The 116,639-nt window shown below is 44.9% G+C and overlaps 2 protein-coding genes across 9 annotated transcripts; one reads left to right on the top strand and one right to left on the bottom strand.

Moving 5' to 3' along the window:
* Nucleotides 1–10,260: 10,260 nt before the first annotated feature.
* On the bottom strand, nt 10,261–48,650 carry LOC137384948 (ciliary microtubule associated protein 1A-like). The gene is made up of 7 exons (XM_068059659.1): nt 48,589–48,650; nt 43,499–43,630; nt 42,225–42,425; nt 16,939–17,040; nt 14,760–14,881; nt 13,555–13,695; nt 10,261–11,671 (listed from the first exon to the last, which is right to left on the bottom strand). Exons 2-7 carry the CDS (start codon nt 43,605–43,607, stop codon nt 11,582–11,584), a joined length of 765 nt encoding a protein of 254 aa, XP_067915760.1. The 5' UTR covers nt 43,608–43,630; nt 48,589–48,650; the 3' UTR covers nt 10,261–11,581.
* Nucleotides 34,292–101,551, top strand: tymp (thymidine phosphorylase). Of its 8 annotated transcripts, none has more exons than XM_068059340.1 (11): nt 48,848–48,956; nt 49,068–49,117; nt 55,692–55,842; nt 62,630–62,832; nt 71,972–72,070; nt 77,196–77,325; nt 78,488–78,606; nt 86,400–86,562; nt 91,000–91,215; nt 100,735–100,875; nt 101,303–101,551. In XM_068059340.1, exons 3-11 carry the CDS (start codon nt 55,707–55,709, stop codon nt 101,470–101,472), a joined length of 1,377 nt encoding a protein of 458 aa, XP_067915441.1. In that variant the 5' UTR covers nt 48,848–48,956; nt 49,068–49,117; nt 55,692–55,706; the 3' UTR covers nt 101,473–101,551. The 8 variants fall into 8 exon arrangements, with proteins under 8 accessions (XP_067915444.1, XP_067915441.1, XP_067915439.1 ...); XM_068059338.1 differs by having other exon boundaries at nt 49,068–49,147; XM_068059341.1 differs by having other exon boundaries at nt 48,850–48,956; nt 49,071–49,117.
* Nucleotides 101,552–116,639: the final 15,088 nt, after the last annotated feature.

Raw genomic sequence — 116,639 nt, 5'->3', positions numbered from 1 at the left:
GGAACTGCATTTTCAGAAGCCCAAAAGCCTGCTTGGTGGTGGTCCTAGTGAGCAGATGGCTTTGTTTGTAACGCCTCTGTGTCTTTGTGTCAGGGTCTCATAAAGGGGTGAGTAGCCATCTCTTCAAGGGATATTCCTTGTCCCCTAGAATCCAAGCATGTAGTTTGGGTGGGTGGGGTGGGGGGGGGTTGCGATGGTGGGTGGTGGTGAAATGAAGAGTTGTAGCAGCCTGGATTGCTGGGGGATACGAACATGTGAATTAGGAGCAGGAGTAGGCCACTTGGCCCCTCAAGCCTGCTCTGCCATTCAACAAGATCATGGCTGATCTGATTGTAACCTCAACTCCACATTCCCGCCTATCCCCAATACTTTCACCCCCTTGCTTATCAAGAATCTATCTACCTCTACCTTAAAAATATTTAAATACTCTGCTTTCACCGCCTTTTGAGGAACAGAGTTCCAAAGACTCACGACCCTCTGAGAGAAAAAATTTCTCCTCATCTCTGTCTGAAATGGGCGACCCCTTATTTTTAAACAGCGACACCTAGTTCTAGATTCTCCCACAAGAGGAAACATCCTTTCCACATTCACCCTATCAAGAGCCCTCAGGATCTTATATGTTTCAATCAAGTCACCTCTAACTGTCCAAAACTCCAGTGGAACAAGCCTAGCCTGTACAACCTTTCCTCATAAGACAACCCGCCCATTCCAGGTTTTCGTCCAGTAAACCTTCACTGAACTGCTTCCAATTCATTTACATCCTTCCTTAAATAAGGTGACCATTACTATACACAATACTCCAGATGTGGTCTCACATCCCTGTATAACTGAAGCATGACCTCCCTACTTTTGTATTCAAATCCCCTTGCATTAAATGATAACATTCTATTAGCTTTCCTGATTACTTACTGTACCTGCATACTAGCGTTTTGCAATTCATGCACTAGGACACCCAGATCCCTCTGCATCTCAGAGCTCTGCAATCTCTCACCATTTAGATAATATGCTTCTTTTTTATTCTCCCTGTCAAAATGGACAATTTCACATTTTCCCACATTATACTCCATTTTTCAGATCTTTGCCCATTCACTTAACCTATCTATATCCCTTTGTAGCCTCCTTATGTCCTCTTCACAACTTACTTTCCTATCTATCTTTATATCATTAGCAAATTTAGCAACCATACCTTCGGTCCCTTCATCCAGGTCATTTATATAAATTGTAAAAAGTTGAGGCCCCAGCACTGATCCCTGTGACACACCACTCATTACACCTTGTCAACCAGAAAATGACCCATTTATGCCTACTCTCTGTTTCCTGTTAGCTAGCCAATCTTCTATCCATGCCAATATGTTACTCTCTACACCATGAGTTTTTATTTTCTGCAATAACCTTTGATGTGGCAGCTTATCAAATGCCTTCTGGAAATCATTCTTGGCAGGTGGGGGTCTTCATGACACTGTCCAATCTTCTGACCTGCCATCCATCTTTGCACAATTATAGGCTTTTTCTTTAAGTTTGATACTATCTTTAACTTTTTTACTTAACCACGGATTATGGATTCTTCCCTTGAAAATTTTCTTTCTCATAGGAATGTATCTATTCTGTGTATTCTGAAATATCCCTTTAAATGTCTGCCACTGCATCTCTATTGACCTATCCCTTAATCTACTTTGCCAGTTCACTTTAGCTAGCTCTGCTATCGTGCCCTCATAACTGCCCTTATTAAAATTTAAAATACTATTCTTAGACCCACTCTTCTCTCCAGCCTAAGTCGGAGCTACCTGGACATGTCAGAGAACCAGTGCCGCAGGAGATTATGAACCTTCAGGTAGATGGTCACAGAGATATGTGCCTTTGTCGTGGAAGACCTCACACCTCACAGCACTGCTCACCATAAATTGCCAGTAGCCGTCGGAGTCACTGAGGCCTTGCACTTCTTTGCCTCTGGCTCCTTTCAAGGATCAGCTGCAGACTTGCTGCGATCTCACAAGCGGCTGCACACCCCTGCATCTCACAGCTTACTAATGCCCTATTTGCGATAGTTGAGCAGTACATTCAAGTCCAGACAGTTGGGGCCTCGCAGCCACAAGGGACAGTGAGTTTCACCTCATCGCTGGATTCCCCCAGGTACAGGGCAGCATCGATTGAACCCATGTGGCCATCAAGGATAGCAGACACGTGGGAACACCACCACCTGCAAGCTCCCCTCCAAGTCACCTACCACCATGACTTCGAAATATATCACCATTCCTTCACTGTCGCTGGGTCAAAATCCTGGAACTCCCTTCTTAACAGCAATGTTAGTGTACCTAAACCCCAAGGACGGCAGTGGTTCAAGAAGGCAGCTCACCACCACCTTCTCAAGAGCAATTAGGGATGGGCAACAAATGTTGGCCTTGCCAGCGATGCCCACATCCGATGAAAGAATAAAAAGATGTTGAGATTTTGGGCAGGGGGCACGGGTTGCATGCTGGGTTGGCTCAGGCCAGTGGCACAGAGGTGGCAACAAAGTCCCTAATTGCTCTTGAGAAAGTGGTGGTGAGCTGCCTTCTTGAACTGCTGCAGTCCATCTGGTGTGGGTACACCCACAGTACTATTAGGGAGGGAGTTCCAGGATTTTGAGGGTATGGCCTCCGTTGCCTTCCAGACCCTCTCCACTGCCCTCTTGATGCCATGGCTGAGCCCTTCCTGTGAAGAATTTTGCTCCTCATCACCATCAGACCCAAAATCTGAGTCGTGCTCCCATTGCTAGCTGCTGCCTTTCTTGCACTCAGGTGGCCTCCCAATTGTGTCTGGAAGCCTTGCCCCCTTCTTTTATGTCCCCGTGATGGCAGGAGAGTGACCACCCTGTACTGCCCAAGCCTGCAACCTGAGCAGACCTGATGGCACCAGTGTGTCAATGGTTGAGTGAGTGTCCCTCTTCTCTCCCTCAAACTGAATGTAAAATTCAATCATATTATGATTGCTGCTGCCTCGGGGCACCTTCACTATGAAGTCATTAATTAATTCCATCTTGGTACACAATACCAGGTCTAGTATAGCCTGCTGTCTGGTTGGCTCCAGAATGTGCTGTTCTGTGAAATTATCCTGAAAACATTCTATGAACTGCACATCTAGGCTCCCTTTGCATATCTGCTTTTTTCTGTCTATATGTCATGGCAGCTGCCAGGAAAGTGAATGCGCACATGCAGGAAACTCTTGTTGTGGTCGCAGACCTGCTGAACGTTGAGGGAATGGAACCCCTTCCTGTTGATGAATCTATCTCGCTGGTCAGTCAGTCCTTTGACAGCACCTACCAAAACCGTGATCTCTTCCACCTAGAAGAACAAGGGCAGCAGGCACGTGGGAACATCACCACCTGCAAGTTCCCCTCCAAGTCACCCACCATCCTGACTTGGAAATATATCAGCATTCCTTTACTGTCGCTGGATAAAAATCCTGGAACTCCCTCCCTAACAGTACTGTGGGTGTACTGCACCAGATGGACTGCAGAGGTTCAAGAAGGAAGCTCACCACCACCTTCTCAAGAGCAATAAGGGATAGTCAACAAATTCTGGCCTTGCCAGTGATGCCCACATCATATGAAAGAATAAAAAGAAAATATTGAGATTTTGGTGGAGCGGGCATGGGTTGCATGCTGGGTTGGGGCAGGCCTGTTGCATGGAGGCGGCAACAAAGAGGGGAGCCAGTCATGATCGTTCCCAAGAAATTAGGTGGGTGCATAAATGGGCTGATGATCAAGAGTAGACTGATGGGGCAGTAACTGGCTGGATTGGATTTGCCCTGCTTTTTATGGACAGGTCATACCCGGGCAATTTTCCACATTATCGGGTAGATTCCAGTGTTATAGCTGTACTTGAACAACTTATCTAGGGACGCGGCTATCTCTGCAGCACAAGTCTTCAGTACTACTGCCAGTATGTTGCCAGAATCCACAGCCTTTGCAGTATCTAGTATCTTCAGCCATTTCTTTATATCACGTGGAGTGAATTGGATTGGCTGAAGACTGGCATCTCCAATGCTGGGGACCTCAGGAGGAGATGGATCCTCCACCTGGAACTTCTGGCTGAAGATGGTGATAAATGTTTCAGCTTGACTTTTGCACTGATGTGCTGGGCTCCCCCATCATTGAGAATGGGGATATTTGTGGAACCTCCTCCTCATGTTAGTTGTTTAATTGTCCACCACTTTTCACGACTGGATGTGCCGGGACAGCAGAGCTTTGATTTGATCTGTTGGTTGTGGGATTGCTTAGCTGTCTATCGCACGCTGCTTCTGCTGTTCGGCAAGCAAGTAGTCCTGTGCTGTAGCTTCATCGGGTTGACACCTCATTTTTAGGTATACGTGGTGCTGCATGTTCTCCTGCACTCCTCAGATAAGCCAGGGTTGATCCCCTGGCTTGATGGTAATGGTAGAGTGAGGGATATGCTGGACCATGAGGTTACAGATTCTGTCTGAATACAATTCTGCTGCTGTTGATAGTCCGCAGCGCCTCATGGATGCCCAGTTTTGAGCTGACAGATCTGTTCTAAATCTATCCCATTGAACACGGTGGTAGTACGGCACAACAGGGGGCAACACAGTGGAGCAGTGATTAGCACCGCAGCCTCACAGCTCCAGGGACCTGGGTTCAATTCTGGGTACTGTCTGTGTGGAATTTGCAAGTTCTCCCTGTGTCTGCGTGAGTTTCCTCCGGGTGCTCCGGTTTCCTCCCACCGCCAAAAGACTTGCAGGTGATAGGTAAATTGTGTAGGTAGGTGGTAGGGCATATGGGATTACTGTAGGGTTAGTATAAATGGGTGGTTGTTGGTCGGCACAGACTCGGTGGGCCAAAGGGCCTGTTTCAGTGCTGTATCTCTAAATAAATAAAAAACATGATGGAGGTATTTTCAGTGTAAACATGGGTCTTTATATGTCTCTCTACGAGCTCTCAATGAGCTATCTTAATTGGACTCATTACTGGATCAAGCAGGTTCCCGGGGCTGACCCACCCCCACCATGATGAAACTCGCTGGCGGCGTAATTGGCACGGGAAAAAGGCATGCCGGCTGACGCTGCTATTTTCATCACCACTCTTCTGGGCTGTTGCTCATTCAGCACACTGCATTAGTGTTGAAATAGGGAGTGCCAACTATCAGAAGATCAAGAGAAGTTTCTCAGAAACCCAACCAAATACAATAAAGAAATGTTTTTCACACACAAAAACAAGAAATGCTGGAATCACTCAGCAGGTCTAGCAGCATCTGTGGAAAGAGAAGCAGAGTTAACGTTTCGGGTCAGCGTCCCTTCTTCGGAATGTTTTGATTGGCCCTGAGAAAATAAGTGAATTATTTTCCTTACCCACAACGCATAGATAAATAATGATGTAGATCAATCTCTGCCAGTGATATAAAGGAGCAGCTTTGCTGTCTGTCCAAGGTGTGGCTTTTTATAGTGAAGGTTAAGAAATATATCAAACTATAAATACATCTTTCCTTCTCCACCAAATATTTCTGTAATTGTTATGTCCCTGAGGGCTGACAGGAGTATATTGTGTGGAAGGTTACATAAACTTGGCATATATTCCCTTGATTTTTAGATGGTTGAGTCATGATCTAGAGAGTCATACAACACTGAAACAGGCCCTTCAGCCCACTGAGTCTGTGCTGACCATCAACTACCCACTTAAACTAATCCTACATAAACCCATATTCCCTCCCACATCCCCTCCTGCATTAATCCCATATTCCCTACTATTCTCCTACCTACACTAGGGGAAATTTACCTATCAACCTGCAAGTCTTTGGCTGTGGGAGAAAACCAGAGCACCTGGTAGAAACCCACACAGTCACAGGGAGAACTTACAAACGCCACACAGACAGTACCCAGAACTGAACCCGGGTTACTGGAGCAGCGAGGCTGCGGTGCTAACCACTGGGCCACCCTCTAATTGAGGTAATTAAAATGATAAAGGGATTCAATAGACAAGATACAGGGAGACCATTCTCTTCTGGGCAGGGGATTCCAGAACAAGGGAGCATAATCATAACATTAGAGCTAGGCTATTTCAGAGTGAAGTCTAGAAGAACTTTCTCCACACAAATGGTAGTGGAAATCTTGAACTCTCTCCCCAAAAGGCTGTGGATTGAAACATTCTAGACTGAGATAGATAGATTTTTGTTGGGTAAGGGTATCAAGTGATATAGAGGTAAGGAAGGTAAATAGAATTTGGGTATAGGTCAGCAATGATCTAATTGGATGGCGGGATAGGCTTGATGGGCTGTTCCTATCAGGGAATACATGGCATAAAGGGCAGAAAGCCCAGAGAATGCAGTCAAGTCGAGTTCAAAAGGCAAAGACAAACACCGATAACATAGGACTGGGATGTTACATGTCACTAAAGTATTCAGTGCTAGCCTTGACTCATAGTAGCACTCTCACCTGAGGCAGAGGGTTGTTAGTTCAAGCCCCACCTCAGGACTTGAGCACATAATTTTGGCTGACACTTCAGTGCACTATAGAGACCGTGTGAAGCAAAAACAGATAAACAGAGTTAAGATACAGATCAAACATGATCTAATAGAATGCAAGAAGGGACTTGAGGGGCTGAATAGCCTCCTCCTTTTCCTTAGCTTGGACTTGCACTGACTGATGTTGTACTGTGCTGACCCTGATTGATCTCACAAGTCAGCTCATGCAAGTCTCCATTAGGAGCAGCAATGTGCCGATTGTCTCCACTGTGCCTCTGAGGACTATTATTGGCTCCCCCATTATCCTCCTCTCCCTCTTGTGTTGTCCTCCACCCCACCCCCATCCACCTCCATACACCACCCCAGCCCCCACTTTCCCCCCGCCCGCCACAAAATAAGGCACTGTTGGTGAGTCAGGCTTGAAACTCATCCCTGGGAGAAGTGCAAGTGTCCTGCAGAGAAGTGACAGGCCCTGGCAGCTCGCCCAGATTATCTACATGAACATCAAAGCCCAAATTCTGGCCAGCTTCGGGCTTCCTGGTTTGGGTGCATTTTGGGGTCTAGTCACAGTCTTCGTGCCTGAAACTAGGGGCCAAAGAATTGACAGCCCTTTAGTTCATTTTTTATTCTTTCACAGGTTGTGGGTACTGCTGGCTCGGCCAGCATTCATCACCCATCCCTAATTGCCCTTGAGAAGGTGGTAGTGAGCTGCTTTCTGAAACCACTGCAGTCCCTGTAGTGTAGGTACACCCATGGCAATATAGTTCTGAGTCAGGATGGTGTGTGACTTGGAGGGGAACTTGCAGGTGGTGGTGTTCCCATGCATCTGCTGTCCTTGTCCTTCTAAGTGTTAGAGTTCGTGGTTTGGAAGGTGCTGTCGAAGGAGCCTTGTATCTAGTATATGGTATACACTGCTGTCACTGTGCGTCAGTGGTGGAGGAAGTGAATGTTTGTGAGTGGGGTGTCAATCAAGTGGGCTGCTTTGTCCTGGATGGTGTCAAGCTTCTTGTGTGTTGTTGGAGCTGCATTCATCCAGGCATGGGGAAAGTATTCCATCACACTCCTGACTTGTGCCTTGTAGATGGTGGACAGATACTTTGGGGAGTCAGGAGGTGAGTTACTCGCCACAGGATTTCCAGCTTCTCATCTGCTTTTGTACCCATAGTAATTACATGGTTGGTCCAGTTCATATCCTGAGCCATGCATTTATGCAGCCATCATTGGGGGCAGGTTGATGGGATTGAGAGTCAGAGAATCAGTGGTATATTGACTGAGTGGAAGGAATCCCAGCCTCCATTGATGAGTCTACCTCTCTTAATCCCACTATTGAGCCAGGCCAGCTGGACAATCATCAGATCACATGAGTATTGCAGACACACTTGGCTCACCAATCAATGAAAGATGAACTTGCATTTATATAGCGCCTTTCATGACCTCAATCAATGAAGTTGTTTTGAAACTTTAATCACGGATGTCGATTAGCAAGTCTGTCACGAAGGGCTGACTCAGTTCCAAACCTTTAGCACCAGTTGTATATCATTGTAATGCCAACTCAATTCCAGAGAGACCCCACTTTCCTCCCCCCTCAGCTCCTCATCGTTGAATAGAATTAAAATCGGGAGACACCTAAAACAGGTTACCAATTTTAGACTATTATACAAATTTTTAAAGTTTGTACAATTCACTGTTTAACGAGGAGTGGTGTGCCCATGAATTGTTCATTGTTTATTCAGGAGAGCAGGTGTCCACATAAAATTAAGTCTTAAATCAGGAGTCCTGGTGGATTGTATCCAAGCATTTTAAAAGAATCTAGGGAAGAGATAGCAGAGGCACTATTACACATATTTAATAGTTTGTTACAAAAAAGTGTAGGTCAAAGGCCTGGTGGATAGCTAATATTATACTTATATTTAAGAATGGAGATAAAACTTGCTCAGGGAATAATAAGTCCACCAATATCAGTTGTAGGAAAGATGAAGTAATCCCTATTGAGGGGGAAAATAGAAAACATCTAGAAACCAAAAAAAAGTAATGAATACTCAGCATGAGTTTCAAAAGGGAAAGTCTTGTTTGACTGACCTCATAGAATTCTTTGAAGAGGGAACAGAGTAGACAAGAGTAATATAATAAATGGAATATATCCTGATTTCTAAAAGGCCTTCGAAAAGGTACCACATAATAGACTAATGAATAAGGTCAAAGCATACAGAGTCAGGGATAAGTGGCAGAGGTGGGAAGTGGGGTTCCACAAGAATCAGTACTGGGACCACAGTTCACAATTTATATTAACGATTTAAACTTATGAATCAAGAACCCAATTTCTAAGTTGCAGATGACACCAATTTTTTTTTGGGGGGGTGGGGGTTAGAGAGGGGTTGGTCTATACAGAGCAGGACTGCAATAAATTAGAAGACATTAATAAAATTACATAATGGGCATATAATTGGCAAATGAATTTCAACATAGGTAAGTATGAAGCATTACAGTTTGTTAAGAAAAATATGGAGGTCAAATATTACTTGGAAAAGAAAAATCTAAATGGAGTGGTAGAGAAAAGGGTGTAGAAATACACAAATCACAAAAAGTAGTGACGCAGGTTAATAAGGCTTTGTAAAAGGAAAACCAACAACTGGGATTTATTTCTAAAGGGATAGAATTGAAAAGTAGTAAGGTTATGCAAAAGTTGTATTGAACATTGGTTAGACCAGACTTACAGTACTGTTTATAGTTCTGGTCACTATTATAAAAAGTATACAGAGGTACTGAAAATGGTGCAAAAAAAGATCTATGAGGATGATACCAGAACTACAAAGTTGTACCTAGCAGGGAAGAATGAAGGATAAAGAGGCCGGGTCTCTTTTTTTTCTTGAAAAAAGGGTGAGGGTGACATGACAGAGGTCTTTAAAATTATGTTGCCGATGATTCTGCTTTACCCATTTACACCCCATTTAGACCCATCTTTTGTTTCTTTACTTGTCCGATTACCATCTCTTAGAAGCCACCAATATAGGATAATTAAATAGGGAATTCAGAAGAGACTTTTACCCAGAGAGTGGTGAGAATGTGAACCTCGGTACCACAGGCAGTAGTTGAGGTGAATAATATAATGCATTTAAGCGGAAACTAGATATGTGAGGGAGAAGGGATTAGAGGGTTATATTGATAGAATTAGATAAGGAAATATGGGAGGAGGCTCAAGTGGAGCATAAATGCCGGCATGAACTTGTTGGGCTGAATGTCCTGTTTCCGTGCTGTCCATGTAATGAGTGAAGGTGTGTCCGTGCTGTACAGTTCAGTATTTAATCAAGAGTGGTGGGAGGGAGGACGCCAATGTATAGTTCAGTGCTTAATGTGGAGCAAGTTATCATTGAAGAACATTGAAGCATAAAGTGCAAGTGAGGTGACAGCGTATTAAATGTTTCTGGGTTTGAAGAAAAGGATCTGAAGGTGGATAGAAGAGATTGGGAGATGTGGTGCAAAGGTGGGTAGGATTGCGGGATAAGGTGACAAAGTGGATATGTGGGGATGGGGGATACAGTAAGACGGTAGATAGGATTGAGAAATATCAAAAAATTAGGAATTTCTTGGGAAAATTACCTTGTCTTGTTATGCCGTTTCAATTTTCAAAACATTTATATTTTCATTTTATAGAACATGCACAGACAGATTTTTTTTTTCATTTTATTAGTTTCTTATGCACAAGGGTAAAATCTAATTATGTTTCCCTTACTATAAATTTCTCCCACACTCTTTTAAAAAAATTGCAAACCCCACCCCCCCCCCCCCCATATTTATTTAGATCCCTGGATTATGAACCATTCCTTTTACCCATTCTGTATCTCAGGCCATAACACCCACAATGCACATCTCTATAGAGCAGCTTAGCTAGTCTACAATCGCTACATTCACAATGGTAAATATTGTAATGTACCATCTGTTTGAATGTTTTATTATCTCTCAATCCATGTAATCTAATCCCCAAACATGGAAGCAAAGTTGTCCTGGTTGTCCAAAGTTGTCTAACCTCTACTGCGGACACACCCCTCTAACCTTCAGTGAGGTCACCCCCTCTAACCTCCACTGAGAAGATTTTTTCTTTCTTGGTAGTTTGGCTTGGCTGATCTAACCCTAGATGCCGTGAATCTCTATCTCCTTTGGCAACAGGTGTGGGGAAGAAATAGAAGAAAACAGCACAAAAACCTGTCCCCCTCACCTTCCCTTCCCCATTACTGCCTCCTAAGATCATTTTCACTGTCAAGTCAATGAGCCCGAAGTGAATTTCATTTTGGCACCATGCCACCAGACTGCTGGACGAAAACCCTGCTTCCTCTGAGGGTAGGGTGACCTCATTACAGCCTCCAGGACAAGTCCCCAATGACCAATGCAAAATAACGAAGTGAGGCACATTTATTTATTTATTTAGAGATACAGCACTGAAACAGGCCCTTCGGCCCACCGAGTCTGTGCCGACCAACAACCACCCATTTATACTAACCCTACAGTAATCCCACATTCCCTACCACCTACCTACACTAGGAGCAATTTACAATGGCCAATTTGCCTATCACCTGCAAGTCTTTGGAGCACCTGGCGAAAACCCACATGGTCACAGGGAGAACTTGCAAACTCCACATAGGCAGTACCCAGAATTGAACCCGGGTCCCTGGAGCTGTGAGGCTGCGGTGCTAACCACTGCACCACTGTGCCACCCTTTATTGCAGAGAATTCACTTGGATGTTTCCTCTCCACAGTGAAAAGTCTGGTCATGCAGCCTGGGAAAGGTCATAGAATTCCTTGCCATTCTGATGGATGAGAAGTCGCAATAGATCGTGGATGTACCATCGTTTAGGTTGCTGTAAGACAAATAAGCCTAGAGTCTGCCTATAACCCAGTTCTGCAAATCTCACTGACGTTGTGCCTCACCACTACCATGAGTGTTTTTATTGGGTTAAATTTCAACACCAAGCTCCTAACATAGAAAGCTGGCAGGTTTTGCATCATACACACAAGATGAGAAAGAATCAAATGTTTAAATGAAAGATTTTTTTTAAAATTAAAATTGACATTTTTTGCAATTCAGGGCTGTAAAACTGTGCTGGGGGATTGGGGCTGGCTGGTGTTGTTGGCTCTTAGTCTGAGGGAGCCACAATAAGGGGTGCGAGGTAGTCAGAGTGGTGGATTCCAAAAGTGTACTTGGGGTAGCTTTTATGCAAGTTCACCTGGGAAAAAATCACAAAGGGTTAAACTTCTAAGTCTCTCCACATGTTAGTAATGCAACACAAATAATTCCATGCATTTCTTTTAAATTGAGACCGTACATAAAACACTCTCTTCCTAAATGGTGTGGAACTGAAAGCAGGGAGGCCTCATGTTCAATCTCAGTCTCAAGTGAGGAACAGCTGCTCAGCTCATTGTGCCTCAGGAGGACCCTGGGATAGGGAAAGGCCAAATCTGCCATGGTCCCTGCATTCCTGATGTGATCTGCTGGAACATACTACAAATGTAGCAAGTGTGAGCTGTGCCCAAGGACAGGAGGTGATGATGCCTCGTGTGATCATATAGCTTGCAGACATTTGGGGGTGGAAATTGGGATATGTTGCAATCATTTTTCAGATAACAGGCACAAAGGAGACCAATTTACCAGTGGGACAACCCACACCCTAGCTGTACAGGCCTTGGGCCAATTGCTAAAGTCATAGAGCCCATTACTTTTGGCACACCAGGTGGATGCCTAAAATGGTGACACGGGTCCTGCCAATCATTCCCCCACCCATTGCCCAGCTGCCAATGAATATACCAGTCAGTGGCCATAGGAACACGAGGATGTCATTCAGCCTGTCAGAGCTGTTTTGCCATTCATCAGATCATCGCTGATCTGTTCCTCAACATTTACCCACTTTGGTTCTGTATGCTTTAATACCCTTACCTGATACCAGTGCACTGGTTCCCACAGCCCAACAAACAAATTCACAAACCAAGCTCAAAGAGTGATAATTCTTGTGAGGGGGAATTGTCAACAGTGAGTGGTGAAGTGGAGGGCAGTAAATTTGTTCTCATCAGTAGCATACGATCAACGGAAGTGAATTCTTCTCTGATCCAGGTATACAGTTAATCAGTGAGTCCATATTCTGGTTCTGTTGGCCAGGCTGCCGCCTTTTCATTCGGAGTGTTTATGATCGGGAATCCATTGTAAGAAAGGTGAAGGCAACAAAGTACAATTTTCAATCCATCCCTCAACTCAACTCCTCGCCATACCCCTCATCCCTTCTCTACATAGGAACACATGTAATTATCTTCTGATTCCATTTACATCATCCATTTCAATGTCATTACTTGGTTACTTATTCCGCAACTCAATTACCCTTTGAGTGATAAAGATCCCCCCGCCTCCGACTTCCCTACTTATGCCCTACCTGCCATTTGAACCTTTCACCCCACCTTTAGAAAGTCCCTTCAGAATCCGAACACTTTGGTGAGGCCATCATTTACATATGAGCACACAAAGAAGGCCTAGGACTAGCTGGTCCTTCCAGGCTGCCCCTAACTAACACAGCACAGCTTCAGGTGGGAATCAGCGTTGGGGCCTCTGAATGAGGCCTGGGAGTTAGAATATCCTAGGACTCATGCTCTGGAGGGCTCAGATGGTTCTTCGACCACTTCAACCCTCTCCCCTCCCCCACACCCCCCACCCCTGACCACTCCTCCCTGATTCTCACCCCTAGTTAAAATTATTATGCTCGTGTCAGTCAGGAACCATTCTCTCATAATGGTGTGAAGTGCTGCAGAGTCTACACAATGTGATCCTCTCTTTGGCAGCAAATTAACATCCTGAGTTACTATTGCAGCCAGTTTGAGCTAATTTTAAAGATAACTGAATTTAACATTAGATAAATATTATAAAAGATCACAATACAATTCAGGCAATTCATGCAGAGATCAAAACATTACAAGAACAACCCAGGTTCAGATTCACATAACCCACAGGGCAAAAGTCCAGATTGGAGGCACATTTACCTACTGATACCTTGGGGAGAGTTCAGCCTAACACAATGGGGAGTGGATGAGATTAAGTGACAGATTCCTATTCAGAATCGCTACTTACATCTTCTGTTCTGTAACGATTAGGTCCTGGTTTCATTGTAGTGTCTCCTGGAATCTGATTACGTTCCACGATGGTGTATATAGGTGCTCTGGTTTTGAACACATCAGTTTCTACGTGTTTATATGCACATGGCCCTGGGGTCTGCAATTAAAGATTAGTAAGATCCAAGGCTGGTAGACAAAAAGTACTTTTGTAAAAAAAAAGTCAGTCTTGTTTTTACATTTTTTTATATTATTCATCTGAGGCTGTGGGCAAGGCCTGCATTATTGCCCTATCCCTAGTTACCCTGCAGAAAGTGATGATGAGCCTTTTTTTTTGAACTGCTGCAGTCCATGTGGTTAATATGCTCCCGCAGTGCTGGTCGGTAGGGAGTTCCAGGACTTTGGCCCAGCGACAATGAAGGAACGGTGACATATTTCTAAGTCAGGATGGTGTGTGATGTGGAGGGGAACTTGGATGTGATGGTGTTCCTAAGCACTTGCTTCCCTTGTCCTTCTAGGTGGTAGAGGTCATCAGTTTGGGACCTTATCACACCTCCTAAAAACATCTCAAAGTGCTCTACATGCAATTAATTACAAATGCAATGAATTTTGTGGACGAAAATGTGGGAGCTATTTTAGGCACAATGAAATCCCACAAACAGCAATGACCAGTTAATCTGTTTTTTGCTGATGTTGGTTGAGGGAGAAATGTTGACCAGGACACTGGGAGAACTACTTGCCGTGGGATTCTTAACGCTCGCCTGAACAGATGGGTCCTTAGCTTACCATCTCTTTGGGAGCACAGCACCTCCGACACACTCCCTTAGCCCCTGTCAGGCAATCAAGGCCAGGAGAGGGAAAGCCCTGGGTAACTGAGGTCCAAGTTGTCCTGGTGGGACACTCCTGCTCTTCCTGGCCCAAAAGGAAACTCACTTGACCTCTTCTGGCCCTGGCTCCTGTTCTCAACAGGTTTATCCAATGGGGAAGTCACCATGTCTTCCCATACTCAGGTCTGAGGTTACAATCACAGATTGGAGCCTGAACAGGCACATTTAACACTGAAACCAGACAGGTTTAGAGGTGGGGAAAGGAATGGGCAATTCCCCCACTCCATATTAACTATGTTTCCCAACCACCCTAGTTTCCATCAAGCAGGGAGAGTTAAAATCAAGGCCAGAAATGAAACAGACCTTGACCCCATGTCCCAGACTTGAATTCACTTACCTTCACAATCTTACTCAGCATGCTACCAAATGCAGTTTTCTGTGACATGGTGTAGGCAGGTGCTGCTTTCAGATGTGGAATTTTAGGCCCAGACACTGCCACTTCATTGTAACGTGCAGGCCCTAGTGCAAAAAGGAAACAGAGCTGAGATGAGCTATTCACATGGCCCACAGTGTCCATGCTATGCCAGGTCAGGCAGCCTGGATTTCAGGCAACAACCATCAGGATCTGAACTGATGCCGAGCTAGAGGGCCAAGCCTCAGAGTTCCTCTCAGAGATAGAATCTTACAGCACAGAAGGAGACCATTCACCCCATTGTGCCAGTGCTGGCTCTTTGAAAGAGCTATCCAATTTGTCCCACTGCCTCTGTTCTTTCCCCACAGCCCTCTAAATCTTCCTTTTCAAGTATTTATCTCTTTTGGAGGTTATTATTGAATCTGTTTCCAGCATCTTTTCCGTCAGTGCATTCCTGATCATAACAACTCGCTGTATAAAAAACATTTTCCACATCTTACCCAGTTCTTTTGTCAATTATTTTAAATCTGTGTCCTCTGGTTATGGACCCTTACGGTGCTGGAAACAAGTTCTCCTGACTTACTCTATCAGAAACCTTCATGATTTTGAACATTTCTAAAAAATCTACCCTTAATCGTCTCTACTCTAAGGTGAACAACTTCTCCAGTCTCTCCACCAAGGTTCACCCTGAGTTCACACCAGATTTTCAGCTGGGAGCCTCCTTAATACCAGGCCCCTTTAAAATATGACAGTGAGTAAAAATGGTTCCATCAGGGAAATCTCCCTTTAAAAGTGGTGCAGCACAGGGACACCTGTTTTAAAAGGAGTTTGCTCACATGGCGAGATTCCCTCTTTAAACTGTGTTGTAGTGCCAAAGGGAAGCTGGGCTCAGAGCACATATGCGTGCAAATGTTTAATCATCACATATACCAGTCAAAGGCAGAGCAGCTCAGGCAGTGGGGTACCAGGGAGTGGACTGGGACAGACAAGAGTGAGTGCCAAATACATCCGATCTGGGCAGAGTGAGGCCCAGTAGATTTTAAATCCAGGCAGCTGGTCAGCTGCCGCTCTCTGAAATGAATGGGAAGCAGCTGCTGGTCAGAGGGTGGAAGGCAAGGGCACATTGGCAAGAAGGCAAGTTGCAGGGTGGGAGAATGAGGAGGGGATAGGGGAGGCCTAAACTTTCCACGTGGGGTGTGGAGAACCTGCTCCTCAGTCAAAAAAACGTACCTGTTTGGGCCTCCTCCAGTCCTGGACTCTCCTCCTGCTTGAACCAAATTTCTCCTTTGGACTGGAGCTAAAATGACAGTTGGCTCAGTGGCAGGGACTGAGGGAGAGAGTGTGAGTGATGGACTGAGGGAGAGAGTGTGAGTGACAGGAACTGAGGGAGAGAGTGTGAGTGACAGGGACTGAGGGAGAGAGTGTGAAGGAGGGAACTGAGGGAGAGAGTCAGAGTGACAGGCACTTAGGGAGAGAGTCTGAGTGATGACTGAGGAAGAGAATATGAAGGATGGGGACTGAGGGAGACAGTCAGAGTGACGGGGACTGAAGGAGCAAGTGTGAGTGGCAGGGACTGAAGGAGGGAATGAAGGAGGGAATGTGAGTGACGGGAACAGAGGGAATGAGTCTGAGTGACAGGCACTGAGCGACTGAGTCTGAGTGACAGGTACTGAGGGAGAGAGTGCGAGTGACAGGGACTGAGGGAGAGTGTGAGTGGCAGGAACTGAGGGAAAAAGTGTGAATGATGAGTCTGAGGGAGCGAGTCTGAGTGACAGGTCTGAGGGAGTGAGTCTGAGTGACAGGGAGCCCTAGATCTATAACTAAGGACTCTCATTCCCATGAGTTTGAACAGGCAAGGATGAGGATGAATTACTCACAAAGTGTTGTTCACAGACACGTGCGAGGACTCGGCCAAACTTGTGGAAATATTTAAGACATTGTTCACATTTTAAATGTGATACTTTTTATCTTCATCAGGCTGGACTTTGAGGGGTTGTCAAAAACTATCTCTTTAGCATTGAATTCAACTTCAGGACCAATCAAATTGCAGAAAATGGGCTTCATTGTTGGTATCAGCCAATCGGAGAGCAGAAATATAACAGACGGATAATTTGTGTGGCATATTAAAGGTTCTGTTAAAAGCTCTGAGCACCAGTTACTGTACCTGGGCTATCATTCATTTTGAACCCGACCGTTCGCTGTGCAATGGAATAGGCCGGTACGGAGCGGTGAACTAATCTATCTGCTTCCTGTACTCTGTAATTTGCTGTTCCGCAAAACAGAAAATTGAAAGGTCAGTCAACAAAAATGCATCTTATTCACATAAAACTTAAACAACCAGTTGTATTTCTATAGCATCTTTAACATAGTAAAATGTCCCAAGCCACTTCACAGGAGCAATTTCAAACAAAATTTGACACCAAGAGAAATCTGAGGACAGATGACCAAAAACTTGGTCAAAGAGGTAAGTTTTAAGCCGTGTTTTAAAGGAGGAAAGAGAGGTAGAGAGGCAGAAAGGATTAGGGACAGAATTCCAGAGTTTGGGGCCTAGGCCCTAAAACTGAAAGCACAGCCATTAATTATGGGGTGATGAATTTCTGGGATGTGCAAGAGCCAATTTATTCATGTGTAACCTAAACAAGTAACACTGGTCGGAAACAAAGTGGAATCAGTGGGCAATGTTGCAATATTCAGACCGGAGGTCATCCTCCACCGCTGGGGAAAGGTACAAATCACAAACCTCTACCCGTCCATCCCTCTCAATTACCAAACAATATCACAACCACCGATTTCAGCAGGTCTCTGGTATTTTCAAATCTCTCATGGGGTAACAAGGAATTTTATGCTGTCCCTCGCGGCTGTTTTGGAGGCGGTGAGAGCATGTAAGCAGGTGGGATGTTTTTGGGGTGCGGACACTGCCACCTTCCCGCCTCCGCTGAAATTAAGTCCAGGGTGAGAAGGCCTGCGAACGGACTATCAACGCATGGGGAGCCCACAAGAAAAACCATGCAGGTTGCTTGCCGGCTCCAGATGAGGGTTGGGGGGTATGGAGGCTGTTCCCTTGATAAAAGGCACTTAGTGCCTGAACAAGGGACGGGCATTGGGAAGGGGGGTGCGCACTGGGAGCCAAACGCCTGCCCTTGCTGTCGACCCCCCTACACCCTCCGCCCCCACGATCCTCACCCTGCGAGACCCCTCCCGCCCTGACCCACCTCTGGCCTGGGTATAGCACTGCTCCTAGGCCTCGGGTAGGTGTTCCACTGGCAGCAGCCACCACCTCTGCAGTGGTGCTGCTCAGTTAAAGAGCAGCCGGCCTCTGATTGGCAGGCAGCTGTCGGAGAGCGGGACTTCTGTCACCGGGGTCCTTGATCCTGGGGAAGGCTCGCCGCTGTCCAGTTATGTGCCTAATTAGCACTTGATTTGGCTGGCCTCCCACAGAAGGGCGATGTAGAGTTCTTGCCAGCGCTTTGGCCGGAGGTTGAGACCCCCGTCACCTGGATAAAATCTCGGCCATGAAGTTGCTCAAGGGTAGTTTGGAGCACAGTTACCAAATTTAGCTACCAAAATGCAGCTGTGTGACCTGCCTGTCCTTTTAAAGTATATTCAGGGAAGGAAGTGATCTAATCGGGCAATTTCAGGCAATGTGGTGACTCTTTGTAAAGTCCCAAGGTCAATTAGAGGGAAAATTTAAAAGTTAATTCTCAGGGTGTGGGCATCTCTAGCAAGGCTAGTATTTATTGCTTATGCCCAACTGAGTGGCTTGCAGGGCCACTTCAGAGGGCAATTAAGAGTCAACCACATTGCTATGGGACTATAGTCACGTATAGACCAGACCAGGTAAGCACATCAGGTTTCCTTCCCTAAAGGACATGATTGAACCAGTTCTGTTTTTATGACAGTGTGACTGCTTCATGGCCACTTTTACTGATCCCAGCTTTTTAGTTACAGATTTTTCTAATTGAATCCAAATTCTCAAACTGTTGTGAGATCTGAGCATGTGTTATTTGGTTTATTAGTCCAGGCCTCTGTGTCCAGTAACACAACCAACACACACTACTGTAATCCTTCCTGTGTTGGAAAACCCAGCAAAAAGTCACTGTCTTCCCTTACCAATGTTTTCCATCTGCAAAGACTTTTTCCAGGTCCTGATCCGTCTCTGGGGCAAAGCAGTCTCAGGCTCTGAGTTTCATGGAAGGGGCCTCTTAATTGCCTGGAGGGCGGTTTGGAGGGCCAATTAGCAGCTGCAGAGGCAGGAATGAAGGCGGGACTAAAGAAGTGTGGGCCCGATTTAAACAGACCATGGCGTCCATTACTGTGGCGGCCGTTTCAGTGAATTGATTGCTGTATTACTCATGAAGCAGGAAAGGCAGAGGGCTGGAACCCAGGGCAGGGCTGCCCCTCACTTTGCTGATGCAGATCTGCAGGTCCTCCTGCAGACAGTGAGGGAGAAGAGGGAGGGAGGCCCTGTTTCCAGAGGGTGGCAGGAGAAGGCCACCCTCCCAAACCAAACTGGCCTGGATCAAGGTGGCAGAGACCGTGAGCAGACAGAGTGTGGTCAGAAGGAACTGGGTGCAGTGCAGGAAAAGGTTCAATGACTTTATTCGCTCTGGCAAGATGACTGAAACATCAGACCCTCAGGACAGATATTCAACATCCAGCAACCACTCCAGCTGAGGATCCTGAGGGCACTTGCTGCTCTTGAACATAGAGGAATGTGTGCCCAGGGTACTTACTGACCCCTCAGCAGGCTCAGAATCATGGTGCGGTTGAGGATCTGCCAGCACTGATACATGCAGCTTCCTATCTCAATGAGCCATTGACATCAGCCATAGAGGCCAACAGTGCCTTATCTCTCTGTCTTTTGTCCTTGCAAGAGAAATGGTCTCACATTGCCTGTGAAAGGGCCTGGACAGCAGGAGGAGTCCCCATCCTTCACATTGTCACCACCATGGAAGAGGAACCACTGGAGATCAGCAGGGTCACTGACCACGAGCAAGACGGGGAAGGCGAGATGGGCATCCCTTGTGGAGAGAGTGAACAGAAACTGGAATGCATAGATTAAGGGGATGCATTTCACTCCACACTGTCTGACAGCATACCAAAGATTTAGCTGCAATGGAAAGCTTCAGCACTGCAGGGGCTTCAGCTCTCCAAGGCTAATTCTCATGATCTCTTCAGGGAAAGTTACTGTATCTGCACCGCTGCCAGCGGAGATCTGAGAGGAAGCACCATCACACCTTACCAGCGCACCCTTCAGCAGCTCAGATACAGTCACATCGTGGGTCCTTGTGCGTGCTTAGATGGCATGGTGATGAACATGTCATGAGTGTCAGGAAGAGGTGACAGAGGCAGAGACAGCTGTGCACCGTCCCCCTTGGAGGATGGAGGACAGACACAGCCCTGCTCAGCTGGCACAGATGAAGGACCTTAGGAGTCACAAGAAAGGTGGCTCTACTTGGACCAGCAGCAGCAGATGTTTTCCCACATGCCAGAGTACCCTGAGGTAATGCAGTCATGGGCTGAGAATGGAGCAGTCTGGTCAACTCATGTGTGCCACCATGGCTAAGGGATTTGAATGCATGAGCTCCTCTATAGAGAGAGTGGTGTGATAGTGTCCTTGTGTGCAGACTACATTCTGTGCAGCTGATCTGTTTTTTCTGAGACAGTAAATGAAACTAAAAGCTTCAAAGTTCTGGAAGGTCAGAACTTGGTTAAACAAACAAACAGTTTTTTTATCAGGGAGATGTGATTGGAGCTTAGGTTTCAGTATTACAGGACGAGCTCTGCAGTGGAAGGAAAAAAACAGCCAATTTTGTTTAAAGAGACAAGCTAAGAGTTGCAGGTTTTTTGTCCTTCCAGAGGAGCTGCTTGGTATTGAAATAGACTACAAAGCAGCAGGCTAGAATGGTTTGACTGCAGGCAGAGGAGCCTGGACTGAGGATTGACCATTTGTGAATGACTTATGACAGTTGTTTTTGGTGCCTTAAAGAGTTACATAAGGTGAGACCAGTGAAGATATACCACAGGACTGTTGTGTGCAAAGCCATGGAAGTTCCGGAAGGGTGTGCAGTTTTGGTAGGGACAATATCAGTGGGGTTCGGAATGAAGAGAAACTGCCAACGAGTGGAAACTGGGGTTTTCATCTTAGGAGACATGATCTGAGATTTACTTGAAAAGTTCAAAGACCTGGAGGACTTTGTGACAGTTCAGTTTCATCCTGATGATAGGACTGCCAAAGGATTTTGAGATATATTCTTATTGTCTCTGATAGTTAATGTGTAACCTTTATGATATATATCAACTGTGATTTAACTGTTAGTTCATGTTTAATTTATGTTGGTTTGGTTTGAGTGTTAAAGTAACATTTATAAAAGAGAAATCTTGACCGTTTGTTTTTTGTTTCCTAAATTGGAGTCAGTTGGTGGATTCGATTCTTTTGGTTTGTTGGTGGTCTCCACAGGGATCATAACAGTAGTGAACCTCATGGAGAGCCATATATGGCAGCACTCTGGATACATGCAGGAACACTGCACTGACATTCACAGAATGTTTGCCACACTCTGTGGCCCTGACGGATCAGTGGCAGTTATGGTGCAGATATGTTTGGAGGGGATGCCAGTTGTGCCTAACTGGTGGCCCCCTCCAGGCATCAGAAGTGCCATCCAAGGGCTGAGGCAGTTACCAAGGAGGATGACGGTGCCACCCCTCACAAGGCTTCCTCGGCCCCTCTGACTGAGGGGCTATCTGTGCAGCAGGGCCCAGTGATGGAGGCTGTCCCTGCAATGACGCCAGCGCACTAGCCTATAGACGTGCCCCAAGGGCGACTGCTGTGTGCATCTCAGCCACAACCAAAGACAGATGAGCCGACTGCCTCCACCCCATCCAAGACCACAAGGGGAGCATCGCACAGAAATGGCCAAGAGTGGAGGCCACCGCATCGGGCAAAGCACTGAGTGGGTCACTGAGATTTCCTTCACCTGAAATTGTGCACTTTTTGAGCACAATGTAAATATGGACATATGTGAGCTTCCTTTTATGAATGACGGGACAAGAAAAGAAGGATGAAGTGATGAAGGGAGCAAGGGTCCTTGAATGGGGACAGTGAAATCCTCTGGACAGATGTGCAATCCTTCATTGGCGGTAAGAGTTGATCTATTCCAGGCTATGTCTTCAATGGATTTGCTCTCACAGGAATCTCAAAGTGAGTTCTAGACAATGACGTCCTCCTGGGTTAGAAGGGCTCAGCTGAAATGTGCCTGGATCCGATGATCCCTGACATTGAGGGCATCCTGACGAGACCCTCAAGCCCTGTGCCAGGCCAAGGCTTCTGCCGTGCAGGCGGGGCACCTCTGAGTTCTGCATCTTCCTCCTCTTCATTCTCCTGTTACTCCTCTTCCTCCAATGAGTTGTGTTGATCAAGCACATCATTGCCTTCAAGGACCACAGCTCTCTGTACTGCCATGTTATGGAGTGTGCAGCAGACCACCATAATGTGCAAGAATCTTGCAGGAGTGTACTGCAAGGCGCCACCTAACCAGTCCAGGAAACGGAACTGCATTTTCAGAAGCCCAAAAGCCTGCTTGGTGGTGGTCCTAGTGAGCAGATGGCTTTGTTTGTAACGCCTCTGTGTCTTTGTGTCAGGGTCTCATAAAGGGGTGAGTAGCCATCTCTTCAAGGGATATTCCTTGTCCCCTAGAATCCAAGCATGTAGTTTGGGTGGGTGGGGTGGGGGGGGGGGTTGCGATGGTGGGTGGTGGTGAAATGAAGAGTTGTAGCAGCCTGGATTGCTGGGGGATACGAACATGTGAATTAGGAGCAGGAGTAGGCCACTTGGCCCCTCAAGCCTGCTCTGCCATTCAACAAGATCATGGCTGATCTGATTGTAACCTCAACTCCACATTCCCGCCTATCCCCAATACTTTCACCCCCTTGCTTATCAAGAATCTATCTACCTCTACCTTAAAAATATTTAAATACTCTGCTTTCACCGCCTTTTGAGGAACAGAGTTCCAAAGACTCACGACCCTCTGAGAGAAAAAATTTCTCCTCATCTCTGTCTGAAATGGGCGACCCCTTATTTTTAAACAGCGACACCTAGTTCTAGATTCTCCCACAAGAGGAAACATCCTTTCCACATTCACCCTATCAAGAGCCCTCAGGATCTTATATGTTTCAATCAAGTCACCTCTAACTGTCCAAAACTCCAGTGGAACAAGCCTAGCCTGTACAACCTTTCCTCATAAGACAACCCGCCCATTCCAGGTTTTCGTCCAGTAAACCTTCACTGAACTGCTTCCAATTCATTTACATCCTTCCTTAAATAAGGTGACCATTACTATACACAATACTCCAGATGTGGTCTCACATCCCTGTATAACTGAAGCATGACCTCCCTACTTTTGTATTCAAATCCCCTTGCATTAAATGATAACATTCTATTAGCTTTCCTGATTACTTACTGTACCTGCATACTAGCGTTTTGCAATTCATGCACTAGGACACCCAGATCCCTCTGCATCTCAGAGCTCTGCAATCTCTCACCATTTAGATAATATGCTTCTTTTTTATTCTCCCTGTCAAAATGGACAATTTCACATTTTCCCACATTATACTCCATTTTTCAGATCTTTGCCCATTCACTTAACCTATCTATATCCCTTTGTAGCCTCCTTATGTCCTCTTCACAACTTACTTTCCTATCTATCTTTATATCATTAGCAAATTTAGCAACCATACCTTCGGTCCCTTCATCCAGGTCATTTATATAAATTGTAAAAAGTTGAGGCCCCAGCACTGATCCCTGTGACACACCACTCATTACACCTTGTCAACCAGAAAATGACCCATTTATGCCTACTCTCTGTTTCCTGTTAGCTAGCCAATCTTCTATCCATGCCAATATGTTACTCTCTACACCATGAGTTTTTATTTTCTGCAATAACCTTTGATGTGGCAGCTTATCAAATGCCTTCTGGAAATCATTCTTGGCAGGTGGGGGTCTTCATGACACTGTCCAATCTTCTGACCTGCCATCCATCTTTGCACAATTATAGGCTTTTTCTTTAAGTTTGATACTATCTTTAACTTTTTTACTTAACCACGGATTATGGATTCTTCCCTTGAAAATTTTCTTTCTCATAGGAATGTATCTATTCTGTGTATTCTGAAATATCCCTTTAAATGTCTGCCACTGCATCTCTATTGACCTATCCCTTAATCTACTTTGCCAGTTCACTTTAGCTAGCTCTGCTATCGTGCCCTCATAACTGCCCTTATTAAAATTTAAAATACTATTCTTAGACCCACTCTTCTCTCCAGCCTAAGTCGGAGCTACCTGGACATGTCAGAGAACCAGTGCCGCAGGAGATTATGAACCTTCAGGTAGATGGTCACAGAGATATGTGCCTTTGTCGTGGAAGACCTCACACCTCACAGCACTGCTCACCATAAATTGCCAGTAGCCGTCGGAGTCACTGAGGCCTTGCACTTCTTTGCCTCTGGCTCCTTTCAAGGATCAGCTGCAGACTTGCTGCGATCTCACAAGCGGCTGCACACCCCTGCATCTCACAGCTTACTAATGCCCTATTTGCGATAGTTGAGCAGTACATTCAAGTCCAGACAGTTGGGGCCTCGCAGCCACAAGGGACAGTGAGTTTCACCTCATCGCTGGATTCCCCCAGGTACAGGGCAGCATCGATTGAACCCATGTGGCCATCAAGGATAGCAGACACGTGGGAACACCACCACCTGCAAGCTCCCCTCCAAGTCACCTACCACCATGACTTCGAAATATATCACCATTCCTTCACTGTCGCTGGGTCAAAATCCTGGAACTCCCTTCTTAACAGCAATGTTAGTGTACCTAAACCCCAAGGACGGCAGTGGTTCAAGAAGGCAGCTCACCACCACCTTCTCAAGAGCAATTAGGGATGGGCAACAAATGTTGGCCTTGCCAGCGATGCCCACATCCGATGAAAGAATAAAAAGATGTTGAGATTTTGGGCAGGGGGCACGGGTTGCATGCTGGGTTGGCTCAGGCCAGTGGCACAGAGGTGGCAACAAAGTCCCTAATTGCTCTTGAGAAAGTGGTGGTGAGCTGCCTTCTTGAACTGCTGCAGTCCATCTGGTGTGGGTACACCCACAGTACTATTAGGGAGGGAGTTCCAGGATTTTGAGGGTATGGCCTCCGTTGCCTTCCAGACCCTCTCCACTGCCCTCTTGATGCCATGGCTGAGCCCTTCCTGTGAAGAATTTTGCTCCTCATCACCATCAGACCCAAAATCTGAGTCGTGCTCCCATTGCTAGCTGCTGCCTTTCTTGCACTCAGGTGGCCTCCCAATTGTGTCTGGAAGCCTTGCCCCCTTCTTTTATGTCCCCGTGATGGCAGGAGAGTGACCACCCTGTACTGCCCAAGCCTGCAACCTGAGCAGACCTGATGGCACCAGTGTGTCAATGGTTGAGTGAGTGTCCCTCTTCTCTCCCTCAAACTGAATGTAAAATTCAATCATATTATGATTGCTGCTGCCTCGGGGCACCTTCACTATGAAGTCATTAATTAATTCCATCTTGGTACACAATACCAGGTCTAGTATAGCCTGCTGTCTGGTTGGCTCCAGAATGTGCTGTTCTGTGAAATTATCCTGAAAACATTCTATGAACTGCACATCTAGGCTCCCTTTGCATATCTGCTTTTTTCTGTCTATATGTCATGGCAGCTGCCAGGAAAGTGAATGCGCACATGCAGGAAACTCTTGTTGTGGTCGCAGACCTGCTGAACGTTGAGGGAATGGAACCCCTTCCTGTTGATGAATCTATCTCGCTGGTCAGTCAGTCCTTTGACAGCACCTACCAAAACCGTGATCTCTTCCACCTAGAAGAACAAGGGCAGCAGGCACGTGGGAACATCACCACCTGCAAGTTCCCCTCCAAGTCACCCACCATCCTGACTTGGAAATATATCAGCATTCCTTTACTGTCGCTGGATAAAAATCCTGGAACTCCCTCCCTAACAGTACTGTGGGTGTACTGCACCAGATGGACTGCAGAGGTTCAAGAAGGAAGCTCACCACCACCTTCTCAAGAGCAATAAGGGATAGTCAACAAATTCTGGCCTTGCCAGTGATGCCCACATCATATGAAAGAATAAAAAGAAAATATTGAGATTTTGGTGGAGCGGGCATGGGTTGCATGCTGGGTTGGGGCAGGCCTGTTGCATGGAGGCGGCAACAAAGAGGGGAGCCAGTCATGATCGTTCCCAAGAAATTAGGTGGGTGCATAAATGGGCTGATGATCAAGAGTAGACTGATGGGGCAGTAACTGGCTGGATTGGATTTGCCCTGCTTTTTATGGACAGGTCATACCCGGGCAATTTTCCACATTATCGGGTAGATTCCAGTGTTATAGCTGTACTTGAACAACTTATCTAGGGACGCGGCTATCTCTGCAGCACAAGTCTTCAGTACTACTGCCAGTATGTTGCCAGAATCCACAGCCTTTGCAGTATCTAGTATCTTCAGCCATTTCTTTATATCACGTGGAGTGAATTGGATTGGCTGAAGACTGGCATCTCCAATGCTGGGGACCTCAGGAGGAGATGGATCCTCCACCTGGAACTTCTGGCTGAAGATGGTGATAAATGTTTCAGCTTGACTTTTGCACTGATGTGCTGGGCTCCCCCATCATTGAGAATGGGGATATTTGTGGAACCTCCTCCTCATGTTAGTTGTTTAATTGTCCACCACTTTTCACGACTGGATGTGCCGGGACAGCAGAGCTTTGATTTGATCTGTTGGTTGTGGGATTGCTTAGCTGTCTATCGCACGCTGCTTCTGCTGTTCGGCAAGCAAGTAGTCCTGTGCTGTAGCTTCATCGGGTTGACACCTCATTTTTAGGTATACGTGGTGCTGCATGTTCTCCTGCACTCCTCAGATAAGCCAGGGTTGATCCCCTGGCTTGATGGTAATGGTAGAGTGAGGGATATGCTGGACCATGAGGTTACAGATTCTGTCTGAATACAATTCTGCTGCTGTTGATAGTCCGCAGCGCCTCATGGATGCCCAGTTTTGAGCTGACAGATCTGTTCTAAATCTATCCCATTGAACACGGTGGTAGTACGGCACAACAGGGGGCAACACAGTGGAGCAGTGATTAGCACCGCAGCCTCACAGCTCCAGGGACCTGGGTTCAATTCTGGGTACTGTCTGTGTGGAATTTGCAAGTTCTCCCTGTGTCTGCGTGAGTTTCCTCCGGGTGCTCCGGTTTCCTCCCACCGCCAAAAGACTTGCAGGTGATAGGTAAATTGTGTAGGTAGGTGGTAGGGCATATGGGATTACTGTAGGGTTAGTATAAATGGGTGGTTGTTGGTCGGCACAGACTCGGTGGGCCAAAGGGCCTGTTTCAGTGCTGTATCTCTAAATAAATAAAAAACATGATGGAGGTATTTTCAGTGTAAACATGGGTCTTTATATGTCTCTCTACGAGCTCTCAATGAGCTATCTTAATTGGACTCATTACTGGATCAAGCAGGTTCCCGGGGCTGACCCACCCCCACCATGATGAAACTCGCTGGCGGCGTAATTGGCACGGGAAAAAGGCATGCCGGCTGACGCTGCTATTTTCATCACCACTCTTCTGGGCTGTTGCTCATTCAGCACACTGCATTAGTGTTGAAATAGGGAGTGCCAACTATCAGAAGATCAAGAGAAGTTTCTCAGAAACCCAACCAAATACAATAAAGAAATGTTTTTCACACACAAAAACAAGAAATGCTGGAATCACTCAGCAGGTCTAGCAGCATCTGTGGAAAGAGAAGCAGAGTTAACGTTTCGGGTCAGCGTCCCTTCTTCGGAATGTTTTGATTGGCCCTGAGAAAATAAGTGAATTATTTTCCTTACCCACAACGCATAGATAAATAATGATGTAGATCAATCTCTGCCAGTGATATAAAGGAGCAGCTTTGCTGTCTGTCCAAGGTGTGGCTTTTTATAGTGAAGGTTAAGAAATATATCAAACTATAAATACATCTTTCCTTCTCCACCAAATATTTCTGTAATTGTTATGTCCCTGAGGGCTGACAGGAGTATATTGTGTGGAAGGTTACATAAACTTGGCATATATTCCCTTGATTTTTAGATGGTTGAGTCATGATCTAGAGAGTCATACAACACTGAAACAGGCCCTTCGGCCCACTGAGTCTGTGCTGACCATCAACTACCCACTTAAACTAATCCTACATAAACCCATATTCCCTCCCACATCTCCTCCTGCATTAATCCCATATTCCCTACTATTCTCCTACCTACACTAGGGGAAATTTACCTATCAACCTGCAAGTCTTTGGCTGTGGGAGAAAACCAGAGCACCTGGTAGAAACCCACACAGTCACAGGGAGAACTTACAAACGCCACACAGACAGTACCCAGAACTGAACCCGGGTTACTGGAGCAGCGAGGCTGCGGTGCTAACCACTGGGCCACCCTCTAATTGAGGTAATTAAAATGATAAAGGGATTCAATAGACAAGATACAGGGAGACCATTCTCTTCTGGGCAGGGGATTCCAGAACAAGGGAGCATAATCATAACATTAGAGCTAGGCTATTTCAGAGTGAAGTCTAGAAGAACTTTCTCCACACAAATGGTAGTGGAAATCTTGAACTCTCTCCCCAAAAGGCTGTGGATTGAAACATTCTAGACTGAGATAGATAGATTTTTGTTGGGTAAGGGTATCAAGTGATATAGAGGTAAGGCAGGTAAATAGAATTTGGGTATAGGTCAGCAATGATCTAATTGGATGGCGGGATAGGCTTGATGGGCTGTTCCTATCAGGGAATAAATGGCATAAAGGGCAGAAAGCCCAGAGAATGCAGTCAAGTCGAGTTCAAAAGGCAAAGACAAACACCGATAACATAGGACTGGGATGTTACATGTCACTAAAGTATTCAGTGCTAGCCTTGACTCATAGTAGCACTCTCACCTGAGGCAGAGGGTTGTTAGTTCAAGCCCCACCTCAGGACTTGAGCACATAATTTTGGCTGACACTTCAGTGCACTATAGAGACCGTGTGAAGCAAAAACAGATAAACAGAGTTAAGATACAGATCAAACATGATCTAATAGAATGCAAGAAGGGACTTGAGGGGCTGAATAGCCTCCTCCTTTTCCTTAGCTTGGACTTGCACTGACTGATGTTGTACTGTGCTGACCCTGATTGATCTCACAAGTCAGCTCATGCAAGTCTCCATTAGGAGCAGCAATGTGCCGATTGTCTCCACTGTGCCTCTGAGGACTATTATTGGCTCCCCCATTATCCTCCTCTCCCTCTTGTGTTGTCCTCCACCCCACCCCCATCCACCTCCATACACCACCCCAGCCCCCACTTTCCCCCCGCCCGCCACAAAATAAGGCACTGTTGGTGAGTCAGGCTTGAAACTCATCCCTGGGAGAAGTGCAAGTGTCCTGCAGAGAAGTGACAGGCCCTGGCAGCTCGCCCAGATTATCTACATGAACATCAAAGCCCAAATTCTGGCCAGCTTCGGGCTTCCTGGTTTGGGTGCATTTTGGGGTCTAGTCACAGTCTTCGTGCCTGAAACTAGGGGCCAAAGAATTGACAGCCCTTTAGTTCATTTTTTATTCTTTCACAGGTTGTGGGTACTGCTGGCTCGGCCAGCATTCATCACCCATCCCTAATTGCCCTTGAGAAGGTGGTAGTGAGCTGCTTTCTGAAACCACTGCAGTCCCTGTAGTGTAGGTACACCCATGGCAATATAGTTCTGAGTCAGGATGGTGTGTGACTTGGAGGGGAACTTGCAGGTGGTGGTGTTCCCATGCATCTGCTGTCCTTGTCCTTCTAAGTGTTAGAGTTCGTGGTTTGGAAGGTGCTGTCGAAGGAGCCTTGTATCTAGTATATGGTATACACTGCTGTCACTGTGCGTCAGTGGTGGAGGAAGTGAATGTTTGTGAGTGGGGTGTCAATCAAGTGGGCTGCTTTGTCCTGGATGGTGTCAAGCTTCTTGTGTGTTGTTGGAGCTGCATTCATCCAGGCATGGGGAAAGTATTCCATCACACTCCTGACTTGTGCCTTGTAGATGGTGGACAGATACTTTGGGGAGTCAGGAGGTGAGTTACTCGCCACAGGATTTCCAGCTTCTCATCTGCTTTTGTACCCATAGTAATTACATGGTTGGTCCAGTTCAATTTCTGGTCAATGATAACCCCAGGATGTTGATAGTGGGGGATTCGGCAATGGTAATGCCATTGAATGTCAAGGGGAGATGGTTATTGTCTGGCACTTGTGTGGCGTGAATGTAACATTCCACTTATCAGCCCAAGTTCATGGAGTTGACGACCAGGTTGCTGTCGTGGTCGGCTCATGAGAGGTCTGAGAGCAGTACTGGGTATGGGAGAATCACCCAGGATAGGTCTGAAGGAAGTGAAAGCAGCATCAAAGAACAGTCCATTCCTTGGCCAGAGTGGAAATTGAAGCTGATAGCAGAGTGGGGAGAAGGTGCATTCTGGGGTGGGAGTGGGAGGGGGAAAGAGACTGTGACACTGATACCAGTGGGGAACCAGAGATGGGAGGCAACATGAATTGCAAAGCCAAGCATTTGTACTTGCCTTAAACAGGGGTAGGGATATACTGAACGAATCTTCTTTTTCTTTGGAATCCACCTCGTGCGGATACCGTCATGTTTCCATGTCAGGAAATTTAAAATGAGTTGGGAGGATTGCATCAGGGGGCATTAAGTGTGGATCCACTGATGGTGTCTCTCAACACTACTACTTTCTACCTGGCAAATATCAGCAGCTTATCTAACCCGCGCACAGAGCATGGTGTGTGGATTTGTTGGTTCAAGCCTGTTATGACCAGGTGACCAATGTCTAGGGGTCTTTTGCTATCTTTACCTGGTCTTATTGGAACAGGGTTGTATTTAAAACACACTGTGTTTTGAGCACTCCGTTTGTGAATCCTTGTTCACAACATTCCAATTATAAGGCAAATAAATGAGCACAAAGAGGATTTCTTTGGTTTAAAGCAGAAAGAGGAAATTTATTAAACCTTAAACTTAAACCCTAATATGGTTTACGGCTACGAATATATGACGCGCTCACACGAGCATGCACACGCAATATAAACATGCAAAATAGGGACATAAAAGAGCAGAAGAAATGATAAGTAGAACAGTTTGAGGCAATCTCTTGTTACTGTTTCTCGAGCTTGCTATAGTCCTTGATTGAAGTTATACTCTTGAGTTTGTTGGGGCCCAGTAATCTTCTTAAAACTTTGTTCATGTGGCAACCTTTTTTCTCTCTGAGTGTACGTGTCTTCAATGGTTTCAGTTCCCTGAGAGATGAGCAGGCAGACAGACATGCAGGCAGGAGATGTTCTTGCTTCAGTTCCAGGTGCACACGGCGCTCTGCCTTTGTTGTGAGTTTCAAATTCAAAAAGCACCCAGGGTGCTCAGCAGGTTAATCATGTGACTAGTTCCTTATATGGAACAGTCTCTTCACATCCTTGGTCGGAGGTTCAAATTTCTCTGTGACAATCAGTTAGCCATGTGACTAAAACAGGTCTGAACACTTCTGTGTATTGGAGAGACATGGACTGCTGGCTGGATCCCCATTGTTTCAACATTGTCAGTTACCATGGAAATGTCTTTCTGATCGGGGCTTGCAATTTTAAGTTTTAATGTTCATGTGACGAAATAGTGTGTGCCTCAGTCTTAGCAGGTGAGGTTTGCCTGACAAAGCCCTGTCCAGAGACTTACATCCATAATCCAGGCCGACACTTCAGTGCTAAATTGTCAGAGATGCTGTGTCGTCTTTCAGGTGAGATATTAAAACTGAGACCCTGTCTGCCCTCTCAATTGGATGTAAAAGATAACAGGCCCTTACATTTATCTGTCAGACAACACCACAACCAAATGGATATTCTTGAAGGATTTTGGATAGTTTAATATGGACTTTGAATGCTTATTTTTAAGAAGACAAATAGAATGGACTTGAAACCTTTTATCATTTGGTAAAAGAACATGGAACTTATAACTTCAAGGAATCAGAATGCTGGGAAATTAAGCCATTGACTTGCCCTGCAAAGGATCAGTGATTTCTTTACTACTTAATGATAGGATGTAATTTCGGTAAGATAGGGTGTGTCAGCATGACTGACCTTGATAAGCTACAAAGCCTGAGGAACTTTATGTGACAATGCGGACATTTGAAGTAATAGGAAACAATGCCTGTGGACCTGATTAGAAATTCATTGTGTTAGAATTGAAATCAATACAAATAAGAACATAAGAAATAAGAGCAGAAATAGTCCATCCAGCCCATCAAGCCTGCTCCACCATTAAATAAGCTCAAGGATGATCTTCGACACCATCTCCACTTTCTTGCCGCATCTTCATATTCCTTGATTCTCTTCGTACCAAAAAATCTATTGATCATATTCTTTCATATACTTAACAATTGAGCAGCCACAGCCCTTACAAATATGGTATTATGTTCAACAGCAGATTGGATGGAAAACATATAGAATGCTCATTCTGCAAGTGTCTTCAGGAGAAGCATATGTGACATCAGGATAGGACAGCTCAGTACGGAATCTTGTTATTCTTGATCAATCATTCGGTCTTGGGTTGTACCTGCTAGAAAGTGATTTTATGATGTTACAAATGTGTTTCCATTTTTCTTTTCTATTTTAGTTTTTTGAGGACTTGTGTTCAAACTGAAAAGGTTCCATGGATGTGTTTTTTTTTTACCATGCTCACTAAAGGAACACTTGAGATGTTGTTTGAAAACAACCTTTGCTGGAAATCATGTGCTTTATGCTCACTAAACAACAGAAATCTTGGTGAACTGGAGAAGATGTTTCCAGAGAAGTCACATGTCAAGGTTTATGGAGGTCAGGAGGTTGTCTTTCTGTTTGGGGAAGACATTGTTTTCAATTCAGTTGGGGTGTGAACTGTTTTGAAGACAGTTGGTGTTTTGCCTGTCAAGGAAAAAGAAACCACCCAGCTCACCTCCTTCTCTACTTCTTTTAAGAAACCCTGCAAAGATCCAGTGTGGGACAGCTAAAATCCCTGGTGCTGCATCTCTCCTGAGAAGGTGGAAAAACCTGCCAGATTCATTCGCAACACCATCTGAAAAGAACTGCTTTCGAAAAGATCCCAATGACCCGTCGTTATGCCCAGACGCCAGACCAAAAGGCACAACTGACTTCCTTCCATATCCTCTCTTTTTTCTTCAAGAATTAGCAAGTATTTCGCCAAAGTATTCGTTATTTTTGTCTTTTTTTGTTGTAACAGACCTCTGCAGAGAGAATTTCTGTATTTTTTTCAATGTGTATGTGAGTGTGTGCGTGGGGAATTTAAAAAGGGAACTTTCATATTTCAATGTGTGTGTTAATGCTTTGTTTCATTACTGGTTATGTCTTGTTTTATAATAAACTGATAATTTTGTTGCTTATTAAAAAAATCTGATTGTTATATTTTATTCTGGGATAAAGAGTAGAATATATGATTGACCAAATCGGTAACTGAGTAAACATTTTAAAATATGTTGTTAGCTGTGCAGAAGTGGGACTAGAAAAGACAGTGCACTCCTCCCACCTCGGTCATAAAAATGAGGAGCTACCGCTTGCTTTCAGTTAAAAAAAAGCTCCATCTGTATGTTAAACTAAACTCATTAAAGTTAGAAAATAATTGCAGTTCCTCGCTTGATCCATGACTCTCTCTAATCTGAACAAGAGAAGAAATTCTACTCATCTGATGAAAGGTCACTGACCTGAAACATTAACTCTGCTTCTCTCTTCACAAGTGCTGCCGGACCTGCTGAGTATTTTTAGCATTTCTTGTTTTTGTTTCAGATTTCCAGCATCTGCAGTATTTTGCTTTTATTTAAGAATTCCTACTGTCTGGTCATTCTTCTCCAGATTTTTTGTGTGTTTTTTATTTATTTTTTAAATTGAATGCAAATTCACAAACTACCCTGGTGGAATTTAAACTAATATTCTAGTAGATTATTAATCAAGTAACGTAATTACTACACTGTTGTACCCATATCTCCTGCCACCTTCAAAGATTAGTGTCTGCGAACCACCAGGTCTCTCTTTTCCTGCAAGCTCTTCCTTTCTTCTTTAAAGGAGAAATTTTTAGAACTTATTAAATAGTTGGGAAATTAAATATTTGACAATGCCTATCATTTCTGAATATGGTGAAAGCAAGGTATTGCAGGTTGTTGCACAACATGAGTAAGTCACATAATGACAGCTTTGGCTCAGTGCCATCAAAAGGTTGCAAGCACAAACAGCTTAATTTCCATGTTTTGTGCGCAAGATTAGCTAAAAAGAGACAAACCAGAGTTAATGTCTGTCCTTTGAGGGTTAACAAAAAATACCAAGACTGGTTTGAAATCGCTGGATGAAAATTAAAAAGTAAACTCAGGAAGGGCATGTGTGTTGAAGATTGAAACTGAAAGAAGAATCAGAATAAGATAGCTATAAAAGGACAGCTGTTCAGGGATTAAGTGCTATCTACTTGCTGTCACCAAGAGCTATCGGATCGAGAAGGAGAGATAGAAGAGCTCAGAGGAAACAAATTCACACAAACCATTGTCTGGTTAGTTTCAATATTCAACTGGGTTTAATGTTTGAACAAAGCTATATCAGCAAGCAATTACAAAAATGACAAGTTAATTTTTTAAAGAATAGAAAAAGGGAGGGGTACAAAGTTAAACAACAAAAAGATTTTACATTCAGCTGGTAGGAGTCTGCTTCCAGTAATGGCATGGTTTATGGAGAATGATAGCAACAAACGACAAAGGGGTGAGAGATGGATAGGAGTTGGTAACGCAGAGAAAATGTTTACTTAGAACATGTTAGAGGAAAGTAAATGAGCAATGATAAGAATTTTATGTGTAACTGATACATTTTTCATGGGCTTGTTCTGTAATAAATTATATTTTTACGCAGAATTTAGGGTTTTCATTCCCACCTGATGTGATATTTCTTTTTCCATGAAAATTAATAAATTTGTGTACAAGACAATCACATTAAAGAATTTGCTTGTGCAGAGTGTGACACAGGAAGTGTGTCATGACAGGCAGAAAATATATATATTAGATATGCATTAGATAACGTACAGTGGAGTTGCTCACAGTGCAGGTCTGCAGCGAGTTCGGGTGGAGAGTTTCAACATTGATGGGAAAATGAAAGCAAGAGCTGGAGATAAATGATCAGCAAATGGGGTGTGGAGCAGGGAACTTGGATTAGTTGAGTCAGGCTGCGTTATAGGGACCCTGGATTGTTGTAGGTTGTTGAGTGATTCAAGACGTACTGCTGTGTTGCTCGGATTAATATGCTATTTCAGCACTAGCTGCTGCTAAATTCCTCAGGTATTACAGGAGCTGTTGTAATTTAATAAATGCCAAGAGGAATGAACGGTTCCAGCTGAAGGTGGAAAGGGAATAGAGTAGTCACACAGCTGAGGGTATTCAATGGGGAAAGGAGTTGGAGGGGTCGCAAAGGCCCCATGGTAAGGGTGGGGAAGGAACAATGGTCTGTAGCATAGTCAGGTGTGGAAGGGGTCAGGGTAGAATGGGAAAGGCTTGGTGTTCAGTATGGCAAACAGCAGAAACTGTATTTCAGAACTGCAAAAGTTCAGAAAGTATTTGAGAAGCAGACCATCAAGGATTAGGCTCCTAGTCCTGGAAATAATGATTTCCCAGTAATTTAGTGTATAAGTAACAATTAAGAATGAATGATTTTTCACTTCCTTGTGCAAATTTTGTATTTCTGATGCCTTGATAATTTCTAATAATTAAGAACTTTGTATGAGTCAATCAGCTGAAAGAAATTTGCATGGAGAAATAAAGTTGCCCATAATTGTGGCGCAGTGGTTAGCACTGTCACCTCACAGCTCCAGCGACCCAGGTTCAGTTCTGGGTATTGCCTGTGCGGAGTTTGCAAGTTCTCCCTGTGACCGCGTGGGTTTCCGCCGGGTGCTCCAGTTTCCTCCCACAGCCAAAGACTTGCAGGTTGATAGGTAAATTGGCCATTGTAAATTGCCCCTTGTGTAGGTAGGTGGTAGGAGAATGGTGGGGATGTGGTAGGGAATATGGGGTTAATGTAGGATTAGTATAAATGGGTGGTTGTTGGTTGGCACCGACTCGGTGGGCTGAAGGGCCTGCTCTAAATAAAATAAGTATGACCAAGTAAAATGAAATAGGAAATGTAACAGCCAGGAATTGCATGTACATGTTCTGTATGAGTGAACTGAATTCATTGGATGCTGACATCTATGATGGTGGAGTAGGGCAGTGGTTCTCAAACTGGGGTCCATGGACCCTTGGGGGTACATAGAGACTTTGCAGGTGGTCCATGAAATAATATGAAAGTGCTTACTGAGCAGAGCCCACCTTGCAGTTGGGAGACTTGGGCAACCATTGGTGGGTTTGGTGCGAGATGGGATCGGAGTGTGGCCACCATATGTGCAGCACAGAGTGGGCTAGCTGTTTCGCCTAGGAGCAGACTGCATATGGAGGAGCGCGGAGAGCAGCACATTATATCATGAAGTAAATATCTGTAAGTAAACACCTATTTTCCTAGAAGTATTATTAAAACACTCTACATGTAGCACAGTCAGATTTTGAGTATTTGAATTTAGATTGGGGAGGAGAATCCATGATCGCCACTCCATTTGAAAAGGGTCCTTCAATCAAAAAGTATTGTCAAATACCTTGGCCTCGACTCTTGCACTTGTTACGAACAGGTGAGAAAGGGGTCTAGGGTTCCCTCTGAACCTTCATTTGGTCTTACCATAACAGGGTTTAATTTTAAACACAATGTTTTTTTTTAGCTCTCTCTCAGTGAATCCTTGTTCACTAACTTCTAATTATAAGGCAAAGAAACTAGCCAAACAGGTTGTCTTAGGTTTAAAGAAAAAAGGTTGAACTTTATTAAACTTAAACTCTAATTCAGTTAAAGCCTATGGATATGCGACGCGGCCACACTAGCATGCATAACACGATACACACATGCAGATAGAGACAGAAAAGAGCAGAAGAAATAAAGTGGAAAAGTTTGAGGCTATATCTGAAGATGGTTTTGGTTACTGTTCTTCGAGCTCACCGTAAAGTCCTTGATTGTAAGTAGGTCTTGCTTTTCATTGGGGCCCAGTATTCTTCTTAAACCTTGTTCGATATTGGAGACTTTTCTCTCTTGAAGTTCATGTGTCCTCAATGGGTCCAGAGGCTTGTGAGAAAGAGAAGGGAGCAGACAGGAGAGGTCTTCTCACTCCAGGACCAAACGGTCTTTCTTTTTTGAGTTCAAAAACTCTGTGGCTAGTTCAAAAAACCCTGAACCAGCCAGTTAGTCATGTGACCAGCTGGTTTAACCAGTCCTGGCTTTTGTGGATTGTATCACCTTAGCAGTCTCTGGAATGCTCTTCCTTACACCTTCAATGTCTAGCAATCAAAATACATTATGGGTTGAATGTGTCAGGCTCCTTTTGTCTTCACAAGCACTGTCTGTTACTATGCAGATGTTTTTCAGTTAGGTGTCTGGCAGCTCTTGTAACAGGCCTTGTCTTCTTCCCAGCAAGTTTGAAATAAATGTTCATATGCCAAAATTAATATGTCTCATTCTTGGCAGTTGCGGGCCTGCATGACACACTCTAGTGCTGGGATTCACCATGGCTGAGGATGGGGTTGTTCTTGGAGCCTCCCCCTCTCAGATATTGCCTGGTTGTCCATTGGATGTGGTTGGGTTACAGAGCTTTAATTCTGACACCACTTAGCTCTGTCTATAGCCAGCTGCTTTTGGTATTTAGCTTGCAGGTTTAGGAGTTTAACTACGTAAAAACTCCACTATCATTGTATCATGCAATTATCAGGATGGTGGAAGGTGAATTGGTTGGAACTTGTTTTTTTTTCCATCTAGCAATTCCTATGTTTTACAAGGTTTGCACCTCATTCTAAGCTCTGCCTGGTGCTGCCCAGGGATTCTTTCTACATTCATATTCTTAACTGATCATTCCTTCACTGAACTGGACCTTCTCTCATGACACATGTGATAATCTAATCTTTCATTCAGTTTTCTCACACTCCTTCTCAAACTCACTAATGGTTCTTACTGCCCTTCCTTGGCTACTCCCCTCACACAGGGCATTTTCCATGTATCCACATTGTCTTGCTCATTCTTATTTTTAATCACAGACACCCTGCTCTCCGGCCGCTCGCTCCCGCTTCCACCCTCTCCCCCCACTAGCTCTGGGCCGTGTCGCTTCCCTCCTCTCAGCCACTCGGTCCTATGTCACCTCGTCACCCCTTGCACCCTGCCTTGCTTCTTCGGGTGGTGCGTGGTGACTGTTGAAACGTGGGAGCGAGCGGCCGAGAGGGGGGAAGCGGCACGGCCTAGAACTAGCGAGGGGAGGGGGTGGAAGCAGGAGCGAGTGACCGGAGAGCGGGGAACAATCAGCCAGGGAAGTGGGGGTGGAGCAGTGAGGTCTGGAGCGAGGTGCTGAGGGGTGGGTGGGGGGGAAGTGGCCAGTGGGGAGGAGGGGGAGAAAGCGAGTTGCCGAAGGGGAATAGCAGCCAGTGTTGCGGGGGGGAGATAGCTAGTAGCTGCGTTTGGGTGAAATCAGTCCTACTCAGTCATATAAACGAATCACAATAATGAATTGGCAGCACTTTTTATACTCTGCCTGATTTTCCTTTCCATCAATCAGGTTGCCAATTCATCTTCCAATGGAAATTCTTTTTGTATTTAATAGGATTACTGGAATATTAAATGGATGAGGATTACAGTTAGTATTCTATAACTACATAGTAGCATATTACTGGGCTTCCATCCAACTTAAAGTGATTCCTGACAACGCAGCTCCCCACTGACATCATCAGGCTGCGCCGCGGTGTGCACATGCGCAGACGGTGTCCTGCTCTCTGCGCACGCGCTGCATTCCCGTTTGCCAGGACTGGTTAGCGCATGCGCTAATGACATCATCGCGTGACGTGTGCTTTTTCGGGCAACGCGCCAGGTTGGCCTCTGCGCATGCGCTTTTTGCAATACCAACGGGTATTCACGCATGCGTCAACCTTCTGATATTCACGCATGCGTCAAAGCTTCGGCATGAGTTTCTGAAAGTGGAAGGAGGAGGTTTCGCGGGCATTTTCTCGCAATTATTTAGTCGTTTTGGAGATTTCAGTCTGCTTCATTTTTATTAGAAAGAGGAGATTGCTCCAAGGTAAGTTGCTCTGAAAACATTTCCATTGTCTGGGGCACTGCATGTGCTCCAGTCCCTGTTGTAAATTGCTCTGAAAACATTTCCATTGTCTGGGGCACTGCATGTGCTCCAGTGCCTGTTGTAAGTTGCTCTGAAAACATTTCCATTGTCTGGGGCACTGCATGTGCTCCAGTCCCTGTTGTAAGCCGTTCTGAAAACATTTCCATTGTCTGGGGCACTGCATGTGCTCCAGTCCACTGCACTGCACTAAAATCCTTTCCATTGTCTGGGGCTCTGTGCAGGCAGTACATGTGCTCCAGTCCTTGTTGTAAGTTGCTCTGTTCCTGCACCAATTAGAGCCGTGCACATGGACACACAGCCACGTTTCCCCATCCGCCCTTGAAACAACCATGCAGAGCCTTGTGAAACTCCACAATTGCCAGCTGCTGCCTGTCAAGCAGAGAGGGCATCCAAAGCGGTCAAGCACTTGGGGAACATTCAGCAAGAAGAGACTGAGCACTGAAAGAAACAAGCATGCCGTGTCCAGTGGTAGCACAAATGTGAATGCTCTTGCTGAGTACACAACTGGTGAGGTGGGAGTGCAGCCACACCATTCTCCATCCTCAGTGTTGCTTGAAGGCAAAGGTAGATAAGAGTGAAAGAAATGGAAGGTGATGCTGATAGTGGTAGGCAGGATTAAATGGGAGCGGATGGGAAGGCGCATGAGTAGCATAACCACTAGCAGGGAACAGCTGGGCTAAATGGCCTGCTTTATGTTCATAGTCCAAAAGAAATGTGCTTCTTTTTCCAGCACCCTCACATCATTCATGTTTTCCCTGAGAGCAGCATTGAACCATCACGAGATAGGGGCAGTTACATCATCCTGACTCCTACAGCTGAGGTGGGTACTAAGTGATTCATTGGCAGTGTTATCAGTACATGCCTTTACTGCAGAACATAAAGTATGCTCAACAGTAATTTCATTGGAGGGGGAAGCTCTGACAATGATGTTCTTTCCTTATTTCTTTTCATGTAAAACATGCCCTTGAGAAAACAATCCTTGAGACTTAAGGTCAGCATTCAAGCAAAAAAGGCAACTGGATCATGCTGCGGAGCTTGTCACGATACGGAAAGGAACCTTGCATTTCTGGATGAAGTGGGAGTGCACATTGGGATGTGTTTGGGGAACATTCACCAAGAATAGACTGAGCTCAGACTCTTGTGACTTTGCCTTCTTCACATGGGCAATACACGAGTGGAATAGAGCGCCACGCGTTCATTCACCACAAGGCTCTCCAGGAACAATCTCTTTAGTTCTGCATAGCAGAGACTCGGCCTGTCTGTCTCACGGGAATGCTGGCAACACAACCCTCATGTATCCATGCACAGCAGTGCCTCGAATGTTTAATGCACAATAAAATTTCTCAATAATTAAACCTGGAATTGTTGAGGTTTTTGATGTTATTTTCCTGACTTTGCAACTGCACTTCAGATATTCAACTGCGGTGTGGTCCTTGGCTGGTGGGGGTTATGAGGGGGTGGGGGGGGGGGAGAGGGAAGAGGGAGGGGGTTGTGAAGGGGTTGGGGGCGGGAAGAGGGGGGGTTGTGAAGGGGTGGGGGGGGAGATGGGGGGGTTGTGAGGGGGAAGAGGAAGGGGGTTGTGATGGGGAAGAGGGAGGGGGTTGTGAAGGGGTGGGGGGGAGAGGGGGAGGTGGGGGAAGAGGGGGGAGGTAGAGAGGGGGTGTGGGGGGGGGGGGGGGGGGGGGGGCTAGTGGGAGGGAGTTAAATTCAGAAGCTCCTGAAGAGAGGGATGCAAAAGGCAGGGACCAGAGAGCTGCAATGCCTGAAGTACAGTTGAGAAGTAGGGGAAAAAGAGGCTGGATGGGGGATCTGCAGCTGGAGAGAATGGCTGGATGGAGAGGGCCGGAAGCGAGAGGCCGCAGAGAGCCGCGGGGAGCGAGTGGCCGAAGACCTTGGTGTCGCCGGGTACGGGTAAGTTTGGTAAGTCTTTTGCCGTTGCAAATTTATGGCGCATGCGTAGCAAAAAAGCACCCCCCCTCCCCCTCACGCTGCTGTCTCCGGCCGCTGCACTTCCCTCCGTCACTGGGCCGTTTGCTCGCCTACTCGCCGGCCGCTCTGCGCAGACCCGCTCCGCTCCCCTCCGTCATCGGGCCGTTCACTCGCCCACCGCTCCGCTCCTACCAGGCCCACTCCGCTCCCCCCCCCCCACCCCAGCCCGCTTCCCCCCCACTCTCCCCCTCCCTTCCTCTCTCCCCTCCCTTCCCCTCCCCCCCTTCCTCCCTTCCCTCCCCCCCTTCCTCCCTCCCTCCTTCCCCTCCCCGGCCCGCTCCCCGCCTCCTCCCTCGCTGGCCCCAGCCCCCCTCCCCGGCCCCGGCCAGCTCGTTTGCTCTCTCACTCCGCCATTGTGTGCTGACATGTGTTTGTTAGGTTGCCTCAGTGTGATTATTTGAGCAGCGCCATCTTTAGTCCTGGCAGCTGCCTAAAGTCGCAGTCTGTGACGTTTTAATGGCACATGCTGCATTTGCGCATGTGCCACAACAGTGCCCCCTAGCAGTAGCGTTGTCAGCAAATGCAGCCTTTTTAATTACCTTGTGAGCCTGCAGAAGGGGCCTTGAGTTCAATATTTTATTTGAAAGACAGTATGTTCAATAATGTAGCACTTCCTCATTACATTGAAGCATTAACATAGTTTAAGTGCTCATGTCCTCGAGTATGGCTTCAGTCCATAGCCTTCTCAGGGGAGATTGCTACAAACTGAATGAAGCTCATGCCAGTAAATTATCAGGCAACCCAAAGCAGATACCATCATGCAACATCAAAATCAGAAGCATCACACTACAGACTATAACAACTTGCATTTATCCAGCACCTTTAACATAATAGTAAATTGTCCCAAGCCGCTTCACAAGAGCAATTATCAAACAAACTTTGAAACCAAGACACATATTAAAACAGGACTGGTCGAAAAGATGGGTTTTCAGGAGCATTTTAAAGCAGGAGGGGGAGGTGGAGAGGTTTAGGGAAGGAATTCCAGTGCTCAGGGCCTAAGCAGCTGAAGGCTCAGCCAGCAATGGAGAGGCAAAAGAAATCAGGGATATGCGAGAGGCCAGAATTTGACTAGTAATACAGCAGTTGCTTTGCTAATTAACCCCTTTCTCCTTATTTGTCACTTTGTCCACTCCTTCTTCCTCAACAATGGCCATTCAGCACTGACCTGGTCCTGGAGTTTTACCGGTCTCAATGTCCCTGTGTCGATGGGCCATTGTCCACGCAGGGACACTTTCCTTCCCATGGTGAGTCATCTTTTCTGGCAGTGTTCTGGGTGCAGGTGTGCCACTATCTTTCATACCTGGATGGCGCTGTGCCATGGAATAAGCAGGGGCTCTGAATGTTGTTGTATCATGCTCCCAGTAACCTGGAAAAAGCAAAATCAGACAGGAAATGTTAGGAGCTGCTTTATATGATCTGAACACAACTTGAGTTTGATTGAGCATCAATAGACTGGTGTTTTTGCATCCCTCTAGAGGAAATGTAACTTATGAAAGCAGTGACCAAGTAGCATTCCAACTGTCATCAGACCTTGCAGGATTCTGTTTGAATTCTACTGAGTATTATGGGTGGCTGAGCACAACTAATTTCAATAGTGCAGCAACCGGTTCTAGTGGGATTGTCGCGCCCCATTACAGCGAGATACGCCAATTCTGTAAGTGGGATTCCGGTGGAAGATCCAGCTGCGCGGTTTATCAGGAGTTTACACCGAAGTTACGCCGCCCGATCGGCGAAGAGTCGAGGAAATTCCCGGCGCCGTCGTGAGGAAGTGCCCTGATGCCTCCAAGTCCACTTGAAAGTAATTTGGTGGCAGTAAGCTACTATATTGACTAAATGGAACAGCTTCCCCGTTCAACATTTCCCAGGGCCTAGGATTGAGGTGGTGCGATTGGCTAAACTTCAGGTCTAACTTGTGGTGCAAATCCTGCTCCAGTTCCAGTGTTACGATGTGAGTTTGCAAAGTGTCGCATCTTTGATTGACTAAGTTAAATATTCCGGGAGGTGTATTTCCATGTGGGCGGGGGCGATTGTTGGTGAAAATCTGAAAAAAAGCACAAATTGTTTAGGTTATTCTTTTCCCGGGCTTTCCATGGCTCTTTTGCTGATGAGCGGGAGAATCTGTGTGGGATATTCACCCGCAGTGTCTTTGACCAAGTGGAATCGGTGTACTGACTTGGTGCCACTGTTTGACGATTACCCTGATAGAGGGTTTCCTCTACTCTGTCACTATCCAAAGACTGGGAACATGACAAGGAATGTGCCAATATAACACCTGGTACAGTAACAAGAGTTTCTGTTCAGCCCCATGGCCATTATTAAGTGAGCAGATAGCATTCTGAGTTATAGGAAGTGAGCAGTTGCTCACGGTCTGGGCTTTTGTCCCAAGCATGAAAGGAAACTGGCGCCAAGAATAGTCACGTAACGGTGTGACATACAGACCTGTCTGTCCACGTAAGAGATATTTGGGACCTGGACTGTTGTACATAGCTGCAATCGCCATTCTCGGGCGGTGAGGTCTCCATGTTCCAACCCAAGGATCAGTAGGCATTGTAGGTGAACAGATTTATCTGGCTATATGAATGAGACATAATGATTAGAATTTAGTTCACGCCCTGAAATAATGATGAAACGTTTAGTGATGATTTATAATTACAGAACTGAAAATTATTGTTCTGAAAGCCTTGTGAATCCTGTCTCGAAGTGCTATAGTAATGGAGGAATTGGGATGCATGCTGTCATCAATTGGGAATGTTCAGAAAGAGATAGAAATGAAGCAGATGACTGAATTAGCCATTAATCTCGGTCAGAAATTAAGGAAACTACCATTTGACGAATCCTAACTAACCACAATCATTCATTGGAAGCTAAAACAAAACCTTATAGTAACTAGCGTAGTGAGACTACTGTGCGATGAGTTCATTTGAGCAGACTTGTTTTCACCGAGTTGGAGAGGCTTCAGTTCATTTTACGTCTGAGCCTAAATAATGGCCACTGACAGGATATTTGACTATGATGGGGGCATGACAGTCAACCCTGACACTGTCTTCATCCACCTCCATAGACAGGCACTTTACAGGAGGAGGCAGTGAGTAGGGGCCCGGGTCAATTTGCTTCTTTCTACAATTGGCATCAAGGAAGTTGTAGTGAGATCAACTAAGTCAACATAAATGAGTATAGATCCTGTAGCAGCTGAGCTTTACAGAATCCTCACAACCCAAGGTAAGGTTTACAGAAAAAATGCTAATTATTCAAAGACGTTTCACTGCTTGTCACTGCAATTTGAAGATACCAGCACGGAGGCAGCGGGTATTTAACAATGTTCCAGCACTTTTTAAACCCACATATTTCCATGCCAGATATTTAAAGTCCCACTCACTCTTATTGATCCAGGATTTGAACACGGAACAACTGCAGAGGTTGGCGAGAACACTGCAAAGAGTTGCAACGAGTGTTGAATGAGCGCGTCTCCTTTCTCAGACTCAGGCGCATCAATGATGCTCCCGCGTGAAGTCGCCATTGTCACTCCGGTTTCCCAGCAACAGCTACTGAAAGATTGATGACCAAATCTGATCAATTTCTTAGCTAACAATGCAATGCATGAAAAGCGATGGTACAGGGTGGGGTCCAAAGTGGGGTAATGGCGGCAAGGATTCCCAATTCTCTATATGTTCACTTACGCATCCTGAAATCTTGGGATCTGCCTGATCTGCTTTATTTCACATCAAGTCTGATAATCCCTTTCCAGTAATTCCTTTACTACTCCCTTCCAGCCACAGAGAAAGCCTGGAATGGTGCAAAGTAGACCAATTCGGCAGTCCATACTGAAGATCTGTGCTCCAGAACTTGCCGCGCCCCTAGCCAAGTTGTTCCAGTACAACGACAACACTGGCATCTACCCGGCAATGTGGAAAATTGCCCAGGTATGTCCTGTGCACAAAAAAGCAGGAAAGATCCAATCCGGCCAGTTACCGCCCCATCAGTCTACTCTCGATCATCAGTAAAGTGATGGAAGGTGTCATTGACAGTGCTATCAAGGGGCACTTGCTTAACAATAACCTGCTGAGTGACGCTCAGTTTAGGTTCCACCAGGGTCACTCAGCTCCTGTCCTCATTACAGCCTTGGTTCAAACATGGATAAAGGAGCTGAACTCAAGACGTGAGGTGAGACTGATTGCCCTTGACATCAAGGCAGCATTTGACCGAGTATGGCATCTAAGAGCCCTAGCAAAACTGAAGTCAATGGGAATCAGTGGAAAACTCTCCACTGGTTGGAATCGTACCTAGCACAAAGGAAGATGGTTGTGGTTGTTTGAGGTCAATCATCTGAGCTCCAGGACATCACTGCAGGAGTTCCTCAGCGTAGTGTCCTAGGCCCAACCATCTTCAGGTGCTTCATCAATGACTTTCCTTCAATCATGAGGTCAGAAGTGGTGATGTTTGCTGATGATTGCACAATGTTCAGCACTATTCGCAACTCCTCAGACACTGAAGCAGTCCGTGTAGAAATGCAGCAAGACTTGGACAATATCGCGGCTTGTGCTGATAAGTGGCAAGTAACATTCGCGTCACACAAGTACCAGGCAATGACCATCTCCAACAAAAGAGAATCTAACCATCTCTCCTTGACATTCAACGGCATTACCATCGCTGAATCCTCCACTATCAACATCCTAGGGGTTACCATTGACCAGAAACTGAACTGGAGTAGCCATATAAATACCGTGGCTACAAGAGGTAGAAATCCTGCGGCAAGTAACTCACCTCCTGACTCCCCAAAGCCCGTCCACCATCTACAAGGCATAAGTCATGAGTATGATGGAATACTCTCCACTTGCCTGGATGGGTGCAGCTCCAACAACACTCAAGAAGCTCGATACCATCCAGGACAAAGCAGCCCGCTTGACTGGCACCCTGTCAACAAACATTCACTCCCTCCACCATCGATGCACAGTGGCAGCAGTTTGTACCATCTACAAGATGCACTGCAGCAATGCACCAAGAGTACTCAGGCAGCACCTTCCAAACCCACGACCTCTACCACCTGGAAGGACAAAGGCAGCAGATGCGTGGGAACACCACCACCTGCAAGTTCCCCTCCAAGCTACACACCATCTTGACTCCGAACTCTTATCGCTGTTCCTTCAATGTCGCTGGGTCAAAATCTTGCAACTCCCTTCCTAACAGCACTGTGGGTGTACCTACCCCACATGGACTGCAGTGGTTCAAGAAGGCAGCTCACCACAACCTTCTCTAGGGCAATTAGGGATGGCAATAAATGCTGGCCTGGCCAGCGATGCGCACATCCCATGAAAATGAATAAATAAAAAATTCTGATGTCTTAGTGGTTAAGGCAGCAGTCAGAGCTTTCAGTCCTCTGTGGTCACTGAGTTCATCTGAGGTAGACCTGCAATATGGGAGCAACAATTGACCTCACTACCCTAGAGCAGGGTGGCTGGAAGGGATGTGAAGGATAGGTGATTTTGGGATTAGGGACTTTCTTCATTTGACTCAGTCACCCTCATGTTGCCTGCTGTTGCTATTCTGGGCTCCAGTTTGATGCCATTGGTCAGTTTGAACTCGGTGGGCCTGGGAGTTTGGAAAATTCCTCAGTTCCTCTTCCTCATCGGTGGGCAAGTATTCAAATGCACCATTGGGGAAGCAGTATTGAGAACAGGCCTTCCCAAACCATCAGGCCCAACAAATTCCAACAGGTGGCTCAAGCAGAATAGAATGTAAAGCCAGGAATGAAGCAGATTGGCCAGGACAAGAGAGACCAGATCAATGAGACTAGCAATGGAGATGTGATGGAGAAGGGTCGGCCAGATGGAGATGGGAATTAATTTAGGAGAGGAATCCCGGGAGGATTTATCTGAGATGCTTAAAATTATATGGTCAATACAGAGAAACTATTCCCTCTGGTGGGGGAATCCCAGAACAGTGGAAGCAGTGTGCAAATGCACTGCAACAACAAAGGCTATTCAGGCAGCACCTTCCAAACCCGCGACTCATCAGTGATGCCACACTTAACTATCTCTGTCTAGAATATAGCACCTGAATTCTCCCAACCTTCCATCACACTCAACTCTTTTGCACTACTGATCATAATTGTTGCCTCTTTCTGCACCTTCTCCAGTATTTGTATCAAAAGCACCAGAACTGAACCCCATTCTCCCAGTGAATTGTAAACACTCAGTATAACCTCTGTACACTTGCACTGTCTCTCTATCCCAGTCTACTAGCTATTTTTAATTAGTGTTCAATATGGTTCAGCCCTGGACTCCCAATCCCACAGGCCACACATGGCCCACAAGGACTCACTGAGATACCTTCGCATTGCCTGCCCTGTTGCTATTCCTGGCTCCAGTTTGATGTCATTGGTTGATTTGAATTTGATGGGTCTGGCAGTTTGAAAAATTCCTCAGTACTGATTTCTCATTGGTGGGCAAATTTTAAGTGCACCAATGGAGAAGCAGTACTGAGAACAGACCATCTCAAGCCTACCAAATTCCAACAGCTAACATGAGCGAAATAGGAAGTGCAAGCAAGAATGAAGCAATTGGCAAGGTCACAGACTCCAGGTCAATGAGCCTAGCATTTGAGATGTGATGGAGAAGGAGCAGCCAGGTCAGGATGAAAATCAATTCAGAAGAGGTATCCCAGGAAGATACTTAAAATGATAAAGGGATTTGGTAGGGTCAATACAGAGAAATTATTCCTCCTGGTGGGGGAATCCAGAACAAGGGGGCAAAACCTTAAAATTAGTGCTAGGTCATTTAGGAGTGAAATCAGGAGCACTTTTGCACACAAAGGTTGTGGATCTGGAACTCTGTTTTGCAAAAGCCTGTGGATGTTAGGGATAATTGAAATTTTCTAGATTGAGACCGATAGATTTGTTGGGTAAGGGTATCAAGTGATATGGAGCTAAAGTAGAGTTGAGGGATAGATCAACCATGATCTAATTGAATGGTGGGATAGACTTGATTGGTTGAATGATTTACTCCTGTTCCTATGAGGAAAGACATGGTGAAAAAGAAAGAAAACTCAGTTAAATCGAGTGAAGTTGCAATGGCAAAGACAAGCAACAATATAATACAACAGGAATGCCATGAGCAAGAACATAAAATTCTAGTTCTGCCACTTCTCACTGCAGTATTCTGCAAACTTCAATAGGTGTTTGCAGCAGAGCCAGAATTACAGATGTAAAAGGCTGGGAGGCAGAAGGCAGAGGTAATCTAAACTTGCCTGGATCTGGAGAAATGGCCTATTAGAAATATTGCTGCTGGATATTTTAAGAATAATAACACTCCAATTAGTAGGAGAATGCAATACAATCTTCTTGCTTTGGCATTGCAGGTGAGAATGCAGTTCTTTAAATTCCTGTCAGCTGTCCAAGTGCTCGTTCAGAACAGGAGTAAGCTATTCTGCCCTTTGACTCTTCCGCCAGGTTTCCTCCCTGGTGTCTTTCAGCAGCTAGGAGATCTCAACAGTGATCGAAACATCCTAGTAATTTTAAGCGATTAGTAACTTACTGAAACATGTATGGCCTGCACCCCCTCCATCTTCCTGTGGGGAGTGGTGGTGATGAGAGTAGATTATAGGCCTGTATTTCAGCTTTTTTGAAACTGTCAATGATTGTCTGTTTATGCTAAGTTTACAGGTTGATACATCTCAGTCTGCAGTTTATTGTCCTGTTAGCTCACCCACACCCCCAGGACCTATCAGCTGATTGGCAGCTGGGTCTGGCTGCAAGTCACCCTACATTCACCTTTGAGCCAGTGATTTCCTGATTGAAATTATATGTGTAAAGCCTCAGGGATGTCTGACTGTGTGTTTCCTCCGTCCTTTGGTGCTGCCCTGTATTAATGAAGAGGAACCCTGTGAACTCTGAATCGGGAAGGTATTTTTTACCGGCGCATTACTTGACCTTCACAGGAGCATCAGAACCAGATAAATACTTATCTAAATTTTCCTAACAATATGGAATTGGTTCTTCATTTTTTTATTCTAGCAGGACAATCAGTCTTGGATTCCACATCCAGTGAAACATGGAATATACAGGTCTGTCCCTGGAGAAAATAGCGTTCAGAGGTACAACGTTTCTTGCTGACTGTCTTTATCACTGAAAGGCCACTCAGTCTTTGATCAGTATTCAGAATGTAAGAAAAAAGTAAGAGTGTTCAGGGATAGGAAAAGGCCATTAGGCCAGCAAACACATCTCTGTCTGACAAATCTTAGCCCATCTACCTACTATCTCCACATATTCCTCAACCCCACCTACCCACCTTTTCATATCCTTCCCACCTTCTCTTCATATCCTTTAACCCCACCTACCCACCTTTCACCATATCCTTCATCCCCCACCTACCTACCTTCTCACCATATCCCCAACCCCACCTCACCATACGGCCCTTCCCTACTGATCCATCGTCTCACCATGTTCCTCAACTATTTCTTGCCCAGAGTTCTTGCCTCCAATCCCTTACCCGAACCCCATTCCAATTATCGATCAGTCTGTGTAAAGTAATCGTTTTCAATATCTGTTCTGAACTGTCCTTTTCCTGTTTGTACCCATGCCCTTTGTCCTAAAGCCTGGCTACCCGACCCGAACCCGACTAGACAAGTCAGTTGTACCTAACTTTGTTTGTACAAATGAGTGAAAAAAATGTACCCGCTCACAAGAAATCAGAAATTACAGACAGATGTGTGAGTCTCTGTCGCAAGGATATTCGACCTTTCCAAACTGTCTCTGGTGAAGGGTTTGTTGAGCTAGCACAAAATTATGAGGGCCATAGATAGGTAGATAGGATAAAATGTTTTCACTTAGCGGAGAGGTCAATAACCAGGGACCATAGATTTAAGGTAAGGGGCAGGAGGTTTAGAGGGGATTTGAGGAAAAAGATTTTCACCCAAAGGGTGGTTAAATCTGGAACACACTGCCTGAAGGGGTGATAGAGGCAGGAACCCTCACAATATTTAAGAAGTATTTAAGAAACGCCATAGCATGCAAGGCTACGGGCCAAGTGCTGGAAAATGGGGTTAGAATAGCTAGGTGCTTGATGGCCGGCACGGACACGTTGGGCTGAAGGGCCTGTTTCTGTGCTGTATAACTCTATGACTCTATGACAAGAGCTTATCAATGTGGGTGCTACATACGGTCGAGTATCAGCATCAAGTGTGTTACCAAATCCAAGAACAGTTTCAAGAAGGTGTCGTGATGTGGCCAAAGAAAAGAGAAAACAACTAATTTCTCAGATTACTGACATACTAAAGGATTTAAATGTGGGACTGACAACTGACATGTGGACGGCTGACTACCGTAAAATCCGTTATAGGTAAATAACTTGCCATTCCATCACAGTAGATTTTAAACTTCATGCCAAAGTTTTAACACCAGCAATGTTTCCACTAGAGGACGGCAAAACTGGCGAAAACATTAGGCGCGAGATTTTAAAGCAGCTAGTGAATACTTCTGGATTCGACCCAGCAAATATAAGTAAATTAGTCTAGATGACAGATCAAGGAGCTAACATAATGCTTGCTCTGAGACCATATCGATGTTTGGATTGTCAGGACCACGTATATAACACAGTCCTTCGACATTCACTTCATCCAAAGGAATTAGCTTCCGAAGCTCCGCATGTTGTAGAAACCATACATCATGCCAAAACCTTGGTGACATACGTTAAACAGTCTAGTCTTGCTGCACAGTTGTCTAAAACTTGAAATCCAACGAGAGAAATGAGGTACAGTATTGTGTATCTGACACTGAAGTCAATTCAGGATATTTATCATGAGCTGCACGAGAAACTGGAACAGCGTGGGGAAAACTACAGGCTGGAAAACATCGCCCGTGATGTCTTGCAGTTTTTGGTTGATTTCCTCCAAACATTTTATGAAGTTCAGAGGGAACTCGAGGGAGACCAGTATCCTACTTTGAACCTGGTAATTCTGTGGTTTGAGAAACTTAAACAACTCTGTATGCCACTTACTTCAGATACTCCAATGCATGCAGTTGTCAGGCAATGACACAGAGAGTGGCTTCTGAAGAAAGTTGAAGTAAATGATGTGCTCAAGATAGCAACATTTCTCTGGCCTAAATTTAATCAGCTGCAAATGTTGTCCAGCCATGATAGGGAAGAAGTTTGTTCTGAAGTATTTTGACTTATTAACAACTTTAAAACAGAAGACCCTGTGAAGGAAACAAAAGTGGTTTACAATGATCCTACAGCTGCCAAAAAAGCAGCGAGCGAATTTGCTGAATGGGAGAATGTTCATGAAGATGTGGACACAAATGATGATGTGCAGCAGTACACAGCACAGAGGCATGCTGTATTGGCGATGGCAAACGAGCGTGATCTGTTGGGCTGGTGGAAGGAACACCGTGTTGCATACCCTAAATTGACCAGACCGGCTAGAAGTACACTTTGCATTCCGGCGAGCAGTAGCAGCAGTGAGAGGAACTTCAGCATAGCTGGAAGGACAATCAACCAGCGGAGGACTACCCTTAAGCCTTCCACTGTTGACTCTAATTTTTTTTACATAACAATTTATAAAACCTTTTCTTTTTTTTACTAGGTATGTAACTGAGACTACATACTTGCTCTGCTTGTAACTGGGACTACTTACTTGCTATGTCTGTAACTGAAACTACAGACGACTTACTTGCTATGTTTGCAACTGAGACTACTAAATCAAATGTTCACCTAACTGCCTATTGGGTGCTTCATTAGAATAGGCTATTTGTTTTCTTTTTAATCTATGGTTTGACGCAATTTGTTTCTGTTTTATCTGATTATTATCACAGTGCTGTTTGTGGGAGCTTGCTGTGGGCAATGGCTGCTGCGTTTCCTACTTTACAACAGTGACTACAATTCACAAAGACCTTGATTGGGTGGAAAGTGGTTTGGGACGTCCTGCAGTTGTGAAAGGTGCTAGAGAAGTGCAAGTCTTTCTTTGTAGAGAGAAAATGGACAATCTCATGAGAAGCCTGCTTAAAAACCATGAGGGAGTCAAGACGTTGTTTGAAAGTCTCAGAAGAGACAGGCTGATATTCCTGTCAGAAAAGAGAAATACTTTGTGTGTATTTGAAAGTTATCTACAAAAACTTAGTTCGGCTCCTCGAGTTGGGATCTTTAATTTTATGTACTCAAGGAGTTGGAAGAAAGAGGTTCAAGAAATACATAACTGTATTTGATTGCTGTTAGATTATTTGTTTTGAATTTTAATACTTCAAATCAGGGTTTCTGGGATGCTTTATCTCTTCTAAGACTGAACTGTAATCTTACAGAGGAACAAGACAGTCCAGTGTGTAAAATCCATTAACAAGCAGCGCTTGCTGATTGTTTATCTGGCAGTGCTTCAAAAACTTACAAAGCTCTCAAAGGATAGATGGACACTCTGAAAGCTTTGGAGGGTTGAGATTCACCATGACGTCAAATAATCTAGGGTAAGAATATATTCTTTTTAAAATGTGATACGAACCTTTATGTAAAATTGTATTAAATTTCAATGCTAGAAATTTTCCTACGTACTCTGTCAACATTAACATATGTTTTTTTTTTGCTTTGCAGGCTATTTGAGTTGCTGGCCATTATGTGTATGCTGATCAACCAGAAGTCTTCAATCAAACAGTATTGCAGATCTGCAGTACCATAGACTAATAATCAGACAGCACTGGGAATCTACAGTACTGTACATTAACAATCAAACAGCACTAGGAAAGCCTGCTATCTGATCTGCCATTTTTCCAATCCAATCAATCTTTTCTTTCACTGCAATTTAGCTTCCAGTCCAATCTCTCTGTATTGAATTCACTGAGCTTAGAAATAGCAGTAAGAAAATGATAATTGGCCTGTGTGTTGCTCATGTTCAAATCTTCATGGCCTTGCACACCCACCCCACCACCCCCCCCCCACCACTGCAAATCTCTACAGCCCTACAATCCTCCGAAAACTGTGTCGACTAAAAAAGGGAGGGGGTAAGGAAATCAGTAGCTTTGTACCCCTGATCACTATCCAATTAACTCGGCCACAAAGTGCTCGTGTGTGAAAGTTGGGGGGTGGGGTGGGGGGGGTGGGCGTTGGTTCCTGGTGCCGGGATCAGGCTCAGATTCCCCACAACTCCATCTGCAGGAATAGCCTGCAGCTGGAACGTATGAACCGGATCATAACATTTGGACAAGGTGGAGCACAATAACCTGTTTGATATCATGAACTTTATTATGATAGTCAGGTCAGGTGGAGTGAGAAAAAAAATTAAATACTCGGGGCCCGGGTCGGGTTTCAATTTTGTACCCGAGCAGACCTTTACTTTGTCTTACGGTCATGGTTTAACTTGTAACAGTGCTCAGCATTGACTTTCTCTATTCCACCCAGTGCCGTATTAACCTCTGCAACTCCCTTCTCAGCGGCCTCTCAGTTCCCTCCTTTCAAGGCTCTAGAGCCTTCCCTCATAACTCAGACTCCGGATTAGCCTCCTGACCTTTTTCTGCACCATTCCCAGGACTTTGTACCTTCGTGACCAGAATTGAACTTATCACTGGCCAGAGTTTCACATGAGAACCTTTGATTTACATTTAGTCCAGCTCCACATTCTGTTCACTTTCTTGTTTGCTACACTGCAATGACTGGGCATGCTTTGTATTGCTCATTATCAGTCCTATATCTCTTTCAACTTTGCCCCTAACCAGTTTGACAGAATTCAGTCTACAAATATGCCCTTACACAATCTTGAAAGCTTCAATCAGGTTACTATGTTGCCTCCTCTATAAAGAAACTGGCCCAACTTTCCTGAAGCTACCCTGAGACCAAGGGTCACATTTGCTTCTCACCTTGAGGGGAACTACAGAAGCCCTAGATGCCCAATTGTTGTAAAGCCAGTGGCATAGCAAAGACAGTGATCACTTTGCACAAAGGTTTGTGTGTGGAGCAGGCAGTCAGGTATACAAAGGTAGAGCCATTATGGCACAGAAGGAGGCCATTTGGCCCTTGGAATCCATGTGAATCTCTGTAGATCAATCCAGTCAGTCCCATTCCCCCGCTGTGTCCCTGTAACCCTGCGTTTATTTCCCTCATACGATTTCCTTTTGAAATCATTGACCATCTCTGTTTCCACCACTCTCATAAGCAGTGAGTTCCTGGTCATGAAGAACCACTTCTGAGGGAATTCATCTGTTTTGGAATGAATGGGAGAGATTTTAACTCTTATCACCGGGCAAAGACTGATAGAAAGTTGGGCACCTGGTGGCAGAATCATTAAATTTAGCCCTTAGTGTATGAGGGTGATGTGAAGCTGTGAATGTAAAGTATGGTAGAGATTGTTGGTAAGTTAGTCACGGGAGTGTGGTGCATTCAGCAATGTGTGAGGTTTGTGGTTCAGTTGAAATATATGCATTTGAAGATGCATTCACTGACCTTGACCATGCGTGTGAGCTCATTGAGCTTCTTGGGCACTGCATCCAGGTTCTGGGGGCTACCTTGCTGGTATTGACTGTTGCAGCTATCTGGTCCCACAGCCTTTGCAGTGTCTTGTGGGCCTCCTGGTCACCCGTGGATAGATGACATCTCTCCTCCTTTCCACCTCATGCACCAAGGCCTTCAGTGCTACATTTGAGAACCTTGGAGTACACTCTTTCCCCTGTTGCGCCATAGTCACTCTTCTTGCAGTCAGACTCTTCCCCAGCCACTTCCACCACCTGCTCCAGTCAGACTGCACCTCTGCTTTAGGAGGTGCAGGCTGGCTTTAAGTCATGCAGCCTAACTTTAAGTGATACTAGCCTCGCATGAACTTGGGCCCCCTACTGAGTTGGGCAGTTACTCAATAATGCATTTAGTGTTGGCTGGATGATACAATCATTTAAATAAGCGGGCAGCACAAAGTTTGCATGCTGCCTGTATCGGAAGCAACAAACAGCGGTTAATCCTCCATTGCTTTCCCTGTGCCCGTTTTTGTGGGGATATCCAATTTTGTTCCATCAATGTCCCTGGGCCATGCATGGAAATAAAAAAATCAACCAGGGTACCTTCTGGTGACTTCTAACAAGGCCATGTTGGAAAGTGTGCTTCTGTGGATGTTATAAATTCTAGGATTTTATTCCAATAGTTGGCAAATTGTGATGATTATATCAAATTGAGAGGAGCAGTCAACTGCTAATGGGTATCTAGGACTAGATGGGCAAATAAGTGGTGGATGCAGACTAATAGAGAAGAATCATGAGGTGATAAATTTTGGGAACAGTAGTAAAGAATGGTGAATATACCTTAAATGGTATATGCACAGAAGAAGCAAAGGTATCAGTGAGCATATACAGAAATTGGTTAATGATGGTCAAATGGATAAAAATTGTTAAGGGATTATGGGGTTTATATCCAAGGGATTGACCACAAAAGCGGAGTCATGATGACTTGGTCTCGTTACTATAGAAGGCATAAATAGCTCTGGAGAAAGTGGTGAGAGGCCTGAGTGGAGGAGCAATTGGGCAGCTTTTACTCAAACTGAGAAGGTTGAGCAGGGGTTTAATGGACTTGATTGAAATCTTCTGTAGATGAAGCAACATTTGTACTCTACATTTGACGTCTATTCCTTTGGGCTCAGTCTTACATTTCCTCAATGGTTGACTTCTTTTCCTCTTCAGGCAAACACAAAGGAAATGTGCACCAGCCAACTGCGTGTTAGCGTCCCAGAAATGATTCGGAAGAAACGAGACAAACAGGCTTTAAACGCGGAAGAAATCCGTTATTTTGTGCAAGGTGTAACGAACCAAACCATCCAAGACAGCCAGATAGGTAACACTTACAGATGGTCTTTCTCTTTCTTTTTTAATTGTCTTAAATCTGTATGCATGGCATCTGCAAGTGTGACAAGTGTCTGCCTGATACCAGACCGCATTGGAATTCATTTGATGTCTTGTTTAAATATAGTGCCTAGCGTGGTACTGAGCCAAACAGAGCAGTTCAGTCCAGTCCAGTCCTGTCCCAGACATCTTCAATACACAATCTGTACTGGTTTCAACCAGAAAAATAGTGACAACTACGATTACGAACTGAATCTGTGGCTTGGGAGTGGGAAAATCAACCAGGGTCCCCACACTTAAATGGCATTCAGTGGCTCCAGTTAGAACATAGGAACAGGAAGCCATTCAACCTCTAGATCCTGTTACATAGGAACAGGAGGAGGCCATTCAGCCCCTCAAGCCATTCAATTAGACATTGGCTGATCTATCCCACTTTATCTCCATATCCCTTGATTGAAAACTCCAATTGACCCCCTGAATCCTCCGCCTTTTTGGTGAGAGAATTCCAGATTTCCACAACCCTTTGTGTGATTTTGCTCCTCAATGGCCTAGCTCTAATATTAAGATTATGCCCCCTTGTTCTGGATTCTCCCACCAGAGCGAAAGGTTTCTCTGTATGGAAGTAGCTCAGTTTATTTTTAATTTTAGAGATACAGCACTGAAACAGGCCCTTTGGCCCACCGAGTCTGTGCCAACCAACAACCACCCATTTATACTAACCCTACAGTAATCCCATATTCCCTACCACCTACCTACACTAGGGGCAATTTACAACAGCCAATTTACCTATCACCTGCAAGTCTTTGGCTGTGGGAGGAAACCGGAGCACACGGCGAAAACTCACGTGGTCACAGGGAGAACGTGCAAACTCCGCACAGGCAGTACCCAGAATCAAACCCGGGTCCCTGGAGCTGTGAGGCTGCGGTGATAACCACTGCGCCACTGTGTTGTGATACTTCCCCCATGGCTGACTAACCTGTGACACTCACCGCCCAGGCTCACATATGAAAAACACCCATTTGGATGAGCTACTGGGTGGTTACATTGAAGGCATCAAATCTTGGTTAACCACCTCAATTACTCAGAGTAGATAGCAAAAAACTGTTCCCATTGATGGAAAGATCGAGAACAAGAGGGCACAACATTAAGATAATTGGAAAAAGAAGCAATGGTGACATGAAGAAAAAAGTTTTCATGCAGTGAGTAGTTGGAATCTGGAACGCACTACCTGAGAGCGTGATGGAGGCAGGTTCATTCGAGGCATTCAAGAGGGAATTGGATTGTTATCTGAAAAGGAAGAATGTGCAGGGCTACGGGGAGAAGGCGGGGGAGTGGCACTAGGTAAATTGCTCTATCAGAGAGCCAGGGCAGACACGATTGCAAGAATGGCCTTGTTCTGTGCTGTACTGATTCTGTGATTCTGTAATTAATTACAAGACTACTGGTAAAACAGAAAGAAATCCGGATCAGATAGTGAAGGGGACTGTCAGAGAATACAGCAGAATATAGATAGACTGGAGAGTTGGGCAGAGAAATGGCAGGTGGAGTTCAATCAGGGCAAATGCGAGGTGATGCATTTTGGAAGATCCAATTCAAGAGTGAACTATACAGTAAATGGAAAAGTCCTGGGGAAAATTGATGTACAGAGAGATTTGGGTGTTCAGGTCCATTGTTCCCTGAAGGTGGCAACGCAGGTCAATAGAGTGGTCAAGAAGGCATACGGCATGCTTTCCTTCATCGGACGGGGTATTGAGTACAAGAGTTGGCAGGTCATGTTGCAGTTGTATAGGACTTTGGTTCGGCCACATTTGGAATACTGCGTGCAGTTCTGGTCGCCACATTACCAAAAGGATGTGGATGCTTTGGAGAGGGTGCAGAGGAGGTTCACCAGGATGTTGCCTGGTATGGAGGGCGCTAGCTATGAAGAGAGGTTGAGTAGATTAGGATTATTTTCATTAGAAAGACGGAGGTTGAGGGGGACCTGATTGAGGTGTACAAAATCATGAGAGGTATAGACAGGGTGGATAGCAAGAAGCTTTTTCTCAGAGTGGGGGATTCAATTACAAGGGGACACGAGTTCAAAGTGAAAGGGGAAAAGTTTAGGGGGGGTATGCGTGGAAAGTTCTTTACGCAGAGGGTGGTGGGTGCATGGAACGCATTGCCAGCGGAGGTGGTAGACGCGGGCACGATAGCGTCTTTTAAGATGTATCTAGACAGATACATGAATGGGCAGGAAGTAAAGAGATACAGACCCTTAGAAAATAGGCGACAGGTTTAGATAGAGGATTTGGATCGGCGTAGGCTTGGAGGGCCGAAGGGCCTGTTCCTGTGCTGTAATTTTCTTTGTTCTTTGTTCTTTATAAATGGGAGAGCTGTGTTTTCCTTGCCGATTGCCTTTAATATTGATGTATGGCACTGGAATAATTATCTGAAAAAGGAATATAATGCCCCAGAACTGAGTCTAAATATCTGCTTCTTTTAATCAGTGACACTGTAAATGTAAATCACCAGTGGATCACAGTAAGTCAGGTGTTCTTTATTAAAGATACAAGTGTTACACAACTGATTATGCAGAAGGATCTGTAAATTCATGTTTTTTTGCCAAATTAAAAGCCTGGGGCTTTTATAGGCATTATTTTCATCATTTGATAAAAATGAGATTAAATTCGGGGGAAAGAAGTGGAGCCAAACAAATCTGGGAAAAATCAGTAAAAATACCATAAAGTCACGAAAATAAGCAAAAAACTAAAAAAAGTCACAGTTAAACAAAATGACAAAACACAAGTATTTACACAGTTCATGGACACCAGTCTGCTGGGCCTTGCCATCAGGTTCTAACTTAATACCAGAGTGGTTTAAAAAAAATTGAAGAACCATTGTTTATTTCTGTGACTGCAGTCATTTATCTGCTTCTATGATGATGGGATTATAAAAATTGCTGGAGATTCTCAACAGGGAAATAGATGTGATCTTGTTTTTAGTAATCATTGCCCTGCTGTGTGACCCAAGTCTCTGCATGATGAACTCAATCATCAGTGGGCTGTCTGTGTTGACTATGCCAATGCTGCATTTCCTTGTTCTTTACTCAACTAGGAACAAGAGATGTATATTGGGTGTGAAGGAATCCAGCTATAATAAGGGGTTATAAGGTTAAAAAGTTATCTTCCTATGAATTAGGGATTAATAAATTAAAAGCAAGGTTCATCTTCCTAAAAGGTTAAAAAAAGTTCATAGGCATGCCTCAGATATATCCCTATGTTGAAGGGCTTGCCTCATCTTAGAGCATAGATGCAGCTTCTGGTAAGAGAGATTCACTTCTAAAAAGTCACAAACCTCATCATACACTAAAACATTGATAACAAAGTTTGCAACTGATCACGCAAGCTACCACAGTATAATAGTTGATAAGAAATCTGAATTAAACTTTAAAAAGAAAGCAGGAGACAAAGAACTTGCATTAACCTTTAAAAAGAATGCAGCTAAAATAGCCACCGCAATTTGCATAGAAACACCTCACATACCAAGGTATTGAGGTAGAGATGAATGTCTGGTTAATGTCCCACCTCAAAGGGCAAGCACTGAAACAATGGGACCCTGAAAGATTGAAATTTAGACAATATCTAATTAAATTGAAAAGAGAGAATCCACTGGACAATCTTGTGACAGTCTCTCTACTTGTGTGAAAACTTGCACCAGTTTTTGACCAGTAGAGGACCCAAGTTGGTGTCTGTCTGTCTGTCTTGCTCTCTCTCCAGGCAATCCTGTAAGTTCGAACCCTGCCTGCGGGCTGCAAAACATCCAAGTCTATCATTGCTGCAGATAGAAACCCGGAGAGAAAACCATTTATATCACTGTCTCCAAGAAAACCCTGAACCATGTGGCCACCTCTACCAGGCAGAAACTTCAGGACCATGAGCTCAGCAGGAAGACCACTGAATTACCAGACTCCACAGACTGTATATTCTTTTATTTGTTCTGGTCTAGGACCACGACCACGAGCTCAGCCAGAAGACCACTGAATTACCAGACTCCGCAGACTGTATATTCTTTTATTTGTTCTGGACTCCAATCCAATCAATCTTTTCTTCTTCACTCTGTAACCTATTTGTGTATGTGATTCTTGTTCAAACTCAAGAAAACCTGTCCGATTGGTTCTTTTACGATCATAGCACATAAAAAGGTTAAACACTCACTAAATTGGTAAGCATAAAAAATAAATAAAATTAAAATAAAATAAAATAAACCCTGTTGCGGTAAAACAAGGAGACAGACAAGAGGGAAGCCTTTCGACCCCTCCTCACCTGATCGTAACAATGGTCTTATGCTGACAGCCTCAAACCACAATCAACTGAAAGTTTGAGAAACCTAACCTAACCCAAGAAACTGAATTATAATCTTGAAGAACAGTTAGGTGATGAAGGAAATTGACCACCATGAGAGGCTCCCACTTTGCTGCTGGCCTAGTCTTTCTTCGAAATCAAAGAAGGTGGATCTTAACCAGAAATTAACAGTTATGCAGCCTTATTTGAGAAATAAAAGGGACAAACCTACTTGCAGGAGCCGTAACACCCCCATATGTAAAAAACAATTATGCAGCTTAAAAACAGTATAAATATTGGAACCACACAGTGGATCTTTAGATTTGTTGGATTCACTCCAGCAATTCTCGTGGTAAAGGTTCTGCTACTCTGGTGCAATTGACTTCCAATCACATGTGAATTGCATGTTCGGTTCTTCAATAAAATTTAATACAATTTAGAAAATATATTATTTCATATAGACTTCTGTATCACAAACTCACAAACCTGTCTCCGTATGCTGTTCAGTGGGGAGGTACATTATTGAGGAGAGATGCCCGGACCTTTATAATATCGTAATGACGTACTGTACTTGGATTTCCAGAAGACATTTGACAAGGTGCCACATAAAAAGTTATTTCACAAAGTAGGAGTTCATGGTGTAGTATGTAACATATTAGCATGGATAGAAGATTGGCTAGTTGGCAGAAAACAGAGAGTATATTTTTCTGAGTGGCAGGATATGATGGAGTCCTGCAGGGGTCTGTGCTGGGGCCTCAACTTTTTACAATTTATTTCAATAACTTAGATGAGGGGAGCGATGGCATGGTAGCTAAATTTGCAGATGACACAAAGATAGGTAGGAAAGTACGTTGTGAAGAGGACATAAGGAGGTTGCAGAACAATATAGAAAGGTTGAGTGAATGGGCAAAAATCTGGCAGATGGAGAGCAACTGTGAAGTTGTTCACTTTGTCAGGAATAATAAAAAAGCAGAGTATTACTTAAACAGCGAATGACTGCAAAATTCTGAGGTGCAGAGGGATCTAGGTGTTCTAGTGCATGAGTCACAAAAAAGTTAGCATTTAGGTACAGCAAGTAATAAAGAAGGCAAATGGAATGCTATCCTTTATTACGAGAGGAATTGAAAATAAAAGTAAGGATGTTATGCTTCAGTTATACAGGGCATAGGTGAGACCACATCTCGAATACTGTGTGCAGTTTTGGTCCCCTTATTTAAGGAATGATGTAAGTGCATTGGAGGCGGTTTAGAGGAGGTTTACTAGATTGATACCCGGAATGAGCGGGTTGTCTTATGAGGAAAGGTTGGGCATGTTTTCACAGGAGTTTAGAAGAGTGAGGGGAGACTTGATTGAAGTATATGAGATCCTGAACGGTCTTAACAAGGTGGATGTGGTGAGGATGTTTCCTCTTGTGGGTGAGTCCAGAACTAGGGGGCACTGTTTTAAAATTAGGGGTCGCCCCTTTAGGACAGAGATGAGGAGAAAAATTTTTCTCTCAGAGGGTTGTGCGACTTTGGAATTCTTTACCTTAAAAGGTGGTGGAGTTGGGGTCATTGAATATTTTTAAGGCGGGGGTAGATAGATTCTTGTTAGGCAAGGGAATCAAAGATTATCGGGGTAGATGGGAGCGTGGAATTCTTATTGAATGGCGGAGCAGGCTCGAGGGGCCGAATGGCCTACTTCTGCTCCTAATTCGTATGGTCATATCCGGGTTGCTATATTCTGGCTAAAACTTGTTAAAAAAGACTATCTTGAGGAGGGTGATATTCTCAGCTGGTTCCTTTTCTTTGGGAAGAGTTAGATCAGTTCTTCAGACCCATTCAAGTGTCTGTCAGATCTGCCTTTCACAATCTTAAGTGAAAGTGATTAGCTGGGGAGCCAGGCTTGTCCCAAAAAGGGGTTAGTCATAGAGTTATACAGCACAGAAACAGGCCCTTCGGCCCATCGTGTCTGTGTCAGCCATCAAGCACCTAACTATTCTAGTCCCATTTTCCAGCATTTATAGAGCTGGGATTATAATCCTCCAGGTTTCAATGTAAAGGATATTATCCTTCACTGTACACTGACTGACTCACTATGCACACTGACTCATTGTGCACATGGACTTACTGCACGCATGGGCTCACTGATCCACTGTACGCTGTCTCACTATACACGGTTTCAGCTTCCTCCAATACTCCTAGATTAACTCATGTTGGATGTCTTGAGTTCAGGCTGTTGTTGCTGATTTCATTGGCAGCTCACGAGTTTCACAGAAACCCTGCAGATTTACAGTGGGTAAACCCAAACCTACCCAGATGTGGGGCTGAGAGGTGCACATCTACAACCTGCATTAGTCCTACTTCTGTGATATTGAACATTGGCGGCATCACACAACCCCTTGAATAAGGGCTGGTTCACCGTGATTATAAGGATCTGGTTGCATTGCCCATGACAAGTCCCCATCAATCTCTTTTTCAGGTGCCATGCTAATGGCAATTCGTCTGCAGGGGATGACACAGGAGGAGACACTGAATCTGACTCATGAGATGAAAATCTCTGGTGCCGTTCTGCAATGGCCAAAGGAGTGGTCTGGGGTCATAGTTGACAAGCATTCAACAGGAGGAGTTGGGGACAAGGTCAGCCTCATTCTAGCACCAGCATTGGCTGCCTGTGGCTGCAAGGTAAGAAAAGCAGAGAGACAAAACATGTTGATTGAGTTAGGAAATGGGTAGCAGAGTTTTGGATGAATTGAAGGTTGGAGAGGATGGGAGATAGAAGGCTGAGCGGGAGATAGTTGAAGGCAATGGTAACAGTGGCATGGATGAGGGTTTTAGCGGCAGATGGACTGAGGCAGCAGTGAAGATGGATGATGTTATCGATTGACAGCATGTAGATGAGAAATAGAATGGAGCCCCTGATAGACGCCAGAGGTAACAGTACAGGAGCAGGAAGAGAAGCCATTGCAGGTGATTCTTTAACTATGCCTGGATAGATAGGAATGGGACCAGGTGAGAGCAGTCTCACACAGCTGGATGACAATGGAAAGGCATTGGAGGAGGATGGTGTGGGCAAGCAAACCAAAGGCTGCAGACAGGTTGAGAGGATGAAGAAGGATAGTTTAGCCCAGTCACAGTCACATGGGATGCCATTTGTAACTTTGATAAGAGGCATTTCCATACTGTGGCAGGAGCAGAAAGCTGATTGGAGTGATTCAAACATGGAGCTGCAGGAAAAATGGGCATGGATTTGGGAGGCAACAACACGTACAAGGACTTTGGAGAGGAAAGGGATGTTAGAGGTCACGTGGTAATTTGCAAGAACAGAGGGTTCAAGGATTGGTTTTTGGAGAGGGGTGTTGATGGCAGATTTGTAAAGGACGGGGACAGTACTTGAGGATAGGGAACCATTAACAATATCAGCCAACATGGGGGCCAGGAATGGAAGATAAGTGCTCAGCGATTCAATGAGAAGAGGATTAAGGGTGCAGCAGGTGGGTCTCAGTGACAAGATGAGCTCAGAGAAGGCATAAAGAGAAATAGAGAGTATAGCGAAAAACTAAATGGCGTGCAGATTGCAAGCAGAGTGTGGGGATATGAGTTGATGAGTGGGGATTTTAAGGGTCAATATCTTTCTAAAAATCTGGTTTGCAGTTAGCACTTAGCTGGGATTTACCCTCTAGATAAAGTAGGTTAAGAAAGTAGAGTAAGTTAAGAAAGTAAAGTAAGTTTCTTCCAGCCTTCGGCAGGGATGAAAAAGCTCTACTGCAGAGTAGCTGATTAGTTAAGTAGCAAACCAGTCCAATCTGGTTGCTGCAGTTTCAGCTTCAAAAAGTATAAATACACAGGTCTAGGTGCAGCTTGCAAGTGGCATGCAGATTGCAAGCAGAGCGTGGAAATGAGTTTGGTGCATGGGGAGTTAGGTGAAGTGGGGTGAGATGCTCCTTTTTTCTACTTTTTTTAACCCTACAGCATTTGGTTCTTACTTCGATGCAGTGGAAGAAGCTGGTTTCCAATTTTAGTGTAGTCAGTAAATAATTCGAGGCATGGCAGGGCTGCTCACACCTGTTGAATGTACATCCTGTGCCATGTGGGGACTCCAGGAGCCTAACCATGTCCTAGCCAACTACATGTGCAGAAAGTGCCACCAAATGAAGAAACCCAATACTGAATCTTGGAACTCGAGGAGCGGCTGGTGTCACTGAGTTGTATTCGTGAGGATGAGAGATATGTGGCTAGCACGTTTCAGGAGGTGGTCACCCTGCAGCTTCAGAGAGCTCAGGCAGAGATGGACTGGGTGGCAGAGAAGGACAAGGCAGGTAGTGCAGAAGTCCCCAGAGGGCATCCCACTTTCTAACTGATATTCAGTTCTGAGTACCGATATGACAGAGGGTTCCTCTGAAGAGTGCAGCGAGAGTCATGACCAGAGCATCATGGGTGGCTCAGCTGTGCAGGGACGGAGGAGAAAAGACAGGAGAGAAATAGTGGTAGGGGATTCTATAGTTCGGGGAACAGACAGGCGTTTCTGTGGTCGCAGACGTGATTCGAGGATGGTATGTTGCCTCCCTGGGGCAAGGATCATGAATATCACCGAGTGGCTAGAGAGGATTCTGGAGGGCGAGGGTGCACAGCCAGAGGTCATGGTCCACATTGGTACCAACGATTATAGGTAGAAAAAAAGATGAGGTCCTGCAGGCTGAGTTTAGGGAGTTAGGAAAGAGATTAGCAAGCAGGACCTCAAAGGTAGTAATCTCCACATTACTCCCAAGGCCACGTGCTAGTGAGTATAGAAATAGGAGAGTACACCAAATTAATGCGTGGCTGGAGAGTTGGTGCAGGAGGGAGGGCTTTAGATTTCTGGGGCATTGCGGAAGATGGGATCTGTACAAGCTGGATGGTCTACACCTGAACAGAACTGGGAGGAATATCCTTGCAGGAAGGTTTGCTAGTGCTGTTGGGGATGATTTAAACTAGATTGGCAGGGGGATGGGAATCTGAGGGCAGTTTCAGATAGAATCAAATTCAGAGCAAGGTACTGGAGGTAGAAAATTAGCAAGTGACTCTGAAAGACTGAAAAAGCAAAGGTTAAAAGGTGTACAGCAGAGGAATTTGGCTGTGTTAAAAGGTATTTATTTAAATGCAAGGAGTATAGCAAATAAAGCCGATGAGCTGAGGGCACAGATAGACACATGGCAGCATGATGTCATTGCTAAATGGAAACTTGGCTTGAAGAGGGGCAAAATGGAAGCTCAACATCCCTGGATATAGAGTTTTCAGGCACATTGACAGGGGGATACAAAAGGAAGAGGTGTAACATTATTGGTTAAAGAATCAATTACAGCTATGAGGAGGGATGATATGCTCAATGAATCATCAAATGATGTCATATGGGTTGAGCTCAGAAATAAAAAAGGGGCAGCCATACAACTAGCAGTGTACTATAGACCCCTAAATTGTGATAGGGAGATAGAAGAACAAATATATAGGCAAATGTCTGAGTGCAATAGGGCAATAATAGTTGGGGATTTCAACTACCCTAATATCAATGAGGATACAAAGAGTGTGAAGGGCACAGAGACACAAAATTCTTGAACTGCATTCAAGTGAATGTTTTTAGCCAGCACGTAACAAGCCCAATCAGAGGGGGCGAAATTGTAGATTTAGTCTTAGGAAATGAAGCTGGGCAAGTGGATGAAGTAGCAGTGAGTGACCATTTTGGAGATAGTGACAATAATACAGTTAGAATTAACATTATTATGGAAAAGGATAAAGATGGAACAGAAGGGCGGCGCAGTGGTTAGCACCGCAGCCTCACAGCTCCAGGGACCTGGGTTCGATTCTGGGTACTGCCTGTGTGGAGTTTGCAAGTTCTCCCTGTGACCACGTGGGTTTTCGCCGGGTGCTCTGGTTTCCTCCCACAGCCAAAGACTTGCAACTGATAGGGTAAATTGGCCATTGCAAATTGCCCCTAGTGTAGGTAGGTGGTAGGGAATATGGGATTACTGTAGGGTTAGTATAAATGGGTGGTTGTTGGTCGGCACAGACTCAGTGGGCCGAAAGGCCTGTTTCAGTGCTGTATCTCTAAATAAATAAAGTAAATGTTCTAAATTGGGGGAAGGCAGATTTTATGAAGCTGAGAGGTGATCAGGTGAAAGTGGACTGGATACAGCTACTTGAAGGAAAATCAGTGGTAAACCAGTGGGAGGCATTCAAAAGCGAGCTGCTACAGGCACAGTGTAGTAGAGGCCTGCTACCCGACCCGAACCCGACAGGAACCGACGACATGTGTCGGGTTCGGATTGGGTCGGGCCCATCTTCCGGGGCCGACGTTCGGGCTCGGGTCGGGTCGGGTCGGGTCGGGTCGGGCCGGACACACATGGTAAGTGCTTTGCCGGTAAGTATTGAAATTTAAAAAAATTTGACGTCATCGTGCATGCGCTGCAGCTCGGTGGATCTTCCCAGTGGGAAGGTAAGTAAAGTGATGGTCAGGTTGGGTTCGGGTCAGGCCGAGTAGTGGCGGGTTTGGGTCGGGTTGGGGCTGGGGCAAAATCGGAGGGATTAGGGCCAGGTGGGGCTCGGGTCTGCTGTGATTTGGTCGGGTTCGGGTTGGGTTCTTTTTCTCAACCTAAGGCAAGCCTCTACAGTGTAGACATGTGCCCACAAAGATAAAGGGTGGTACAGCCAAATCTAGAGCTCCCTGGTTATCTAGAAGCATACAGGATAAATTAAAGCAGAAAAAAGAAAGCTTCTGACATTCACAAAAAACTTAATACTTTGGAAAGCCTAGAGGAATATATAAAGTGCAGGGGTGAAGTAAGAAAGGAAATTAGAAAAACAAAGAGACAACATGAAAAAATATTGGCAGGTCAAATCAAGGAAAACCCAAAGATGTTTTATCAATACATTAAGAGCAAGAGGAGGAAAGGATAGGGCCTATCAGAGATGTACAAGGTTACTTATGCGTGGATGCAGAAGATGTGGGCAGGGTTCTTAAAGAGTACTTTGTCTCTGTCTTCACAAAGGAGAGGGATGATGCAGTCATTGTAGTTAAAGAGGAGGAGTGTGAAATATTAGATACGATAAACATAATGAGAGAGGAATTACTAGAGGTGCTGACATCCTTGAAAGTGGATAAATCACCAGGCTGGTAGGATTGCATCCCAAGCTATTAAAGGAAGCCAGGGAGGAAATAGCAGATGCTCTGAGGATCATTTTCAAATCCTCGCTAGAGACAGGCGAGGTACCAGAGGATTGGAAGTCTGCGAACATTGTACCATTGTTTAAAAAGGATGAGAGAGACAGGGCAGATAATTATAGACCAATCAGTCTGACTTTGGTGGTGGGTAAATTATTAGAATCAATTCTGAGAGATAGGATAAACTGTCACTTGGAAAGGCATGGATTAATCAGGGATAGTCAGCATGGATTTGTTAAGGAAAGGTCGTGTCGTACTAATTTAATTGAATTTGAGTATTGCTGAAAATAGAGACATGTTGTCGAAGCTTTTCATCTTGCACTCATTAGGACAATCACAAGAATAACTAATGTAAGGGAAAACAACAACTTATACTGCATGTGAAGAGAGTGCTGATTGGTTGGCAAGTGAACTCTGATTGGTAGAGGCGTTGCCATAGTGCATGCAACAGTTTACGGTGGCTAACAGTTAACTGTCAAGCTTTGTTTAAAATTTAAACCAGGCAGCTTGACTCTGATTGGTCAAGGCATTGCCCTGAGGAATGAACCAGCGAATGGCTATCAACTATTTTCTTCAGCTGAAACAGGCACAATGTTTGTACATTTTCTTTCTGTCAGCAAAGAACAGGGCCCTGTTGCGAATAGCAGAAGGGACATGTTTGATATGATCCGTCAGTCTTTGGGAGATACGGCCTATATACCTAGAATCACACTGGCATTGAAATTCATATATAGGCCGTACATTCCAAAAACTGGTGTATCGTATCAAATAACATGTCCCTTCTGCTGTTCACAATGGGCAAGGTAAGGGCTGTACCCAACCAGCTCGTGCTTGCAAAACTCAAAACACAGTGTTCAACATTAGGTGTGATACTGCGATTGGGCAACATTTGCTAAATAATCCACAGTGTGCTAAGAATTACGCTGACAACCAATTTAAGATTGTCAGTAGGGTTTGCAGTGTGGCGCAATTGCATGTACTGGAAACTACATATATTAATAAACAGGGCCCTGTTCTTTGCAGACAGAAAGAATATGTACAAACATTGCGCCTGTTTCAGCTAAACAAAATAAGTGATAGCCATTCACTGGTTCGTTCCTCAGGGCAATGCCTTGACTAATCAGAGTCAAGGTGCCTGGTTTAAATTTTAAGCAAAGCTTGGCAGTTAACTTTTAGTCACCGGTGCATTAGCCATGGCAATGCCTCTACCAATCAGTCACTTGCCAACCAATCAGCACTCTCTTCTCATGCAATATAAGTTGTTGTTTTCCCTTGCATTGGTTATTCTTGCAATTTTCCTGATGAGTGCTAGACGAAAAGCTTCAATAACATGTCTCCATTTTCAGCAATACTCAAGCTCTGTAATACTAAACGGCTATTAATTGAATCTTTTGAGGAAGTAACAGGGAGGGTTGATGAGGGTAGTGCAGTGAATGTTGTTTACATGGATTTTAGTAAGACATTTGAGAAGGTTCCATATGGCAGACTGGTCAGAAAAGTAATGCATTTGGGGAGGGCAAATAAAGTGAGGAAATACACAATAATCGGGAGGATATTGAGAGGGGTAGAGGAAGTGAGAGACCTTGGAGTGCATGTCCACAGGTCCCTGTAGGTGGAAGGACAGGTAGATAACGTGGTGAAGAAAACATATGGACTGCTTTCCTTTATTGGCCAAGGTATAGAATACAAAAGCAGGAATGTAATGCTGGAACTGTATAAAATGCTGGTTAAGCCACAGCTGGAATATTGCATACAGTTCTGGTCACCACATTACAGGAAGGACATAATTGCTCTGGAGAGAGTACAGAGGAGATTTAGAAGAATGTTGCCATGGCTAGAAAATTGCAGCTGTGAGGAAAGATTGGATAGGCTAGGGTTGTTTTCCTTAGAACAGAGGAGACTGAGGGGGGACTTAATTGAGTTGTATAAAATTATGAGAGGTCTAGATAGAGTAGACAGGAAGGACCTGTTTCCCCTAGCAGAGACGTCAATTACCAGGGGGCACAGATTTAAGGTGATCGGCAGAAGCATTAGAGGGGACATGAGGAAAAATATTTTCAGCCAGAGGATGGTGGGTATCTGGAATTCGCTGCCTGGATCGGTGGTGGAGGCAGAAACCCTCAACTCAATTAAAAGTTACCTGGACCTGCACCTGAAGTGCTGTAGCCTGCAAGGTTACGGACCAGGTGCTGGAAGGTGGAATTAGAATGGGCGGCTGTTTTTTTCAGCTGGCGCAGACACGGTGGGCTGAATGGCCTCTTTCAGTGCCGTAACTTTTCTATGGTTTCCATGGTTCTAAAGATTGGTGGGGGTTCAGGGTTAGGGTAGAGAATCAGAGGAATGTGGTTTGGTGGGAAATGGGAAGGGAAAAGCAGCAGAGACAGTACAAATAGTTTCTCTCTCGATGACAAAGAAATCCATGAGCTTATTGGCAAGGGAACATGGGCAAAGCATGAGACCAGGTTCCTATTTGCCCTCTTGCACAGAATTGTTTGACACAATGACAAACTTTCCAACCAGCAAGCATGGACTGGGACTTAGGAGGTTGAAGGTGAACAGTTCTAACTGAACTACTTGACCCATAGTGAGAAGTAGAGGAGAGACTCTGGCGAAACTGCGGGTAGTGCCAGCAACTTCATAAGAATGCTGGATAGATATTTGATAAAGAAAGTGGGTTCCAAGGGGTAGAATATTAAGTGTGGGATGGGTTGGAACCTTGGGGCCAGTGAGGCAGAGGGCTCTTCAAGTCCTTAACAGCCCTGCAACCTGGGGAAACCACAAGTCTTTGGTGTTTAGAAAAGGCTGATGTGTCAGTTGGTGTGAGGGGGAAGTATTGGGACATGATTCCGAGCAGAGTGAGGTCCTGATCTCAGCCACCTTGCCATGACAAGGCACAAGGCAGAGGCAAAATGTTTCCTCATCTGTGGAAAATGAATTTCAATGTAGGCAAATGTGAGGTCATCCACTTCGGACCTAAAAAGAATAGAACAGGGTACTTTCTAAATGGTGAAAACTATAATCAGTGGAGGTCCAAAGAGACTTCAAGGTCCAGATAAATGGATCATTAAACTGTCTTGAGCAGATACAGAAAATAATCAAAAAGGCTCGTGGAATGGTGGCTTTTAAATCTAGAGGACTAGAATATAAGGGGGTCGAAGTCATGCTTGAGCTATACAAAGCCCTGGAGTACTTTGAGCAGTTCTGGCATCACACCTTAGGAAGGATACACTGGCCTTGGAGGGAATGCAGCGTAGATTTACCAGAATGATTCCTGGATGCCAAGGGTTAAATTATGAGGAGAGCATGCACAAGATTGTATTCCCTGGAATTTAGGGGTTTAGGGGTGATTTGATCAATGTTTTCAAACTATTCAGGGAATAAATAGGGTAGATAGAGAGAAACTATTTCTGCTGCTTGGGGAGTCCAGGACGAGGGACACAAGACATAAAAATTAGAGCCAGTTCTTTTAGAAGTGAAATTAGGAAACACTTTTACACACGAAGGGTTGTAGACGTTTGGAACTCTCTTCCACAAATAGCAATTGTTGCTAGACCAGATGTTAATTTTAAACCTAAGATTGATAGATTTTTGTTAACCCAAGGTATTAAGGGGTTTAGGGCAAAGGCGGGTAGGTAGAGTTTGGTCACATGATCTTATTGAATGGCTGGACAGGCTCGAGGGGCTGAATGGCCTCTTCTTGTTCCTATGTTTTCAAAGAGGATGGGAGATTGGAGGCGAGATCACCTCTTGTGAAGCTCCAAGGATAGAGAGCAGGTTCATGACCGGCCTGAACTCAGGAATGGAATGAGAGGCTCCTGGAAGGTGAAGAGGGAAAAAAAAACAATTACAGGGAGTTGGGATGTGAGGAAAAGGAGAAAATGTAAACACGCCACAAAAATAATCTGCATTCTCTGAAAAAGACTTAAAAGGGTATTGGCAGTCAAACACTGACTCTCCTGGTACATGTGCCAGACATGCCTTATTAGTAGCACTCTCTGTTTGGGTCAGAGTGTTGTGGGTTCAAGTCCCCATCCAAAGACTTGAGCACAGGCTATCAGGCTGAAAGTCCACTGCATTACTGAAGGAGTGATCCACTATCGGAGATGCCATCTTTTAGATGAGATGTTAGAGAGCGAGGTCCTGTCTGCCCTCTCAGATGGATATAAAAGAAGTTGTTGAGTCAGAAACTTTAGGGACTTTCAAAAGGCTTTTGGATAGGTATATGGATAAAGGAGAATGATGGGGTATAGATTAAATTGTCCTTGACAGAGGACAAAGGATCGGCACAACATCGTGGGCCGAAGGGCCTGTTCTGTGCTGTATTTTTCTATGTTCTATGTTCTATGTTCTATCCCACGATATTATTCAAAGAAAAGCAGGGGAGTTATCCCTGGTGTCCCGGCGCATATTTATTGCTGAAGCAACACTTGATAAAAAATGATCCGGTCATTTATCAAATTGCTGTTTGAGAGCTTCCTATGTGTAAATTGGATGTCACCTTTCCTACTTTACAAAAACTACTCAATTGGCTGTGAAAGGATTGGGGACATCCTGAGGTTGTGGAAGGTGCTATCTAAATGCAAGTTCTTTATTTTTATCAATATCCAACTTGATGTTGTTGCTCTGCAGGTTCCAATGATCAGTGGCAGGGGGCTGGGACACACTGGGGGCACACTGGACAAGCTGGAATCTATCCCGGGATTCAACATTATGAAGAACCCGGAAGAGGTAAGCAATGTTTGGAAAGGTTAAAGTCGTTGCTGTGAGTTACCAAGGGCTGTGTAACCTCACAGTGGTGACGCTTTGTCGTCAGTCGAGGAAAGATGCTTGAGGGAATCATTAAGGTTGCAATACAATATCACTTAGACAGAAACCACATGAGGCCCAGTATGGCATCTGATAAAGAAGGTCCTGTGTTACCCATTTGACATGTTTTGCAGAAATCATCAGGATAGTTGATGTGAGAAACGCAGATATTGTCTACTTGAATTTTCAGAAAGCATTTTGATAAGAGACTTCTCTGCAGCATTGAATCTTCAAATCATGGCAATCAGCTGCATTGGATTGAGAACTGGCTGGAGGCCTATAGGCAGAAAATGGTTGGAGATGGATTTGATTCCTCTTGGGGACCAGTTCATGATGGTGTCTCACAGGGCTCATCAGTGTTAGGACTGTGGCTATTTTCAATTTCCATTAATTGTCGAGATGTAAGTGTTGGGGGATGATCTGCAAGTTTGAGACAATATGTGCAAAAGTCAGGATTATAGACAATGCTTTACTATGACAGGTGGATCTAGATGTGCTGAGGGATTGGACTCATGACTGACAAATGGTGCTTAACTTTAAAAAGCGTAGTTTTGTACATGTGGGCAGGGCGAATGCTAAACCTATAGGGAAAGAAAATGGGCATTCTAGTGTATAGAGCTTAAAAGGTTCCCAACTAGTGCCATGAATCTATTGAGTCAATAGGATGTTATGTTCTATTTACAGAACAATTCTCTGTAAAATAAAGCATACTATTTTGTCCTTGTACACGATCTTGTCAGGCCTCAGTTGGAATGCTGTGTCCAATTTTGGTCCCCTCATATGGTGGATGATATTGAGGCTTTGGAAAAGGTGCCAAGGAGGGCCACTAGACTAATTCCCAAATAAGCACTTTGAAATATAATTACTGTTGTAATGTAGGAAAAGCATCAGCCAATTAGTGTACAGCAAATTCCCACGAACAGCAATGTGATAATGACCAGATAATCAGTTTTTGTGATTTTGGTTAAGGTATAAAATATCAAAGTGATTCCTGACAACACAGCCAGCTGCTGATGTCATCAGGCTGTGCCAAGATTCGCACATGCACAGACGGGCTCCTGCTCTTTGTGCGTGCACGGCGTTCTGACTTGCCAGGACTGGTTAGCGCACGTGCCGACAACGTCATCACGTAACCTGTACATCTTTGTGCAACGTGCCTGGTCGGTTCGGCTCCCCTCCCTACCCTGCCACTCTCTCCGGCTGCTCCGCTCCGCTCCCTACCCTGCCACTCTCTCTGACTGCTCCACTCCCCTCCCTACCCTGCCACTCTCTCCAGCAGCTCCACTCCCCTCCCTACCCTGCCACTCTCTCCGGCTGCTCCGCTCCCCTCCCTACCCTGCCACTCTCTCCAGCTGCTCCGCTCCCCTCCCTACCCTGCCACTCTCTCCAGCTGCTCCGCTCCCCTCCCTACCCTGCCACTCTCTCCGGCTGCTCCGCTCCCCTCCCTACCCTGCCACTCTATGCCGGCTGCTCTGCTCCCCTCCCTACCCTGCTGCTCTCTCCGGCTGCTCCACTCCCCTCCCTACCCTGCCACTCTCTCCAGCTGCTCCGCTCCCCTGCCTACCCTGCCACTCTCTCCAGCTGCTCCACTCCCCTCCCTACCCTGCCACTCTCTCCAGCTGCTCCACACCCCACCCTACCCTGCCACTCTCTCCAGCTGCTCCGCTCCCCTCCCTACCCTGCCACTCTCTCCAGCTGCTCCGCTCCCCTCCCTACCCTGCCACTCTCTCCGACTGCTCCACTCCCCTCCCTACCCTGCCACTCTCTCCAGCTGCTCCACTCCCCACCCTACCCTGCCACTCTCTCCAGCTGCTCCGCTCCCCTCCCTACCCTGCCACTCTCTCCAGCTGCTCCGCTCCCCTCCCTACCCTGCCACTCTCTCCAGCTGCTCCGCTCCCCTGCCTACCCTGCCACTCTCCAGCTGCTTCGCTCCCCTCCCTACCCTGCCACTCTCTCCAGCTGCTCCGCTCTCCTCCCTACCCTGCCACTCTCTCCAGCTGCTCCACTCCCCACCCTTCCCTGCCACTCTCTCCAGCTGCTCCACTCCCCACCCTACCCTGCCACTCTCTCCAGCTGCTCCGCTCCCCTCCCTACCCTGCCACTCTCTCCGGCTGCTCCACTCCCCTCCCTACCCTGCCACTCTTTCAGGCTGCTCCGCTCCCCTCCCTACCCTGCCACTCTCTCCAGCTGCTCCGCTCCCCTCCCTACCCTGCCACTCTCTCCGGCTGCTCCGCTCCCTTCCCTAACCTGCCACTCTCTCCAGCAGCTGCGCTCCCCTCCCTACCCTGCCACTCTCCAGCTGCTCCACTCCCCTCCCTACCCTGCCACTCTCTCCAGCTGCTCCACTCCCCTCCCTACCCTGCCACTCTCTCCAGCTGCTCCACTCCCCTCCCTACCCTGCCACTCTCTCCAGCTGCTCCGCTCCCCTCCCTACCCTGCCACTCTCTCCGGCTCTCCGCTCCCCTCCCTACCCTGCCACTTTATGCCGGCTGCTCTGCTCCCCTCCCTACCCTGCTGCTCTCTCCGGCTGCTCCACTCCCCTCCCTACCCTGCCACTCTCTCCAGCTGCTCCGCTCCCCTGCCTACCCTGCCACTCTCTCCAGCTGCTCCACTCCCCTCCCTACCCTGCCACTCTCTCCAGCTGCTCCACACCCCACCCTACCCTGCCACTCTCTCCAGCTGCTCCGCTCCCCTCCCTACCCTGCCACTCTCTCCGGCTGCTCTGCTTCATCCCCTACCCCGCCGCTCTCTCCAGCTGCTCCGCTCCCCTCCCTACCCTGCCATTCTCTCCAGCTGCTCCACTCCATCCCCTATGTCGTCGCTCTCCCCCCACCACCCGCTCTCTCCCCCCACCACCCGCGCGCCCCCCCCACTCTCTCCCCCCGCCACCCGCTCTCTCTCCCCGCCACCCGCTCTTTCCCCTATCCCTCCAGATGCTAGCTTGAGGCTGCGCCCCTTCTCTCCTCTTTGCCACATGCTCCTACATCTTTGCTTCTTAGGGCGGTGCGGTGCGGTGCAGGAAGGAAGCAGGGGTCAGGGAGTGAGTGGCCAGAGCGGAATGGCACTGAAAACAATTTCGATTTCCATTGCGTGCTGCCGCAGGTTTACTTTGCCATTCTGTGATTATATGAGCAACGCCATCTTTAGTCCTGGCAGCTGCCTGAACATCGCAGACGTTTAAGTGGAACAGGTTGCATTTGCACATGTGCCAGTACAGTGCCACCTAGTGGTTGCATTGTCAGCAAATGCAGCCATACAATATTGGTCAGGACACCAATTACTTTTCTTACAGTAGTGAAAAGGCAGATGGGGCTTTGGATTAATGTCTCGGCCAGATGACAGAACCTCCAACTGTGCAGCACTTCCTCTGTAGTGGACTGGGAGTTATAGAGTCCTACAGCACAGAAACAAGCCCTTTGGCCCATTGTGTCTGTGCCAGCCATCAAGCAGTGTCAGACTAAATTATGTGCTCACATCCTGGAGTGGGGCTTCAACCTATGACCTTCTAATTTAGAATCATAGAATGATACAGCACAGAGGAGCCCATTCGACCCATCGTGTCTATGCTGGCTCCATGAAAAAGCTATCCAAATATTCCATTCTCCCACTTTTTCCCCATAGCCTTGAAAATTTTTTCATTTCAAGTATTTATCCCAATTCCCTTTTGAAAGTTATTATTGAATTTGCTTCCACTGCCCTTTCAGACAGTGCATTCCAGATCATAACAACTCACTGCTAAATAAAATTCTCTTCATGTCACCTCAGATTCTTTTGCCAAATACCTTAAATCTGTGTCCTCTGGTTACTGACCCACCTAACAGGGAAACAGTTTCTGCTTATTTACTCTAGGAAAAGCCTTCATAATTTTAAACACTAAGATTAAATCTCCCCTTAACCTTCTAAGAAGGTGGGAGTGGAACCATTGAGCCAACCTGTCCTATTTAAATCATGCTCAGATTCTGCTTCCACCTCCTGTAAATACAAGTGAAGTGAAAGTTTCGGGTAAAGCCCCAAAGCCTCATCTTGTTTATTTTCCTACATTACAACAATCACTACAGTTCAGAAGTACTTCATTGGCTGTAAAGTGCTTTGAGATGTTTGGTGGTTGTGAAAGGCAGTATATAAATGCTGGTCTTTTTTCCAGCATCTCGTTTTTATAATTGGGCTCTTCACAGGCAGTTGCACTCCTTCTAGGAGCCTGTAGATGGTGGTGTTGCACTATCACTGAGCACTATTCAAGAGGTGAAGACGCAATTAATCCACAGCCCTTTTACAACTCAGTGACTGTCTGGGGATTGCATAAGAGTATTAGGGTCAAGCATGGGTGGGAACCACATGTAGGCCAGACTGGGTATGGTGAGAGGACCCCTTCCCTGAAGGACAACAATGACACAGTTGGGTTTTAAAACCAACTGATCATTTTTCATGGTGATTTCCTGGATCCAGTCCATAAGTTACCGGATTTATTGAAAGTCAGAGTCCCTAGAAAAAAATTTAAATTAATGCCGATACCCAGAAATAAAGTGGGATACGTTGTTGGATATAATCTGTTGTCAGGGAAATGTACCATTACCCTACTGAATAAAGAGTGACTCTGTATAGTTACACAGCGAGCGACTCTCACCCTGAGTAAACAGGGATTGTGTACAGTTACAGTGAGTGATCCTCACCCTGAATAAACAGTGACTCTGAACAGTTACACAGTGAGTGACCCTCACCCTGAGTTAACAGTGACTGTACAGTTACACAGTGAGTGACCCTCACCCTGAATAAACAGTGACTCTGTACACTTACACAGTGAGTGACCCTCACCCTGAATAAACAGTGACTCTGTACAGTTACACAGTCAGTGACCCTCACCCTGAATAAACAGTGACTCTGTACAGTTACACAGTCAGTGACCCTTGCCCTGAATAAACTGTGACTCTGTATGGTTACACAGTGGGCAATTCTACCCCTCCTCACTTGGACCTCTGGACCAGTGGCTGTGCTCGAAGCAGAATGATGGAATCGTACTGATTTTTGGATTTCTTTCTTGTGTCTTTAGATGAAGGACATCTTGTCTAACGTTGGCTGTTGTATTGTCGGGCAGACAGCTGATCTGGTGCCAGCCGATAAGAAGCTGTATACAATCAGGGATGTGACATCAACTGTGGACAGTATGCCCCTGATAGCAGGTTAGTGACACAGTGAGAGTAAGTTAGTGGGATACTGACTTAGGTCAGTGGCATGGTGACAGCAGGTTAGTTGAACAGCTTGCCCTATAGGTGATGGAGAAAGGCACATCTTACGATAGCCGGGGCCCGTATCTCAGAAACCCACAGGCTACTTCCTCACTAATTCTCCTCTAACATCTGTTCTACTTCCTGTGCTATAATCATCCTCCACAGAATAGATCTTGGCGCACTTCATTACATGGAAGATGCTATATGAACAGAAGCTGTAACTTGCATTGCTCAGTCCTTGTCTTCCAATAGGAACAGAAGTTGGTTATTTGGCTCATTGAGCCTTCACAGCCACTTTGTTACCCATGGCAGCTCTAAGTCTCGACACATTATTCCCTGTACTCTGTCCAAACCTTTAATCCCTTTACTCCCTATTTAAATGCCCTTCTCCCTTTTAAAGAACTCAGTAGATTCTGTATCCCTGCTCTCCTGAGACAGTGGGTTCTACATTCTCACAGCCTCTGTGACAAAAGCTGTCCTGGGTTCAGCTTAGCTCCAATTCTAAGATTGTCTCTTGTTCTGGATTCACTACTAGAGGGGAGAGTTCCCTGACTCTCCTGCTGATCCCCTTCATAATTTGAAACAAACAGATCACCTCTTAACCTCTTCACTCCCAGCAAATATGACCCAAGGTTGACCCCGTCACTCATCATCAGTCATCTTCTCCACCCCCACCTTAATCCCAGGTACTACCCTGGTGAATCATTACTGAGCCCAGCATCTTCATCTTAAGGTGGGTCACCTAAAACTGAACATAGCACTGCAAATGTGGCCTGCCCAGTGCCCTGTATAACTGCAGTGTGAGTTCCTGCTTCTATAACTCTGACCCCCTTGTGTTGAAGCTCACTGACACATTACTCTTTCTCAGAACTTCTTTAATGGCATCAATCTCTACTGCCATTTTGTTTTAATTGACTAAAGTTTTCCAATCAGTTCAAGGAAAAGAAATGTCAATGTCAAATTTACTTAGGCAATTTGGAACAATGGGTTTGAGGGCTCTTGGACAATAAGCAGTTACTGCTGGAAGAGAGCTCACTGTTTCCTGGCCATTCTGTGATGATATCAAAGATAAAGGATTAGCTGTTTTCAGTAATGTGTGGTTTCTGATTTTCAGCTTCCATATTATCGAAGAAAGGAGCCGAGTCCCTAACTGCTCTGATTCTTGATGTAAAATGTGGAGAAGGAGCGTTGTTCAAGGAGCGCGACAGGGCCAAAGAGCTGGCACAGTATCTGGTCAGTAGTTGGGAAAAAGCCACATACCAGTCCAACAATTTTGGCACAAAGGGATTGGAGTTGGTGCAGTGTAGTGATCCAGTCCATGTTCTGTATGTGACATGTGATGCAGTGTAGCAATCCATGTTTTACGTTCGACACCAGTGTGGTGTGATCAAAGATTCCATCAATTGGTTGGACGCAGCAGCAAAGGAATAGGCAGAACTTAATGGGTGGTTCTGCTGTAAACTGGTGTGAGCTGGAACCTGGGTGTGTGAGGGAGGAGAATTGAGTTGGTTTTAGTGTGGTGCAGTGCATTGGATTGTTGGCATTGCCTGCAGTGGCAGTGGGTGCTCGGAGCTCCCCCCATCACCCACTCAAAACATTTCAATCACACGGAGTAAGGGGGAGACAGAGCAGAGAGGAGGATAGATCTGAGAGGTATCCCTTTACTCTTCACTCTCCAACACCTGTTGGTATTAGTGGAGTTCAATGAGTCTAGTCAGAGACTCTTTGGCCTGTAAATGGACTTTCCCACCCTTCTGGCGGGCGGGAAACTGGGGAGGAAAGGGATGGAATTGCTATCTCTACAGAAAGACTAGCATTCAAGGCCAGAATATGTTGGTTTTTGGAGATTGTGACAGAAAGCACACTTGCCAAATGGAAACATATTAATTTTGGCATATGGAATGCTATTTGAACTTGTACTGGACATTGAACATAATTTGTTTAAAAAGACCACAGAGCAGTGGCTGAAAACATGGCTGTGCATTTGCATTCTGAAAGACAGTTGCCTAGAGAGATAATGGGAGTGCTTCCTGATTCAATTAGCCAGATGGGTTTTGTCAATAGTGATGATCAAAAGACATTGAGCGTCGTTGTCTATTCAAGAGCCAGCACTCCACCCTGTGTCTCGTAAGCTTTGAAGAATCAACAACCGTCGCAGGCGATGCTGTGTCAAACAAAGAGCTGGTCACATGATTCACCTGCTGGCCAACCTGGGAATTGATGGAATTGTGCATCACAGTGAAGTTTTAGGCAGACTGCAATTTTGAAGACAAAAGAGAAGCAAGGTCTCTCTCTCTCTGTCTCCCTCTCATGCAAAGTTCCGGGAACCCATGGAAGCAACTTAAGCCTCAAGACAGAAGACCCCTGCAGCCTTCTGGTACCAGCAAAACAAGTTTGAAAGTGCGCACTGGGCCCCAACAAGAAGTGCAAGACTTAACTTCAATCAAGACTTCACAGCAAAACTAAAAAACTGTAACTGAATTCTATCTACTACTTCAAACCTTCCCCTTTTAATTCTTTCTCCTCCTCTGTATCTATTTGTGTGAGTGTTTATTGTGTATGCATGCGAGCGTGGTCGTGTTGCATATTTTTAGTAGTTTTAACTGAGTAGAGTGTTAAGGTTAATAAACGTACACGTTTCTTATTTAAATCTGAGAAAGCCTGTCTGATTGATTCCTTTACAATTGCAATTAGAGAGCAGTGAACAATGACTCACTGAGGTGAAGCTAAAAACACTGTGTTTTAAAAGTTAAACCCTGTTATGGCCAAACCAGGAAAGGGGCGAGATGGGAGCCTTAGACCCCTTCCTCACCTGTGCATAACATAAATTTGGGGACGAACGTCTGAGCCTGGACCATAGATACAGAAATTGGAAGTGGGAAGTCAAATTGATCCCAATCAACAAGAGAAAAGATTTCATACAGGTTTTCTTGTGGGTGTGTGTGCTTGAATGCTAACATGTCCGCGACCGAAGCCAGAACACTCCCAAGCCAGGGTGGAGTAACCTGGGATAAGTTAAAGGCACTGTCTATGGAGGAGTTGCAAAATATGGCTGAGGAAAGTGGGATCACTTTCCGTGCCAAGGCTAGGAAATTCGAACTCCTAAGACTAGTGGCCAACCACTTTTCCCTCAAATCTGAAGAATCAGAGACAGGATTAGAAATAGACCTCAACAGGGTATTGCTATCAAAGATACAACTGGAACAGAGGAAACTTGAATTAGAAGAGAGAAAGAGAGAGAGAGAAATTTCCAAAAGGAACGGGAGGAAAGAGAGCTGAGGCGGCTTGAGTTAACTAGGGGGCGATAGAGTAACCCCAGTGAAAGCATGGAAAGTACAAGCAGTGCGGGGCTGTGTACTGAATTTTAAAAATTTTCCCAACTGATTCCAAAATTCAATGAGGGAGATGTGGAAGCATTTTTTGTATCTTTTGAGAAAATTACAAGGCAGTTAAAATGGCCGGCTGAGAGTTGGACTCTTCTGCTGCAAAGCAAGCTAATGGGAAAAGCCCATGAGGTTTATTCCTTGTTGCCCGATGAGAGTTCATCAAATTATGAACTGGCAAAAAATGCTATCCTCTGGGCATATAAGTTAGTACCAGAAGCCTATCACCAAAAGTTCTGAATCCTCAGGAAAACAGACTGATCAAACTTACTTGGAGTTTGAGAGAAGTAAGCAGCTGGATTTTGACCAGTGGTTGAGGGCTCTTAAAGTTCTGCACAGCTATGAAAACCTCAGAGAGATAATTCTCCTTGAGGAATTTAAAAACTCTCTCCACTCTCCATAAAGACCCATGTGGAGGAACAAAAAGTACATAGGGTGAGACAAGCTGCAGTTCTGGCTGCTGAGTTTGCTCGAATATACAAGTTGGTTCCCCAGGGGAAAACTGTTCCTAATCACCCTCACAAATCTGAAAAGGACAAAGAGTGGGAAGGTGATAGTAGCCCAAGCTGTTCTGGGAGAGAAAGAAAAGTAGGACACATAGGGGGCCCTCCTCCAGCCAAAAAGGATAGTGCTGTAAGTAGGAGTGAGACCCAGAGTAAAGGCCTACTTGGGTTTAAATTAAAACCCAACCCGGGCCTGACCCGACCACAGCCAAACTGAACCCGACTGGAGCCCAAGTCCTTTAATTTTTTTCATGCCTGACCTGACCCAAATATCGCAATGAAATTAATAATATCAAACATGTTATTGAAACAGAAAAAAATCACATCAAAACATAGATTAAAAAGAAAACAAATAGCCTACTCTCAACAAAGCACCCAATGGGCAGTTAAATGAACATTTGATTTCATAGTCTCAGTTACAGACATAGCAAAAAAAAACACGCTAAAATGTAATAATACATTTATTTATAAAACATGGAACCAGTACAGTCCAGTCCGACCGGACCCGAGCCCAAATGCTGGACACAGAATACAGACCCGACCCCACCCGAACCCCACACATGTAGTTGGGTTTGGGTCAGGTAGCCAGGCTTTAACCCAGAGACCTGTGTGCTTCCATTGTGCTAAGACAGGTCATCAAAGAGCTAACTACAGGGAAGGCCTGTAGGGTTAATCAGGGCACATTCGCTCAGTGAAGGAGAAGGGACCCTGATGGACAAGCTGTGGCTTTAATTGCAGCAATAGTAAGACCCAGAAAATATACTGCTGCGGGTGTAGGAAAATTTAATAGGATTCCTTCAGGTTATCAGGGTTTGTGTCTGAAGGGAGAGTAACCCCATATCCCTTGAGTGGGACAAGCAAGCCCATAGTAATACTCAGGGACACAGGGGCTACGAGATCCCTTTTACTGGGAAAAGGCCTGACCATTCCCCCAGAGAGTGCAGTAAATACCACAATGATAGTAAATGGTATTGGAGGGCAGTGTACGCCCGTACCTATACACAGGGTGCACTTGGAGTGCGACCTAGTTTCGGGACCAGTGACTGTAGGGACTGTCTCTGGTTTGCCTGTGGATGGGGTTGACCTTCTCCTAGGTAATGATCTGATGGTGGTGAGGGTATTAGCTTCCCCAGTAGTGAAAGAGAGACCACAGGAGGTCAGAGAGACAGACAGTGGCAGGAGATGGTCCTCTACCGTTGCCCTGAATGTGTAGTTAATCCCCCAGAGGAGACTGCATTGGCACTGCAGGCAGATGACCATGAGGTCTGTCTGTCTGACTTTCTTTGGAAAGTTAGAGGATCTAGGAAATGGATTAAATGGATCTTCCCTAGTTCAGGCTCAGCAAGCAAACGTTGTGCTGAGAGAGTTAGCACAGGCTGCCCAGACTGAAACTGAAGCAGAGGGAGTCCCTGATTGCTATTATTTAAAGAATGAGGTACTGATGAGGAAATGGAGTTCTCCTCACAGACCTAAGGACAAAGAGTGAACCGTGGTTCACCAGTTAGTGGTGTCACAGAGGTACCGGAGAGAAATATTAAGAATGGCCCATGAGGTTACAGTGGCTGTACATGTTGTTATACGAGAAACCAAAGCCTGCATAAGACAGTAGTTTGACTGACCAAAACTCCACAAAGATGTGGTGGAGTACTGTAGGAGTTGCCACATCTGCCAGGTTGAGGGGAAAGCACAACCTACAGTAAAATCTGCACCCCTAAGCCCAGTACCAGCATTTGGAGGACCCTCCAGCAGAGGGCTGGTGAACTGTAAGGGACCCCTGCCGAGAACAAAAAGGACGGACAGGCACAGGGCTGGTAAAAGGTTAGAGAGGGAAAGGGAAAAAGGGCAAAGGGGACAGGTTAAAGGAGGTCTGGGAAAAACCCCTACTGTCTGGTCAGCCAACCCCAAAATGTTGGAAAAATTAGACCCACATCCTCCTATGTAAATGCAGATACCAGAAGCACCCCACCAGAGTTGCGAACAGCATTTACAGACACCTGCAGGGATAAAGAAAGTCCTCAAGAGAGCCGAGAAACCGTGAGGGTGATGCCTCACCTAGCCAAAGTGTTGCAAGGGAGTGCAGTAGAATCTGGACAAATACCTGCAAGCAAGAATGTCCCAGAGGACATAGGGAAGATTAGCAAAGAATCATCCCCCATAGTCAGGAGAAAAAGGAACCAACCATACCCTAAAGTGAAAACCACTTGAATGATTCCTCAGAGCACAGAAAGAGAGATCAGAGTGGGTCCGCCCCACTGCCGACTCCCATGATCAGAACTCCAAACCAGGACTAATTGAATCTAACCATCCCCCTGCAGACCTCAACAGGAGCAAAGGGTCCATAGACAATTTTGGAAATGTGCAAACTGCAAACTTTCCCAAAAATCACATGTTTATTGGGATGCCCATTCCCAAAGTATTGCAGGCTGCTAGTGAAGAAACTTTAAATCCTTTGGGCAACACATAACTATCTCAGATCCACCTCAAGGACAAAAAGGGCAGCCCAAAGCAGCACTGCTACAAAGCAAAGATAGACTGTAAGAATTTTAAGATTTCTGAATAAATGGAGAATGAATGAGAGAAATGCATGTGTGTTTTCCTGTACTTTCTCTTCCTTCTCATTTATAATGAAATGCTCCCCCTAATGTCACATTTCATTCGGCCAGAGTTGGAGGTGTGAGAGAAACCACATCTGCCAAATAGAAACTTATTAATTTCAGCATATGGAACACTATTTGAACTTGTACTGGACATTGAACATAACTTGTTTAAAAAGACCACAGAGCAGCGATTGAAAACATGGCTGCACATTTGCGTTCTGAGCGACAGTTGCCTAGCGAGATAATGGGAGTGCACCCTGATTCAATTAGCCAGATGGGTTTTGTCAATAGTGATGATCAAAAGACATTGAGAGTCGTTGTCTGTGTAACAGCCAGCACTCCACCTGCCCCCCCACCACTGAGTGTGTCCAGTGAGCTTTGAAGAATCAACAACCCTTGCAGGTGATGCTGTGTCAAACAAAGAGCAGGTCACATGACTAACCTGCTGGCCAACCTGGGAATTGATGGAATTGTGCATCACAGTGAAGTTTTAGGCAGACTGCAATTTTGAAGACAAAAGAGAAGCAAGGTCTCTCTCTCTCTGTCTCCCTCTCACACAAAGTTCCGGGAACCCACGGAAGCAACTTAAGCCTCAAGACCAAAGGCCCCTGCAGCCCTCTGGTACCAGCAAAACAATTTTGAAAGTGCGCACTGGGCCCCAACAAGAAGTGCAAGACTTAACTTCAATCAAGACTTCACAGCAAAACTAAAAAACTGTAACTGAATTCTATCCACTATGTCAAACCTTCCCCCTTTAATTCTTTCTCCTCCTCTGTATCTATTTGTGTGCGTGCTTATCGTGTATGCATTCTTGCGTGGTTGCGTTGCGTATTTTTAGTAGTTTTAACTGAGGTAGAGAGTTACGGTTAATAAACTTACACCTTTCTTGTTTAAACTTGAGAAAGCCCGTCTGATTGATTCCTTTACAACATAGCATACAAGGCTACGGGCCAAGTGCTGGAAAATGGGATTAGAATGATAGCCGGCATGGACATGACGGGCCGACGGCCCTGTTTCTGTGCTGTACAAAGAACAGTACAGCACAGGAACAGGCCATTCGGCCCTCCAAGCCTGCGCCGATCTTGATGCCTGCCTAAACTGAAACCTTCTGCACTTCCGGGGACCATATCCCTCTATTCCCATCCTATTCATGTATTTGTCAAGATGCCTCTTAAACGTCATTATCGTACCTGCTTCCACCACCTCCCACGACAGCAAGTTCCAGGCACTCACCACCCTTTGTGTAAAGAATTTGCCTGGCACATCCCCTCTAAACTTTGCACCTCTCACCTTAAACCTATGTCCGCTAGTAACTGACTCTTCCACCCTGGGAAAAAGCTTCTGACTATCCACTCTGTCCATGCCGCTCATAACTTTGTAAACCTCTATTATGTCACCCCTCCACCTCCGTCATTCCAGTGAAAACAATCCGAGTTTATCCAACCTCTCCTCATAGCTAATGCCCACCAGACCAGGCAACATCTTGGTAAACCTCTTCTGTACCCTCTCCAAAGCCTCCACGTCCTTCTGGTAGTGTGGCGACCAGAATTGCATGCAATATTCTAAGTGTGGCCTAACTAAAGTTCTGTACAGCTGCAGCATGACTTGCCAATTTTTATACTCTATGCCCCGACCGATGAAGGCAAGCATGCCGTATGCCTTCTTGACTACCTTATCCACCTGCGTTGCCACTTTCAGTGACCTGTGGACCTGTACGCCCAGATCTCTCTGCCTGTCACTACTCCCAAGAGTTCTGCCATTTACTGTATACTTCCCACCTGCATTAGATCTTCCAAAATGCATTACCTCACATTTGTCCGGATTAAACACCATCTGCCATTTCTCCGCCCAAGTCTCCAACCAATCTATATCCTGCTGTATCCTCTGGCAATCCTCATCACTATCCGCAACTCCACCAACCTTTGTGTCGTCCGCAAACTTACTAATAAGACCAGCTACATTTTCCTCCAAATCATTTATATATCCCTGCGGAACACCACTGGGACCTTTGCTCTTTGTAGTATATATAAATGATTTGGAGGAAAATGTAGGTGTTCTGATAACTCTATGACAATCACACAGCAGCGAGCAAGTACTCATTGAGGTGAAACTAAAAACACTCTGTGTTTTAAAAGTTAATCCCTGTCATGGCCAAACCAGGAAAAGGGCGAGGGGGAGCCTGAGACCCCTTCCTCCCCTGTGTGTAACAAGATAAAGAATTGTAGAAACTGTGCACCTCAAACTTTGAAGCTGAAAATTGCAAGGTTTAAAGCTTGCAGGTCCCTCCCTCAGATTAGATATATGATGTGTTTGTGATGGGGTGATTGCAGTTTTCCTCACTCACTGTTGAGATGAAATTACTCACCCAATGTAGAGTGGACCTCTAAAGCTTCCTGATCTTGGTTCGTGCCTAGCGCTTGGTGGCCTCCCATTGCCCAGCAAGCTTTATAACTACTGATCATTCCTTGATGCATTGAATGCATCATTTCTTCTGTTATGAGTTCCCCAGTGACTGATCAATATATTTTGTTTTAAATCTTTAGGTATATGTTGGAAATCACATGGGGATTCAAACAGCTGCCATCCTCTCCAAGATGAACAATCCCATCGGGAGATGTATTGGGAACTCTCTAGAAGTCATTGAATCCATTGAATGCCTGAAGGGCAAGGGGCACAAGGACTTGGAGGAACTGGTCACTTGCTTAGGTCAGTCAAGAACAGCATCCAGTGTGTAAGCGATGGACAGCATGGATAACTAAAGAACACAAGAAACCTTGTAATGACAATGCTCATTGGGCCATTAGTCTCACTCTTTCCACAGCCCATGCATGGCCACTTCAACTGGGAACTCTGTCTCCTCCAACCCAAGACCTCTGCACTCTTTCCAAGCTCCCAGGTTTATTAATATCTCATACCCTTAGTCCTCAGGTACAGGTCCAGTTTCTTTTCAAAGGCATCAGTTGAGTTGGATTAACCATTTTTTTGGTAATCTGTGCAATTTCTCTAATATCCTGTGAGAAAAAGTGTTCCAATCTCCAATCTTCTTTGAGGTTTATGAAAAAATTTCTCCTCATCTCCGACTTAAAAGGGATACCTCATTCTTAAACTGTGTCCCCTAGTTCTAGTTTCCGCTGCAAGAGGAAACATCCTCCCGATATACACTCTATCAAGTCCCCTCAGAATCTTTTATGTTTCAATAAGATCACCTCTCATTTTTTGTGAACTCCACTGGGTATAGGCCCAACCGCTTTAGCCTTTCTTCATAAGATAACTCTTTCATCCCCGGAATTAGTCGAGTGAACCTTCTCTGAACTGCTTCGAACGCAATTGTATCCTTTTTCAAATAAGGAGACCAAAACTGTACACAGCCCTCCAGATGTGGTCTCACCAAGGTCCTGTACAACTGCAGTAAACCTTACCTACTTTTATAATAAAAACAGGAAATGCTGGAGAGGCTCTGCGGGTCTGGCGGGATCTGTGGAGAGAGAGGCAGAGTTGGCGTTTCGGATCAGTGACCCTTCTTCAGAAGAAGGTCACTGACGGTTCTGAGGAGGGGCCACTGACCTAAGGCGTTGGCTCTCCTTCTCTCTCCACAGATGCTGCTAGACCTGCTGAGTGTTTCCAGAATTTCTTGTTTTTATTTCAGATTTCCAGCATCTGCAGTATTTTGCTTTTACTTCCCTACTTTTATACTTGATTCCCCTTGCAATAAATGCCAACATTCCATTTGCCTTCCTAATCAGTTGCTGTACCTGCATACTAACCTTTTGTGATCCATGTACCAAGATACCCAGATCCCTCTGTACCATAGAGTTCTGCAATCTACCTCTATTTAAATAATATACAGCTTTTCTATTCTTCCTGTCAAAGTGGACAAGTTCACATTTTCCCACATTATATTCCATCTGCCAAATTTTTGTCCACTCACTTAATCTATTTAAATCCCTTTGTAGACGCTTCACATCCTCTTGACAACTTACTTTCCTTCCTATGTTGGTGTCATCAGCAAATTTAGATACCATACATTCAGTCCCTTCATCCAAGTCATTAATATAGATTGTAAATAATTGAGGCCCCAGCACTGATCCCTGTGGCAGTCCACGAGTAATGGCTCGCCAACCCAAAAATGATCCATTTATCCCGATTATCTGTTTCCTGTTAGCTAACTAGTCATTTATCCATGCTAATGTGTTAACCCCTACACCGTGTGCTCTTATCTTGTGTAGTGTTACGACCAAGGTGGGAGGAGTGCACTTTTAATTCTTGTCCCACGTCTCCACAGGTCACAACATATATTTAAATTTTCCCACTTACCGATCCAGTCAACCATATACTCTATTTTTCCCAGAATAAAAGACACCAACCAGGTTTCTTTAAATAAACAACAAAATTATCAGTTTATTATTAAACACATCTTAACCAATAATGAAGTAAAACATATAGACACAAATTGAAATATTAAAGCCCCTTATTTATCTTAGCCCTTCACATACACACATGCAGACTCTGGTTAACCGGAAAAAATAAAAGGGATTTTTGTTTATAGCACTATTACGAAGAAAACAAAAAGAACCACTTAGGCGGCATACTTGTCTTTGGTTTTGGTTTGGAGTCCCAAATGCGTACAGACAGCTGTCACTAGGATCTTCCTAGAACTGTTCTTTCCAGACGATCTTGAAGATCAGTTTAGGTCGGCTTTCCAAGAAATGCAGCTGCAGAGGCTTCAGATAGGTCTTACAGCAGAAATGTGACAACAAGGTTTCAGTTCCCACACACTTGATATGCAGGGTTTTTCCAAATACAGTTGGAATTAGGAAACTGACACATTGGAAATGCAGGATTTCTTTTCAAGGGAGAAAGATGAGCTGGGTCTTCCTTGGCAGGCAAAAAACAACTGTTTGTCACAATTCAAAGTGAAACTAAAAACATTCCAGAGGTCAAGCCTCCTGAACTCTATAAATCTTGGTCTGTCACTTCTTTGTAAACATCTCCCCAAATCAAAAATAACCCCTGCTGGGTGATTATCCACTTCCAGTTAGACTTGTTTCCAAGCCAAGTCCAGGAACCTCCTGGTGACTTTAAAAAAAAACACAATGTTCAGCATCTCTTCAAGATTCCAGATGAATCAATGTCCATAATTCAACTATAAGTCCTTAAAACATATTGTACAGAAAAAAAGCATTCTTGTAACACCACTGCCCTTGGAGAAATGAGAAGCTATTTTTAAATGCGTTTCATTACCAAGTGTAAAAAACAGAAGATGAAAACATTTTAAAATACATTTTCACACTCATCCCCATTCACTCTTTACTTGTAGTTAATACAATTTTGCTTTGTACCATCTTTGCACTCATATTAACTCCATAAAAAGTTAGATTCACGATAAAGCATCTGCAATAACATTATTTTTGCCAGCAATATGGATAGTCTTTAAGTGATAGGGCTGTAATAGTAAACTCCATCGGAACAGCCTGGCATTCTGGTATTTAAATTTTTCCACAAAGTTTTATCACCAAATCAGTCGGCTGCAACCTTCCAGACAGAGCCCCGCAGTTGTTCCAAGTGGTCCTTCCAAGTGTCACTGTCGACAAGCACATCATCAAGGTAAACCACACAATTACGAATAAGGGCAAAATACTGCAGGTGCTGGAAATCTGAAATAAAAACATGAAAATCTGGAAATACTCAGCAGGTCTAGCAGCATCTTTGGAGAGTGAAGCAGAGTTAACGTTTCAGATCAGTGGCCCTTCATCAGTACTGACAAATGTCAGAAATGTAATAGGTTTTAAGCAAATAAAGTGGGGGTGGGCAAGAGATAACAAAGGGCAAGGTGTTGATAGGACAAAGAGTCACAGAGAATAACTGACCAGAAAGTCATGGAGTAAAGACAGACAGTATGTTAATGGTATGTTGAAAGAGAGGGTGAAGAGGAGATTCACCAGGATGTTGCCTGGGCTGGAGCATTTCAGCTATGAAGAGAGACTGAAAAGGCTGGGGTTGCTTTCCTTAGAGCAGAGAAGGCTGAGGGGAGATATGATTGAGGTATACAAAATTATGAGGGGCATTGAGAGATTAAATAGGAAGAAACTCTTCCCTTAGTGGAGGGTCAATAACCAGGGGGCATAGATTTAAGGTAAGGTGCAGGAGGCTTAGAGGGGATTTGAGAAAAAACATTTCCACCCAGTGGGTGGTTGGAATCTGGAACGCACTACCTGAAGAGGTGGTAGACGCAGGAACCCTCACAGCATTAAAGAAATATTTAGATGAGCACTTGAAACGCCATAGCATACAAGGCTATGGGTCAAGTGCTGGAAAATGGGATTAGAATAGTTAGGTACTTGATGGCCAGCACAGACACGATGGGCCGAAGGGCCTGTTTCTGTGCTGTATAACTCTGTGACTCTACTTGTCTGCAGGAGTTCAGATGCTCTTGATGCCAATTGACCTCACACACACTCAGCACAATCCTGAGCCCAGTTTGGGAATGGCATTGCCTCAAATGTGTGTTATAACATAGACAGTGGAGAGGAAGGGTCATTGTAGGAAACCCTTGTCCCTTATTGTGCTTCTTAGGGATAAATGGGAACCTCATTCCAAAATGCTAGGTTAACAGCTCTGTTATTGTGAACAGGTGGATTTGGCCTAATGTGGACATTTTGGGGCTGAATGCACAAGCTTTAGCTAAGGTTTGGAAGGTTGGGGCAGTGGGTAAATGTGCCACACAGTGTGATACCAAGTCAAAGAGACCAGGCAGGTCCCAGGCTGGGGTGAGCTCACTGGTCTCAGCCTGGTCGATGATGGGATTGGTACAGATGATCTCAAGTGTCATTAGGCTACAGACGGGTTAATTGCCTAGAGTTTCTGCTCCCATTTGTGAGGCAATGACCACTACTGGGAACGTTTGTTTTAGTGTGGAACTTGCCGAGCATCGGTGAATATTGCTGTAACCTGGAGCATTCTCACGGTGCCAGCAAATGGGTATCAAATTCTACCATCTGTACTGAGTGGGGCAAGAGCGAGGGGTGGTGGACCCCACCTGCAGGCAGCTGCAGACAGTCGCACATGCAAACAGACTCAAAGTCACGTGTGCTTATTCACATCACACATCAATTTTATTAACATGTTTGTTTCCACCTTCAATAGGAAGCCACCTACTCCATATGTGCGGAAAAGCCGGGAGCTTAAAGGCTGGAGAGAAGGCCATCAAGGATGTATTAGAGAATGGCTGCGCTCTTGGCAAGTTCCAAGCCATGCTGGTGGCACAGGGAGTGCCCGTTGACTTGGCCAAAGCTCTTTGTCAGGGGAAAGAGGTCCTGAAACGTGCAAAGAAACAGGAAGAACTGAAGGCTGAGGCTGGAGGTATTTTTTTACATTGTGTTAAAGAGTGACAGCACAAACTCCTGCTGATTCAAATGAATAGCATTATGATGATTGGTCTGGATACTTTATCCAAAGGTGGGCTTTACAGTGTGAGAGGCTGCTTGTCTAGTCCCTCCTGATGTGATTTAAGGCACCAGTGGGGGTGCAGCTGTTTCCCTCAGTGAGCCGGGGAAAAGTTATCAGACAAGGTCCCTTCCCCCAATTGCTACTCATTGATCTCTGCATTGAGCGTGGGCTTGGCTTCCCTGCCACTCATGATCAGAAGACTGCTGACACACACTGTCCAGACATGGCCTCCATCGGACTGTACCCACAGACTGTCGGTCAAAGCTAAGTCCCATGTTGGAGGAGAAGAAGGCAAAAGAGGTGATAACTGTGGGTTAAGTATTGTACCTGAATGGATTTATCAGTGTTCTTATTCTTTCCACTAGCCCATATTTAACAGGATAGGACTCGCCAAAGACAATCCTTGAGTAACTAACTGAGGGGTACTCGAGAAGTGTGAGAAACACCTGTAGCCCCACTAACATCCAGAAAACTTTCTTTTCCACTCTCCTCAAAGGTGGTGAGAATTGGGCATTCTGTACGTTTACACCTATCAATCCTGACATCACCTGTGCCATTGTGGTAGAAGGACCCTGTAAATAAATGGATGTTCCATCCGTAAATTTGGATATTGAAAACTGGAGACAACGTCAAATGTGAAAAATTCCATAAGTTTTGATCCTTATACTGTCTTAGACCTCAACTCCAAATAATCCAACGTCATCCATAATCCATCCAACATTATCCCCAATCGACCCAATATCATCCCCAATCGACCCAATATCATCCCCAATCTATTCAACATTATCCCTAATTTACCTAACAATATCTCCAAGCTATTCAACATCATCACTGATCTATCTGGCATCATCTCATATGCCTGCAACATCATCCCAATCAACGTCTTCCCCAATCTATTCAATATCATCCACAATGCAACAAGGAGTTAGGGCAATGTGTATTGGGAAGTGACAGCTGTCTGTGTTGGGCAGTGATGGCAGTATGTAGGAGCACTTGGCTATGAAAGGAACATCTTCTGTTCTGGTTTGAGGTGAGAATTTTTTTTAACCAATGCTTTCCAGTCCTGCTTAAAGGAATTATCCATTAATCTGATCTGTTTAAAACTCTTGGATCATTTCTCCTCTCGCCCTGAGAAAGTTTAGTTCAGGATTTCCTTTCCATGTTTCTTATCTATCACTGTGTTTATACCCTGATATCCCAATGTCCTTGGCAGAACTTTCTTCAGGGGGGTAATTCAAACATAAAAGGCTGGAAATACTCAAGAGGTAAGGCAGCATCTATGGAGATAGAAACAGAGTTAATGGGCTGAATTGTTGTGTGAGCTTTGGGACTCTGGCACAGGGATATTCCCAGAGGCAGCATCCTAATTGGCTCATGAGCCAATGAAGGGTGGTGGAAGGGCTCCCGATGCTGCCGGTCCAATCAGAAGGCTGGCTGCTTTGAAGCCTCAGCAGCCCCACTGAGAGAGCTGTATGCTGCTGAGGCAGGTCGAAGATCAAAAGGAGGCACACTTGGAGCAGTAAGTTTAAAATAAAATTTCAGAGGGGAAACCCATTCGGGTATCATGTTGGGGCCATGGGGGCTGCCTTCCCTTCTTTGGGGCACGGACTGTCGCAGGAAGGCCGTCGCCATGGAGCCTCCGTTCAGTGGGCAGTCGATCCATCTCCCTGCCCACCTCTGGATAACTTCCCTGGTGGCGGGAGTGCATCGGGAGCTGTCCCATGTGGCTTGAAATTTTTGCTCTACATTTCAGGCCAATGACCTTTCATCAAAACTGGGAAAAGTTAGAAAGTTAGTAATAAGTTTTAAGCAAGTGAAAGGTGGGAAGTGGGAAAAAAGAAGAAAAGGGAAGGTGTGTGACAGGGTGGAAAATGGGAGAGATTAAATGACAAAAGCATTGGTCGTGTTGGGCCAATGGGAGTGGTAATGGAACAAGTAAAGAAACAAAAGATGTATCCAGAGAGATCTGAAAAGCAGAATGATGGAAGCTGCCATCTGAAAGCAAAAGCAAAATAAAAATGAGAGTAAAATAAGAACTAGTCAAGAAAATAAAACAAAATGGGGGCAGAGGTTGTGTCTGAAATTGCTGAGCTCAATGTTGAGTTTGGAAGGCTGTAAAGTGCTTAATCGAAAAATGAAGTGCCATTCCTCGAACTTACATTTAGTTTCTGTTGTGTGTAGACACCTTTAAGAGGTGTGGCTACAAGATCATGTTAGTCATGTAAGAGCTATGCTGTAATATACCATGTGATTCTGAGTGTTAGTTAGTCTTGAAAATACACCTGTACAGTGATCATCTCAATGTAATGGGTCTCTCAGTAGTCAATAAAGAACCCACAATATTGTATTGCTGATTCCCTCTTGAGTGAGAAGTGTTTGTGTTCAGTCCATACAAACACAGAGGTTCAAGCACAGGGAGGCGGTGGCGTCGTGGTATTGTCACTGGACTAGTAACGCAGAGTGGGGCTACAGGTGTTTCTCACACTTCTCGAGTACCCCTCAGTTAGTTACTCAAGTATTGCTCTGAGGACATGGGTTCGAATCCCACCACAGCAGAAGGTGGAATTTGAATTCAATTAATAAATCTGGAATTAAAAAGCTAGTCTAATGATGGCCATGAAACCATCGTCGATTGTTGTAAAAACCCATCTAGTTCACTAATGTCCATTAGGGAAAGAAATCTGCTGTCCTTACCTGGTCTGGCCTACATGTGACTCCAGACCCAGACTCCAGACTGGCCTAGCCAGTCATTCAGTTGTATCTAACCGCTACGAAGTCAATAAAAAGGAATGAAACTGGACGGACCACCTGGCACGACCTAGGCACCAGAAACAACAATGGCAAACCCAGCCCTGTCGACCCTGCAAAGTCCTCCTAACACAGTGGCGCAGTGGTTAGCACCGCAGCCTCACAGCTCCAGGGACCCGGGTTCGATTCCGGGTACTGCCTGTGTGGAGTTTGCAAGTTCTCCCTGTGTCTGCGTGGGTTTTCTCCGGGTTCTCCGGTTTCCTCCCACAAGCCAAAAGACTTGCAGGTTGATAGGTAAATTGGCCATTATAAATTGTCACTAGTATAGGTAGGTGGTAGGGAAATATAGGGACAGGTGGGGATGTTTGGTAGGAATATGGGATTAGTGTAGGATTAGTATAAATGGGTGGTTGATGTTCGGCACAGACTCGGTGGGCCGAAAGGCCTGTTTCAGTGCTGTATCTCTAATCTAATCTAACATCTGGGGGCTTGTGCCAAAATTGGGAGAGCTGTCCCACAGACTAGTCAAACAACATCCTGACATAGTCATACGCACAGAATCGTACCTGACAATGTCCCAGACTCTGCCATCACGATCCCCGGGTTTGACCTGTCCCACCGGCAGGACAGACCCACCAGAGGTGGTGGCACAGTGGTATACAGTAGGGAGGGAGTTGCCCTGGGAGTCCTCAACATTCTGGACCCCATGAAGTCTCATGGCATCAGGTCAAACATGGGCAAGGAAACCTCCTGCTGATTACCACCTACCGCACTCCCTCAGCTGATGAGTCAGTACTCCTCCATGTTGAACAGCACTTGGAGGAAGCACTGAGGGTGGCAAGGGCACATAATGCACTCTGGATGGGGGACTTCAATGTCCATCACCAAGAGTGGCTTGGTAGCACTACTACTGACAGAGCTGGCCGAGTCCTAAAGGACATATCTACTAAGCTGGGTATGTGGCAGGTGGTGAGGGAACCAACAAGAGGGGAAAACGTACTTAACCTCGTCCTCACCAGTCTGCCTGCCGCAGATGCATCTGTCTGTGACAGTATTGGTAGGAGTGACCACCGCACAGTCGTTGTGGAGACGAAGTCCCGCCTTCACATTGAGGATACCCTCCTTTGTGTTGTGTGGCACTACCACCGTGCTAAATGGGATAGATTTCAAACAGATCTAGCAATGCAAAACTGGGCATCCATGAGGCGCTGTGGGCCATCAGCAGCAGCAGAATTGTACTCAAACACAATCTGTAACCTCATGGGCCAGCGTTTCCCCCACTCTACCATGACGATCAAACCAGGAGACCAACCCTGGTTCAATGAAGAGTGCAGGAGGGCATGCCAGGAGCAATACCAGGCATACCTCAAAATGAGATGTCAACCCGGTGAAGCTACAACACAAGACTATCTGCGAGCTAAACTACGTAAGCAGCATGCGATAGACAGAGCTAAGCGATCCCATAACCAACGGATCAGATCTAAGCTCTGCAGTCCTGCCACATCCAGCTGTGAAAGGTGGTGAACAATTAAACAACTAACTGGAGGAGTTGGCTCCACAAATATCCCCATCCTCAATGATGGGGGAGACCAGCACATCAGTGCGAAAGATAAGGCTGAAGCATTTGCAACGATCTACAGCCAGAAGTGCTGAGTTGATGATCCATCTTGGCCTCCTCCTGAAGTCCCAGCATCACAGATGCCAGACTTCAACCAATTCGATTCACTCCGCGTGGTATCAAGAAATGACTGAAGGCACTGGATACTGCAAAGGCTATGGGTCCTGACAATATTCCGGCAATAGTACTGAAGACCTGTGCTCCAGAACTTGCCACACCCCTAGCCAAGCTGTTCCAGTATAGCTACAACACTGGCCTCTACCCTGCAATGTGGAAAATTGCCCAGGTATGTCCTGTACACAAAAAGCAGGACAAGTCCAACCCGGCCAATTACCGCCCCATCAGCCTACTCTCTATCATCAGTAAAGTGATGGAAGGTGTCATCAACAGTGCTATCAAGCGGCACTTGCTTAGCAATAACCTGCTCAGTGACGCTCAGTTTGGGTTCCGCCAGGGCCACTCAGCTCCTGATCTCATTACAGCCTTGATTCAAACATGGACAAAAGAGCTGAACTCAAGAGATGAGGTGACAGTGGCTGCTCTTGACATCAAGGCAGCATTTGACTGAGTATGGCATCAAGGAGCCCTAGCAAAACTGAGGTCAATGGGAATCAGGGGGAAAACCCACTGCTGATTGGAATCATACCTAGCGCAAAGGAAGATGGTTGTGGTTGTTGGAGGTCTATCATCTGAGCTCCAGGACACCACTGCAGGAGTTCCTCAGGGTAGTGTCCTAGGCCCAACCATCTTCAACTGCTTCATCAATGACCTTCCTTCAATCATAAGGTCGGAAGTGGGGATGTTCGCTGATGATTGCACAATGTTCAGCACCATTCGTGACTCCTCAGATACTGAAGCAGTCCGTGTAGAAATGCAGCAAGACCTGGACAATATCCAGGCTTGGGCTGATAAGTGGCAAGTAAAATTCGCGCCACACAAGTGCCAGACAATGACCATCTCCAACAAGAGAGAATCTAACCATCTCCCCTTGACATTCAATGGCATTACCATTGCTGAATCCCCCACTATCAACATCCTAGGGGCTACCATTGACTAGAAACTGAACTGGAGCAGCCATATAAATACCGTGGCTACAAGAGCAGGTCAGAGGCTAGGAATCCTGCGGCAAGTAACTCACCTCCTGACTCCCAAAGCCTGTCCACCATATACAAGGCACAAGTCAGAAGTGTGATGGGTGCAGTTCCAACAACAGTCAAGAAGCTTGACCCCATCCAGGACAAATCTGCCCGCTTGATTGGCACGCCATCTACAAACATTCACTCCCTCCACCACCGACACACAGTGGCAGCAGTGTGTACCATCTACAAGATGCACTGCAGCAATGCACCAAGGCTCCTTAGACAGCACCTTCCAAACCCGCGACCTCTACCAACTAGAAGGACAAGGGCAGCAAATACATGGGAACACCACCACCTGCAAGTTCCCCTCCAAGTCACACACCATCCTGACTTGGAACTATATCGCCATTCCTTCACTGTCGCTGGGTTAAAATTCTGGAACTCCCTTCCTAACAGCACTGTGGGTGTACCTACCCCACATGGACTGCAGCGGTTCAAGAAGGCAGCTCACCACCACCTTCTCGAGGGCAATTAGGGATGGGCAATAAATGCTGGCCTGGCCAGCAACGCCTACATCCCATGAATGAGTAAAAAAAAAGGTCAGTTTAGAAGCAAGGTGGAGAATTAATGTGAACATTGAAAACAATTGAAAGAAGTATATGCAGATCGCTGTTTTGCCTTGAAGGAGTGTTTGGGGTCTTGAATTGGGAGAGGGAGGGGATGAAAGGAATGATTCATCCCTTGCACTTACATGGAAAGGTGCTGTGGGAAGGGGTGGGGGTATTGGGAGTCATTGAAGAGTGGATCAGGATGTCACAGAGGGAATATTCCCTTTGGAATGCTGAAAGGGGAAGGGAAGATGTGTTTGGTGTTGGCATCACACTGGAGGTGGAGGATGATTTGTTGAATATGGAGGCTGGTGGTTGGAAGGCGAGGACAAGGGGAACCCTATCATGGTTCTGGGTGGGAGGAGAAGGATGAGAGCAGAAATGTAGAAAATGGGATGGACAAAGTTGAGGGCCCTGTCAATCACCATGTGGGAGGAATCCTCGGTTGAGCAAAAAGGAAGATACATATTGGAAGTGCTGTTGACCACTTTGCAGAACACTTCTGTTCAGTTTGCAAGCGTGACCCTGAGCTTCTGGTTGCTTGTCATTTCAAATCCAAAGTGATTCTTGACAACGCAGCCGGCTGCTGACGTCATCAGACTGCGCCCAGCTACGAAGATGCACAAATGGGCTCCTGCTCTCTATGCGTGCGCTGCATTCCGGATTGCCAGGACTGGTTGCACATGCGCATATGACGTCATCGCGTTACGTGGGGAAGCAGGATGGGGGGAAGCACGGCTGAAGACCTTGTTGGTGGTGGGTGTGGGTACGCTCTCCTTCTACCCCGCACCCCAAGCCCGCTCTCCACCCCCGCCCGCTCGCTCTCCACCCACCCCCGCTTGCTGTCCCGCTCTTCACACCCGCCTGCTCGCTCTGCACCTCTGCCCACTCACTCTGTCTGGCCATTGTGTGCTGCCATGTGTTTACTTTGCCTTTGTGTGATTATTTGAGCAGCGCCATCTTTAGTCCTGACAGCTGCCTGAACGTTGCAGACTGTGACATTTTCGTGGCATAGGCGGCACTTTCGCATGTGCCTGTGCAGCGCCACCTAGTGGTTGTGTTGTCAGCAAACGCAGCCTTTCAATTCTCCACCAACTCTCACGCTGATTCCTCTGTCCTCGGCTTCCTGCAGTGTATCCATGAAGCTCAACATAAGCTTGAGGAACAGCACCTCAATCTTTCGATTAGGCACTTTACAGACTTCCAGAATCAACATGGAGTTCGACAATTTCAGACCGTGAACTCAGTCCCCATTTTGTTTCTTTTTCTTAGCTGGTTTTTGCCTTATTCTTGTTTTTCTCATGTTTTTGCTTTAAGGTAGCAGCTGCTCATCATTCTGCCATTCACACCTCCTCTAGATTCATCTTTTGTTTCTTTGCTTGTCCCGTTACCACTCCCTCTGGCCTTGCACCACCAACTCTTTTGTCTTTTAATCTCTCCTATTTTTCACCTGATCACAGACCTTCCCTTTTGTTCTTTTTCTCATTCTCCCTCCTTTCACTTGTTTGAAACCTATTACATTTGTAACATTTCCGAGTTCCGATGGCAGGCCATCGACCTGAAATTCTGGACTGGGGTTTACCAGCATTCTCGGGACAGGCTGGGAGGTAGGGTGGGAGTGCTGCATAAAATGGTGAGGGTAGACGGGGGGTTGGAGAGTCCATCACCTTTCCAATGCCAAGGAATTTTACCAGGGGTGGGGAAGGTTGAGGATGGCCTCCCTACCCAGAGGCTAATTGAGGCCCTTAATTAAGTGCCCAATTAAAAAGCACTTAACTGCCTCCTCCCACTGCCGCCCCTGCTGAAACCCCACCCCCACACTGCCATCAGTAAGGACAACCTCTCCGTCGCCAGGGCCTGCCTGAATGGCCCCGCCCAGCCCTTAATTCTGGGGCCTCCTTCATGGCCGCTGTTCTGGGCCTCCCGCTTCCGGTAGCCTCCGGCCCTTTGATTGGCTGGAGGCTTTTGGGGCGGGATCTTCTCCCTTAAAGGGGATGGCATCCTTGGGCACTTAATTGCCTGCCCACTGTTGAATTCAGCCGGGGATCCGACAAATGGCCACGGTGGGGATGCCCCCCTCTGCTTTCCAGCCTGTAACCAAGACCCCACTGCAGAATAAAATTCAGCCTATAATTCTATTTCTCTCTCCACAGGTGCTGCTTGACCTGCAGAGTTTTTCCAGCATTTTCTGTTTTTATTTCAGATTTCCAGCATCCACAGTATTTCGCTTTTCTTCAGGGAGTGTTTGGATATGAGTTTGTTAGACAAAACAAAGCTTCTCGTTAAGCCAGAGGCCTGGACTAATAATCCACAGAATTCAAACCCCACCCTAACATTTTGAGATTTTGAACTCAAATTTGAAAAATCTGGAAATAAAGAGCTGGTATCAGTAAAAGTGAGGGTTCCCCTTGTCCTCACCTTCCACCCACCAGCCTCTGTATTCAACAAATCATCCTCCAGCTCCAGTGTGATGCCAACACCAAACACATCTTCTGTTTCCCTTTCAGCATTCCAAAGGGAACATTCCATCCGTGACACCCTGATCCACTCTTCAATGACTCCCAATACCCCCACCCCTTCCCACAGCACCTTTCCATGTAAGTGCAAGGGATAAATCATCCCTTTCATCTCCTCCATGTCACCATAAAAAATCTCAAATGATTTACGCATGTCCCTCAGGGCAGGGAACCTGCCTTCCTTAGCTTGTCTGGCCTATATGTGACTCCAGTTCCACACCCCAATGTGGTTGATTCTTTGCTGCTCTCTAATGTGTTTTAGCAAGCCACTCAGTTGTGCCAAAACTGCTTTCAGGAAGGCAGCCCATTACCTTGTCAGGGCAATGGGGGATGAATTCCCACATAATTCCCACATCACGTGAATGAATAATTTAAAAAAGTCGAAAGATCTGTTTTTCAAAACAGAATTTGTCAATGAGGTTCAAATGGAATCATTATCACTTCCATTTGTCTAACATTTCAAAAAAAGCAAATTACAAAGAGAAATCCGTTTGGTCGGGAAAAAAAATTTAAGCATGCAGTTCAAAGCTCTGATCCATGAATAACGTCAAGATGATTCACTGTAATATCCCAGTAAACATTGAGGAGGACATACCTAATGAATGGGTTTTCACCTGGCAAATTATGGAACTGACTAGCTTTGGAAAAGTATCTTGTTTCTGTGTTTCTATAAAGTGAATTGAGGCACAAACGTTTGAAAGAGGAAGCGGTCCAATTAAAAGAAAACTGATAGTAATTCCGGGGGGTGGGTGGTGGGTGGTTTGAACGCCCTGAATCAACCATCCCCACCATCCACCCCCATCTGCTTATACCACTGGAAAGCCCCAGAATCTAATTGGCCCTAATTCAGCTCACTCTTTCAGGGGTAGTTCAGGCGATCCATGCCTTGAAGTTAGCAGAGATATTGCATGAACTGGGGGCGGGACGCAACCATCCTGATCAGCCAATCAACCACAGCGTTGGAATAGAACTTCTGAAAACTGTGGGCGACAATGTTAACAAAGGTAAAATGTGTTTTATTGGAGCCTCCATTGAGAAAAATCTCTGCCTGGAGAGTGGGTTTTGACTGAGGATGATATAGAAGGATATGGGAAGTGGGCAGCAATGTTGGATTAGACTGAGAGTGACATTAAATGATATGGGGAATGAACAGGAAAGTGGAATTAAATTGGATATTAAAGAATTTAGGGAGTGAGTAGGAGAATGGGAAATACACTGGATATGCTATAAAAAAGTATGGGGAGTGGGAAGGTGAGTAGGAATATACTGGATGGGATGTTAAAGGGTATGGAAAGGGAAAGTGAGATTTGACCAGTCGGGATATTACAGGGTATGGGGTTGAGAGCGAAAGAATGGGATTACAGTAGGTGGGATATTAAAGTTTTCTTACACTCCAGGGACTCAAATGTATTTATTTATTTCACATTTCAGGGGATCCCTGGATGAGGGTCCATTCTGAAGACCCTTCCCTCAGTGAAAGGCAGAAGTCTCATCTCCAGCAATCACTGGTCATCGGAGAAAAAGTCCAAGATGGTCCCTTAGTTATTGAGATCATTGAAGCACAGTCACAGGGAGAGAAAGGACACAACTGTCCAGCTTAGTGGAACCGTGCACTCATCCAGAGAGTGGCAGCACAAGATTCTCTGTCTTTCTGAACCTTCTTAAATTGTGTCTATGATGCTTTTTGAATATCTGTGGTGATTGCTTACTTAATATGAGGCGAGGAAAACCTGCCAGTGGTGGAGAGCTTTGGGAACCATGGGCCCAAAGTCACCTCTTCCTCCCAAACATGTTATGCTTACCACATGTTGTGTCTCAAAATACTCACATAGTGGTAGAGGAGCGAAGGAATCTAGGAGTACAGATACATACAGATACATGGGGGTTTATTTTTAGAGTGATAGAATTGAAAAGCAAAGTCATGTTAAAAGGTCTAAAACTCGAGAATCGGATGACACCAAATTGGGTGGTGTATCTAATACAGAGGTCTGTGACTAAAAACAGGAAGACATTAATAAACTTGCAGAAAAGGCATGTAATTCTTTCTGTTTATCTCTCGCCCCCTCTTTCTGTTTCTCTGTTTTTCTCTCCTTCTTACTTTCCGTTTTTAATCTCTTTCTCTCTCTCCCTCAGCCTTGAGTGTGTTCCGCTGGCTTGGCCAGCTCTGCTTCACTTCCCAGGGTGCTCTGTGGTCGCTGTCTCCAGTTCCTTCTGGGCAGCCTGTCCAGAACACTTGGCTCTTCCTCTGTCACCAAGAGGCCTATTATTGAGCAGACCCAGGAGTGAGAATACTGACACGTTTTATTATGCCATTGAATCTCTCTGTAGCAGTATTTCTTTCCAACATACAATGGGTCTTTACTGTCAGGACATTACACCCTACTGCAAGACAATAAATATGTTCAATCTGAAGTCCAGGTGCAACACAAAAGTGTTTTCCAACTGTGTTAGAGCTCTGGGTTTAGTCTCCTCACCCTTTCTATTAACTGCATGCTCATAATTATTGGCCTTGTCCAAGCTTTCATGAGCACTGGTCCACCAGCAATGCATCCTGTTGTGTGCAGCTTTCTTCTGGATGCAAAGGGGTTATAAGGAGAGTGAGACAAGCTGTTACATGGTGTCCAGGATACCAGCAGGAGTTAACACAGTTATTAAAATATCACAGGGTTCTTTCTGCACCAACCTGATGTGAATGTGTTAATGCACAGCTGTAAGGAATCCTGGCCCTAAATATCCATGGCTCTTCCAGTAAAAAAGCCAAGACCCCACTACAGGAAACAATGATGTGTGTCCCTCTCACAGAACCAGTGGCTCCTGCCAAAACTACAAGCAACATTCTCTGTAACTGCAACCTTGGTGAACTATTCCTCCCTGACTTCTCTGCTACCTTCGAGGCTGTTGACCACACCATTCTTCTCCATTGCTCAGTCTGATGGGACTGTCCTCTGTGGTTAGACTGATGACCACAGGCAGAGCATCTGAACTAATGGCTTCTCTCAACACCTTCCCCGCCACCACCCCTCCCCAACCCCATCCCGCCCTGTCTGTTGTATCCTTGCTCTGTCACCTACAATGTCCCCCAAAGATCTATCTTTTGCTCCTTTTCCTCGCCTACATGTTGCCCCTCGGTGACAGACATGGAGTCAGCTTCTAACTGACTATCTCTCTCTGGCTGACAAGTCTTATGTTCAGCCCCCACTACAAACTCCATACCCTTGCTTGGACCCTGAACCTTGGCATCCAATTTGTTTGCAGATTGAACTTCTGATCCCATCTTCTCCATCACAAATACTGTCAATATTTTCCTCTGTAATATTACCCACCTATGCCCAAATCAACCCAACTGCCCCTAAAGCCCTCATCTGTACCTTTGTTGCCACCACACTTGACGATTGTAATGTTTTCCTATGCATCCCCCATCCTTTTAAAGCTACAGCTCATCCAAAACTCTAATCTGCACCAATTCCCACTCGCTGATCTACATTGGCTCCTGCTCTCTGCCACAGTGCCTCAAATATGTTTTTGCATTCTCCCATGGTTTCACTCCTTGCTATGTCTGTAACCTCCTTCCACACTATAGTCCCCCAGCTGCTTGTGCAAACCCCTAATCTCTTCTGCTCCTGAATAAGCTCCCGTCTTGACAAAGGGTGTCATAGGGACGGCAGACAAAGGGAGCTGACTTAAAAAAATAAAGTTTGAAGTGTTTTAATCTTGCGGGGCACAGGTCATGATTCTGGACTACAGTGTGTCTTGCTAGGCCCCCACCTGCCAAGAATGAGGCATATTAATTTTGTCATGAACATTGATTTTAAACTGTGACTGGAATGAAGAAAGGAATGAAGTTAAACAGATCAGTCGTGGCTGGAAAATACATTTGCATATTAACAGACGGTGATTGGAAGGACAAAGGACCATTCCCTGACACATTCAACCCACAATGGACTTTGATCACTCGGTATTGTGTGTAAGAGGAGCATTCCAGAGACTGCCAAGGTGATACAATCCAATATGTGGTCAGATCAGTTAGTCACATGACTAGCCTGCTTGGCAACCTCGGTTTTTCTAAATTGTACAAGCAGTTTGAACCAAGAAAGTCTGTTTACTTCTGAATGGAGAAGATCGCTCCTGTCTGCTTCCATCTCTTACAAGCCTCTGAAGACACATGAACCCCAAGAGAGAAAAGTCACCTACAGTGAACAAGATACTGGGCCCCAACTGAAAAGCAAGATCTAGCTACAAGCAATGACTCTACAGTGAGCTCAAAGAACCGTAACAAAAGATTTTCAGATATTACCTCAAACTTTTCCACTTTATTTTTCTTCTGCTCTTTTCTGTCTCTATTTGCATATGTATCGTACATGCTAGTGTGTGCGCATCGTGTCTCCATAGGTGTCAACTGAATTAACGTTTAAGTTCATGTTTGATAAATTTCGACTTTTCTTCTTTGAACCCAAGAAAACCTGTTAGTGCTGGTTTCTTTGCCTTATAATTGGAAAGTGGTGAACAAGGATTCACCAAGGGGGAGCTAAAAACACGGTGTGTTAAAAATTAAATCGTTACGCTAAGACCAGGTGAAGGCTGAGAGGGAACCCTAGACACCTTTCTCACCTGGACATAACAGAAATTTGGGGGCTAGCATCTGGAATTGACCCACAGACAAACGAGAGAAATTGGAAGTTAGAAGCCAAATGGTTCCCAATCAAAGAAGAGCAAGATTTCAATTTTCATTTACAGGTTTTCTTGTGGTTGTGTGTGCTTGAATGCTAGTTGCTCCCCAAGCCTGGGTGAGGTAACTTGGGATAAGATAAAAGCACTGTCTATGGAGGAGTTGATGAAAATGGCTGAGCAGTGTGGGATCACTGTACGTGGCAGGGCTAGGAAGCCTGAACTCCTAAGACAAGTGGCCAACCATTCTTCCCTTGAATCTGAAGAAACAGAAATAGGGTTAGAAGCAGAATCCAACAGAGTATTGTTAGCAAAGATACAATTGGAACAGAGGAAACTTGAATTAGAAGACAGGGAAAAGGAAAGATAGAGACAGGAAAAGGAGAAAGAGAGCCGTCCAGAAGGAACATAAAGAGAAAGTAAGAGAGAGAGAGAAAGACAGGAGAAGGAACGAGAGAGAGAGGAGAAAGAGAGAGAAAGAATATTCTGGAAGGAATACAAAGAAAGAGAGCTGAAGCGGCTTGAGTTAACTCGTGGGTGACAGAGTAACCCCAGTGAAAGCATAGCCAATATGGAGCAGCATAATTCAGGGCTGGGTAAAAAATTGTTAAAACTAGCTCAACTAATTCCAAAATTCAATGAGGAGGAAGTAGAAGTATTTTTTGTGTCCTTTGAGAAACTGGCAAGGCAGCTAAAATGGCCAGCTGAGACCTGGCCTCTTTTACTACAAAGCAAGCTAACTGGAAAAGCCCATGAGGTTTATTCCCTGTTGCCAGATGAGACTTCATAAAATTATGAACTGACAAAAAATGCTATCCTTGGGGCATATAGAAAATAGGAGCAGGAGTAGGCCATTTGAGTTAGTACCAGAAGCCTATCACTAAAGGTTTAGAACCTTCAAGAAGCAAGCTGACCAAACTTACCTGGAGTTTGAGAGAAATAAGCAGCTGGCTTTTGATTAGTGGCTGAAGGATCTAAAAGTACAGCTCAACTACGAAAATCTCAGAGAAGTAATTCTGTTAGAGGAATTTAAAAACTTTCTCCCACTCTCCATAAAGACCCATGTAGAGGAATAGAAGGCTCATAGAGCCCTGCAGGCAGGGCTGGTCAGCTAACCCCGAAAAATGTGAAAAGGTAGACCCCACATCCTCCTATGTAAATGCAGACACTAGAAGCAGAGTGGCTAACAGCATTTACAGAAACCTGCAGGGACAAAGAAAGTCCTCAAGAGGGCAGAGAAACCATGAGGGTGATGTCTCACCTAGTTGAAATGCTGCAGGGGGGTGCAGCAGAATCTGGATCAATACCTGCAAGCAGGATTGTCCCAGAGGACAAAGGGAAGATTAGCAAAGAATCATCCCCCACAGTCAGGATAAAAGGGAACCAACCATCCCCTGAGGTGAAAAGCCCTTGCATGATTCATCAAAGCACTGAAAGAGAGTTCAGAGTGGAACTGCCCACTGCCGCCGCCCCTGAGCAGAACTGCAACCTAGGGCTAATTAAACTGAACCCTCCCCCTGCAGACCTCAACAAGAACAAAGACACCTTAGGCAGTCATGGAAATGTGCCAACTGGAAAACCTTCCCCAAAAACCACATGTTTATTAGGATGCCAAAAGGGGCCACTTAAAGCAGCACTACTACCGAAAAGACTGGCTGTAACAATTGTTTGGGTTTCTGAATGAATGAGGGTGATGCATGTGTGTCTTCCTGTCCTTCTCTAGTCCCTTTTAATGAAATGCTCTTTTTTAAAAATCGCATTTCCTTCCACTGGGTGTGGAGGTGAAATGCAAACCCCCACTGCCAAGAATGAGGGATATTAATTTTGTCATATGAGCAGCTAGGGGCTAAATTAAAAAGCAGAACCAAAAAACCTAAAGGACCAAAAGCTGCAAGAGAAATAGTCATACGCTCTGCTGTCTAGTCTCTAATGTGGGTAATATCTGTTAAAGGAGAAGGTAGGAGTGCAGGTTAGTGATGAGGCAGATTGTTATCAGAAAATAAAAGGAAGGGACAGAACGTGTGAACATCATATTGCACCAAGGAATCGTACAAGAGTAGGAAAATTTAATAATAGAACTAATTTAAAGGCTTTGTATCTGAATGCATGAAGTATTCAGAGTAAAATAAATGAGTAAACAGTGCAAATAGAGACAAATGGGTATGATTTAGTGGCGATTACTGAGACGTGGTTGCAGGGAAACCAGGTTTGGGAATTGAATATCCAAGGGTACTCAGTATTTCGGAAGGATAGACAGGAAGGAAAAGGAGGTGGTGTGGCTTTGTTAGTGAAGGAAGAGACCAGTGCTGTAGTGAGAAACGATATAGGCACTGAAGATCAAGGCGTAGTATCAGACTGGGTAGAAATAAGAATAGCAAGGGAAAGAAGTCACTGGTGTGAGTAATCTATATGTCTCCAAACAGTAGTTCCACAGTGGGACACAGTATAAACCAGGAAATACTGGGGGCTTGTAAGAAAGGTACGGCAATAATCATGGGTGATTTTAATATGCATATAGACTGGATTAGTCAAATTGGCTAGGGTAGCCTCGAGGGAGAGTTCATTGAATGTATTAGAGATTGTTTTTTGGAGCAATATGTTGTAGGAGCAACCAGGGAGCAGGCTATTCTAGATTTGGTGTTGTGTAATGAGGTGGGATTAATAAATGATCTCATTGTTAAGGATCCTGTAGGGAAAAGTGATTATAGCATGCTAGAATTTCAAATTCAGTTTGAGGGCGAGAAGCTGGAGTCCCACACGAGTGTTCTGGAGTTAAACAAAGGTAATTATATAGGCATGAGGACAGATTTGGCCCTGGTGGACTGGGCAGGAAGACTACAAGGTTGGACAGTTGACGAGCAGTGGCTGATGTTTAAGGAGATATTCAATTTATCCCAACAAAAATATATTTCAGAGAGGAAGAAAGATTCTAGGAGGGGGAAAGAACATCCATGGCTGAGCAAGGAAGTTAAGGATAAAATGAAGACAAAAACTAAGGCGTACCATATTGCAAAGGCCAGTGGCAGGCTGAAAGATGGGGAAACTTTTAAAGATCGACAAAGGGTTACTAAAAAAAGTAATAAAAAGATCAAAGGTAAAATATGAAAGAAAACTAGCACAAAATATAAAAATGGATAGCAGTTTAGGCCTTTACTCTTTAGAGTTTAGAAGAATGAGAGGAGATCAAATTGAGGTATATAAAGATGATTAAGGGGATTGACAAAGTAGACGTAGAGAGGATGTTTCCTCTTGTGGGGAAATCTAGAACCGAGAGGTCATAGTTTTATGATGAGGGGTAGCAGATTTCAAACAGAGATGAGGAGAAATTACTTCTCTCAAAGGGAATCTGTGGAATTCACTACCCCAGAGTGAGATGGATGCCAGGTCATTGGGTAGATTTAACGAGGAGATAGACAGATTTTTAATGAGAAATGGGTTGAAGGGTTATGGAGAACGGGCAGGAAAGTGGAGTTAAGGCCAAGATGAGATCAGCCATGATTGTATTGAATGGCAGAGCAGGCTCAAGGGGCTGAATTGCCTACTGCTCCTAGTTCTTATGTTCTTATATGAACATTGATTTTAAACTGTTGCTGGAGTGAAGAAATGACTTGTTTGAAGATCACCAGACACTGGGCTGGAAGGACATTTGCATACTAAGGGACTCTGCTTGTGGAGACAAAGGACTATTCTCTGCTACAATTCAGAATTCAGAAGGCAGTATTGCAACTGAAGCTGGAAGCAAGCAAGCCTCCTGGCTGTCTCTCTCACTTTCTTCCAAGCCACCGGACCTACAGAAGACACGTACATCTCGAGAGAAAAGACTCTGACATCAAAACAAGTCTAAGTGTGAACTGGGTCCCAATGAATAGCAGGACTTACCGGCAACCAAAGAGTCCACATTGAACTGAAAGGACAGTAATTAACTAACAGATATTGCCTCAAACTTTTCCCCTTTATTTTTTCACTTTTTCTGTCTCTATCCGCGTGTGCGCTTATCACATATGCATGCTAGCATGGTCGCATTGCAGATTCGTTGTCGTTAACCGGATTAGATTTTAAGATTAATAAATTTCCACCTTTCTTGTTTAAATCTAAGGAAACCTGTCTGATTTATTTGCCTTATAATTGAAGCAGTGAACTGAGGGGGAGCAAAAAAAACACAGTGCTTCCAAAATTAAACCCTGTTACAGCCGAGAGGGAACCCCTAGACCCCTTCTCACCTGGTCGTAACATTAACATTTAGCTTTATTAGAACCCTTCTTTGTCGTATGATAAAATGGGAAAACTAAGGAAATAGGGCACGGTATAGACAAGATGTCAAGGTCGAGGGATTCTGGGAGATTATGTCAAGTTTTAAAGTGCTTACTTGCACTGAAAGGGCGAGACCTTGAGAGCAGACAGTGAAAACAGCTTCTGGGAGAACTAAATGTAGATTTGTCTTGTAATGAGATAATGGACCACAAAATGTAAAAGCATTGAGATAAAATAGTCAAGACAAAGGGGTATTATCTAAGTAAATTCAAAATGTTAGCAACAGCCAAAGAATTATCCTTGATTTGTTAAGAAAGGCATCCTAAAGACTAATCACTGATTGGGGAAAGGGAGGGTTAATTGGAAATAAACCAAGATAAAAGAAGCCTTGACTGCGTCCCTGTACAGCAGAGAATCTTCGAACAAGAGATGAGAGAGACCAACCAAAAAACCTAAAGGACCAAAAGCTGCAAGAGAAATAGTCATATGCTCTGCTGTCTAGTCTCTAATGTGGGTAATATCTGTGTAAGAGTGTTAATTACTGCCTGATTTGTGACTATGGTTTATCCGAAAACTTAATAAACTTGTCCTTACCTTTATCTCGATAAAGTCAATTCACAGCAAGCTTTGTGCTGCCAAGTCCATTCCCACCTTAAAAGGGGGCATAAAACACCCTATCTTATCAAATCTTACACAGTATACCTGTTGGTTTAGCTAATGATCTATTCAGTCCCTGGAAAACCATCAAGGATTTCTGCTATCTCCCCATCTGACAATTGCCCTTCTGAACATACATCAATGATTCTGAATTTAGCCTGTTCTTTACAAACGGGTAACAATTTCACTGCAGCCAGTGCTGAAGAAGACCTTCCACCAGGGTGAGAAACAGGGGAATCAATGGGGTTCAGATCTATTATAAAAGGGGCTGGATTATTCCATATAAAAATTCTCATGTTTTTGTAAGTATTATCCCTTTATATTGGGGTCTTCACCTCAATATAAGGACCACTAAATCCTAAACATTCTTATTGATAATATTCTTTAAATCCCGGTATCATAAATGCATTCCCTTACAAGTGGACTGCAGTTTCCATTTCTCACTGAGCAGTTACAGTGCCACAATCTCATGTGTAGCTCACAGAACATTCCCATGGTTTCCACTCCATCCTGTTCTGAGCTGCCAGTCACTGATTGGTCAGCACTAATTTTTACATAATTTATCGTCCAGCCATTTGGATCTGATTTCAATGGTTCCAAAGTCTCCACAAATATATTAATACTCAAAATCTCATCACATCAGACAAGTGGGAGAGAGAGAGGTGGGAATGGGAGCAGGAAATCCCACCTTTAATTTGAAACCTTGACACTAATGTTGAATCTTTTTGTTGTTTCATGTTTGAAGAAAGGATCTTCAGTACAGACATGATGCTGGTGACAGTTTTGGTGCTGAGCGAATTGCTCGCCAGTGATGTGGCAGGCAGGGTCAAGGATTTCTATTAGTTTTAGAAATTAATTACTGTCAACAATGAATAAATAAAGACTGGAAATGGCAGCACAGACAGTGTATTAGGACTGTAGTGCAAATATATACATTCAACAGAAACGGGAATAGTTCCAGAAGACTGACATAGCTACTATTCAGAAAGGGAGATAGAACAAATCCAGGTAACTACAGGCCATTTAGCTTAATGTTGGAAAGATACTGAAATCTTTACTCAGGACCAGAAATAAAATATAGTCAGCATGGATTTCAAAAGGGAAGGTGATATTTGATCAAAGTTATTGAATTTTCTGAAGAAATAAGAGTATATAAGATGTGAGAGGTGTTGAAAAAGTATAGAAGATATAGATGTATATAGATGTAATATACATGGACTTTCAAAAGGTCTTCGATTAAGTACCACACAGTTTAAGGCCAGAGCATGTGGTGTCAGGGAACAAGTAGCAGAATGGATAGCAAAATTGTGACAAAATAAAGAACAGAGAGTAAGGGTTAAGTGTAATTATTCAGACTGGCAGAAGATGGGAAGTGGTGTTCCATACGGATTGATGCTCGGACTGTTGTTTAACATTAATATAAATTATTCTGTGAGTAATCAGATGTTAGGCATGAGCTACCCTTTAAAAATCCATGCCGGCTCTCTTTGTTCAGCTGAAAAATTTCAAGGTGTTCAGTCACCTAGCAATTTCTGGACAACAGTTGTTTGGCTAACTGGTCTACGATTCCTTAGTTTCCCTCTGTTATCTTTCTTAAATAGCGGAGTTGTAAGCACAATTTTCCAATCTAAAGCAAAGGTTTGCAATGTTTCCATCTACTTTGTTTAAAATCCTGAGATGAAGACCATCTGGCCCTGGGGATTTGATGCTCTTAGTATTAGTGCCATTAATTTCTCCATTATTGTTATCTCGCTTCCATTAATTTTGTTGAGTCCCTGATTCAATAATAGTTTCTCTGGGATGTCTGGTATGCTGACCTCTTTCTCTACTGGAAATACTTAAAAAATGTAATTATTCAGCATGTCCTCCATTTCCTTATTTTCATTGACATCAGTTTTCAAGGGGCCAACATTGCTTCAGACCACCCTCTTTTTCCTAATGTAATTATAAAAGTTTTTTTGTGTTGATTTTGATATCCCTAGTACATTCCTTTTCATACTCCCTTTTTGTAACTCTTACTATCTGCTTTGTCATACTTTGCTACTCTTTGTATCGTTCTCATTTGCCAAGATCTGTGCTTTTTCTTTTAGTTTTATGTTGTCTCTTTTCTCTTTAGTTGCCCATGGCTGTCTTTTTGACAAGTAGGAATCTTGCCCTTTAGGGATATAAACTCATTTTGTATCACTTTAAATTCTTTTTTCAACACCTCTCACTGATCTTCTATCATTTTACCCATTAACAGATTTACCTAGTTTACTGTGGACAGTCTCTGTCTCATCCCATTGAAGTCAACCTTACCCAAATTTTGAATCTTAGTAGCTGTTTCACATTTCTCCCTTTCAAACACTACATCGAACTCAATCATATTATGATCATGATTAGATAACCGTTCATGCAACGTTAGCCTGTTAACCAAGTCTGGCTCTTTACTAAATCTAATATGGCCTGCCCTCTTGTCACCAAAAACTATCCCACACACACTTAAGAAATTCACCACCTTTCTAGCATTTGCTAGTCTCCTTATCTCAATCTATAAGCAAAGTCAAATTCCACCCTCCCCCCATGAAAATCACTATCTTTGCTACATGCTTGTTTAATCTCACATTCCAACAGTACCTGTCTTCATTACACTTTCCATTGGAGCCACTGGGTACTGCTGAGGAATAGGAACCCTCGCCCCCCCACCCCCAACCTTCCCTTGGTTCTGAACACGGCAGCAAGTACAGACCCCCAACTGGCCAGGTTTCAGGTCACACCCACTACTGTGTATCCCCACTGAGCCATCAGATGCTGTTTTGGTTATAACATTTGACTGATCAAGCAGAGTCTGCCACCTCATCTTCTGTTGAATTGACTTTTCCCCATTTGGCTGAATATCCAACCATTGTAAAGGGCTGCTTGTCTCTTTGAATTGGTGCCAGTTTTCCTTCCTATCTTAAGTCACTATTTCACAGAAAGGGAAAAAATAGATATCTGGAAGTTCAATAAGCATATTTTTAATCATACGATCAAAAACATGAGAAGGCTTTGTGATCAGTTCCTCATTTATACAATTAGATGATAAGTTACCTTAATCTGTTACATACTGATGTGTTTAGTTATCGAGTGAATGGTTAGCATAATCCAAAATTACATACAGGTAAATGCAGCTAACATACAGGCAACCAGTAAGAATAACTAGCATAATTCAGGGGTTGATACCTGCATTTGTCTGAGGATGTGCTACTCCAGAAAATATCAATCCAAAGGTTGCTAGAGAAGTGAAAAAGATGTCAATCACACTATGTTGTCCACTAGAAGCTGCTTTGGCATTTTGGTTTACTTTACAGCCCTCATGGACAAAGCCGAGTGCTGCAATATTCCTATAGCTTTAACCATGTTCCCACAAAATATTGAATCCCATGCACCTGAAAGTTACATTGGAGAATGCAGCTAAGCCAGGGTGACTGGAAACCAGTAGAAGCTGGTGTGAGTTGCTTTTCACCCATTTGATGAACCATGGGGTGAAAGACAAACTGAGAACCAGAAACTATACCACTGCCTGTATCCTGGGATTTTTTTCCCACGCTCACTCCTGTAACACTTGCTAGCCAGCAGTCTGAACTAGGTGAAGATTCTGATATTCAGTTGCTGGTTTATTTGCTGATAACTATTTCAAAGAATACTTTACCTGGCAGTAGGAGGGTTATTTCTTAACATGTTGGGACTGAAGAGTGCACCACACAGTAATAAGTGCATAAGTCTTGTGAATGAAGATGATGCCAACGTGTATGAAGATTTCCTTTGTTTCATGGTTCTGGAGGATATTCATCCTAGACTTATTCTTAGTTTTGCTAGAAATATGGACAAGGGAAATCTTAAAAAACATTCGCTTCTCTTCGACACACAGGCACCCAAAAGCGCAAGGAAACTATGGATTCACCTGGGTTAGTATAGCTGAAAGTTCCCAACGTGTGTGTTGAGTGCCCTATTCCATCATTAAAAGGAGTAATGGGCAGATAGAATGAATGGTTTACATTCTCGAGTTCCTAGACACGAATGATATTGGGTGGGGGCAGGTCACCTGGTCTGCATTTAGCCATTTTCTCATCAATTTCCCCTTCTTCCATCTACTGCCCAGACCTCCCCACCCCTCAGAAGACATTGGCTCTTCCTGGGATGTGGGATTCAAGGGTTAATAGCATCCTCTGGTACCACAACCAAGTGTCAGGTATTCATCTGTGACTCTGGATAGGTAGTGCCAGCAATCTATTCAAGTTGACAGCTGAGCACAAGCCTGTTCTCACCCAACATCCATACTGCAGAAGCTACTGAGTAGTGAACAGGAAAAGGGTATTCTTCTCCCTAACTCAGGGTCATGAAGGTCAAGGTTAGATTCTGCTGAGATCAGCAGACCTGGCACAGATTGGTGATCAAACCTGGAACCTTTCTGGGCTCTGTGGCTTGGTTAATCAACAGTTAAACTCAAGCTCCAGGAGCAGCATAGGACTCGATTAATGGCTGGAGGAGACATGAGGTGGATGTGACAAGTTAGTTTTCAGAGGAACCAGTTGAAACTAAGAGCAGGCTACTCATTTCTTTTTCAACATTGCTTCTTTTGTGTTGTCTTCACATTTCATCCCCTCCACTGCTGTGGATTGCAGATCAATGCACAGTCTTTGCATTGCCTACTCACAGCCCTCTGTCCTGTGTAGCTCACCTAATTATTTTCCCTCTCCCTATATCCAGGGAAAGTACCCCAAGTCTCCCATCAAATCCCATCCCTCCAGCACTGTAACTCTCCTATGAAAGCCCACCCCTCTTGTATACTAACTGTCCCATCAAAGCCTTTAGTATCCTAAATCTCCAATTGAAACTCATCCTGCTAGCACCCTAATTCTCCCATTAAAGCCTATTCCTCTAGTACTCTAATTCTCCTACTAAAAGTCATACTTCTAGTACCCTAATTATCCCCTGACAGCCCATCCCTTTAGTACCTCGATTATCCCATGAAAACCCATTGTCCTTCCCATGAAAGCCCATCCCTCTGGTATCCTAACTCTCCCATTGAAGCCTATCGTTCTAGAACTGTAAATCTCCCATCAAAGTTCATCCCTCATACCCTAACTCACCTCTTGAAGCCCACCCCATCAGTACCCTAACTCTCAAATTGAAGCCCATCATGCTAATACCCTAAGTCTCCCATCAAAACTAATCCCTCTAGCATTCTAACACTCCCATCAAAGCCCGTCCCTTTAGGACCCTAACTCTCCCGTAAAAGCTGATCTCAGTCTACCCATTGAAGCATATCCCTTTGGGAAATTAACTCTCCCATAATGATTATCTATTATTTTTTGAATAACCCCCAATGTTTTTGTCTCTAACATTCCCTGACATATCAATATACATATCTGTACATATTTTATATATATATATATATATATATATATATATATATATATATAAATGTTTCTTGTTGAAAATTCATTTTCATTCATTTCCAGTTATCTCCTTTGACCCTCCTGGTCTGATTTAGTCTGGAGTGTCCCTTATTTATCCTATTTAATATCTCTCACTGAGCTTGCCTTTTACGCCTTCTCTGCAGACTGTGGTAATTGACCTGCCCTCATAGATATCCCTGTTACACACATTTGTGTAAAATGGATTGTTCTGTTGGCTCAAACAGGGCCCACTGCACTAGGGATCCAACACATCACAACTAAGAAACATGCCAGACTCAACCATTCCCCCTCCCACCACCGCGTAGGAGATAATGAGAGAAATTCGAGCTGTTTCCCTTTCTACAATGAGACTATGGATATCGTGAATGAAGCCAACAGTTGCAAACAGACAAGAAACAAAGGTATCACCTCACTGTCTATAAATTGGAACATGAGCTTCTGTTGGAGGTAAACGGACCTCTAGCGGTCCTGACATACCTCTACATTATGCTGCCCTCTGCTCTATCTTTAGCTATTGTGAATGTTTCTCATTCACACTCAGAGGGGTCCATGTTCTCTTTCTTATTGCTGCACTATGACATTAAGAACCATGAGTAAATGATGTTGTTGATAACTTTAGTTCCTGTGTGCATCATTACTTTTAGCAGAGGTTCCCAACTTTTTTTTGTTGAGCCCCCTTTTTCTTCAGGTCCCATTCATAGGGCGGCACAGTGGCGCAGTGGTTAGCACTGCAGCCTCACAGCTCCAGGGACCCGGGTTCGATTCTGGGTACTGCCTGTGTGGAGTTTGCAAGTTCTCCCTGTGTCTGCGTGGGTTTTCTCCGGGTGCTCCGGTTTCCTCCCACAAGCCAAAAGACTTGCAGGTTGATAGGTAAATTGGCCGGTATAAATTGTCACTAGTATAGGTAGGTGGTAGGGAAATATAGGGACAGGTGGGGATGTTTGGTAGGAATGTAGGATTAGTATAAATGGGTGGTTGATGTTCGGCACAGACTCGGTGGGCCGAAGGGCCTGTTTCAGTGCTGTATCTCTAATGGTCCTGTTCCCTATTACTAAGAAACAGTATTCTGTAGTCCCCAGGATAACAGAATTTAATATTACTAATTTCAAAAACTGGGGTAATAATTCAGACAATTGCTCAGCCTGCCTTCAATCCTATAGGCATTGCATGTCTCAAACAACCAACTGCTTTGAGGATCACACACTCATGTAGCAATCAGGAGAAAGCACAGAAATGTCTTTCATTTTAAACGGCACAGCCTCATGTAGCCAGAGGAGGGGCATTAGGGTGGCAGGGTGTTTGAATCCCTACTGATTGATAGAAGCAGATATTGCATCTATTGGAGCTGCATCTGATTGATCACAGCCAATTACTCCAGCACCAGAAACAGTCCCACTCTGGTTCTGCAAGGCTGTCACTGCTTCTCATTCTTGAACTGCCCAGCCTTCTCACACACCCCACCCCCCACCAAAACACCTGCCACAAACCCCAGTTTGGGAACTTCTGATTTAAAGGAATGGATGATTACCTAGTGGGTGTGGGCTGTTTTGCTGATAGGTTAACATTGTACCCATAATACTTTAATGGGCTTTCACACAGCTGGTTCCAGTTCCTTTCAGATGGTTTCTCCTATGCCAACTGGTGCCATCCTACAAGTGGCCTGTAAGATGAGTGCTGGGACCTGTGTTAGAAATGTTTCCCATTTAAGGCCTTTGTTCCTTCCCCAGACTAGTTACTAGTTATGCCCACGGTTT

The sequence above is a fragment of the Heterodontus francisci genome, chromosome 27 (genome assembly GCF_036365525.1).
Source record: "Heterodontus francisci isolate sHetFra1 chromosome 27, sHetFra1.hap1, whole genome shotgun sequence".
Taxonomy (NCBI): domain Eukaryota; kingdom Metazoa; phylum Chordata; class Chondrichthyes; order Heterodontiformes; family Heterodontidae; genus Heterodontus; species Heterodontus francisci.
This window is presented reverse-complemented; position numbering and strand designations above follow the sequence as displayed.

Excerpts from the sequence above, each read along its gene's own strand:
- LOC137384948 (XM_068059659.1), bottom strand. The coding sequence starts at position 43,607 with ATGCCTACTGATCCTTGGGTTGGAACATGGAGACCTCACCGCCCGAGA. Across the intron at positions 13,696-14,759 it reads TGCTGAGTAAGATTGTGAAG|ACCCCAGGGCCATGTGCATA; the intron begins GTAAGTGAATTC and ends CTTTAATTGCAG. Across the intron at positions 11,672-13,554 it reads ATCGTTACAGAACAGAAGAT|GTGAACTTGCATAAAAGCTA; the intron begins GTAAGTAGCGAT and ends ATTTTTTCCCAG.
- tymp (XM_068059337.1), top strand. The coding sequence starts at position 49,037 with ATGGAATTGGTTCTTCATTTTTTTATTCTAGCAGGACAATCAGTCTTG. Across the intron at positions 55,843-62,629 it reads CATCCAAGACAGCCAGATAG|GTGCCATGCTAATGGCAATT; the intron begins GTAACACTTACA and ends TCTCTTTTTCAG. Across the intron at positions 62,833-71,971 it reads TGGCTGCCTGTGGCTGCAAG|GTTCCAATGATCAGTGGCAG; the intron begins GTAAGAAAAGCA and ends GTTGCTCTGCAG.